This window comes from Carettochelys insculpta, chromosome 2, assembly GCF_033958435.1.
Source record: "Carettochelys insculpta isolate YL-2023 chromosome 2, ASM3395843v1, whole genome shotgun sequence".
NCBI classification, from domain to species: Eukaryota; Metazoa; Chordata; order Testudines; family Carettochelyidae; genus Carettochelys; species Carettochelys insculpta.
In genome coordinates, this window is record NC_134138.1 from 273543367 (window position 1) to 273686645 (window position 143279).

Consider the following 143279-nt stretch of genomic DNA (forward strand, 5'->3'; position numbering starts at 1 on the left):
GTCGTAGGGCAGTTCTGAAACTAAGGGCTGGGGGAAAGCCAATGGGTGGGGAGGAGCACATGGAAGGGACAGAGACATCTCTTAGGGGAGGGTCTATTAATAGAGATTCTGTATGGCCTAGTGCAGAGGAGAGGATGGAAGATGACACAATATGGGTAAGATCTGTTGAGACACAGTCCACAGAAAAGGAGACCCATTCAATCACATCGTGTACTGGCAAACAGCTAACTACTGACAAGTTTTTAAAGGGTTTATATACAAATGTAAGCAGTCTAAGTAATAAGATGGGTGAACTAGAGTGCCACATATTAAAGGAGGATATTGATATAATAGATAGTACTGAAACTTGATGGAATGAGGATAATCAATGGGCAGAGCTGTCATGTCCATAGGATGAGGTGAGGTGGCCATCGCAGCCATCTTATGGATGGGAGGGCGGAAGGTTACCTGGGGCAGGGTGTGGGTGCTGGGGGCAGGTGGCAGCAGCAACAGGGGGCCGTCTCACCTCCCTTCTGCCCCCACTTGTGTCACCACGCGGTGTAAGCAGCAGCCTGCTCTGCTCCCCTGCATCATGGCCTCCCAGCCCGCTGAGCCCCACTTCTCTGTGGCAATGGGAAGTGGCCTCCATCCCCTGCCACCCCTGGAGAAGGGAGCTCAGAGGGCCAGAAGGGCATGGCAGAGCAGGGCAAGCTGCCGCTTGTGCCATGTGGGAAGTATGTGGGAGAGGCCCAAGGGCAGCAACCCCCCGCTGCTACTGCCCTCCGCCACCATGCCCTGTCCTCAGGTAATCCCCAGCCAGGCTGGTTGAGGGGGACGTCAGTGGTCAGGGTAGGGAAGGCACAGGCAAGGGGCGGAGCCTACGGCCCAGGGGTTTGCCCCAGGTCCTCCCCCTTGCGGGGCCTCTGTCACTCTGACACAGTCATACTAAGGTACAAAATATATCAGAAGAATGAAACAGGTTGCATTAGTGGGTGCGTGGTACCATACGTGAAAAAAGTACAGACTCAAATGATGTAAAAAACTTGAATGAACCAAACTACATCATAGAATCGCTATGAATAGCAATTCCATGCTCTTATAATAAGAATATAGCAGTAGGGATATATTACCACCCACCTGACCATGATGGTGCTGGGGAGTGTCAAATGCTAAGGGAGATTAGAGAGGCTATAAAAATAAAAACTCAATAATAATGGGGGATTTCAACTATCCCCATGCTAACTGGAAACGTGGCAACCCCAGGATGGGATGCAGAGATAAAGTTTCTTGACGCCTTAAATGACTGCTTCTTGCAGCAGCTTACTCTGGAACTCACAAGAGGAGAAGTAATTCCTGGTTTAGTCCTAAGCAGAGCACAGGATTTGGTCCAGGAGCTGAATATAACTGGATCTCTTGGAAATAGTGATCATAATATGATTAAATTTAACATCCCTGTGGCAGGAAAAATGCAAGAGAGCCCAATAATATGGCATTTAATTTCAGAAAGGGAAACTAGACAAAAATGATTAGGTTAGTTAAACAGAAACTAAAAGGTACAGTGTCAAAAGTGAAATCCCTGCAAGCTGCATGGAAATTTTCCAAAGACACCATAACAAAGGCTCAAGTTAAATGTATACCCCAAATTAAAGAACGCAGAAAAACCAAAAAAGCACCAGGATGGCTTACCAACCAAGTAAAAGAAGCAGTGAGGGATTTAAAAAGGCATCATTTAAAAAGTAAATCATAGTGAGAAAAATAGAAAAGAGCATAAACTAAAGGAATCTGAAGAACAGGTAGCCAATAACTCAAAGGAATAGCAGTTTTTAAAGTACATCAGGAGCAGGAAGCCTGATAAACAACTAGTCGGGGCCAATAGACTGTCGAGATTCTAATGGAGCGCTCAAGGATGATAAGGTCATTGCCAGGAAACTAAATGAATTCTTTGTTTTGGTCTTTATGGCTGGTGTTGTGAGGTAGATTCCCAAATCTGAATAATTCTTTTTTGGTAACAAATCTGAGGAATTGTTCTAGATTGAGCCATCATTAAAGGAGGTTTTTGTAATAAGTCATCAAGACCAGAAGGCATTCATCGTAGAGTTCAGAAAGAACTCAAATGTGAAATTGCAGAACTGCTAACTATGGCTTGTACCCTACCCTTTAAATCATCTTTGTACCAAATGACTGGAGGATAGCAAATGTGATGCCAATTTTTAAAAAGAGCTCTAGAGGTGAGCCTCACAAGCTGGTAAGCCTAACTTCAGCACAGGCAAATTGGTTGAAACTACAGTAAGGAACAGACTTTTCAGAAACATATATGAACATAACCCATTGTGGAAAAGTCAACATGGTTTCTGTAAAGGGCAATCATGCCTCACCAATCAACTAGAATTTTTGAAGGGGTCAACTAGTTTGTGGACAAGGGAAATCCAATGGATATAGTGTACTTAGATTTCTAGAAACCCTTTGACAAAGTCCCTCACCAAAGACCCTTAAGCAAAGTAAACTGGACAAGAGGGAAGGTCCTAGCATGGATTAATAGCTGGTTAAAAGGTAAGAAAAAAGGGTAGGAATAAATGGACAGTTATCAGAATAGGTAGAGGTAACTTGTGGTGTCTACCAGGGAGCTGTACCAGGACTGATGCTGTTCAATACATTTATAAATGATCTGGAGAAAGGGGTAAACTGTGAGGTGGCAAAATCTGCAGGTGTTACTAAACTGCTCAAGATAGTTAAGTCTAAAGCAGACTGTGAAGAGTTTCAAAAGAATCGCACAAAACTAGAAGACTGGGCAATAAAATGGCAAATGAATTTTAATAAATGCAAAGTAATGCATATTGGAAGGCATAAGCCCAACTATGCATATAAAATGATGGGGACAAAATTAGCTGTTACCACTCAAAAGAGACATCTTGGCATCATTGTAGCTAATTCTCTGAAAACTACCACTCAATCTGCAGCAGCCATCAAAAAAGCAAACAAAATGTTAGGAATCATTAAAAAGGGATAGAGAATAAGACAGGGAATATTTTATTGCCGCTATATAAATCCATGTTATAACCAAATCTTGAATACTGTAGGCAGATGTGGAGGCCTGAGCTTCAAAAAGATATCTTGGCACTGGGAAAAGTTCAGAAAAAGGCAACAAAAATTATTAGGAGCTTGAAATACCTGCCTTATGAGGCGAGATTAATAAGACTGGGACTTTTCATCTTAGAAGAGAAGACTAAGGGGGTCTATGATAGAGGTCTATAAAATCATGACAGGCATGGATAAAAGAAACAGGGAATCTACAAGTTGTTTACTTGTTCCCACAACACAAGAACTAGGGATCACCATATGGAATGAATAGCTATCAGGTTTAAAACAAACAGAAGGAAGTATTTCCTCTCATAATGCACAATCAACCTGTGGGACTTCTTGCCAGAGGATGTTGTGAAGACCAGGAGTTTCATAGGGTTAAAAAAAGAACTAGATAAATTCATGGAGGTTAGGTCCATCAATGGCTATTAGCCAGGACAAAATAAACTGGTGGGTCTATATCGGCTTCCTAGTGGGCAGGTTTCTGTCTCACAGAAACCAATATCCAAAATGTCATGGAGGTCACAATACTCTGCTAATGACCTTCCCTGTTAAAACTGTTTGCCTCAGTGCTAGTTGGAATATGTCTGTCACTTGTTCACCTTCTGTTTGTGAAGTTAACTAGATTGAGCACCTGGAGTCTGTCACTATAAGGCAGGAGTTCCAATCCTGAAATCATTCACTAGGCTTCTCTCTGAACCTCCACATTTTATCAACAGCCTTCTTGAACTGGAGATGCCAGAACTGCACCCCATATTCCACAAGTCACACCAGTGGTAACCTCTTTCTCTGTCCCTAGTAGGCACCTGAAAGTGAACACCAGAAGATCAACCGTGACCAGGTTGATCTTCTGCATAGTAGGGACATACCTTTATTAGCTGCCCTATGTTCTCAGCATATAAAAAGCTCATTAAAGTCTTATAGAAAATCTTTATTTAAACTAGAAGATGTTTATTACAGGTTCTTTGTACATAGGTAGGAGAGAGCAGCTTGACTACAAATGACAATGGAGAGGCACCTGGGCCTTGATGGCTGGGAGCAGCTGAAGCTGCTGTGGGTGAGGATTCTGGTCCAAACCTCTCATCTCTATGCTGCCTTTTCTTTGGCATGTTTCTCCTCTTCTATGGCCAGGAGGCGCTCCCTCTCCTTGATCAGCTGCACTCCACAGTAGGTGATGAACCAGATGGACAAGGTGCTGAGTGGGAAACCTGCAAGCCAGAGGGACAGACAGTCAGATTGGCCACCAATGAAAAGGGGGAGGTACTTCTCCAGTGCTGGTCTGAATGCAATTCAGCCGCTCGGGAACATGACCCACAACTCCCTGGTCATCCATGGGAGTCTTTCCACCAACATCCGTGGGCTTTGGATCAGCCACCGCTTGTTCTGCCCTCCTCCATTGTGGTGAAGGCCTGTCAGGGTCAGTGCAGCTCTGCCAACATAGCATGGTCTTCTGTGAAGTGTGAGGCCCACCCAACATTGAGTCACGCAGAAAGACCTTCTCAGCTGCCCAAGCTCAGAGAGATTCCTTCACCTCAGTTAACCAACCCTATCTAATCCTTCTTCACAGCCTGCCCCTCTATAAACACTGACCCTGGAATGCCCTAGGCCCACTATTAAACTGCCCCTAGAGATCCCACCCCAACCATCCTTCCCTCTCTTTTTGGTAGGTAATGGGGGAGTTCACTGACAGGCCCTCATTTAGCATATAAGTAATAGGTGGGGTAAGTAGCCTCTAGTACAGGGCTGGAATTCCCCTGGGCAGGGGTCTAGCAACATTAGAAGCCACAATGGTTTCCATAGCACTGAGAGATCTAGGCTTTGTGTGGGCTAAAACAAGCCTCTCAATGAGTGATCATGACCAGATACCACGATAAGCTGAAACCTCTGACTTGCTAAGCCCCAACCCCACTCCTTCCCCAGTCACATTATACCCCTCTCAAGCTGGGGTCAGTCCCCGGGGGGGAGCCAGGAAAGGGGCAGGACTCCACTCAGTCAGCTGCACACAGCCCCCAGGCTGTTTGAGAATGGCTTTCGCAAGCTCTGGGTGAGAAGTACACAGCCAGGGTGAACTATCAGGAGATGGAAGCATGCATGGGGTTTAACAACAGAAGGGATCCAATCAGGCAGCTGAAGAAGCTATTAGAGATACCAGGCTGGTGAAGAGAGTGTTTGTCTGCCATATTCATGTCCACCCAGGAACAGAGGCTGTAGCTGAAGAAGGAAGCAGCATGGAAATAAACCCCAGTTATTATTATATATGTTGCAAGAGCATTGACAGGGCTAAATAGTGGGTCAGAGCCACACTGTGCCAAGGGTGGTACTAACACAGCACAGAACGATGGTCCCTGCCCAAAGAGATCACCTGCTCACCCCAAACTCTCCTCTCAATAACAGGGGCGCCAGGCCAGGGGTGGGGACATTGGTTTGAGTTTGGTGCAGTGACCCTAGTACACAAAGAGCAAAGGCTTGCTCATTCCAGGGGAACTAAAAGGGATTTACCAGTCAAGAGGATTCTCTTGGTAACCAGCAGCATGAAGTCCAGGCTGTTCAGGGCCAGGATGTTGTAGAGAACGATGGCCCAGAAGTTTGCAGCCCCAAAGACTCCTCTAATCCGCCGAGACATTGGCTCTGACATGTTGGCCTGCCCAGGGAAACAGAGATATGGGAGCATAAGGAAGAGGGGAGAGCATTGCCTGCTCAGGGCAGTGGGTTGTTTGTTAGCTGTGCTGACGGATGGCCCACCTCAGGTTCCAGCAATGTGGTATCTAAGCATCACACCACCCTTATCCTCAGAGCATCCCTGCGAGGTACGGCTATGTTATTCCCCCCATTATACAGATGGGGAAACTAAGGCATGGAAAGACTGAGGCCTCACCCCCACAGAATTTAATGGCCCCAAGTCACTCAGAGAACTGAGCCCAGCTCTCCTGAGGTCAGAGGTGGCAAGCTAGCAACTGTTCCATCCTTCCTGTCCAGCCCAGTCTCTCTCCCTCTGGCCTATTAATTATTGCCCTCCACTTGGAACACTGCGTCTCCAGTCTGCAAAGTGTTAAGCCCTGAAGTCTATGGGAGCTGGGAGTGGAGGCGGGACATGCTCAGCACCTCCCCGAAAGGACTCCCACAAAGATCTGCTCTGAGGGAACCCTTCCATAACACGAGCACCAGCCTCAGGAGCAGATTCTGAGCAGATGGGGCCCTGGGACAGCACAGTCACCAACCCCCCTCCTGCCCCCAGTATATTAAAATATTAATGTAACATCATTATTTATGCTCTAAAATCTATTCATGCTTGTTATTACTTGAGAGAACAACAAGAAATCTTGTGGCACTTTATAGACTAATGGATATTTTGGAGCATAAGTTTTTGTGGGCAGACTCATGCATCTGATGAACCGGGTCTTTTCCCACGAAAGCTTATGCCCCAAAATATCTGTTAGTCTATAAAGTGCCATAAGATTTCTTGTTGTTCTCGAAGCTACAGACTAACACAGCTGCCTCTCTGATATTATCACTCATGACACACAATAAAATTACACATAAACTAATTGTATAATAGGAAGGATATGAGACATTTCTTTTGCTCCATCCATTGCCCTCTGCAATGCGTTCACATCCTTTCTATACTGATGGACCCAGAACTGGACACAATACTCCAGATGTGGCCTCAGCAGTACTGAGTAGAGGGGACAAATAACTTCTCTAGATCTGCTGGAAAAGTTCCTCCTTACGCACCCCAATATGCTGTTAGCCTTCTTGGATACAAAGACACACTGTTGACTCATATCCAGCCTCTTATCTGCTGTAATCCCCAGGTCCTTTTCTGCTGCACTGCTACTTAGCCAGTCAATCCCCGGCCAATAACGCTGCTTGGTGAACCTCATCAGATTTCTTTTGGCCCGATCCTACAATTTATGTAGGTCACTCTGGACCCTCCAACAAATTTACCAGACTCCCTAGCTTAGCGTCATCTGCAAATTTGCTAAGGGTAGAAACTACTGAGAACCCTGACTGGAGTGGCAACAGTAACAGGAGTATTCCACTTGGCCTTTGTGTTCCTGCTTGAACTTGCTTTATTTCTGCCAGGAAAGAAGGGCAGAAGCCTGTAAAGGAGGCAGCCCAGGAAAGGGGATAAAGGGAGACCCTGGGTCAAAAGCCCAAACTCTTGGGACTACTCTGAGATGCTGCACTGAGGCTACGTCTACACGTGCACCCAACTTCGAAATAGCTTATTTCGATGTTGCGAAATCGAAATAGGCTATTTCGATGAATAACGTCTACACGTCCTCCAGGGCTGGCAACGTCGATGTTCAACTTCGACGTTGCCCAGCCCAACATCGAAATAGGCACAACGAGGGAACGTCTACACGGCAAAGTAGCACACATCGAAATAAGGGAGCCAGGCACAGCTGCAGACAGGGTCACGGGGCGGACTCAACAGCAAGCCGCTCCCTTAAAGGGCCCCTCCCAGACACACTTTCATTAAACAGTGAAAGATACACAGAGCCAACAACTAGTTGCAGACCCTGTATATGCAGCACGGACCCCCAGCTGCAGCAGCAGCAGCCAGAAGCCCTGGGCTAAGGGCGGCTGCCCACGGTGACCACAGAGCCCCGCAAGGGCTGGAGAGAGAGTATCTCTCAACCCCCCAGCTGATGGCCGCCATGGAGGACCCCGCTATTTCGATGTTGCGGGACGCGGATCGTCTACACGTCCCTACTTCGATGTTGAACGTCGAAGTAGGGCGCTATTCCCATCCGCTCATGGGGTTAGCGACTTCGACGTCTCGCCGCCTAACGTCGATTTCAACTTCGAAATAGCGCCCAACACGTGTAGACGTGACGGGCGCTATTTCGAAGTTACTGCCGCTACTTCGAAGTAGCGTGCACGTGTAGACGCAGCCTGAAGGAACAGGAGGGACTTTGGGTCTGGCCTCAAGCTCAGTGGGGACCTCGCAGTTGGATTTGTCCTCACTAATTAGTGCATTTCCACCGAAAAGAACCTAGAAAAGCATTTGTTAAATTTAAAAAAAAAATCGAATTGTGTCTCATACTTTTTTGGTACCTCATTTTGTTTTCATGTGTCATTTTTTAATTGTTATGGCCTCAAAAGCTGGAAGTGGCCTGGGTCCCTCTGGAGCTGTGAGAGAGTACCAGGGCCAGACTCTTTCAGCCCCGAAAGGGGATAGAAACAAGTACAGGCTGAACTTCTCTAATCAGGAACTCTGTCATCTGGCAACATCCGTAATCTGGCATGATTTTAGTGAGTCGGACAAACACTTATCTTATGTGGCCAAGTTTCCCGGGGTTCCATAACGTTTGTTCACAGCCACCAGTCTTGGCTCTCAGTGTTCTGTGCTATTATTGGGCTGTAAGTTACCCCTAAATGTCTTCCAAGAGCCCAGAAAGCAGTGGAAGTGTTGGTGATGCTGCTGGACAATATTGACCTCCTGTGGTCCAGCAAATTCTCTCATCTGGCACCGGTCAGAGGGTGCCAGATTTGAGAGATTCAACCTGTAGCTCAGTCAGAGGACTGGAGCTGCAGACTCAGACTGATCGTCAGAGGTTCCATCCTTGAACAAACTAAGGGAAACCGAGGGAGGGGTGGCTTCCAGTTGCTGTTGCGTTTCTTACCTCTATACCGGCAAAGGGCTCCCTCTGGAAAAACTTCTGCACCCAGAGCTCAAAGTTGAGGCCAAAGCAGTTGCAGACAGACCAGATGTAAACAATCTCGCAGGGGCCCAGCCACAGGGTAGTGATCGCAAAGGTGGAGACCGTGGCCCGAAGCTCCTTCACTACATTGTTGTGGTTCTCCCCGAGGTGATCGTACACATACCTAGTGGTGAAGGTAACAGGATCCATGCTGTTTGGTGGTGACCAGTGCTGCAGGCTTGACTTGGCCATTGGTCTGCTGGATGACCGCTGGCAAGTCACATCACCTCCTGTGGCGTTTGAGGTCGGGGGTGTTGGACTGGTCCTTACTGTTTCCAAACCAGCTGGCTCAGCCCCTTTTTAAAAACAACAAGCTGGCTGGATTACTGCTTAGGGATGTGATCAAGGTGGAAGATGAGAACTGAGGTGCATTCGGCTGGTCTGTGAATGGGGAGAAGAACGCCGAATGCCTTTGTGTCTTCCACAGCCAGTTACAGGGCCAGTCGGTCACACCACGGCCCCAAGCCTCAGTGGGGATGACAGATCTCCGAAGGCAGGGGGTGATCAAACTTTTCACATCGGGCCCCACTTTTCATCCTTGCAATTAGCTGCCCCCCTCTCCGCCCCCCAGCTTGCCTAATGTAATCCAAACTGACGCAAATTTCAGTTTTGTTCAGATGAAGAAAAACCCTTTTGGCACGTGTAAGAAAGTCCATAAAATGTAAAAATTATTAATTGGTAGAGAAATGTGAACACACAGCCATAAAAACAGGAACATAGTTCAACATTTTTCATGAGATGGATGAGCTTGAGACCCAGCAGGCGATCGTGCTGCGCCCCACCCCCAACAAAATTTCATGTCCCACTTAGAGCCCTCCCCCCGTTTTGCACACCCCTGTCCTAAGGGGACTTACTTGCATAGCCAGTCGTTAATCCCTCTGTCAAAGTGCCTACGATACAGACAGGCGAAACAAGAGACAAATGGGAAGTGTTAACAATTGCCCATGTTCATTCAAAGTCTCCTCTCGTACTCATTTTTCGCTGGCGTAATACCACTGAACTTTCTCCTGATTAGCCAGTTTGTCTGCCAGGCTCCGAAGACCAGTATTAGCTTTGTCTCTCATGCAAATGTTTAATCAAAGCATCTGATTTGGCAGTTATTTCTATGCAAACTCTGCAGACATGGCCCTGGGATCTGGGTGTAAGCAGATCCATCTTCAGAATGTCCCTGGGACATTGACTTCAGTGATACAAATACTGAAGTAAGCTACACTTGAAGCAGAAATGGACCAGAAAAGGGGTGTAAAAGCTGATTCACCTTTCACACCACGGTAACACTATGGATGGTTGGGAACTATCTGACTTTGTGCTAATGGAACCACCATCAAAGCTGGAGATGGGAAAGGTTTTCTTAGTTCACTGGCCAACTTACCTCTTTGGGAAGGACCGTTCCCTACCTCTTCTAGTTACCGGCTTTAAAAATGTCATAAGTAACGGGACTTCTACCTCTTCCCTTGGGAGACTGTTCCTCATGATAGTACATCCCCTTTTTGGGGAAGTTCTCCCAGATATTCATCCTACATGGCCTTTCTCTTTTATCCTTCCCATTACTCCTGCTTACTTCCCCTGTACCGCACAAAATAATTTCCCTCCATCCTATAAGTTTACACCATTCCGGTAACAATAGGCAGTGACAAGGGGTCAGATGTTCAGCTGGTGTCACTCAGTCTAGCTTCATAGACTTCAACAGGGTAATGTCACTTGACACCAGCTGAAAATCTGCGCCCATGTCCACACGTCTCTATCTAGGTAATGCATGTGGAATATAATCATTCTCCCTTCCTTTGCAACCATGCCCAATCAGATCTTGGGACTAGTTGACCAACTGGTTGTAAGGAGAGAAAAATGGCCAAGCTGTGTTCCTTCTCAGTATGTTTTGTTTGAACTGATTGGATCAGTTTCCTGCTGCCTGGGTCCATTAACATTGTCGATGCACTCACGTTTCTGCAAAGACGTAGAGCATGGTGATGCATTTCGGGGGCTGTGGTGGGTCCAAGTGATCCAGCCTAGCAATAGTGTTGATAACTCCAAACATCACCGCAGCTTTCACCCAGTCGTACACCAAGTTAGAATAGGCCAAGCCGGCTGTGTGGTGTGAATCAGAACAAGAGAATAAAGAGAACAGCTCAGCGAGAGGCAGCAAACAGCAGCACAATCTAATATTAATGTGGGAGCTGTGTACAGGGCAGAAGTTCTGTTTGGCGAAGGCTCCATTGTTAGTAAGATCAGCCCCCTCACCCACACTGCCAGAGTTTTTGAGGTTTTCTGGCAAGGAAAATTCAAAACAAATATTATTTTGCATCATTTGAAACACGTCTCACAGTTGTTCTTTCTATTTTATATTATGACATCCCACAAAATATACATATAAGAAAAATGGTTCCCAAACAAAAAACTGAAATGTTTCACTTGAAACATGTCCAAATGAGATGTTTTGATAGTGTCAGAACCTCCCCTTCCTCCCCCGTGATTTTCTTCCAAAACAAAAAGTCCTGGTGAAACTGTCCCAATTTAACAAAGCTTTTCCATGGAAATGCAACAGCATATTGTGACTGGGTATGTGTTTAACCTGCTCTCGTTAACACAAGGTGGCTCTGTTCAGCTCTGAGGTCTGGACCACATAGGGAAGTTACTCAGGGCATGAGCTCTTCTGGGCAGAGAGGCCCATCTTTTTGTTGTGAATTTGCCTGGCACCTAGCACAATGTGGTGCTAGTGTGGGATTCTTAGGCACCACCATAATACATGAATAATAATTAATAATAAGCTTAAGACTCTGCTACTTCCTCTGAGCAAGCAGACCTGGTCTTTTCAAATCAAGCTCCTGGATTCAGCTCTTTCATGTGGTCCATCAAGGAGCCCTGCTATAGTAGCATGTGCCAGTTCTTTTGGTGCTGAAGTCAGCGGTTAACCCAGGCACCATACTTTCAAACAAATCAAAGTTTGCTTTTATTCCATGCTCAGACTGCATGTTCCCATATGGCCAAAGGCTGAGCAGTGGCCAGATTCTGGTCCCAGAAAGCATCCTGGCAAATATACCTTCCACCTAAAATGAGCAGCCGGCTCAGCCAGGGTAAGTTTTCTCTTTAGCTGGTTAGCACTGATGACCCTTGGGTTAAGGTTCACTCTTCAGTCACACCTCTGCATGCATCCATACACACGCACATTGTAGGGCAAATTCTGCTCCTGGTTACACCGCTGCAGATCTGGAGCTACTGCATGGAAGTCCTCTGCATTTTAGCCTCTGTTGACCTCGTTTGCTCACCAGGGTGTGGCTGAAATGAGGTTCTGGGCCCATGACCATAGAGTCATGATGAACATGTGAAAGTCGTTGCTGAATTCGAACATGGATACTTTGATGAGGTCACTTGTTGACTTAGAATGTTGACCCAAGAGCACGTTAACCAAAAGGCTCATACATGGCCACTAATTTCTGGGTTACAGGGTTCCCCACTCAAAACATTTGGGCGTTGATTTTTCAGAGGTGCTGAGCACCCACAATTCCAGCTGACATCAATGTGAACTGCCGGGTGCTCAGCACTTCTGCATATCGGCCCTTTTTACGTTAGCTGCCTAGATAATAATTTAGTTGCCCATCTTCAAGCATTCGTGGCCGCGCCGAGCCATTTTGGCATTGATTTATCTTCCCTGATTACGTTACATTATATAGGCACACGAATAAAAGTACTAGTTAAAGTTTAAGACTCAAGACATTCCTAACCCTTATAAAACAAGAGACTTCCTATGACTGAGTGGCTCAGGGAGATCACTCACCTAATGCCCAATCAGAAAGCCGATTCACAAATTTCACGTCCGCAGGAAGGGTCAGGATGTAGAAGAAGTGGAAAAACACATCCACTGCGACTATCGCCCCTAGGTGGAGGAGAGCATGGACACGAATGTTCCACATCTCATTGTCTTTGCGTCTCAGCTCGCTGGTACTTACCTGTTGGGGAGATGAAGAAGGACAGGGTTGAACTGAACGGGATGCATTTGCTCTGATACACAGAGACTGTGCAGCGAGTAAAACAACCACCATCAGCGCTAGTAGAATCTCCCAAGCTGGCCTAGCACATTGTCTACTCTAAGGATGTACCTCAATTTCAGCCATCCGTGGGAGACGCTGGTTCAGAAAACACAGGGTGGACACAGGATAAACTGTTGCAACTTGTAACTGGTGAGGCCACACCTGGAGTATTGTGTCCAGTTCTGGGGCCTTCAGTACAGAAAGGATGTTGATGCATTGCAGAGGGCCCAGCGGAGGGCAACCAAAATGATTAAGGGGCTGGGGCACATGACCTACAAGGAGAGGCTGAGAGATTTGGGCTTATTTAGTTTGCAGAAGAACAGAGTGAGGGGGGATTTGATAGCAGCCTTCAACTTCCTGAAGAAGTACTAAAGAGGCTGGAGAGAGGCTGTTCTCAGTGGTGACAGATGGCAGAACAAGGAGCAGTGGTGTCAAGTTGTAGTGGGGGTGGTCTAGGTTGGGTATTAAGAAAAAACTATTTCACCAAGAAGGTGGCAATGCACTGGAATGTGTTATCTAGAGAAGTAGTGAAATCTCCATCCCTAGAGATTTTTAAGTGCCAGCTTGACAAAGTCCTGGCTGGGATGATTTAGTTGGGGTTCGTCCTGCTTTGGTCAGGGTGCTGGACTCGATGACCTCCTGAAGTCCCTTCCAGCCCTCTAGGAGGCTATGATTCTATGAACCTGCCCCTAATGCAGTTTAACCGCACCATCAAGCAGTCTACTGATGCAACGTAGCAGTTTTGCCTGTCTGCCTTAGCAAAGGATGTGGCTGGGCACTGAGCACTATTAAAGCAAATTCCAGCACCGTGTTAATGATGCCTTTTCTCTGTCAGTCTTGGACACAGACTGTCGTAAGCGCTGGTTTTGCTGGGGTGTAAGTAACAGCAATGCAGCTGCTGTGGGCTCCTGTCGGCAGGGACTGGATGGTTCAGTTTTGATGAATGTCCTGCACTCCCGTAGCGCTGCCATGTGAGATGGTACCAACACCTCATTTGTCGTAAGGAAGAGCTTGAGTTTTTTATTTCCTCAGTGATCTGGAACGGGAGGCTGCCACACCATAGAGAAATGCTGAGGGGGGATATGTGCTTCAGTGATTGGTTAAAACTTAACCTGATGCTTAAATTATGGCAGGCTCCCTGCCTGGGTAAGAATAGGGCAATGGACACATATATGCCTCTCTATGCCCTATGCAAGGACCGGCCACAGTAGATCTTTACACTCAAAGGAGTATGAGGACTTGTTCATGCCACTTGGTGTATCACTCATCCCAAAGGCAGAAGAGAAAGAGCAGCCTTGGGCTCCTTTCTGCTCTATACACAGACTAGTAAGGCTGGCAGGCTGGTCATGAGAATGCCAGTAATTCCCAGTGACCCACCGGCACCATGGTGCTGTGACAAACATAATGCTGGATGGTCCTCCTACTGGGGGTGGGGTAACTTCAGGTTAATCCCTGCTTCAGTGAGCTTTTAGCATGGCCATTGCATCACATGCATAGTGCCTGGCAGCAGCTTAATTGCCCTGCAGCAAGTGTTGTAACAGAGGAATGGAAGGGCTACAAGCCCCAGCACTGCACTGGTAGGGCTCTCAGGAATCCTGCATCAGTTGGGTCTCCTATAACAGGTCGTTTCCCTCTCCAATTTCTGTGGCTCACTGGCGCACTCTGCAACAATACCCAGTGCCATTCCTCCTAACTGCAGCCTCCCTTGACTGTCATCATGTAATGAGAATCATAGCCAGCGTTCAGGATTATGCTGGAGAGATTGACAGCCTTGGCTTGCAACAGTGCCGTAAAATTGCTGCTGAATAAGAAATCCACTTATATTTATTGCTGCTTCTTTATTTCTTACATGGTGGGAGTTCTTGGCAAGCATTCTGGCGGTGGTGGCCACAGCCAAGTCAAGAAATGCGCATGATTTCCAAGGTATTTGCCAACGTTGTGCGTGTATGTTACTCTCACACTGCCTTTGACACTGGCCTCAGCCCGCTGTCTGGAACTGAAGAAGCTTCCAAACATAGAAGCAGAATGCCACAGGAGTTTAATCCAGAGCTGTTACCAGGCAGCTGTCATGTCACCCTCAATGGGTTGTGGGACACTGAAGTCTAAGAGGGAACATCTGAGATGCAGAGCCAGGGGCATCAAGGAGTCACAAGAGCCTCCGGTCAGGTCTTTCCAGAGCCATCCCTATGCAGCGTCACAAGCCTGGGATAGAACACTGGACTCAGCGGAATAGAACATTGAACTCAGCGTTCCCATGGATACCACACACAACATCCTTCTGGAACAATACCAGAATACCAGTCCTGGAATTTTTCCTTGCAACAAGCCCCACGGCCAACTCTGTCCACATATTTATTCTGGCGATACCATCACTGGACCTAACCAGGTTATTCACAGAATCACGGGCACATTCTCATGTTCCTCAGCTAACATCATATATGCCATCTTGTGCCAACGATGCCCACATGCTTCGTATATTGGACAGACTTCAAACTCTTTTGGACAAAGAGTTAATGGGCATAAAACAGATATAAAAACACTCCTGATCCACAAACCTGTCAGCCAGCACTTTAATGGAGTGGGCCATTCTGTTAATGACCTGAAAGTCTGTGTTTTACTGAAAACAAACTTTAACAGCCATTTGGAAAGAGAGGGTGTTGAACTCTCTTTTGTATTCAAATTCGACACATTAACACATGGTTTGAACCAGGATGGCAATTATCTGGCCCATTATAAGGACTCTTCTACATACTTTGCTTTATCTCATTCTTGACTTCCCCCACCTCCTTCTGCCCCTCTGCTCTCTGATTTGCTCACCTGGATAATATTTTTTCTGATTTGTCAACGTTGGTTACTATTTTTGGTTCTCTGCACCTTAAATATTGAGTCTCTTCTGGTACGGCTATGACCTGAAGAAGTGGGTCTGTCCCACGAAAGTTCACCACCTAATAAATTATTTTGTTAGTCTTTAAAGTGCTACCGGACTGCTTTTTTGTTTTGACAGTCTATAGACCAGCACAGCTCCTTCTCTGTTACTATTCAACATCCTTCTGCGTGATTCATGCCACGGCGCGATGAAGGTCCACTACCTGTCAGGTGTGCTCAGGGCGGGGCAGCACTAAGGAAGAATGGGGCAGTGGTTAGGGTAATGGCGTGGATACTAGCAGCCTGGGATTTAAGTTCGTGGTCCACCACAAACATGTAATGTTATCGGATTGACGTATTAGATAGCTGATTACAAAGAAAAGGTTAAGCAGCTCATCAAGGGTGGGCAAGATACTGCCTGTAGGCCACATCCTGCCCCCCAAGCTTTTTATCAGCTGCAGATGGTGGAGGAGCTTCTGGTGCTGCCCATACCCCCAACAAAATTTTGCAGCTCTCATTGGCCAGGTTCACTCACTCCCCTTGCCCCCCAACAAAATGTCTCGGCTCCTATTGGTACCTATTGGCAGAGCGAGGGCTGAGCCAGCATAATTTCTCAGCTCCCATTGTCTGGTTTCTGGCCAATAGGAGCTGAGAGATTTTGCTGAGGGTGGGAGCAGTGCAGAAAGCCCCCTTTCCAGCACAAAGAGCCACATGGAACCACCGACTGCAACGACTGCTGGCTTTTGAGTACTGCTGGTCCAGAGCTACTTAGGGAAGTGCCTTCCAGCCCAGTCTATAATTCAGGATCTGAAACCAAGCCCTGTATATGTGGGGAAGGGTGGGTCAAGGGAGGAGGAGAAGGGGCTAGAGGGGAGGAGCAAGGGTGGGGCATTGGTGGGGAGGGGTTACGGCAGGGGCGTGTGGCCAGAGCCTCCACCCCTGTAATCCCTGCACCAGTTGCCTATGACTTGGACAACAAAATCCATTTCACTGTCTAATCCTGGGCCTCAGCACCAATGCTACATGCTTTGAGTTTCCACCCCAGCCAGGAAGCATTTACTAACCCCATGTTTCCACTGAATATTTTACAAATTAAAAGTTCCCTCTTTGCATTAGGTTTTATAAAAAGTTTTGGGGTTCAGATCCTGAATTTCAGACCTCCAGTGGACAGTGTTCCATTAAAAGAAAATTAAAGAGGGTTGATTAATTATGATGTGATCTCCTAGTGTTTGTGGCAGTGGCTATCAATGGATTTTTCCTAGCCTGTTCTAGGAAGAAGTGGAAAAAAAGAACCAGCATGGAGTATTGTTGGCTTGCTAATGTTTAGGTTTTGAATAATTTTAAAAACAAGTCTGTGATAGGGAGATTGAAAATGAGCACAAGGTTGTTATGTTGCTTTGCATGCAATATCACACACCACACAGCTGTCAGCTGTGTTCTTGCAGTGTGTGTGTGTGCCTGGCTTTCTGGCTAAAAGACCAGAACAAAACAAAACGAAACAAAACAAAACAGAAAGGACAAAAGAAAACTCAGCATATTTTCAGGCTTAACATTGCGCCTAAATTTACTGGAACAGCTTATTCTGAAATCACACATTTACACAAAAAGGCTGCACCAACACTTACAATCCTCTTTCGAAAGAGGCATGCAAATGAGGGAAATAAAAATGCAAACGAGGTACAGATTTATGTATCTGGTACCTCAATTGCATATTCGTCTTTCAAAAGAAGAAAAGCAGTGTAGACGTGGCTCTTTCAAACGTAAACCCCATCTTCGAAAGAACCTTTCTTCCCACAAAAAAGCGTCTATGCTGCTTTTCTTTGTTCAAAAGAAGCTCTTTTGAAAGAAGTATATGCAAATGAGGTGCCAGCTATGTAAATCTGCACCTTATTTGCATTTTCTGTTTCCCTCATTTGCATGCCTCTTTCAAAAGTGGAGCGCAAGTGTAGAAGAGGCCAAAATTTGTATTGAACTAGCACTCAGCTATTTCGAAAGAGAGCATCCAGACACAATAGAGCCTGTTTTGACATAGAGCTTTGGCCACTCTATAGTTTATTTTGAAATAGCTCCTATTCCCTGTCTACACAGCCCCTGTTCCAAAATATCTACTTCAGATTACGCACTATTCCTTGTAGAATGACGTTTACCAAATTCAGAATAAGCCGTCCACTATTTCGAAATAGCAGTTGCATTGTGGAGACTCCTACAAATTTATTTCAGAATAGTGGCTGTTATTCCAAAATAATTTTGATGTGTAGCTACACCTTTAGGCTCCACCTACACAGCAGCACTTTTCCAAAACAAGATATTTTGAAATAACACTTCCACACACAAATGCATTTTGAAATACTACTCAGCTATTTCGAAATAGCAGTTCCAGGTCCATCTTCTCTGGCCCCCTTTCATCTCAAAAGACGGTGGTTAGCAGGAGCGGCACGGATCTATGGGCACTGTTGGAGTATGCAGCTTCTCTCATGATATATCTGTCCGAGATTGGATTTGCACAGTCGATTGCAATAACCACATGTCAGTCTATTTCCAAATTCTTGAGCCTCAGAGCTTTGCCTTCTAAGACCCAGTTCTTTTGTGTGGCTTGCACATACACTATCGAAAGATGGTGTGCCCTTCCATAGCAATTGTCGCCAGGTGTTTCAAGCTGACTATGTAGTTTTCCAGGATTTTGGATCCATGTTGAATTTTTTCATGGCGTTTTTGCACATATCCTTGACTCTTAGCTTTGGTTCTCCTCTTGTTCTCAACCCACTTGACAGTTCACCGAAGAGGATTAATGCTATTTCAAAATAGTGCCATCAGACCCCATTGTGGCTTATTTCAAAAAAGTGTTATTCTGTGTCTTAATAACGCCTATTTCAATATAGCAATTTCGAAATAGGGGTTATTGCTTGTGGACTGAGATGTACCGGAATCAAAATAACACACCCACTATTTTGATTTTATTTCAAACTAGCGTGTGCGTCATTTGGACACTGCCAAAGTTATTTCAAAATAACTGCTGTTATTTTGAGATAATTTTGCCATGTAGACACAACCGTAGTGTCCTGTTGAACTGTGGGGGTCTGCTTCTTTTGACTGAAAAGACAGTTTGGTGTTAGCTGATGACTAGAATTAGTGGATGACTGCATAAATTTTGAAGTCTTCCTTGCAAACATAAGTTCTTGGTTGGACCCATATGTAATATATGTATGTGCGTTAGTGTATAGAGGTGTACAAATATGTGTACGTATATATAAAAACAGGCATATGATGGGGGAGCAGGAGGAATCCATATATTTAGTTGCTGAACCACTTCCCATTTGAAAAAATTCTCTTTTCCATTTTTAAATTTGGCATCTAGATAAATGACTGGGTTTTTCTGAGCTTTAGAATAGCTCCATCTCCTGTAGGTTCAGTGAGGCTTCAGATACTCAGCACCTCTGAAAATGAGGCCAAGATAAAATTTAGCTGTGTACAATTTGCAGGCCTCTCTCTCTTGCCAGCAGAAGCTGGTCTAATAAGAGGTATTCCATCCCCTACCTTTACCTCTAAACCAAAATCCTTGTACGACAGTTCATCATTTCTTTCATCTGCAGCCACCAGAGGGTGACGTGACCAGGTGCCACTGCAGACTGCCTAACAGAGGGCAGTGTCACCCACATTCAATGGGGGGTGACAGACAGATACAAAGGTAGCACACGATGTGAGGCACAGAGGGGGACACACATGTATAATATGTCTAGCCTACATTGGCAGCGGCAGAAGGTGTGAGCGTGCGCACAAGAGGATAACAGCATGTACCAATGGGGAGTGGTAACAGAGAGGTTGCCATTTTAGTCTGTACTCCAACAGAACAAAGCAGCAGAAAGGTAGCACTTTAAAGACTAACAAAATGATTTATTCGGTGATGAGCTTAAGAGTAGCTGTCTGCACACCTGTGAGGGCTGCAGGTGCAACTTCTGCCTTTCATCCAGCCCTTCTAGTACCTCAGCTCCTCACAAACATGAATTGATTCTTGCAACGCCCCTGGGAAGTGAAGAATTCCCCCCCCAACCCCATTTCGGAAAGGGGAAACTGAGGTACAAAAACCCTAAGTCCAAAGTTGCCCAATGAGCCTGTAGCAAAGCCAGGAATTAAGCCAAGATCCTAGCCCAATGACTTCACAAGAAGAACACCTTTCGTCCCCTATTTTTGTTAGGAACAGCCCAGCTGAAGTTGTGACCCAATGGTGGTTTTACAAACAGCTTCTCGTTTTGCACCAGCAATTTTGTTCCATCATTTAATTGCCAGTGCAACTCATGTCACCTTGATATCTAACCAGTGCTCAGAGGCGACTGGTGCCAGGATTCTAGGGGGGGCAGCAAAGTGCCCTGGCCCTGTCCCCTCACTGCCCCTGCCCCAGCCCCACCCCTGCCCCATTCTTCCCTGCCCATGCCCGTCCTCCGCCCACGAAACACCCTTTCCCTGCCACTAGAATCTTAGACACCTTGGGCTGGTAAAGACCTCAGGAGGTCATCGAGTCCAGCCCCCTGCCCAAAGCAGGATCAGCCCTGATTAAATCACCCCAGTCAGGACCTCTAGGGATGGAGATTCCACCACCTCTCTCGGTAACACGTTCCAGTGCTTCATCGCCCTCCTGGGGAAGTAGTTCTTCCAAATATCCAACCTACGCCTCCCCCACTGTAACTTCACACCATTGCTCCTTGTTCTGCCATCCATTACTACTGAGAAGAAGCCTCTCTCCATCCCCTTTAGAGCCCCCGCTTCAGGAAGTTGAAGGCTGCTATCAAATCCCCCCTCACTCTTCTCTTCTGCAGACCAAATAAACCCATATCCCTCAAGCTCTCCTCACAGGTCACGTGCTCCAGCCCCCTCATCATTTTCTTTGCCCTGTGCTTGACCCGCTGCAATGCGTCCACATCCTTTCTATGCTGTGGGACCAGCACTCCAGTTGTGGCCTCACCAGGGCCGAATAGAGGGGAATAATAACCGCTCTAGATCTGCTGGAAATTATTCTCCTAATGCAGCCCACTATGCCGTTAGCCTTCTTGACTCATACCCAGCCTCTCATCCCCTGCTCCGTCCCTGCCTGCCTCTTCCTGTAGAAGTGCTGTGCTGCTTCTGGTGGGTGCAGGAATAGTCCCCCACTGCTTCAGTTGGAATGGCTCTGCCTAGAAGTAGTTCTCTGGGGGATGTTGCACTGCAGGAGAGGGGTGGGACTGTCCCCATACTCATCGGAAGCAACACAGCACTCATTGTGAGTTGGAGGGGGTTGTGTGGGGGAGTGCATGTGGCCCCCTGTGCACTCCACACACATTGCCTATGCCAGTGCCTAATTTGTACCAGGCAGGGCTTGCAAGTCCGGGCACCTCTGGGCTTGGCAATCCATAGCCCCAGCACCCTGGGGTTTGCCGCATTAGAATATTAAAAAATTGCTTGCCCCCCACTCCCCAGGCTGCTTGTTCACTACAAATGAAGCTTTGTGTCCCTGACCTGTGCCCCCAGCCCAGGTAACAGGGAGTCAGAAGGAAACCAACTGCACCAGCGATTATTTGTGGGTGTAAAACTACAGGTTAAGAGAGGGAGTCTGGGCTGAGGGGCCTTTGGAATCTACTCTGTGAGGCGTAAGGAGGAAAGCCACAAAGATGGTACCTGAGCATGGAATCGATCAAAGGTCATGACAGGCCCAAAGAAAAAGAACGGGAGGTAGAAATTGTATTTCAGCAGGTCAATGAAGGAGTAAATCCCCTCCTTGCGCTCGGCGGTCTCCAGGGCAAAGCTCATGCAGCGCATGATGGTAAAGCCGCTTCCTCCGTAAAACAGAACATCTTGGAGATCAAAGGTTCTCGTTACCAATCCACTCTAAACAAAAAAGAAGAGTTACTGCCTCACACGGCTGGCAAGGGTGTCGTCAGTGCAGCTGGCTGCTATGGGCAGCAGCTACTCCTCAGTCTTGTTTCCGCTACGTTTTCCTCTGGACGGTGCTTTGCTTTTTGCGAGCGTAGCTGCATGGAATTTAAGATCAGAAAGCACCAGTACAATGGTCTAATCTGACTTCCTACGTAACATGAGCCCTTGTGCCTCATACTGCAATTTCTGTATCCAGCCCACAGTTTCCACTGATACTAAAGCTTAACTTTTTGAGAGACACCCAGTCTTGGGGCGACCCCACCACCTCCTTAGGTAGTTGCTCCAGCGGTTGATTACCCTCACCATTGAAAAAAACCTGCCCCTCATTTCTAGCTTGAATGGTCTGGCTTGTGCAGCCAGAAAGATCACAGACACTGCGCCGAAAATCACCATGGTTCAGGAGTCTAGCACGAGGCCTGTGGTGCACATGTGAGTCAATGCAGACTTAGGTGGCGTGTAGACATGCTGGCCTTCGGAAAAGGTGTGAATGTGAATGTCATCTTTACAGGATATTATACACAGGGATGCCTTCCCCCAGCGCTGACCTGCAGCCTTCCCGCAGCACTGACCTGCAGCCACCTCTAGGGTGGAAGGGGACAGCTTGCCGGTCCATACAAATGCCTTGCGTGGAAAATTGCAGCTGCCAAATTGCCAAGGGGCATTTAGACTGATAGAAAGTAATTGTCAGCGGTGGGTGGGCCTGAGCCGAGGGAACTCAGACTAGCACCTTTGTGCCTGAAAAATGTACTATGGAAATCGTTTGATGTGCAGAAGAGCTGGGGACCTAGCAGACCACAGGGGGTCAATGTTTCCTAGCAGCATTACTAACACTTCCACTGCTCTCTGAGCTCTTAGAAGACATTTAGGAATAAACTACAGCTAAACAGCAGCACTGCATACTGAGAGCCAGGACTGGTGGCTGTAAACAAACTTCATGGGACTCTGAGAAACTTGGACATGCCCGTAACCAGAGGACATCCAGCTAACTAAAATCATGCCAAACAATGGATGTTGCCAGATGAGAGAGTGCCGGACTACAGAGGTCAAACCTGTAATTTAATAGCAATCTCCAGAGCTTTTCAGCCATAGAGCCTGAAGCACCAGCCAAGGTGCTCAGTACCATTTTAAAAGTTGGGGAAACCGAGGCACAGGGAGGCGAAATTATGCCACTCAAGCTCACCCAGAGCCTGAATCCCAGTCCTTGGCCACGCCTACACTGCTGCTATAGTCACTTCAAAGAGCCTGCGCAGGTGCTTAAGTCCCTTGCTAAATTAGAACAATTATAATCCCTCGGGCTGCTGTGGCAGAGACAGGCTAAATGACGGGCCTCAGGCCCTAGCACATCGGTGGCAGCTCTAGGCATAGAACCCAGAGTCGCGACACCCCCTCTAACCATTAGAGAATGTTGCCTCCCTACATGTAACTCTTCCTTTTGTCTGACTCAAGTTACCAACTCATAGGCCCAAATACAAGGGTGCGGGCACCTGGCCCCCACTGGGAATAAAACAGCAGGGCGCTGGAAGGACACTCACAGCGCCAGCCGCACGTACCTGCCAGGCGCTGAAGGGTTCCAGCCGGAAAGAGGCCAGGCTGCAAAGCCCAGCTGCGAAGCACAGCCACTTCTGCTTAGCCAGCGCCACAGAGTAGAGCACCACACAGTGAGAGAGGACGATCATCAGGTAGGAGCTGCCCATGGTGCCCAGCACGGCCAACATCCCGTAGAGCATATAAACCACAGACCTGTGCTGTGAGAATAGAGAAGGTGCTTCAGGCTGTCCCTTGGGGAGTCCAACACCCAGCACTCAGGGGCAATAGACCCCTCAGCCATGCGCTGATGCCCGCTGCACCCTGGGGCTGCCAAAGCCAGGGAACAGGAGCTGTTTGATTCGCAGTAGAGCTGACCAATGTCAATGGGTTCTGGTTTTGCATTCAGCCAAGATGGGGGCATTTTCTGCACCTCTTTCTGTTTCACTAGTCCCCTTAGAGCAGCATCACCCTGAGACCACTTAGCCTGGTCAGTTGATTATGGGCTTTTTCCAGGCACGTAATATTAGACCTACAGGGGTGCCATCTTAGCCCCCGCCGACACCACTGTCGCCTCACAGTGGCCTCACCACTCAAACAATGAATTTCCTTCTCAGGCAGCTCTCCCGCTATTTTTTTTTCCACCTGTGGGCAGAATAAATTTTGTTGTGTGCACTCAGGCATGTGCAGAAGTGCCCCACCAACAGAAACACACGCTGCCGGCTGTGGGGTGGCGGTGAGCGCTCTGCTGCTCACCTGGGCAGCATCCGAATCTCTCCTGGGTGGCTGTCCAAGTGCTCAGCTTACGGGGAACATGTCTCCTGGGTACACATCTGCCCTCCAGTACCCCAGCACCTCACAGTCTTTAACGTCTCTATCCCCATAGCTGCCCAGCGAGGTAGGGCAGTGGCTGTAATTCCCATTTCACAGGTGGGGAGTGGAGCCACAGAGAAATGAAAGCCCAGCGTGTAAGGATGTTTGGACACCTAACTCTTATTGCAATCAGTGGGAGCTACGCACCAAACCCCTTTCAAAAACTGGCCCCACCTTGACGTGCCCAGTGTCGTCTGAGTGGCAGGCTAGTACGCTAAGCACTGCTTCCCCTGTCCTCTCTGAGCTTCAGTAATTGAGCCAGGAAGGCTTGGATTTGTAGCGGGGGGTTGTGGCACTTTTTAGAAAAGGAAAACAGTTTTAGTGGAACATTCCCCGCCCCTTTCCTGAAGCAGCCTTGTAAAACTGAGCAAGGATCCCGCTTTCACGCAGCTCTCCTGATTACACAAACAGCGGATGAAGAGGTAGAAAAACAGCCCCAAAAGAGAGATTGAAAAAAAAAAAAAAAGCCACATTGTCTGTAAAACTGAGACCTAAAGACTCCTTCATCGGTTTTCTCCCATCGCAGCCACTCCTTTCCCGCTCATCCACAGCCAACTGTTGTTATTAGTTTTACAGTGGCCTTGCCTAAGTGACAGACAGCCCCTGCCCTGGAGGACTTTTAAGGGGACACATTTAAAAGCCATTCACTGGTGGACCCTCCTCTCCCATCAAATCCCCAATACACCCAGATGGTTTTTATTGTATTATCCAAAGTTCCGAGTCTTTTTGCTTCTCTCAGACCCCCACGACTGTGGATTCTCCACGGCCAGTTGTGCCCTTTTAGCTTAGGCCTGGTCTGAATGAGAAAATTAGGTCAGCATAAACCACACCGGCTACGTCTACACGTGCACCCAACTTCGAAATAGCTTATTTCGATGTTGCGACATCGAAATAGGCTATTTCGATGAATAACGTCTACACGTCCTCCAGGGCTGGCAACGTCGATGTTCAACTTCGACATTGCTCAGCCCAACATCGAAATAGGCACAGCGAGGGAACGTCTACATGCCAAAGTAGCACACATCGAAATAAGGGAGCCAGGCACAGCTGCAGACAGGGTCACGGGGCGGACTCAACAGCAAGTCGCTCCCTTAAAGGGCCCCTCCCAGACACACTTTCATTAAACAGTGCAAGATACACAGAGCCAACAACTAGTTGCAGACCCTGTATATGCAGCACGGACCCCCAGCTGCAGCAGCAGCAGCCAGAAGCCCTGGGCTAAGGGCTGCTGCCCACGGTGACCACAGAGCCCCGCAAGGGCTGGAGAGAGAGTATCTCTCAACCCCCCAGCTGATGGCCGCCATGGAGGACCCCGCTATTTCGATGTTGCGGGACGCGGATCGTCTACACGTCCCTACTTCGATGTTGAACGTCGAAGTAGGGCGCTATTCCCATCCCCTCATGGGGTTAGCGACTTCGACGTCTCGCCGCCTAACGTCGATTTCAACTTCGAAATAGCGCCCAACACGTGTAGACGTGACGGGCGCTATTTCGAAGTTACTGCCGCTACTTCGAAGTAGCGTGCACGTGTAGACGCAGCTACCGTGTGAGATCCACACTCCTGAGCAGCATCAGGAAGCCGACCCAGCTGAGACAGCGCGAGGCTGAGAGAAGAATTCTTCCAGTGACCAAGCTACTTCCTCACAGATTTCCTTCCAGCTGCAGAGGCAGCTTTTACACTAAAGCACTGCCGTGCCACTTCTATGGTGCTGTTGCATTTCAAGCGTAGACAAGTCCATAGCCCCACAAGAGCGGGTCAGATCACAAGGCACGTGCAGACCTTCAGAGGAGTCCCTCGGGCCCTGGAAATGGTGTTTCTTGGGACTGTAAATGGCACTACGGCCCACGGAGCAAGGAAAGGGCTCTGTATTCACCTTGCGATACCACGTGCAGCACCCCGGTGGTTTTAAATCCTTATCTGGGCAGTGGCCCTTGCTCACCTGCGGAGCCGCCATGGAGCAGATCTTGGCAAACAGGACATGCCCTGAAAGGGCAAAGACGATGATGTTCCTGAACGAGGTGAACCACATCGCCCACTCAAAGTCCGCTGCGTCCTGTCAGAGCAGAGCCACATCAGCACGCCCCAGCCACGGAAAAGCTACCACAGCCACTCCAAGGCCCCCAGTCTCTGACTTCCTGCTTAGTAGCCTCCTCCTCCCAAGCCTTCAGCTCTCCCAAATTTCCTTTACTACTGGACACACACCTGCTCCTCAGCGCTGGACACCTTCCACGTCCATTGACTTCAATGGCAGCCCAGGGCCCTGGGCACTTCACAGGATCGTGGCCCCAGTACAAGTTATTTTCATGCCCTTCCTCTCACTGGTGGATCGCAACATTTATTAATATAGCCCCTAAACCCCTGCACAGGCGCTGGTGGGGCTGCTTGTGCCGACAGGCTTCGTGCTCGTTTGCTGTGCTGTGTAACTAATACACTCCGGGGTGAGTGGATGTTTAGCGGCTGACACGGCTGCTTTGACATACACCAGAAAGGGTCACGTGGGCTGTGCAGAGACACAAGCAGCCTGGGTGGTGGGAGTTTAAGCACATAATGACTGAGCGCGGCTTGATGCTGGGTTGCTTGCAGGCCTGCCAAGGGGCGGGGTGGGGAGTTGCCTCCAGGCCTGGTGTTCTAAAGGGGCCCTGAGCTTCGCGTCCCTTTGAAATGCTGTGTCAGGGCTGCTCCACCACTCTACACGGCTGTGAGGGAGAGAGGGGCTTGGGGTGGGGGGTCCAGCACTGTGGTGCTGAGGGCTGACTGACCTAGGCCCTACTCCCTGTCTTTGGCTCCTCCCTTTCCGGGGGGGGAGCCCGGGCCCCTTCCCAGCTTGCCCCAGGGCCCGCAGCAGCTGTTGGCACCGTTGGTTGCTTACCATTTTCCTGCCGAAGTAATGCCAGCCCGGCTTTATGCTCTGCCGAAAGGCTTTTCTGTTCACGTTATCTGCAAAAGAACAGGCGTTAGCCCGGCAGAAAGCCCGGGGAGGCTGAAGCTGCCTTTTGCACACAGCTCAGGTACGCCCAGCACTTACGCAAGGGCCTTAGCTTTGAGCACACGCTCAGCACCCATTGGAGCCAAGGCACAGACTTAAAAGTGCAGCGTGTGCACAAGGGAATTGCTGAGTCAGGGCCTGCGCGGTGATGCCACCGCACCTCTGGCTCCGTGCAGGGGCTGAGCATCGTGTGAGCAGGGGAGGGGTGTTCCCCGGCTCAGTTGCCTCCTTCTGGTAGATCTGAGAAGCCAGCATGAGAGATGGGAGATAAAGCAGCTGAGGTTCTCAAAGGTTTCCCACGTGGCCCCTGTTGAAATGAATGGGAGCTGCCTGGCTACATCTCTTCTCCACCTCTGAAAATACCACCCAACCTAAGGAGCCAACTCCTCCATCAGTCCGGCTCCTCCAAGTCACCCCAGTGCACGTGGGGTGGGGTGCTTCCAGACAGGCTCACGGATAGGCAACAGTGAAGGGCCCAAACCTGGGGTGCGTGCTGCACAGCTGTGACTCCCATGGGATTTGGAAGCAAATCCCACCTTCTGGAACCTGCAGGCCTGCTCCAAAGTCCACTGGAGTCGATAGAAACTGCCCCGCTGATTTCAATGGGCTTAGGGGTCAGGCTCTCAGTCAGCTGGTCTGACTGTTCTCTGTGTGTTCCCCCACGGGGATTTTCTTGAGCCACTGGGGGCAGTACTAGTCTCAGTCATACCTATGCCCAGTTAATGGTATGAATTTATGGCTGGCACAACCACCCTCTTAAGCCTCCTGTTTAATCTCCAAACAGACCTCACAGGCAGCTGCGGTGCAAGCCTCACCCGTATCACCCCACCCATGTGCTTCAGCCTCAGCCCAGAAGGATCACCCCGCAAGACTGGTTTGCACTTCCAAAGGGACCAGCAGAAAGGAGCAAAGACCAAAGGGCCTCCAGCCGGGCATGTCTCCTGATGGTATGCTGCAGATAGGAAGAACTAGGAGCATTCCTATGGTGCAGAGGACCTAGCCCTCAGCAGGCCTGGTCTCTGGGGTTGTAGAAAAAGATGTGCTGCACTTGTGATGATCAAGGCCCTTTGAAGGCACGTATCGGCCCGTCTAGGAACTTGCTATAGGCCAGGGGAGGGCAACCAGTTAGGGACGAAGAGCGAGAGCCAGAGTGCAAAGAGCTATGGGGACAGAGTGCAAAGAGCAACATATTATAAATTTGTTTTTATCTATCTATCTAAACAAGAATAGCTAATACCTGGCTCAATGCAACCCCCCCAGAACCAGGCACACCCAGATCCCTGCTCTAACCCAATTCCCCTCCCCACCCCCAGAGCCAGGCACACCCAGTTCCCCTCAACTCAAACTGCACCATTCACCACCACCACCGCTGCCGCCACGTGCTTCTCCCACCCAGCAGCGGGGCGCATGCACAAAGCAGCAGACAGGACTCCTGGTGCACAGCTCCAGGCTAGCTAGTCTCTGGCTAGCTTTGATTAGGAGAATTACCTCTCGATGCTTCGAAGATCCCACTGCCGCTGTACACCACGGCACAAGTCAAGACCAGGGCGTAGAAGCCCAGCTCGTAGGTGGGTAATGCTGCTTTGAGGCCCATCTCGGTAGGTTACTGCCCCGACAGCCAACGGGCTCCAGCTCTGGCAGAGAGAAAACAGAAAGAAAAGGTTTTGTGGCTCTAACTGCTCACCCGCCTTTCCCAGCCGCAGGCCATGTGGGATCTCATTGCATGGGAATGAGTCAAGTTCACCAGAAGGGACTGCCGCGAAAGCAGCCAGTCCCTCAGACCTTTCTCACCTGTGATAAGTGCATGACCTGCTTTGGGGACCTGACTCAGCTCCCACGAGTCCATGGGAGCTTCTCCATTCATCTGAGGTTGGAGGATTGGGTCCACTTTGTTGGCAGTGTCTTATCATGTGACACGCTCCTTTACCTACCAGCCCGGGCTGACACAGCCTTCTGCTGACCCTTTCTTGGCAGGACAGGGAGTTTCCTCAGCCCCGTGGTTCCCGCCAGCCTTTATTTTTGGAGCCCCGGAGTTGCTAGACTCAACACAACAATGATCCATCTCTTCCGCTCCATCTCCAGCAGCCCACAGAATTCACCAGGGCTGCTTAGTTTTGTGTCTGCTCTTTGTGGTGGTGCAGGGTTGTTCCTTACAGCGGTTGGGCCATTCTGGTTTTAAATATCCCAGGGGATGGCATTTGCCTCTTCATCCAGTCCAATACAGCTCTCATGCTCCTTGCTGCTGTAATAGTCCCTTCCAGTCAATCACTGCCAACGCCACCCCTTCGCCTTCTGTTGGGAGCAGGCATGGTCAGCAGCACGTGGCACTCAGTGCCGGACTTCTGTGGAGTCCATGCTGCAAGCACTGGGTTATTAACCCTTTCCCCAAGATGGGACTACACAGCTTTGTCGGGCTGCTTCATCCGGTGATGGCCAAGCAGCAAGCCACAGCAGAACCCTACTGCGTGAGTTCTGGGCTGTCCCAAGAGAAACACTTCAGGCCATTACAAAGTAATAGCATCTCTCCCACCTGCTCCAAGGCAGGAGCCATCTCCCCGTTTTGTCTCCTCCCTCAGGCTGGCTCCAGCCTCGTCTGTGGAGCTGGGAGGCCAATCTGCTCATCCTCTACTTCACTGACTTTCCCCTGAGTGGTACTTTTCACACCGAGATCTCAGGGCTCTGTGTACAAGAAGGCAGGTATCATCATTCCCTTGGCACTCAGAGCAGTGAGGAAGAGAACCCAGCTCCCAGCCTAGTGGATTATCCTCTGTACCCTGCTGCCTTCTTATATGAGTACTGGGTGCTTCTGGGATACAGGCAAGGACAGGGAACACCTATCTAATAGATGGTTGCAGCTGGAGCCTTGAACTGCATGTAGCTCTGAGAACCATAGGCAGACATTGTCACCAGCAACTACAGATCACAGCACAGTAACGCTAAACCTAGAACCTACCCCTGCAACAAACCTCGCTGCCAACTCTGCTCACATACAGTGACATCATCACAGGACCTAACATCAACCATACCATCAGGGGCTCCTTTACCTGCACATCTACTAATATAATATATGCCATCATGTGCCAGCAATGCTGCACTGCAATTTACATTGGCCAAACTGGACAGTCTCTACATAAAAGAATAAATGGACATAAATCAGACATCAGAAATGGTAATGTACAGAAACTTGTGGGAGACCATTTCAGTCTCCCTGGACACTCAGTAACCGATTTAAAAGGAGCAGTCCTAAAACAAAGAAATTTCAAAAATCAAATGGAGAGCGAAATCTCTGAGCTGCAATTTATTCTCAAATTTGACTCCATCAACCAAGGATTAAACAGAGACTGGGAGTGGTTGGCCCCTTACAAAAGCAGTTTCTCTGCCCTGAGTGTTAACCTCTCCACATTAGACTCTGACAATGGGCCACATCCCCCCTGTCTGATCTGACTTGTTTTTTCCTCTTTTGATACCTACTACTACTACTGATAATGGGCCATTTCCACCTTGACTGAACAGACTTGTGAGCTCTGGTCCTCACTTTTACGGGGATCCCACTCTTTAAATCTCCCTCTGAAACTCCCCTCCCACACTCATGCATCTGACGAAGTGGGTCTTTGCCCACGAACACTTGTGCTCCAAAATATCTGCTAGTCTATAAGGTGCCACAGGCCTTCTTGTTGTTCTCGAAGATAGACTAACATGGCTACCTCTCTGATACATAGGCAGACACAGTACCCAAAAAGTTAATTGAGTAAAAGTGCAGCTGCTTTCACTTGTGGATACTTGAGCACAATCTAGATGTGATGTGTGTGTACTTTTACTCAAGTCATTTTCTAGAGGGACACCAGTGACTTGTACTTAAGTACACCCCCCAGCAGTTGTACTTTTACTCAAGTAACTCTTGGGGTACTTTTTCCACCTCTGAATAGATTGTAGACCCCTGCCTCATTGCTTGGCCTCTGGCTACTTCTTTTCATTTAAACCATCTGTCCCCTACTCACCCATGTTGGTGTTTTTCCTTGGAGTAGAGAGTTGCCACAATGAGGGTGAAGATCATAAACCTGCAGCTGGAAAATTGCCTAAGCACAGAAACTCTTTCCAAAGATGCATAGAACTCTGTGTGTGTGTGTGTGTGTGTGTGTGTGTGTGTGTGTGTGTGTGTGTGTGTGTGTGTGTGTGTGTGTGTGTGTGTGTGTGTCCAGGCTCCACCCTGTGGCAGGGCCCCTCCCAGTGCATGCTGGCAGCGGGACAGGACCAGAGGGGGAATGCAGGCCTCTGAGCCACACAGGGGCAGACAGGAGTAAGCAGGATCTGAAGGAATGCTTCTCTGACAGCTAGCTCGAAGTGAAGGAGAGACCCTGAGTGTATCTATGTCAATATAGTCTGCTCTGGCATTGCTTGGAACTGTTCGATGTTCAGCAGATGGAGAGATATTTTGCTCATCGTAATCAACTTAATTTGTGACCTATCAGCAGCTATGATGGCATTAAATGCAGGGACAGCTAAAATGTGGTTACTAGTCTTTGTAATTGTTGTGGGAATACAGCAACGCAGAACTGCACTACATTTGTTCCCTAGCAAATAGCTCGCCGTTAGCAGAAAGAATCTCGCTAAGCCAGGGCTGGACTTTCAGAGATCTCTCGGAGTAAGAAGGGTGAAGGTAGGTTGTTCTAGTCAGAAGGCTACGTGCTGCCCACGGGGGGTACTGCCTAGATTGGTTTGACGTGCTCCCCTTCACCCTCTTCAAAGAGCAGAGTTAAATAGGCATTATTAAGTCTCTTTCTTAATCTAATTGATTTATTGATTAACCCCTTATACTCCAGGTGGAGCACCGGTCATCTACGAGTCTCCTCCACTTCACTCTGTCTCAGGACAAAACTTCTAGCTGAACCCAGGCGTACCCCAGCTGTTGACTTTCAGTCTCAGTAGCTCTTCTCCACGTTGTCTGAGGTCTTCCTGTTTCACACTTCCCTTACATAAGAATGGCCATACTGGGTCAGACCAAAGGTCCATCAAGCCCAGCATCCCATCTGCCGACGGTGGCCAATGCCAGGTGCCCCAGAGAAGGAGAACAGAAGACAAGTGATTTATCTCCTGCCATCCATCTCCTGCCCTTGTTATGAAGGCTAGGGCACCATACTTTATCCCTGGCTAATAGCCATTTATGGACCTGACCTGCAAAAATTTATCAAGCTCTTTTTTAAACCCTAATAGAGTCCTGGCCTTCACAGCCTCCTCGGGCAAGGAGTTCCACAGGTTGACTGTGCGCTGTGTGAAGAAAAATTTCCTTTTATTAGTTTTGAACCTACTACCCATCAATTTCATTTGGTGTCCCCTAGTTCTTGTATTATGGGAAAAGGTAAATAATTTTTCTATATTCACTTTCTCCACACCATTCATGATTTTATATACCTCTATCATATCGCCCCTCAATCGCCTCTTTTCCAAACTGAAAAGTCCCAGTCTCTCTAGCCTCTCCCCATATGGGACCCTTTCCAAGCCCCTAATCATCTTAGTCGCCCTTTTCTGAACCTTTTCTAATGCCAATATATCTTTTTTGAGGTGAGGAGACCACATCTGCACGCAGTACTCGAGATGTGGGCGTACCATAGTTTTATATAGGGGAAGTATGATATCTTTTGTCTTATTATCGATCCCTTTTTTAATAATTCCTAACATCCTATTTGCCTTACTAACTGCCGCTGCACACTGCGTGGATGTCTTCAGAGAACTATCCACTATAACTCCAAGATCCCTTTCCTGATCTGTCGTAGCTAAATTTGACCCCATCATGTAGTACGTGTAATTTGGGTTATTTTTTCCAACATGCATTACCTTACACTTACCCACATTAAATTTCATTTGCCATTTTGCTGCCCAATCACTCAGTTTGCTGAGATCTTTTTGTAGTTCTTCACAATCCCTTTTGCTTTTGACTGTCCTGAACAACTTGGTGTCATCTGCAAACTTTGCCACCTCACTGCTTACCTCATTTTCTAGATCATTGATGAACAAGTTGAACAGGATCGGTCCCAGGACTGAGCCCTGGGGAACACCACTAGTTACCCCGCTCCATTGTGAAAATTTACCATTTATTCCAACCCTTTGTTTTCTGTCTTTTAACCAATTCCCGATCCATGAAAGGACCTTTCCTCCTATCCCATGACCACCTAATTTACATAAAAGCCTTTGGTGTGGGACCGTGTCAAAGGCTTTCTGGAAATCTAGGTATATTATGTCCACTGGGTGCCCCTTGTCCGCATGTTTATTAACCCCTTCAAAGAATTCTAATAGATTAGACAGACACGACTTCCCTCTGCAGAAACCATGCTGACTTTTGCCCAACAATTCGTGCTCTTCTATGTGCCTTGCAATTTTACTCTTTACTAGTTTACTAATTTTACTCTTTACTAGTGTTTCTACTAATTTACCTGGTACTGATGTTAAACTTATCGGTCTATAATTGCCAGGATCTCCTCTAGAGCCTTTTTTAAATATTGGTGTTATATTGGCCGTCTTCCAGTCATTTGGTACCAAAGTGGATTTAAAGGATAGGTTACAAACCACTGTTAATAACTCCGCAATTTCACATTTGAGTTCTTTCAGAACCCTTGGGTGAATGCCATCTGGTCCTGGAGACTTGTTACTATTCAGCTTATCAATTAATTCCAAAACCTCCTCTAATGTCACTTCAATCTGAGTGAGTTCCTCAGATTTGTCGCCTAAAAAGGCTGGCTCAGATTTAGGAACCTCTGTAACATCTTCAGCCGTGAAGACTGAAGCAAAGAAATCATTTAATCGCTCCGCAATGGCACTGTCTTCCTTGATCGCTCCTTTTATATCTTTATCATCCAAGGGCCCCACTGCTTTTTTAGCAGGCTTCCTGCTTCTAATGTATTTAAAAAACATTTTACTATTGTTTTTTGAATTTTTGGCTAGCTGTTCCTCAAACTCTTTTTTGGCTTTTCTTACTACATTATGACGGTTAATTTGGGAGTGTTTATGTTCCTTTCTATTTTCCTCACTAGGATTTGACTTCCACTTTTTAAAAGCTGCCCTTTTCTCTCTCACTGCCTTTTTAACATGGCTGTTTAGCCATGGTGGTTCTTTGTTAGGTCTCTTTCTGTGTTTTTTTATTTGGGGTATACATTTAAGTTGGGCCTCTAGTATGGTGTCTTTAAACAGTTTCCATGCAGCTTCCAGGGATTTTAGTTTAATTACTCTACCTTTTAGTTTCTGTTTAACTAGCTTCCTCATTTTAGTGTAATTCCCCTTTTTGAAATTAAATGCCAGAGTGTTTGACCGCTGCGGTGTTCTTCCCAACACAGGAATATTAAAAGTTATTATATTGTGGTCACTATTTCCAAGCGGTCCAGTAACAGTTACCTCTTGGACCAGATCCTGCGTTCCAGTCAAGACTAGATCGAGAATCGACTCTCCCCTTGTGGGTTCCTGTACTAGCTGCTCCAAGAAGCAGTCATTTAAGGCATCAAGAAATTTAATCTCTGAATCCCGTCCTGAGGTGACATGCACCCAATCAATATGGGGATAATTGAAATCTCCTATTATTACTGTGTTTTTTATTTTGATAGCCTCTCTAATCTCCCTTAACATTTCAGCATCACTATCACTGTCCTGGTTAGGTGGTCGGTAATATATTCCTAATGCCATATTCATATTAGAGGAATGAATTGTTATCCATAATGATTCTATGGAACATTTTGATTCCTTTAGGATTTTTACTTCATTTGATTCTATATTATCCTTCACATATAGTACCACTCCGCCACCCGCACGACCTGTTCTGTCTTTCCGATATAATTTATATCCCGGTATGATAGTGTCCCACTGATTGTCCTCATTCCACCATGTTTCTGAGATGCCTATTATGTCAACTTCCTCCTTTGAACCTTGCGGGTTCCATGGGAGAGCTTGGCAGACTATGCTGGATGATGGTTTCCTGAGAGTGTGGCCTCACCATCCCCACTTCCTTCTCTTGAATGGAATGTCAGGTCGTCCTTGTCCTGCTCTGGTCCAAAGCTCCTCATTTGTGACAGGTCTTGCCATTTGATGTGAAGGATGCACTTCAAGCTTCTGCTTAGGAATGTCTGGTGCATCCATACAAGAGCACACTCTTCGGGTTTGTGTTGAAGGTCTGCAGTTTTGTCTTTGCAAGATAGTATTTGTGAACTCCATATGGGATGAAGAGTCTTGAATGCAGCTGTTGCTTTCCCTATCTTGGCATCAATATCCTTGTCGGTTCCTCCATCTCTGTCCATAATACTCCTCAAGTAGGTGAACATGTCCACATCTTCCAGGTCATCCCTTCCCATTGTGATGGTGGTGGTACTGGACTGGCTTGGTCTTGCCTTGGTCTTTCCCTTAAGCTGATTATGTTGGAGCTATTACCCTGCCTGCTGAGAGTTAAAGTCCCTGAGATGGCAATTAATTGAGACTGATGAGTAGAAGTCTCAGCCCAGTGATGGATGGTGGCTGACAGCCAGGAGGTGAAAGGTGAAATGAGCAGCCAGCGAGGCAGCAGTGAAGAGGCGTAATGAACAGCCAGCAAGGTGGCAGCAGAGAGGCATGATGAGCAGCCAGCAGGGTGGCAGCGGAGAGGCATGATGAGCAGCCAGCAGAACGGCAGCGGAGAGCAGTGAGTGGGAGGATGGCAAGATGCACCCCTAAATGCTGGATCTTCACAAAGGGCAGTAACTGTCAGCGGGGTGCAGGGGAGGGTCGGGCAAGCGAAGGGGACATTTAGATTGCTGGATCTGAGAATTGGAGGAGAAAATGGACACTGCTCAGCCAAGGTAGGGTGGGACTTTTACTCAGGGTTTATGTTTGTGGTATTTTCCCAAATCCAAGCCAAGTTACCTCTCTCCTTTTCATTCAATGTTCTCTTCTGCACTCAGAGGCTAGGCTGGTGCTTGGCAAAGCACCACCTCTCGAAGTGCCCAAGGCTGGGGTGTGAATTTCCCAGGTTACTAAGTGGGAACTCAAGCCAGTTTTGTGTTGGATCGATGGAGAGGAACCCTTACATATTAAACGCGGCCCTGGCTGCTGCTGCCTCCACCAGATGGAAGGGTTACACAGGCATGGATCCTGAGGAAGTACCAGCTGAAATCTTGGTCAACCCTGGGGGTTTTAACCTGGTACCTACAGAGCCAGGCTGTCTGCTAGAGCTGTAACACAGTCGCTGTGGCTCAGGCACAGGTGAAAATCTGTGACTTTGACATGCAAGAGAGTCCTTTCCTAGGCAGAAGTCTAATGCACTGGCATCAGTGAGAGCTGTAGAGAGCTCGGCAATTCTCAACCAAGAGGCCACATGTTTGGGGGCTAAACCACTTTTTTGGTGCCTAAAATTGGCAATCAAGTGAGAAAACGTTGGCCATTCCACTTGGCCTGGGTTTCCCCAGAAATACTGGGGACAGGCTCTGGTAGATAAAACATAAGAACAGCCGCGGTCCATCAAGCCCAGTATCCTGTCTTCTGACAGAGGCCAATGCCAGGTGCCCCAGAAGGAGTGAACAAAACAGGTAATCACCGAAGCAATCCCTTTCCTATCATCCCTTTCCAACCTCTGACAAACAGAGGATAAAGACACCATTCCTATCTGGGCTAACAGCCATTGATGGACGTAACCTCCATGAATTTATCTAGCTCTTTTTTGAACCCTGTTAAAATCCTGGTCTTCACAACCTCCTCTGTCAAGAAATTCCACAGGCCAACCATGTGCTGCATGAGGAAAAATGTCCTTTTGTTAGTTTTAAACCTGCTACCCATTAATTTCATGTGGTGACCCCTAGTTCTTTTGTTAGGGCAACAAGTAAATAACTTTTCCTTATTTACTTTTTCCAGACCTGCCATGATTTTATAGACCTCTATCAAGTCCCCTTAGTCTCTGGTTCTTCTAAGATTACACACATCTCCTAGAGCTGGAAGGTCATCTAGTCCAGTCTCCTACCCCCTTGGCAGCACCAAGCACCACCCCTGACATCTATTTGCCCCAATCCCTAAATACTCTCCTCAAGGACTGAGCTCACAATCCTAGGTTTAGTAGGGCAATGTTCAAACCATGGAGCTATCCCTCCCCCCATGGGGCCAAGTCCAAATCCCATCCTCATTTGGTTGCCCTTTTCTGAACCTTTTCCAGTGCTGACACAGCTTTTTTGAGACGAGGCTCTGGCCGATAACTCCCCTCTCAACAAGTCGGAATCTCTCTCAGAGCCTGGGCTGGGGCCCTTGTTTCTCTGCATTTGTGCAGCAGCTATGAGGATGGGGCCCTGATTTCCGACTGGGGCCTTTGAACAGTGCCATAACACAATTTGTAATAAATAACAAAAGTCTGGGGAGCTGCCGTTGTATCAGGAAATTGCCAGAGGGCTGCTGTGGTCTGCTGCTGTCCACTTCAGTAACTACCCCTGTTAGTCAGTCCCATAGCAAGGCTTTCCCTTATGGCCCGCATGTAGCAGATAGCTGATCACTGCACAGCATGTTGGACTCCAGATACTGGGAATAGCTGGCAGTCACACGCAGGAGGATATTACTTCACTGGCAAGGTCGCATGTGTAGCTGGCAGAGAAGAGGGACAATGAAAGGGGTGTAATGGCCAATGTATTTGGCATCATTGTCAATAGACAGGCAGCATATGATTACCATGGCAGAGCATTGTACGCAACAGGTACCTGATAATGGCCCCCGTATCGAGCGAGTCAGTCTTGGGAAGGACATTAGTTTGTAAAGTATAGTATGTAGCTTGCGTAATGTTAGACGGGATCGCATATTTCAGGGCTGGACCTAGGGCATCCAGAGTCATCAAGACCATGAAAACCTGAAGTGGGATGGACACGTGTGTGGCGTTCCCCACTCCCTGCTGTGTCAGCGAGGGGGACATTTGTACCCAAACACTCCCACTCCGCACAGCTGAGCTACCCAGCACTGTGCTGTAAGGGCTGCGAAGGCAGATCTGGCAGGGCGGGCGTGATGGAATGTGCTTATCAGTAGCTGGAGAGATGCAGTGAGTAACTGCTCGGAGCGTGTTGGCTTTCCTGAGACCCTGCGCCTTCCATGGATCATGTTCAGCCAGTGCTGAAGGAATAAGCATGGGCAGTCTCTCTCCATGGCTCCATTACAGTAGCCGTCTCATGGGCTTGACTTGATGGCCAAGAGGGACCATTACCATCCTCTACTCTGACTTCCTGGCCATTGCTGGCTCCAGACCCTCATCCACCCACCACAGTCACAGCCCCAGAACCTCTGGCTGAGTTACTGATGTCCCCAAAGCATGACAGAGACACTTCGAGTTACAGGGAGCCCTCCATTTGCTCTAGTGCAAACCAGCAAGTGACCCCTGCCCCATGCTGCAGAGGAAGGAGAAAGCCCCGCAGGGTCCTGACCCTTCCCGACCCCAGACAGGATAAGCAGTTGGACCCTGAGCCTGACCCAGCCACCAGACCTGAGGTACTCTAGGTTGGTGAGCTGGAAGGCTCCTGGCCCAGGCAGGGAGATGTGCACAGAGGGAAGCCAGGCAGCAGATGCAAAAAACAGAGACCGGCAGGGGAGCAGTTAATCCCAGGCACTCGGTAACTTTAGCAGAGTGAACTTTAAAGGGGCTAAGGAAGGGCACCGCTTGGATGAGCTGCAGTAAAGCCGAGCTGTGCCACCCCCTCATTCCAGGGCGAATGTGTAAAGTTTTTGCCTCTGGCAGACTTTTTCTTCAATTGAATTTTTAAAAGCTGGAACCTCTCTTTGACCCAGTCAGGGCAGATCAGTCGCTGCACCGCAAGTGCAGGTTCGCTTGCACCTGGGCTTTCCACCCAAAGCAGGTCACCACCCCAGTGACTTAGCCCCAAACTTCTTCCCCAGCAGCCCAAATGCCAGGGAAGGCAGGCTGGGCCAGTGGTTAGCCTAGAATGTACATGGCATGACATCAGCTTCCTCCGCTGCTTCGGTTTCCTGTGTAACACATCCAAGGCCTCTCTGCCCCTGAAAACTCCCACACTCCTGCAAACCAAAGTAATTATAAATCTCCACCTGTATGTTCCCCTAGCCAATCTAAGGTTCCACGAATGGGCCTGGGCAAAGCCACGTAAGTCCTGACCAGGGTCTTTCTGAGTTTTTCCATCCAGGGCAGAATAAATTTTGTTAAGTGCACCAAGGCATGTGTGGATGTACACCACCAGTACACACACACACACACACACACACACACACAGCCAGCTGTGGGTTCTCTGCTAATCAGCTGGGCAGCACCAGATTCTCTCCTGGTGGCTGTCCACGTGCTCATCTTACAGGAAACATTGGTCCTGATGCTGCCTTAATCCTCTGCACCTGAGGTTACTCCAGCACACTGGCAGGCCCTTTCGTGCATGATGGGAATCTCTCCTGCAGCACCCGATGGCTGTGGTTCCCAAGCGTTTCAGTAACACGGCACACTTCATTGAGACAGCCCTTTCCCTGGTACGCCCTCTTTTCTCAGCTGAATCGATTGTCCATAAATGTCACATTTACTTCCATTTACTACATTTTTCTCTTACTAGAGAGGTTTGTGATGTAGTAGTGCAGACAACAAGTGAAATGAGGATCGGATGCATTCATGTTTCATATCCACCACAGAATACACTGCCTTCACCAGCGTGCACAGACACATTTCCAAAATCTGCTCAATGCCATGCTGGGAATGATCAGTAAATCCAGTAACCCACTGAAAATTTCAGTGGGTTACTTGATTACTCACGGGAGAGGTGGCTCCAGAGAGCAGCCACTCCCTGCTTCCCACCAGCCGGTTGGAGCCAGGATGCAGGCGTTAAACAGTGTCCCAGCTCCAAAAGTCTTCCTCCCCCTTGTCTCAGCTGGGGGAGGGCTCCCCCCAACAACATTTCAGCTGCCTGCCAGTGCGAATGCAACCTACACACCAAGGTGTGGTTCACTGGCCCATGTAGGGGTACCTAGGCCACGTCACAGAGAAAGATTAAGTGTCCTCTACAGCCTCAGTTGAGAGCCAGCTGGCCTTTAGCTCAAGCTGTAGCGGCACCTGCACTAAGCTCCAGAAATCCCAGGTTCAAGCCTGCCTGTGGGGTTGGCATTTCCCTCCAGAGTGGCTATATAAAGAGCCCTGGTGGGAGGAAATTGACCAGCTCCTCACCAGCTGGGATGCAGGACATCAATCCTCCCCTCCCCCTGCTGGCTCCATGGTGGCTCTTTGCAGAGCTGCTGAGAGGAAAAACTGAGGAACCTGGTCCCAACTGGGACACGGGCAGCTGTGCTCCTGGAGACCCAGCTGGGCCAGGGCTCAGCAATTTCACCCTGCTCAGGCACCAACAGCTGGGATGGTTTACAGCTGAGAAGCCCAAGCAGAGGAAGGTCTCTCTCCTACCCCAAAGGGGCAGTGCTCAGGTGCCACCCCTCACCCTGGTGTGTGCACCACTCGATCTTAGCTCCCCTGCAATGTTAAGGGGCAGGGCTGTGCTCCAGGTGGTGCTAAGGGCTGACTGCCCTGGCCCCGCCCCTTCTGCCTGAGGCTCCGCCCCTTCTGGAGCATGGTGCTGGCCCCAGGCCTGTACTGGCTGTCGGCCCCACTGGGTGAATGGTGTTGCTCTGTCTCCCCACGGGGCTGTGAGGAGGAATGAAAGCCTGCGAGGTCCTCCGTGTGCACAGTGGCAACAACAGGGTGACCAGGCGCTTGGTTTTCGACTGGAACATCTGGTGAGAAAGGGGACCTGAGAGCATCCGGTCAGATCTGCTGAGTGGATGCACAAAGTCTGTCTGCTGGGGGCAGGGAGGCAGGCTCCAGGTCGTCACCTGCCCCAGCCCCTCCTCAGCCAAGGCCCCCTCCTACCCCATTGGGTGGTACATCTCCCAGCCCAGACTCCACAGTGAGTCCCTCCTTACCTGGGAGGGTGGGGGATAGCGAGTGCCAGGTGGATGGGGGCAGGGCTTCATAGGAAAAGGCAGGAAAGGGGTGTGGCCCTAAGGGAAGGGGCGGGGCCATGCGGGAAGAGGTGGGTGAGGGGAGGTTCCATCAATCCTACTGACCTGTCTGTGTTTTAACTATTACCCAGCCAGCGACCCTGGGCCACGAACGGCATTAGCAGGCCAAAGAGGGCTGGCAGTGTACCGAGGGCAGACAGGAGAGAGGCGCTGGAGACCTGTCTGAGGCGCGATGCTGACAGGAGATGGGAGAGTCGGTGCAGTTCGGGCTGTGGAGCCAGGGAACCAGCCTGACGCTGCTGGGCCGCTGGCTTCAGTCCTAGGCACCCCTTCCCCGCGCGGTGAGAGGCCACCCACGCTCCCAACTGGGAGACCCCTGGGCTCCTTGGGGCACTCAGTGGCTATGTCCCATGCTCACAGCCTCCAGCCCATGGCCATGAAAAGGCTAAGGAGGCTAGCGCAGCATCCCGGGGTCAAGGGACGGGGAGACTGTGGGGTCTGGCTGGGGGAACAGGACATCCTAGCAGGGTGCACTTCCTGGCACCGAGGGGGAACTGTCTCCAAAGGGGTGGACACGTTCAGCAAACAACAGCTCTGGGGAGTACAGTGGAAGGCAGAGCCCAGCACCTACAGAGGGACTCAGCGCCCTAACCCAGCAGCTGCCTTCCCCCATGACTCTGCAGCAAGGCCCTGGCAGCTTAGTCCCTTGTGACAGAGAGCTGGGCAGTATCTGGGCCCAATTCTGTCCCCTTGGGTCCCTGCTGCCTTCAGCGGTGCTGCTGGGGAATGCAGAGAGGTTGCTGGGGCACAAGGTAGGGCAGCATTTGTCCCCTGCTGCCGGGCTCACAAGGAGCTGAATAGCACCGCCTGGTTATCGTGGCCCCCACAGAACCCACTGTGAGCTGAGCTGGCAGCCCCTGAGCATTGCTGCAGTGGCTGGGGTCAGTCCGGTAAAGTCCTGCGCCTGTTCTCTTGCACGACTGGGTCAGCACCAAGAGATGGAATATACCTAACACAGGGCAGCCACACCTCTCGCCTCCCTGCCAAGGTCAGGGCCACTGCTCCACTTGGCAGATAGGGAAACTGAGGCAGGGAGCAGGAAAGTGACTTGCCCCAAAGACCCTCAGCAGCAGAGCCAGGAGTAGAACCCAGATCCCTAATCTGGCACTTCAGCAGCCAGGCCGCATGGTGCGTCCTCCTGCTTGCACTGCAAGATCACGTCTTAAGGTCCAAGTGCTGCTGCTTCGCTTTAGCTGATTTTAACCCATCCGGTGGGAGTGTTTGGGGCTTGGTTCCTTGTTGGCATTAAGCTGATGTCCTCTCAAAGTGACTTCAGCCACTGTGGCCTTACCAGGAACTGGCAAGGGCATCCCAGGTATCGATCCCAGCAGGGCCAGGTGGGAGGAAGTTAATGGAGCAAAGTTACATAAACTGCAATGTCCCCAAAGCTGGTGAGGAGAAAAGCCTCGGTTGACACAACTCAGAGCCCTCTCCAGATTTAGCCACCCAGCTGCCCTGTGTGCAGCTGCAGTCCTCTGTGACGGCCCAAAGCTCCTGTCCCCTGCTCCAGTGGGGCTCTGCTCCCTCTTTGCAGGTAGGCGTGAGCACAAACCCATGCACGCCTGGCTCAGCATGCCCACAGCCCTGGCTCCCTCCTCTGCACTGGGAGACGGTGGGACCAGCTAGCGGGTGTGCACGTTACACGCTATGGCCACAGGTTAGGATCGCACAACAGGTACATCTGCACTGGGGGCGAGTCCTGTTGCAAGAGGTCACTATTACATACAGCACTTGCACCCTGTCCAGGGAAAGCAACCTGTCCTCTCGTCCCATCCACTGCCGTTGCGCCCCCGGCCGCAGACACAGCAAGGCATTCTGCTCAGCTGCAGGGCACGGGACAGGATCCAACCCCACCGCAAGGAGGGGCGAGCACATGCCACGCAAACAAAGTCCTTTCACAATGCCCCAATTTATATACATGCAGGTCCCTGCAACTGACCTTGAAAAGCAGCTGGCACAGAGCAGCACCAGACCAGATCTCAGAAGTAAGGCAAAGCCGGGGATGGGAGAGTCCTTCAGAACCTGGGTGGGGAGGAAGAAATAGCAAGTTGTCCTTCCTCTACAGCATCCGTCTGTCTGTCCGGTGGCTCTTTGGTTTGTTGGCCGCCTCCCCCCGGAGTGGATCCCTGGAGTGAGTTTAGCAGCGAGCGAGCGAGCGAGTGAGTGAGTACGGCAGGCGGGAGAGTTTTATTTTAGATCAGAACTACCGAGGGGGGCTGGTTAGAAGCTGCCTGCCAAACAGCAGCCACAAAAGTTAATTCAGGGCAAGTTGGGGAGGATGGAGGGGCGGGAGAGGGAGGCTGGCAGCCCAGGGCAACCTGCTGGGCTTGTGCCAGCTGGATATCAGGTCCCTTCTCGCACTGGGAACTGGCTGGTTTCACCTCCAGGCTTCTGGGTCAGTGGTGTCAAATTGCTGCCCTGGGCGTGGTGTTTGTAGGTACTGCCGGCTGACCTTCTCTGGCGGCCTTAGAGGCTCTACATCAAGGTGCACATCCAGGCTAACCAGTCCCACTGCATTCACCTAGCAACAGCACAAGGCCTTTAGCTCACGTTGTACCAGGGGCCACGCACCCAGGGCCCCCAGCAGTGACAAACTTCCATGGGCCTTGGCCAGGGTGCAGGGCAAGGTCTGCTCAGAGTAGACTGCAGAGGCAGGGCCTTCTCTGCTTACCAAGGACTGTGGATTTTGCTCCCATGTGTGCATCATGCGACCAGGTGAATCTAACCTGGCACTGGCCTTCACTGCAAACCTGGGGTAGTGTGGCCCAGCCACACATGACCATGTGTACCCAGGAGACCAAATTTCAAGGAGCATCCATGGAGGGGGAGCTTCCCCCAGCTCTGTATTCATACACCTGAAACCTCCCAGCACTGTGAGCCTGTGGATCAGACTGGGCATGAGGCAGGGAAAACCATTCCAGAATGGCCTCCCCGGAACTGAAAGAGCTGGAGCCAAATGCCTTCCTGGGAGCCAGACCTATAACCGCAACAGCCGCTGTGTCAATTTCCCCTCCAGCTGAGCGGGCCGGAAATGGCCACACACCAGTGCAAGCGGCATGATGGCCTCCATGCGGCCCCACCAGCTCCTCCACCGTCATGGCATGTCTTCAGGTGCACAGCCTGGCAGATTGGCAGCAACGGCACCCTGGCCTCCTGGAGCTCAGTGACGGAACCCCGGCGGCTAAGCTGGGAGGCAGCAGGAGAAAAGGCAGGCTCCTGTACTCCATCAAAAGGGACAAGATGAGGATGTAGGCTCTCCCCAGGGCCTCTGGGAAGGGGTTAAGAGGTGCACAGTGGCCACAGGAAACAGGCTTGGAAGGGATAAGATCCTTCCCCCTGTTCCCGCACCTTAGCCTCTGCCCAGCCCTTTAGTTGGTGGCATGTCTAGCTTCTCCTCGCCTTAGGAACGTTGCAGGCCAGAGCCCACTTCCATGCCAAGCACAAGCAAGGCACAGCGCTGCAGCTTACACAGGGCTTCAGCTGTAGGCCTCAAAGGTGGGTAGATTTTAGTCGCCGTTATACAGATGGAGAAACTGAGGCACTGCAAAGAGACTGCCAAGACATTGCAGTGAGTCAGTAGGGGAAGGCAGGGTGCATGATTCCCAGGCAGGCCCCTTATTCATTGGCCAATATTTCCAGGCACCAGAGAAAGGCACCAGGAAGCTCTCTACATGCTACTTCCAGGGGCTGTCTCACTGGCTCCAGTGATGCAGGATAATTCCCCCTACTTCCCCCCAGTGAGGTTTGGGAACCATGGGCGTCTGCTGATCAGCACCGTACAATGCTCCCATCGCAGTGCAGCCAGGAGAACAGCCTGACGGCTCCAGCTGTTGCTGACATATCCATTCTCTTTTGCAGCCAGGCAGTAAAAGGGGCAGTGAGCCAACACCCATGTGTTTCTGATGAGGAAATGACAGGGTAACGTGACTAGCTCCCTGCCTCACCAGGTAACACAGCACTAGAGACAGCAAGCTGAGGGACTGATGTACTGACTTAAACCCTCGTACTCCAAGCAGAACATAGATCATCTACAAGTCTCCTCCATTTCACTCTGTCTCTGGACAAAACTTCTAGCTGACCCCAGGAATACCCCAGTTGTTGTCCTTCAGTCTCAGTAGACCTTCTCCACATTGTCCACGGTCTTCCTCTTTTGCGTTTTCCTTGTGGGTTCCATTTAAGAGCCAGATGGACTATGCTGAACGATGGTTTTCTGAGAGCGTGGCCTGGCCATTCCCACTTTCTTCTCTTGATTGGAACGTCAGGTGGTTCTTGTCCTGCTCTGTTTCAAGCTCCTCTTTTGTGACAAAGTTTTGCCATTTGATGTGAAGGACGTACCTCCGGCATCTGTTTAGGAATGTCTGTAGCTTGTGATTTGAAGACTTTTTAGTACGCCAGGTCTCGCATCCATACAAGAGCACACTCTTCACATTTGTGTTGAAGATCTGCAGTTTTGTCTTCTCAGATATTGTATGTGAACTCCATACAGGGTAAAGAGTCTTGAATGCAGCTGTTTCTTTCCCTGTTTTAGCACCGATATCCTTGTCTGTTCTTCCCTCTTTGCCCATAATACTCCCCAAGTAGGTGAATAGCTCCATATCTTCCAGGTCATCTCCTCCCAGTGTGATGGTGTTGTTGTTGGACTGGTTGATCCTCATTGTCCCGGTCTTTCCCTTGTTAATGCTCAGTCCAGTCTTTGAACCAGAGCTATCTAGCATTGTGACCATTTCTTCCATGTTTTTATGTCAGTGTGAAAGGAGGGTGACATCACCAGCAAAATCAATGTCCTTTAGCTGTTTGAAAAGTGTTCACTGAATGCCCCTTTGATGGCCATCTGTTGTCCTGCTCATAATCCAGTCCATTGTGATCAAGAACAGGAAAGGTGACAATAGCCACCCCTTTGCACTCCTAAGAGTATGCTGAAGGATTCTCTCAAGACAGCATTGTGAGCAACTTGGTAAGTCGAGGGTTCATACGTTGAACGGATCAGGTTAATAATTTTGGATGGGATGTCAGGGTGTTGCAACAGTTTCTACAAAGTGTCTCTATCAACTCTATCAAAGGCTTTTTCAAAGTCTATGAAGGTTACGTACTGGGTGAGTTCCACTCAAGTGACTGTTCTATGATCACCCTGAGAGTTGCTATTTGGTCACTACAAGACCTCTCACGTCAGAAGCTGGCCTGCTCTTCCCTGAGACATCTGTCGATTTCTGTCTTCATTGTCTCCAACAGAACCCTATTGAACACTTTCCCTGGAACGTCCCTCCAGTTCTTGCCTTCCTTCAGGTTGCGTCTTTTGGAAGCTGGATAAAGTAGCCATGTTTCCAGGACTGCCACACCCGTTATACAGAGCTCCAGCACCTCTGGCCACCACAGCAGAAAGGAACAGCTCATCGCCTCGCTCTCACTGGTGTCAGTGGTGGGATCTAATGGGCTAAGCTCTGCACAAACACAGACAGGCCCTGCCTCGCCATGCAGAATATACTTCTAAGATGGCAAGTGGTAAGAGTAATCGGTCAAGGGAGGGAACAAGAGAACAATGCAACAATTGCGATCAGTGTGCTCGGCAGTCCCTGTGCAGTCTCAGAAAGACAACATCCCACCAGTCTTTGTCTGCTGGACTTTGTCCCCAGTGGCCTGACCTTGTACACATGGTGCTTGTGAGGTTACGTGCAGAGAGGCTGCTGCTTTGCTGGGGCAGGGGAGGGGAGGTCACATGAAGGATGCCATTTTGCCGAGCGAGCAGGACTGACCCAGCTGCCAGGCCTCCCCCGTGAGGCGCACGGTTGCCTTAGCAGGGATGGAGAAGGGCGCTCTGTGCCATGGCAACCTCTGTTCCTGATACCCGACATAATCACGGCCGGTTTTATATCAGCCCCGGATGGGAGCCAAGAGAGACACACCCGGAGCTGCGCGGCCCAAAGCTGGCAGAAAGGCCTGCCGAATTCAGAGCCCGTACGCGGCTCCCCAGTGACTCCCACCCTGGTGCACCTCTGCTTTAGCGCCCTCTCCGGCGACTCACTATGAACAGCGCTTACAGCATGTGGAGAACGGAGAGCGAGGCGAGCGACTGCAGGGAGCTGAGATCGCCTGGCTGGCTTGCCGCAGCGCCGCGCTCTTAGCCGGTGCGGACTTCAGGGCTCAGCCCTGCCTGCTGTGCTGGGATGTGACGTGTTGTTGCTGGCGCGCGCAGCCAGGAGCCAAAGGCCATTGGCAATCCCCACGGGTAGGGTCAGATTTCCAAACCCCACCGAAAGCGCTGGCCTGAGGCGCTGAGCGCTCCCCTCCCACAAGGCCCTCGGCGCAGTTCTGGGCCCCTTGCAGCTTAGCATCTCAGGGCCCGATCCAGTGCGCACCCTGGGGGCTTGTCTACGCTTCCCGGGATTTCGACGCTCTGGAGCTCCAGCTCCCAGGAGTCGACGGAGAAGGTCTAGCAGGGATGGGCTAAATCAACTGCTGGTCGTGCTCCCGTCGATCCTGGTACTCCAGGGGGTCGTGAGGACTAAGGGAGGCGACGGGACAGCTCCTTTCATCCAGCCGCTCCGGTGGGGACGCTGTGGTAAGTCGGTACGTTGACCCCAGCTGGGCTAGTCATGTAGCTGGAGTTATGTAACTTAGCTCCACTTGGCCCCTAGCGCAGACCTGCCCTCGGTTACAGCCTCAGGGAACTGGAGGGAACATGTTACAGCACCAGGCAAGATCACAAAGAGGCGGCATCCTCTCAGGCTGCATCCTGCTGCTGTGTGCTCCCGGCTTCCTCATGGGGCACCCAGGTGCCAGCTTCACCAAGCTGGGCCTCAGTTCCCACGTATGGGGAGGAAGGGCTCCCCCACCCTTCTTCCTAGGGGCGCTGGGAGACAGTGGGGCTGAAGGTGCTCAGCCAGCGCAGGATGTTATCTGATCGTAGCCAGGACAAGGCGGGGTAGGGGAGCCCTGCAAGGTGGCTGTGTCATGGAGTGCAGGTTCACCAGGTCCTGCCCCCCCATCTTCAGTCAGAGGTGACTCATTCAGCAGGGAGAACAGAAGGGTTATGAGGCGACAGGGACACAGTGTAGAACAGACTTGTCAGCACAGAAACCTGAAGCTGTCAGTACAACTCATCCTCAGGAGAGGGGCCCAGAGGTGGTCCCCACATCGGGCCCAGTTCCTCCTTCCTCCTTCCTCCTTCCTCCCCCTCCAGCCAGACAAGACTGTCCCCCTCCACTGCCTAGTTCCCATTCAAACCAGCTGGGCCCCACCACCCTCCTTTGTCCTGTTTCCCTGGGAAGAAAGGTGTCACCTGGTTGCCTAGGTTACAAGGAGCCTGCAGGGCCATTGCCTACGTGTGAGAAATCATCACGTTGAAACTGCCCTCACCCTATGCACTGATACTGTGCCTAGGGGAAACTGAGGCACTCACCTGGTGTTACCACAGGACAGCAAGAAACACATGCCGCCTAACCAGGGGAATAAAACCCTCACCACCCCACTTTGTCACAGGCTGGAGCCCCAGGGCCAGAGTTCCCCCCAGCCAGGAGGGAGGTGACCTTCAAGGCAGGCAGAGGGGTGAGGAGAGTGGGGTGTTTGCATTAGCTGCCAGGAGCGTTTGTAGACGCCGGGACATGCAGCTGGGAGAAGGTGGCAGTGAAATCCTGGGGACTAGGCCGAGTGAGGGGAACAGTGAACAACTGGCTTTCTGCCAGCTCAGGGGGCCAGGAAAGGACTGAATCAGACACTGCAGCTGGACAGTTTTATGGGCTAATTCAACCCACTGTGTGCCCAGGGGCATTGGGAGCTGCTGGGCCAGGCTGCCCTGCACACAGTTCTGGTGCTTGGGGCAGGCGCATGGCTGGGCAGGGTAATGGGCAGCTGAGTACCACGCCCAGACCACGGCATGGGATGGAGTGGGGTGTCTGGTGCCAAAGAGCAAGAAGAGCGATTTTGACTTGGAGTCTGACCCGGGGGGTGGGGGGGGCCTTGGAACACGTGGCTGAGAAGCTAAGGAAAGGGCTCAGCCCAGCAAACCTGCCCAGCTCCGCCAGCGCTCCGGAGCAGGGACCCAGGAGAGGAAGCAGGTCTGTGACAGATTGAGGAAGGGGAGGGAAGCTGGAGTGGGTACACACTTAGCTGGCCCATCATAGGAAAAGAGCCTTGGTTATGGGACAAAGCGGTTGCTCCAGAGTTACTGTTGCAGCCAGGTCTGGTGCTGGAGGAGCTGGGGAACACAAGGGAGCAGTCGCCCCAGGGCCTGGCATTCCAAAGGGGCCTGCAGCTCCACCCACTGCCACGTTGAGAGCAGCAGCCAGAGATCCAGGTGCACAGATCTGAAGAGGGACCCAGTGAGTCGAGCTAAGGACTCACTGTCCCAGCCACACCCCTTCTGTCACACACAGCTGGGCTCCCCCTTCACTTTGCCTCAGGGCCTGCAGTGGCTGTCAGCTCCCACCAATTGCAGTGGATTTTCCCCCAGCATCCAAAATCCAAGAAAATCAGCATCCAGGGGGCAAATCAAGCTCAGATGGAAGGAGAGGCCGCTTGAAGGTATTAGCCAGGGATGGTGGCCACAGCCTCTGTCTGCCAGCAGCTGGGAATGGGCAACAGCAGAGGGATCACTGGATGACTACCTGTTCGGCTCCTCCACTGTGGGCATTGGCCACCCTTGGAATACAAGCTACTGGGCTACATGGACCTTGTCTCAGCCACAACGGACATTTGAGTGTCAAGTGCTTCTGCAGAGTTTGATGCAAATCAGAGAAGGGACTCCTGGGAAAAGCTGTTAAACAGAGCTCAAAATCATTGCAGACCTCCCCTCACCCCACTCACTTAATTGCAAAAACCTAGAGAAGCAAAAGAAAACCAAGAAAGAAAGGAGAGCACTAAACCCTACACCCCTGGACCCCCCAACTCTAAGCTATGACCCTAGAGCACCATTTAGTCAATAGGTCATTGCTTACAAGAGATTTTGATATTTGCCTTAGTAAAGCAGCATGGGAATAGAGCTCCAGTAACCTTGCTCTAGGTCTCCTGGAGACTGACACTTCCCCGGTTCTTTTTTAGAGAGGAAGGCCCATGTTCTCAGCTGGTGTGAATCTGTGTCACTCCCCCACATTAGTGTCTATTTACAGCAGCTGTCTTTGCTATGCTGTGTCTCCCTTTTCCCTGCAGGGTGAGAATTCCAAGTGCTGCTCAGTTACTGGGGACTTGTAAGGGTAGGAGTGATTTTTCCCATTGAAAGGCCTGAGAAAGGGGGGGCCTCTTGCACACCTCAGAGAGCCAATAGTAAGAGGAGAGGAAAGCTGCTTAATTTGTGCCCTCCAAGTCCCACTGTGCAGAGCACTTGGAGGTCTCTAGATGCAGGGTCAGAGCTGTGAGTAATGCTAATCGCTACTAGGGTCAAGCGAACTTTCCCTTCCCGTTACCTTTGTCTCAGACACTGGAGCAGTCTTTCATGTCTCTGGAGTATCCAGGAGTACATCTGCCCCAGCTGCCCTCTCCTGGGTTAGCTGCCCCTCTGGGGCTCACTGTGAGGATGCTACAGATTTATTAGTTTCTTATGTTGGCAGTTGCACGGGCAGGCTAGTTGGGAGGGATCTGGAAAGATGAAAAGCTAGTGTGTCTGTCTGGTGACAGGTATCAGTGAGGTAGCCAAGTTAGTCTGTGTCTTCAAAACCAACAATAAGTCCTGTGGCATCTTATAGACTAACAGATATTTTGGAGCATAAACTTTTGTGGGCACCTGACCAAGTGGGTCTCTGTTGTGCCTGTCTGGGCCCCTTGATCCCCACACTGCCATGGGATGGGATCTGGAGCTGGCGTGGTACCTCTATGGAAACTGGGGCAAAAATGATGATGATTTGGTAACTGTCCCTTCCTCCCTGACCTCTCCTGCCACTGGCTGTGATCTATGGTGCATGTAGAGAACACAAACACCCAGCGATACTCAGCCTTAGAGAGCCCAAGCCAGATTCTGCCTCAGAACCAATGATATAAACTGGGAGTTGTTATGAATAAGTACCTTAAAGGGTTAAACCCTAAATTAATGTTTTTTTGTTGGCAAGCAGCCAGGTGAGCTAATGGGGAAAAAAGAGGGGGTGGGGTTAAATTGAAGCATTTACCTGCTGAAAAAGTTTGTGTGTGTGCGTGTGGCTACAGGAGGGAGACAAAAATGGTTTAAGTCTAAGCTTGGAGGGTTTAGTAAATTTTTAGGCTGTAAGGAAATCTGGGTATACAAATGTGTAAGTAAAAAGGAAATGTTTATTTGGATGCAATCAGGTTATTTTTTATTTCGGGTTTGGTGCAGGACTTTTTAGGCTGGCTGATGTATCCCCCGTACACTGTAACTTCTAAGCTGAAGTTCAGGGATGTAATTTTTGTGCTTTAATTTACTTGTTTTGTTGCTCTGCAACATGAAGAAACCAAGTATGCTTCATTAGGTATATTTTTGTTTTGTTAAATTATTGTCTTAAAAAGGTAATTTATTCATTTCTGTGTTCTACAGAGGGGTCTGTGTGTACATGCAGGCCTAAGACTGAAAGGTCAGCTAGCAGATTGCAGCTTAATTTTTAACTCTCTGTTTTCAAGCACTTTCCTAATGAAGAGTTAAGAGCTTGGGGTTACCCCCTGCTAAAGGAGGCATCCCAGGTGTGTCTGCCTGGGTTCTAAAGCGGGATTTTCTCACTTAGGTGATGGCAGCTCTCTCCCAGGGTCAGGGAATCTGTGATCTTGGGAAGCTTTTAAGCACAAGCCTATAAAGGCAAGGTTATTTTTTAAGTTCTCTTGCAGGCCTCCACCTTCTGCCCGCAGAGGGTCTGAGTGGGGATCAGCCTTGGCAGGAGTATCACAGAATCACAGGGCTGGAAGGGACCTCAGGAGGTCATTGAGTCCAGCCCCCTGCTTCAAGCAGGATCAACCCCCCACTAAGTCATCCCAGCCAGGACCTTGTCCAGCCAGGACTTAAAAACCTCAAGGGATGGAGAATCCACCGCCTCGCTGGGCAACACATTCCAATGCTTCACCACCCTCCTGGTGAAGTAGTTTTTCCACTTAGTCCACTAATTTCACTCTACATTTGTGCTGGTGTAACTACGAGGCAAATCCCACCCCTGCCTGGTGCAGGACACCCAGCTCTGTGCAATTAGAGGGAAAGCCAAGGAAGTGCCGCTGATCTCCCCAGAAAACTCAGCTGGGGAGCCCCTCCTTGCACAGCCAGGCGATGTGACCAATGGCAGCACACCCAAGCTGCGTCTACACGTGCACGCTACTTCGAAGTAGCGGCACCAACTTCGAAATAGCGCCCGTCGTGTCTACACGCGTCGGGCGCTATTTCGAAGTTAACTTCGACGTTAGGCGGCGAGACGTCGAAGTCGCTAACCTCATGAGGAGATAGGAATAGCGCCCTACTTCGACGTTCAACGTCGAAGTAGGGACCGTGTAGACGATCCGCGTCCCGCAACATCGAAATTGCTGGGTCCTCCATGGCGGCCATCAGCTGGGGGGTTGAGAGATGCTCTCTCTCCAGCCCCTGCGGGGCTCTATGGTCACCGTGGGCAGCAGCCCTTAGCCCAGGGCTTCTGGCTGCTTCTGCGGCAGCTGGGGATCTATGCTGCAGGCACAGGGTCTGCAACCAGTTGTCAGCTCTGTGTATCTTGTGTTGTTTAGTGCAACTGTGTCTGGGAGGGGCCCTTTAAGGGAGCGGCTTGCTGTTGAGTCCGCCCGTTGACCCTGTCTGCAGCTGTGCCTGGCATCCCTATTTCGATGTGTGCTACTTTGACATGTAGACGTTCCCTCGCTGCGCCTATTTCGATGTTGGGCTGAGCAACGTCGAAGTTGAACATCGACGTTGCCGGCCCTGGAGGACGTGTAGACGTTATTCATCGAAATAGACTATTTCGATGTTGGCTGCACGTGTAGACGTAGCCCCACAGTGCATGCACTCCACTAGACTCATGACTTGGTCACCTCAAGGTAAGAGGGGAGGAGAAGAGAAGAGCTAAGATTATGTTGTGCCTCAGTGTCCCATCTATAAACTGGGGCTAATAATGCTTCCCTAACTAACAAATATGCTGTGCAGCTTAATGAATTCCCATCTGTCCCCCCTCGGACGGGGAAGCCTTTAGCAATGCAATGTGCTGTTATGCACACACCCCACTTGGCCGGGAGAGTTTCCTTTTGTGCAGTATTGAAGGACACACTGTGCTGTCAGAAACAGCAGATCAGCCCCCGTAGCTCCAGCACTCTGGGTCTCCCTTCAGCTGCTTCATCACAGAAACCCTCAGCCAATGAGCCCACCAGAAAATGGAGCGAAGTCCTGTAACAGTCCAAGCTGAATAAGCTACAGAGCTTTTAACTCCCCTACTAATAACAATCCGCTCTCGTATGGCACTCAGCCTTGCACGATACATCCAGCCCCAGCCCTGGTGTAAGGATCACCAAGTGCTTTCCCAAGGCTCATTATGCCCCCATTGTATTGTTGGGGAAACTGAGGCACTGCATAGTTAAGGGATTGGCTCAACGGCCAATGTCCCGGCATAGTCCCTAGTTGTTTCAAGAGCAAACCAAGCCACAAAGCTGGGAAAGGAACCGTCCTTTGGAGGGTTGGTTACTGGGGTGTTAGAAGCTCCTCACACAGCTGCTATTCTCTGTCCCAAGGAAGGTAAACATGTTATAGGACCAAGCAGGCTAGTGCGTGGGCTTGCTACTGCCCCCGCTGGATAGAACTGGAGCCGTGGAATGGCACACCAGGCTCCACACCATTAACAGCAGCCTGGAGCACGCTGAAAACTTGCATGTGCACAGCGATGCGGATTGGGGGTGTGAACCCCCAGCCCAACCAACCAGGATTCCCTCTAATTTTTTCCATCTATGGGTGGAAGAAATTTTGTTATCTGTACTGAGGCACATGCAGATAGGCGCCCCCAATGGAAATAGGCTGCTGGTTGTGGACCCTCTGCTAATCAGCTGAGCAGCACCTGAATCTCTCCTGGGCGGCTGCCCAAGCGCTCAGGTTACAGGGAACACTGCTGCCAACCCACAGCTATACCAACAAAGCCTGTGGGACAGCTGCAGCTACACCTGCAGACAAGCGGTTCTATGGGCACAGATGATGTCATGGGGGAGGTGTGGTCGCACACTAGCAAACATCAGCTCCTGTCGGCACAGGTGGCTGCTCTACTAGAGGCTTATACTGGTTTAGGCACTGCAGTGCAGGCCTGGCCATGAACATGCAAATTAAGTGGTAGGGGCCAGAACTTTGGGGTGGGTGGTACCACCTTCCTCCTCAGCTCCGTATGCAGCGACAGCTGTAAAGTGCCTGCTGTGTAGCTTTTAGTGTGTAATTTGTGAGGCCCTTGGCCAGCCTGTTGGCTGAATGACACCCTATAAATGGGTGGGGGGTCATTAAGCCCCAGGAACCACCACAACAAAAATCATTTTGCTTTAATTTATGGACCAGGTAATTTAACCACCGCCCCCAACGTTTTTTCAAATCAAGCCTGATTTGTTTGTAATGTGCCTAACACGCCTCCCTCGGTGTGGAGTGCTGCTTTATTACCCGGGGTGGGTGCTCTGCTGGATGGGGATTTACAGCTTCTGCTGCTGGCCTGAGTTTTATGTTTTTATTGCACCTGTAGGCATAGTCCCTGCTCAGGAAGGCAGCCTGTTCTCGGCCATCGTTGGTGACAGCTAGGACCCCATGGGCAGGCTCAGCAGGGAGCCCTGGAGTGTAATGACTCAAGGGGACAGAAAACACGTGTGAGGCAGACTTATTGTCATGACCAAGCCCTGAGCAGTAACAGCTTGTGCTCTGCACTGAAAGGCAAAACTCACTAGGCCCCTCCTGAGCTGTTGAGTGTTTCTGCTCGGGGATTAGAGGACACTGGGGCTCAGGCACTAGGGGGTCATGGGCCTCGCTACCAGGGAACAGTTTACATTTCATTGGTTTCACCAGCTGTAGTTACCCGCTACAGCTCCTGCATAAATCAGAGCACCCCAGAGGCTGGCTGCAGTAATCCATGTCTGGCCATACAATGCAATATCAGTCCGGGGTTCAAATTCAGGCACTAGCCTCCTCCCCCGGCCTGACTGCCATCTATACAAGAATGCTGCTAACCCACAGATCAGACACAGGATCCCACTGGGGGCTGGGTCGAGCCCAAATGAGACTGGGGCCCAGGTTCAAACCATATTGCCTTGCTGGGTAGACACAGTCCCACTAGCTTTGTGCGCTGGGAACCCACTAGATGTATCCCACAGGCTGACTAGCTGCTCTGGACAGTCAAGTTTGGCACCCAAACAAAGGGCTAGAGTGGCCATCTGTTGGCAGGGCGAGGGGAAGTCTGGGATATGGGTGGCTGAACTTGGGTGCACATAATGCAGTGCACTCGGGGACAACAATTCCTAACCTGGGACGTATATCTACCTTTGGCACTTAGCTGGCCCCACCCCTTAGAGTCCAACCATCTCCCACTCTTCAGCACATTTACCTTTACAACTCCCCTGGGCTGTTTACTGTCCCTGTTGCAGGGAGCGTCCCTGGACAATAAGTGACTTGCCCAAGGTCACACATGAAGTCTGTGGCAGAGCAGGGAATTAAACCCACCACTCCTGAAGCCCAAGCTACTGCTCTAATCCTGTGTATCTTAAACTTTTTGAGACCATGGAACGCCAAACAATATTTGTATGCGGAACAACTATGAAAATTTTCTTCAAAAAAAAAAAAGGGTCAGATCAAAAAGAAAAACCAAACAGCAACGTATACAGAAAAAAAAGTAGGAAGTAATTGAATCTGGTATCATAGCAATGAAGAAGTAACATTGTATTAAAAACAGAAAATACAGTCTTATTATAAAACTTTGAATTGTTTTTCCAAATGCTCGCGGCACACCTGCGAGTTTTTCACAGAACGCCAGTGTTCCGTGGCAGTAAGTTTAAGAAACGCTGCTCTGACCACTGCACCATCCTTCCTCAGAGACACACGAGCTGCAATGCTATCTCTCCCTGTCCTCAGCGCCCTGCAGAGAATGTGGCTCTGTTTAAAGTGACTCACAGCTTGGGAAGAACATTTCTCTCTGCTACCAAAAACTTTGCCCTCTGCCTGCCACAGAGGTTCCAGGCCTTTGGTTTGAAATGGGAGCAGGGTGAGGCTCTAACTGGTGTTTCTGTACCACAAAGCCACCCTGTCCTGTGGGGGGCTGCAAGCTTTACAAGCCACCATGGCAGAGGTGAGGCTGGTGAGAGAAACCTAAAACTTTTCTTGGCCTGGACGGAGCTTAATTTAGAGCCTAGTGGCTCAGTTACAGGGTCTTTTTTTCCATTTGAATTCTTGCTTCATTCCTCTTGTGAATGGAGCAACTGCCACCGGTAGTACAGCTGAAGCAGCTGCTGCCTTGGCTGCAGTTTGGTCTGTAAGTGCAATGCACACGCATGTGCATGGAGAGCCAGCAACTTTTCATCCCCAAATTACCCATCTAGGAGGGCTAATTCCTGCAGCCCTCTTCCAGGCAAAACTTCCCTGGAAGCATGTCGTCCACTGCTGCACAAATGGACGATCTCTTCTCTCCCACTGCCCACCTCCCACCCCTCGATTTACTCTCCCCTATACTCCACATCTTCCAGGAGCTTCCCGGTGTGGAAAAACATACCTGTCAGCAGCAGTGCTTTTAAGCTGAGCGCTTGGGTGCCCACCCAGGAGAGATTCAGCTGATTAGCAGAGCACCCCCAGCCACCCACACTGGCATGTGTTTCCATTGGTGGTGCACATCCACACATGCCTCTGTGCGTAACAAAATTTATTCTGCCCATAGATGGAAAAAAGTTAGAGCAAGCATTGCCTGTGCACCTAATGGCAAGACACTACTGTTTCGCTAATGGATTAGCTGCTTTCTGCCCCAGCTAAAGGCTTGTCCTTCACCATGGCACAAAATCAGAACAGCTGCAATTGATGCAGTAGCATCGATTTAGTGGGCCTGGTGAAGCCCTGATAAGCCGACAGCAGAGCACCCTCCCATAAACTAATCAATCCACTTCAGTCAGAGGTGGAACCTATGTTGATGGGAGAGCATCTCCGTCGGACGCAGCCTGGTGTAGACCTATGAAGGCGATGTAAGTTAGGTTGCTCAGGGAGCTGCTTTTTTTAAACCCCTGAGCAAAGTAATGCGTGGCTACTTAAGTGGGAATGTAGACAAGGAGAGACAAAAGCTCAGGCTGTGACGCTCTCAGAGGGAGACAGTGATTCATTTTGCTTTGACCAAGCAGGCAGGCATGAGGAGGGAACTCTTTACCTGTGCTGGCCTTGGTCTGAACCAGTGACTTTAATGTGAAAGGCAATTGTAACTCTTTATCTGAGCTGTCCAGTCCACCCGAAAAATAGAGGATCTTAATTTTAACATGTTAAAGCTTGGAGTTAGCATGCCACACATTTAGCCATTTCTATGGATTTTTGCAAGATTATGGTGGGAAATTTTTGATTCTACGGCTGCCCTGTGTTCAGAAGTGCTCAGGGTATGCTGCACAAGAAGATATAAGACACACCTCTCATAGGGTAGAAGGGATCTTGGGAAGTCAGCAAGTCCAGCCACCAGCCCTCTTAGCAGGACCAGCCCCCTCACTTTCTTTCTTTCGAGAATTTTTTAATGTATTTACCCCAGATCCCTAAATGGCCCCTCAAGCATTGAGCTCACAACATTGGGTTTAGGTGGCTGAGGTTCAGGCCACTGAACTACTTCTCCTGCCCTAAAAAGGGGGAAAAAAAGCTTGACAAGCTCTTACAAGGGAGAGAATGTAGCCACGGAGGACCTCTCTCTGAGATTCCACTGCCAGACAGAGAGAGGAATCTGGCCGAGCGTTGCTGCTGCCAAGGTGCAGTGCGTCCCTGGGTTGCTGGGACCCCAGCAATCATTGGCTTTGCTCAGGCTAGAGGCCATCTGTGCTCACAATGGGTTAGTTCCTTTTTAAGTACCATGGGAGTTAATCATTTCATTGCTCGTTCATGCTGCATCAGACATGACTTTGCACTTTGCTTAGAAAATTTAGACTCGCTGTGGACAAATGCTTACACATGGCCACACGCAGTGCACCAACAAAAAAGATGCAAAGAGGAATTGTACCTGCAGCTGAATGTTTTTGGCTTTCGTGTCTGGAAATTTGACTCTTAACCTCATGGGACCAGATACTAAGCAATTGGTACAGATGATAACATTCATTTACAGCAGCTGAGGAGCTGGTCCAAGTTGTGAAGACACCCCCACCCATGCCTTATGGAAAATGCGTTATGAATATCAATGTGAATAACTCAGATGTATTGGACAAAACACCCCCTGCAACCTACCATTTTTAAAGTTAGAACATGCTGGATCTGTACATACCTCATAGAGCTGGAAGGGACCTTGAGAGATCATTGAGTCCAATCACCTGCACTCACAGCAGGACCTATCACCCTTCCTGACAATTTTTTTTTTAATTTATTTGCACCAGTCCCTTAACTGGCTTTCTCAAGGACTGAGCTCACAACCCTGGGTTTATAAGGCCAATGCACACTCTATCACTCCACTTAGGCAATGGCATAAAGGGGGACCCCGAGAGCTCATCCATCTTTGTTTTCATTCCAACTCACCACTTCAGAAGCATCTTTACTACAAACTGGAGCCCAGAGGGACTGATGACCCATCCTAACAAAGGATGTACTCCAGAAATTTTTAAGGTAGCAGCCTACTCCACCTGTCCCGCAAGCCTGCATCAGAAGCTTTGTCATTGATGCATGTAATTTGATTGTTTTAAAAATTTTACTCTCACCCGATTCTTTCTTTTTATTAATAAGCCTTTGGATTTTAGATTCTAAAGGACTGGCACAACATGCTCTTTTGGGTAAGATCTAGGGTATAAATTGATTTGGGAAGGTGGCCAGTCCTTTGGGATTGGAAGAACCTGTTTAGATTTAGTGAGATTGATTTTCATAACCTCTCATCTGTGTAAGGATATTGGTTGTGACACAGGAGAAGCTGGAGTATGCAAGGGAATTGCTTGCGTGACATCTTGTTGAACAGTGTGGCAACAGAAGTGCTCTTTGTGGCTGGTCTGGTGTGCCTTATAGTGGACAACCCCCAAGTCTTGGGCTGTAAGTAGCCCTGTTTTAAGCAATTTGCCACTCTCAGCTGAACCCAGAAAAACCTCCAATATTACAGAGGGCCATGAGGGCTCCCTACATCTTGGTCTTCAGCCTGCCTTGGAAATTGCCTGACACACCCTAAGGCTACAACACTAGAGCAATTTGTGGACAGCAGCTTTTGTCAGAAGATATCTTCCAACAAAACATCTGTTGACAGATTGCAGCCAGACCACAAGGCGTATCAAAAGCGCGACAGTGGCCGGACTGCCCAGGTACTCTCACAACAAAACGGACAACTGGAAGCGCAGGAGACCAGGCTGCCCAGTGTCCCAGAAGCCCTGTCTATTGACAGAGGGGCCGCTGGAGCATCCATGCTGCCTTTCTATTGACAGATCTCTGTCAACAGAGGCATTCTGCCTCATGGGGGAGTGGCAGAATACTGTCAAAAACAATGCTGTGTTCTGTCTACGTACTATCAACAGAACGCCTTGGGACTGTGGATGGTCCGTGGGTTTGTCGACAAAACTCTCTAGTGTGACACAGCCTGAGAGACAAAGATCTTTTAAATGAACTGGAGACCCAGGTCAGGCTACAATCATTTCTGACTTGAAGCTTTCACCAGATATCAGAACAGCTGTTTAGGATAAGAAATCCCATATAAAACTATATGCTTGGTGGAATAGAACTAGCTATGTGTTTTAATTTAGTAACTCACTTTGGCTATGTCTACGCTAGCCGAAAACTTCGAAATGGCCGTGCAAATGGCCATTTCGAAGTTTACTAATGAAGTGCTGAAATACATATTCAGCGCCTCATTAGCATGTGGGCGGCCGCGGCACTTCGAAATTGGTGCGGCTCGCCCCCCTGCGGCTCGTCCAGATGGGGCTCCTTTTGAAAGGACCCCGGCTACTTCGAAGTCCCCTTATTCCCATCTGCTCATAGGAATAAGGGGACTTCGAAGTAGCCAGCATCCTTTCGAACAGGAGCCCCATCTGGACGAGTTGCAGGGGGGCGAGCCGCGTCAATTTTGAAGTGCTGTAGCCACCCACATGCTAATGAGGCGCTGAATATGTATTTCAGTGCTTCATTAGTAAACTTCAAAATGGCCGTTTGCATGGCCATTTCAAAGTTTTTGGCTGGTGTAGACATGGCCTTTGAGTTGTTTATTTTTACTTATAATCACTTAAATCATACCCTTTTGCTTAATAAAAAGGCTTTTGTTTATAATCAAGCCCAGCATAAATAATTACTACCTATTCCATACCACTGTGCATATCTCCATTTCCTTGATTAAGGGGCTTACCTAATGAGTTATTTGGGGGTTTGATCCCTTTTGAGGGTTGATTTCCCGAGTGCCGAGCTGTAGCTCCGCATCCTCCTACAGCTGTGGTAAATCAGTATCTGCACTGCTCCACAGGGAGTGGTAGCCCCAACTCTGTGCTTTGGCTGTGGGGGGACCAGAGGAGCTAGCCCAGCAGAACAGAGAAATGGGGAGCCCCAAATAACAAGGTGGGTATCAGTGGCATGATCACCATCCCCAGGGAACATCCCCAGGGCCTTCTGTGATTGCTCCCTGTCACACACGTTATTTAAAAGGAACAATATGTGAGGTCAGCACACTGATAAGAACCTCAATTTTTTTTTTTCTTCTTGGAATGTCCTCTCTGGGTCTTTGTGCTGGAGAAAAATGGTATTCTGCTCTTTGGGCCAGTAGCCGTAAGGGGAATTCTCACAGCAGGGAGTTTTAAATCCCAGCAAAGAGATCTGGAGACCAGACGTCAGACTCTCATCTCACTAAATCTGGAGTAACTCTACTGCCTTCTGTTGTTACTCCAGCCTTACAACATGGTAAGTGGAGTCAGAACCTGGGCACAGGATGAAGAAGCGAGATTGTAGCCTGCTTCTGGAGTGAATAAGGGTAAATCTTCTTTTCATCTACTGTTCTGGCTAGTAACAGAGAGGATACAGACTTGCCTAGCTACCTAACAAAACAAACAAGCAGTCACATAGCACTTTAACAACTAACAAAATAATTCAGTAAGTGATGAGCTTTCACGGGGCAGATCCACTTCTTCAGACCTGGAAATATTGCCCTCTAGTACTGCACTATTTCCAGATCTGAAGAAGTGGGTCTGTCCCACGAAAGTTCATCACTCAAATTATTTTGTTAGTCTTTGAAGTGCTGCATGATGGCTGTTTTGTTTTGTTCTGGACAGTGTCCGACAACCTTGATGGCCCGTGGAATGAAACATGGGCAGAAAGATGTGCAAACTCATGGGAAGGGGAAGAGAAGCAGCTTTTAAAAACAGCTTTATACGTTAAGAACGACAGCAACGCTACACAAAAGCCACTTGTTACCCATTCCCTGTGTTATGCATTCGTTGGCAATCTCTTCTGTTGGCAGGCTACACACCGGTGCCTAATAGGCTTGCAGCTGATGTCACTTTGCATGCTGACTGAAGTACAGGGCTACACGGATACTGAAGGGACACACTGTATTTTCAGATGGGAACACCTTGTCACTTTAGTTGGTGGATACCACCAGTGCTGCTGGGGTTTTTAAGTATATTTTCTGCTGTCGATTCCCAGAGAGACCATGAGCTGCACTGCATGACAAATGCATGAGAGCAAGCAATACAGCGGAATGAGCTAGCAGTGATTAGTGTGAAGCACGCTTGAGTGGTCTGGGGGGTAGTTTACAAGCTGAAGCAATCCTGCCGCAGCCAACACAAGCAGTGTGTTCACAGCTTAGGGTGGGCACAGAGCAGAATTCCATACCAAGTTCATTGCAGGTACTGAGAAGCACAGCTAACCTGTCTGTTTAGCACGCGGGTACCAGAGTGAAGGGTGCTATAAAAAGTAAATAAACCTTAGACAAATAAACAACAGTGTGCTGCCTCTGGCCACTTAAAAAAATTTAGCTTTAGTTCCATGGTTACATAAAGCAGAACCTGAGGCTGAACTTTGTATGGTGAAAAAGCCCTCTATTTACAAATAAACATAGCAGCTTCGTTAGACATGGGCCTGATTCAACAAACCTGTGGGAGTTTTGCCCATATTAAGACTGCGGTATTGGAGCTCCATAATGTGCAAACCACTGTATGGACTGCATTAAAAGGTTACGATAACCCCCTTGCTGACTTATAGGCAGAAGTGTGCTGAAATACAAACTTTCAGCCCTTTACAATATAGGGTTCAACCCCATATCTCCCCTTCTCCTGAAAACACTAAGAAAATAAGACAGTTTGGGAGAATAGCCACACAGCGATGGCCCCTGCATTTCTGGAGCTCTTCTTGGACTCTCCCCCTGCAATATTTTGAATGCCCTGTTTTAAGTCTTCTCTTGCTTGTGCTGCCTCAAAGCTTGTAGAAAAATCTCCTTCACCTGGCCCATTATCTCTTGGTACAGTTTGAAGTCTTCCTCTTTCATTTTCATGGTGCTCTCCAGGGCAGTCTTCAAAGCTTCATTCTCATCCAGCTGGATCTCAAGCCTACGTGAAGGCAAAGGAGAAACCTGAGTTATGGCTGCAGAGGGCTGAAGCAAACAGGAGCTGTGCTTCAGCCTCAAGGCCAGGAACTCTGAAATATGTTTAATGGGGAGCTTACAACCAGACGGAAAAATATCAAACATTGAGCACTTGTTTCCCGTCCCGCATCAGTGTGTTACACACAGGCCAAGGGGGACATTCAGAAGTCAAAATTCCTTGCACCAATACCACTGTGATCAGTTTTGCTACTGCCACCCATCCAATGCCCATCAACATGCACTGGGTCAGCAGACAATAAAAGGCTCCTTTCCTGTTAATGACTATGACTACCTAGCATTCCTGAACCTGTGTTGGTATAATTAGTACAACATTTTAGGCCTCTGATGCTGGAAGCTAGAAGTGGATGACAAGGGATGGATTACGCAATAATCGCTCTATTCTGTTCACTTCTCCTGAAGCGCCTGGCTTTGGCCACTGCCGGAAGACAGGATACTGGGCTAGATGGGCCGTTGGTCTGACCCTGTGTGGCTGCTTTATGCTTCTGTCAGAGTCTCACAAACAAACCCAAGAAGGCAGGGGATATGAGAGCAGCTCAAGTGGAGCTGATTTACACCAACTGAGGATGTGGCCCAAAGAATCATGACCCAGAAAGTGGGGTCAGTTTAATCTACATGAGGAGAGGGATAATCTTAACTCCACTTCAAAGAAGCTAAAAGTGATACAAAATATAAAAGGAAAAGCCAAACCTTGTCGTCAGTTCCTCTATCTGAGATTTTAGTGGCACCTCGGAGAGTTGTGCTGCAGTGAGATCTTTCCTGTCGCTCACAGTCAAGGTTTGTCTGGAGCTATTCGGAGACTGGCCTGTAAATTTAAATCACAGCATGGAGTGCTGTTAGAGGACAAAGGCAATTCTTTGGAGTCAACAGCACATGGCTTTAGAGTAAAACTCAGGGGGGAGAGGATAAATAGGAGAGGTTTGGTAAGTCTAAGCGCATGCATGACAGTAATGTTACCAGGGGTATGTCTATACCTACCCAGTGTTCAACATGCCACAATTGATCTTTTGGAGTTCAGTTTTGCTGCGTGGTGTTATGATACAGCAAAATCGATCTCTCTGGGCTCAGCTGTTGATCCTGCTACTCCATGCTGTTGCTGTTGCATGGAGTAAGGGATGTTTGCACCAGCCCTGAGAGCCCAGATCTATACCAGGGCAGAAAGTAGATTTTGATACATTAATGGCACAGCTAGAATTGCATATCTGGAATCGACTTTGTTCCCGAGTGTGGACCAGGCCTAGGTAGGGTAGATTTCTGCAACCTCCTGTCAGTGAAATTGTAAACCTGATCAGTGGTGAGAGAGAGAGCGCACAAGCAAGCGAGCGAGCATGTGTGTATAAGAAAAAAATTCATACAAGTGGCCAAACCCCTGGGAAGTGTGAACTGAATGTGATTATTTTTTAAGCTTATACTGAAACTGTATTTCAGTCAGTACTACAGTGACTCAGCAGCAGCAGCAGCAACAGCCTTGGGGTCTAGTAACAGCGAACTAGCCGAGTTAGTCCATATCTTCAAAAATGACAAGAAGTCCTGTGGCCTCTTATAAACTCACAGATATTTTGGAGCATAAGCTTTGCTGGGCAAAGACCTGCTTTGTCAGATGCATAGGGGACAGGGGTTCAGAAGAGGATTTAAGGAGGGAGTCTCAGTAAAGGGGAGAGCCAGAGCTGACAAAGGCTATTCAGTCAGGATGGATACTGCCCAGTATCAGCAGTTAATGTGGAGTTGTGAACATCAAGAGAGGAGAAATCAAGTCAGTTCAGTTGGGGGCGGGGGAGAACGGGGGAGATGTGGCCCACTGTCAGTTGCTAATGTGGAAGTGTGAACATCAAGAGTGTAGAAACTGCTTTTGTAATGGGCCAACCACTCCCAGTCTCTTTCAGTCCTTGGTTGATGGAGTCAAATTTGCAAATGAATTGCAGCTCTGACATTTCTCTTTGCATTTTATTTTTGAAATTTTTTTATTGTAGGACTGCTACTTTTAAAGCTGTTACTGAGTGTCCCGGGAGATTGAAGTGCTCTCCTGCAGGTTTTTGTATGTTTCCATTCCTGATGTCAGATTTATTCTTTTCCACAGAGACGTCCATTTATTCTTTTATGTAGAGACTGTCCTGTTTGGCTAATGTAAATTGTAGTAGGGCATTGCTGGCACACAATGGCATATATTATATTAGTAGATGTGCAGATGAAAGAGCCACTGATGGCGTGGTTGATGTTTGGTCCTGTGATGTAACCTTGGGCTCTGCGCCCATTGGTGTCTGATGCCTCTCTCACTATTTCCTTCCGTCTTTCCCTGTTCAGTGTGGAGTGGCTTAGTTTCTATAGACTAGCTCCACATCAATCTACCCATTCTCTCTGGGGTCTGCCTCTCCTGTTTGAGCCATCCATTATGCCAAATACCAGGGTCTTGATTTTTGATTTTGATTGGTCATTCTGCAAATATGCCCAAACAGCTGGAACTTTTATTGTATAAACTTTCTGTGGTAACTACAGTGAGTGCTGCTCTTTAAATATACAAAAGAAACGAGTATTGGTGTGTTACACACACAAGAGTCCAGCTTCATAAAGCACTTTGGGATCTTTCCAATGAAAGCAGTTATGGCGCCAGTTCAGGAGAGCTCATAAGCATGTGCTTAAAGTTGTGGGGGCCTGTATGAATATTCCCATCAATTAAGACAGACAGGAAAACTCAGTGCTAATGCAATTCTGAAAGGTGCTAGGGCTTGAGCCTTCCTTTTGGAAAAGCAGCAGTTGGTGAGTATACAGGGAAGTAAAATACATGAGAAAAAAGTGGTTGCGAGGCATATTGGAGAAGATGCCCAACCAATCAGCAAACACTGAAATATTTATCTACATCCCTACTGAATTGGGAATAGTTGCTCTGCATTTTTTCTTTGAACAAGAAAAACAAAAATAAAACAGGAGCCCTTTTAAAGACAAACCAATGTATTTCTTTTGTACAATATCAACTATGTTCCAACTAGCTACTACTTATTGCTAGTACTACCTAACCCTTGTACTCCACATGGAGCATAGGTTATTTACAACTCTCCTTTACTTCCCTCTGTCTTGGGACAAAACGTATAGCTGATTCCAGGAGCACCCCAGTTGTTGTCCTTCAGTCTCAGTAGACCTCTTCCATATTGTCCAAGGTCCTCCTCTTTTGCATTCTCCTTGCCAGTTTCATGCGAGAGCTGGATCGACCATGCTGGGTGATGGTTTTCTGAGAGCGTGGCCTAGCCATCCGCACTTTCTCCTCTTGATTTAAATGTCAGTTGGTTCTTGTCCTGCTGTTTCAAAGCTCTTCATTTGTGATGAAGCCTTGCCATTTGATGTGAAGGATGTACCTCAGGCATCTGTTTATGAATGTCTGTAGCTTGTGATTTGAAGATCTTTTAGTATGCCAGGTCTCACATCCATACAAAAGCCCACTGCATTCAAAACTCTCCGTCCCATATGGAGCTCACAAATAATATCCATGAAGATGAAACTGCAGATCTTCAGCATAAACGTGAAGAGTGTGCTCTTGTATGGATGCTAGCATACAGCTACAGCTTTGCTAGCACTAGGACCCATATTCTGTGCCTGGGAGAGAATAAAAACATTAGCATTCACAATTAGATCAGCCCTTCCTAACCTAGCACTTTCAGAAAGGAAAGGGAACATTAAAGGATGCTGGGGTCTCTCATTTATACAGTTGGGTTTTCTGAATTATCTGACAGAAACACCATCAGGAGAAACAAAGTTCTCTGCTAAAGGGGTATCTTTAAGATTGTCAGTGTGCTGCTTGTACAAACTCCAGAGCATGTTAAGTCACTACAAGGGAGAACAACTGAAGAAGGAAAATAAAATTTTGGTGAGTATGTTTTTTATTCATTCAGACTATAGATTTAGGCCCAGAGCCCTAACATTATTTTAAGAGCTTAACTCCCATTGATTCCAATACCTCTATACACCAATTCCAGTCATTTAATAGCCATGATACTAGTGTTTATTTAAAGAGAATTTTGTCCCTATGTACACAGTGATAATGAGCTATCTTAATGCACAGAACCTATAAACTGATATACATAGCCTGTGCTTCATCCAGCTATGAAATGCTGCCAGCTCTGGGGTGAAGCACAGAACTGTTAACATTGTATGACTGGACAAAAGGCTTTGGACTAGAAGTGCAGGACACTATGTCTATTTGTGACTGCAGGAAGATTGAAGTGTTTATCCTACAGAGCAGGGATCAGCAACCTTTCCAAAGCAGAGTGCTGAAATTTGACCTTCTGACTTCTATGTAGATTCCGAGTGCCAGCAATACTTTTTAAAGTCATTAACAGTCCTACTTACAAGAGCTTCATTAATAAATAAATAGAGATTTTTTCCTGTTTAGGTTGTGGTTGGAAGCATTAGCTCTTCTTTTGTTAATCCACAGGTGACATGGCTTTGAGCAAGCTCCTGGCTTCCTGGGGGAGATGGGGCAGGGCTGAGCTCCTGCCTCGCACGCCTATGAAAAATCGACTTGCGTGTCACTCTTGGCAAATGTGCCAGGGGTTGCTGACCCCTGCTATAGAGCAATACATATGAGGTTCAAAGTGGTCAGGACCTCTGTTTTATATCTCCTCCTGAAGTCAGCCCTTTGCACCACAATGCACTTTAACAGTTTCTGGGGACAGGGACTCATTAAATAACCAATGCCCCTCCCTATATTACCTAGGCATTCCTTGGAGTTTTCTCAGCTAAATATGGGCCTGACCAATTACACCACACTCAGATCGGATGAGCTGCAGAGAAGTATGCTATTGCCACGAAAGAATCTCTCCTATCAAAACTAAGCAAACTATTCCAGGCCGAAAACAGCAAAAGGAAGCACGTGTAGGGAGAGGAAAGAGGTGGACAATGAACAAATACCATAATGAACCAGGCTAGCAAGACACAGATGAGCTCCTCACCAAACAGAAGTTCTGATTCCTGGTAACATCCTCTCTATATTTAATGCATGCACAAAAAGGGAAACCATTGTAAAAAAGTTTCCCTAAGAATATATAGTGTTACCGGTTTTTAGACATTTAAAGGGTTACATTCCACAACCAACCAATGAAAGAATCTAATCAAGCAAATGAAAATTTAACAATACATAATGAACTTTTCTTCTTTAAGTATGTTAGTGGGACTTCCATATTTATAGCAGCAGATAATCACGTTTTAGCGGTAATAAATGACACAGGATCTAATTACTTCAAGACCATCAACAGTTTTTCATAGATACTGACGGGCCTTAAATTCGGATGTATCATTTAATTCTGTTTTTAATTTAACCTTCATCAGAATCTTTCAAGCAAAAGAGCAGAGCAGACATAGTGCAAGAACTAGTGGCAGCGCACAGCAGCTTCAAACATCTTCCTTAGGCCCTGACCCTGCAAAGGCCTGCCTGCTGGGGGGCAAAGTCATGGCCCCACTGAAATGACTAGCAAACTCCCCATTCAGGGGATCAGAATTTATTCACTGGTTGTTCCATTGGTTCTGACAGAGCTATGCGAGTGCAAGTAAGCACATAAGTCTGCACAGGATCCAAGGTTCTAGACGTTAGTCACAGCTCTTGAATCCCAAATGTGGAAGTGGACTAAATGACAGACCCTTCCAGGCACACTTATGCTAGGGGTGGCCAACCAGTTTGCAACAAAGAGCCACAGATCAGATGCAACAAGCCACATGGATAGAGTGCAAAGAGCCATGTATTATATTTCATACGTGGCTCGATGTCCTCCCTCTCCCACAGAGACAGGCACCCCCAGCCCTGGCCCGCTCTAACTTAATGCCCTCCTCCAGAGCTAGGCACTCTCAGACCCGCCCCCCAATGCTCTACCTTGATGCCAGCAACTCACTAGAGCCACTGCCACTGCCGCCATACGCGTCTCTCAACAAGCAGTGGGGTGTCCGCGCAAAGCGGTGGATGGCGCTCCTGGCACGCGGCTCTAAGAAGAAGCTTCACTGAGTGGCTTGAAGAGCCGCATATAGCACAAGAGCTGTGGGCTGGCTATCCCTGCCCTATGCCTTGGGCGCCTCACCTGTTTTGCTCCTCGAGAGGGGTTTCTGGGTATTTGCATTCTTCCCTGCACCCATTTTCAGTTTTTCAAGATGCTGTTCCAAAAGGACTACCCGACGGCGCTCTTCCTGAAGCTTCTTCTCGGCTTCCAGAACCTTATCACCGCTTTCAACCACCCTGATGTTCAAAACAGGTGGGTCAGTTTTTTACGCTCAGGCTACACAAGGATTCTACTAACATCCAGTCTCAAATTCTGCCATTGGATGCACACCTTACAAAAGGAGACGAGTACATGGGTCCCTGGGCAGTTCAGCCAGAAGGCATCCACCATGTTTGCAAGAAGGAGGTGGCTAATGAGCATGGGGTTCAGTTATATTTTTGTGAAGAACTGTTTTGATGAGGGAAGATGCCCAGGCTCTTCAGCAATGGACACCACTGTAAGGTCCCCATACAAATAGCCGCTGAAGATGCAAGTCATTGAGGGTAGATCAATAATTGTATCAGTAACAAACTGCTTCTGTTTTTAATACCTGGGACTGGCAAAGAAGCAAAGTAGTAGCAATGTCCTAACAGGGTTATGTGATATTTTGTTCTGGTAGCCTACGTACATAGCGAAGATTTCCATAAGCACCTCCATGAAAGGAAAGAAATGAAGAGAAAGTCATAGACTCTGAGGCCAGAAGAGACCATCATGGTCGTCTGATTTGAGCTCCTAACATTGCAGGCTATAAAACCTCACCTGCCTACTCCTGGATGTTGCCTTTTATAACTCAGCCACTGCACAGCACACTGAAAAACGTGCATGGGGCTGCAACCACAGGACTCTACAGCTAGGGTAAGCTATGCGCAGAGATAGTATTGAGAATGCAGTTAATAGGTGGCATGTAGTGCGGGGCTGTTGAAAGTCATTCAGTGGGAATATGTCTTTATTTCATAGCTACCGCCATGCAGCATCTTAAATTAATCAGAAAATCTCACACAGGATCCCAGAAGCTACCAAACTGCAACAGACCAATGGTGTATCCTACCAAGGGCTGTGGCTGATGCCAAAAGATTCATGGGAAATTGTCAAAACTATAATGAACCTCCCCTATTGTAGAAGGCTACAAAAAGGAAGAGCAATTTCCTTCTTGACCTCTGAAGGTGATCACTGCTTACTTCTTTAAGTAATAGATTTGACTATTTTTATTACTCACTTAGCTTGCCCAGCAGAGTGCTATAATAAGCATAAAATTATGCAGTTTTTTAAATCAATTCAGCCAGAATAAGAGAGACTCTGATCTCTTGTGGCAGTGAATCTACACAGGCTGCTGACATGCTTCATAAAGCAGTATATGCAAATTCACTGCCCCTTCCTTTAATCAAGTGTCCCCTAGATTTCATATTAGACACCGGGGTGAATGGGATGGACTGATCAGTTTTTGTGATAGCCTCCACCAATATGAATCTCTCAAATAAATTCCCCCGACTGTTCTCCTTTCCAGATTAGGGCTCAACTCTCCAAATATTTACTATGGAGCCCCACTGATTTTAAAGAGTAAGGGCCACTGCCGCATAATGCAGTGAAAAAATCATAGTAATCTGCACAATCTCTCATCCAGTCCCACTTATCTAACCCACTCCATTGCTCTTCTCTCGACTTTAACCTCATCTGTATTACCTGAGTTTAGACAGTCTATCCCCTGAGCAGGGAATGGGGGGTGGGGTTTGCGGCGGAGAGCAACCTCATCATTTTTCTGTATTAATAGTAAGAATATTAATGGAACAAAACCAGAGATCATGTAAGTGACTTTTGTGAGAGTTTTGCAGTAAGTCCCAGGAGAGCTTATGATGATGTTATGACGACTGTGGAATTGCGGAGTTGCCATTATACACTACACATCATCCTTAGCTGTGAATTTCTTTGACTCTGGTGTTTTGGGTCATTATTTCATGTTAATTTGATCCCGATCTGGCAACATTTACACATTTATCCTTATCTATGTAAATAGTCTCTTGAACTCATTGGAAATGCATGCCATGACTACAATTGCCTGTCTGTGTTTAGAGGAGAAGTCCTTAAAGCGGAAAGAGAGGGGACTTTTTGGGTTGGAGGCCATTGACCCACCAAAAAAGAGACCTCACTGATGTGGTCCCCAACTGCAAAACAGAATAAAAAGACACTCCCCTCACACACCAGCCCCCGAGCCTAGAGGGCCCAGGGCTGGTAGATTTTGGGGGGCCCCCAGGCTATGGGGTGGAGCCAAAATTAGGGATTCAGTGTGGGGGGGGCCATCAGGAAATGGGGTTGGGATGTGGGGTCTGGACAGAAAGTGGGTGCAGGAGCAGGCTGCAAGTGGGAAGTCTGGGCAGTAGGGGGTACAGCAGGAGGCTGGGATCTGAGGAGGAGAGGGTGCAGGAACAGGCTGGGGGTAGGAGGTTTGGATAGGAGGGGATGCAGTGGCAGGCTGCCGGTCTGGGCAGATGAGGCCGTACATACAGGCCGCTGGAGCAGTCTGGAGGGTGCAGATCCTGGGCAATGGAAGAGTGCTTACCTATTGCAGGTCCTGGGGGGCACATGGGGATCTACGTTCCCTGTTGCTCCCAAACACCACCACCCCCTGCTGCTCTGTCTAGCCAGAATTCCAGCCAATCAGAGCAGTGGGAGAAAGCCTCCAGACACCACTGTGCTGCCGTTCCCCAGTAGGGCAGAGGAAGAGCAGCAGCAGCAGCCATGCACAGAGCCACTTCCTGCCCCTGCCTGGCAAAGCCCATGGCCAGATCCAGCCCCGACTTGCCTGACTTTGGCCTGAGAGGCTCAGGGCTCCACACCCTCATCCTGGAGCAGGCCGAATGTTGGGGAGGGCAGCCCGGAATCTCAGGGGCTGAATCCATACAAGCCATGGGTTGAATCTGGATCATGAGCCAGTTCACACACCCCGCGACTTCAAGAAACAGAGTGATACTTACTTTTTAAAAGTCTAAAAGTATTTTATATCCATATAACTGTCTACAGTGGAATGCACAGATCAAAGTGTAGGCAAGTGGGAAAAAACCACAATATTCTATGTAAAATAAGTAAACAAACAAATTTCCTGTATTTCAAAAAATCAGACAAATTTAGTGCACAGACATGAGTCAAGAGGTTAGAGCACAGGACTGAGAGTCAAAACATTTAGATTTTATTCCTCTGCAAATTAAAAATAACACACATCTTAAATGTTTGTAAAGAAGAAAAAACATAGGCTTACTTCAGCCTCTTACCATTCAACCGGATTATTGGGCTTCACTAAAACTCACAAAAATAAAAAAGGAAAAAGAATTGCCATTGCACTGCAGTTACATATGGGAAACGTCAGCTGAAGACGACTCAGAGGGTAGCTGCGTTAGGCAGTAACTTCAAAAACAAGCAGTACTGTGGCACCTTAGAGACTAATAAATTTATCCATGAAAGCTCAAAAAGAGAATTACTGAGAAAGTTATGTATATGTGAAAAACAACACTTTTGGACTGGAAGTTGGACTATAATTGAAACTAGAGCGTTTATGCTGCTACGTACTGTAATATTAGTGTATTATAGTACTGCAGATACACCAATACCCCAAATTCTGAGACTAACAAGCTGGATGATGTCTCTTATTTTTGCCCTTCATTCCAAAAGGACAAAAAAGGAAATAATTCATTACATGGTGAGCAACAAAGCAAAAATGCCCCTCAATAAAAACAAAATATCATACCAACTATATCTGATGGAATGGCGGATTACACATTACACGGCCTTTCAAGTGCCTATAAATCTAAGGAGCCCTTAGCCACCAGATATAATAATACCACAAAGGGAGCTATCAAAAATCAGCAGATACCTTTTCTGCAGAACAGTGACTAGTTCTGTGAGCTTGTCTCTTTCCACCTCGGCAGCCCGGCAAAGAGCCTTGTACTCTGTGATCTGTGTCTGCAGGGCTGTCAAATCCGAGCTCCCCATGTCAGCAAGCCTAAGAAACAGCAAAAACTTTGGGGATTGGTTTATTTTCCATGATTGACTCTGAAAGAAAGACAAGTTTGAAAAATGGACCCAAGGCCCAACAGCCTGGGGATGGAGCCTTCTAGTCAGGATACAAAATAGAAGTGCAGACAAGTCTCTGGGTTCTCCAATTCCAACCACCACCAACCTACAAAATGTAGAAATAAAAAAAGAGTTCTGGGACCTCTTTAGGAAGGACCTCCCACTTCTCACTGGCTGATCTTCTTTTCCCCAACTTCAAATCTTTCCCTTAAAACCACACCTCTTTTGTTAAGCCTTCCAACGCTGACCTATTCATCAGGTCCTGCTGCCATCCCAGTGCTACGAACCATTCTATTCTGCAAAGCATGGGACATGCTCGTGACAATCTATTAAACAACTGTTTCAGCTGGCAACGATTTTGCCCAACAAAGATTTCAAACATTAGGGTGGGGAATTTGCATTCTTCTTCCGACAATCAGATGCAAGAAGCAAGGCAGGTTTCTCAGGAACCTCACCACACGCTTGCCTTATTTTCTCTCCTACTGACATACACAGGTGCATACAGGGCAGACATCTGTTCAGCAGCCCCTGAGAGGTGGGACAGACATGCAACGTACAGAAACTAAAAGAACACAAACAAGAACCAGCCTGAGTCAAAACACTGATCAACTCGGGAGGAGCTTTTCTGCTACTAACATCAGGGCCCTTAGCTGATGCAGACAGGGCTAAGAAGAGGCTGGTCGCTATGGGATGGTGCCGATGGAATTTCCCTACACCTATAACAAAAGACTGTAAACATACCTCCCAGGTGAGACACCGTTACTTGGAAGCGAAGGCGTAGTGGCTGCAGATTCTACAAGTGTGTGCCCCATCTTAGTCACAGTGCTATGAGGAAGAAAACAAAACTGTACATAATAAAGTTTGCGGTCTGGTACTGTCAATGATCCTACAGTGTGCGTGTTCATCACTGCCCTCTACTGGAGAGAATATCAGACCAGCTTACATGTGATCATGTCTCACTCCCCTTCTTGGGGCTGCCATCAACAGAAGGGGTAAGGTAAGTGCGCTCAACACTCACTGGGGGCCCTGGGGCAAGGTGTGGGAGAGACAGTTCCGCACCCCACCTCCGGAAGAGGTGGGACCTCAGGCAAAATGGGTGGGGCTGAGGGCAGTCAGCCCTAAATGGTGCTCAGACGGCAGTGTACCCCACCGTCCAGCCCCCACAGCCACGCAGAATGGTGCTCCTGCAGGAACACAAAGGGGTTTGGGCAACGTTCCCTCTAATTTTTCACATCCACTAGCAGAATAAATTTTGTTACATGCACCAAGGCATGTGTGAGTGTGCACTACCAATAGACATATGCGCACAAGTGTGGGTGACTGAGGGCTCTTTTCTAATCAGCACAGTGGCTGCCTAACAACTCATCTTATACGGAATACTGGACCTGGGGCTCCAGCAGCTGCTACTGCTGCAGTAACTGCAGTCGGGAGCTCTGGGCCCCTTTGAATCTCTGAACCCGGGTGTAATTGCAAAAATTTACAATTAACAAAGGAAGCAGGATCAGCCCAAATCTACTCACAGCTGAAATGATTAATTGTGTTACTTAACTATAACCTTCCACTGCAATTGGTGCATGAGTTCTCAAGATTTTATGAAAATCTGAGTCTCAATTGCACAAAGGCCACTTTATTACCATAGTGGCGGTGAAAAGGAGCCTTTAAGTGGGTGCTAATATAATTTACTGTACTCCCATTTGTATTGCACCCTTATACAGTGCCCCAGTGTTGTACGAATGTAAATGAGAATCAGGCCCTGTATTTGTTGCAGTACGATCAAGATACAAAAATGACAGTTCCTTCGGCAGTGTTGCTCAGTGGGTACTCAAGAAAACCAACCTACTGGATGCCTTAAATCTTTCTAGTTTCTGTGGTGTAGGATTTCATCAAGCAACTTTATTTACTTATACAATACACAACTGATTTATAGCTCATGCAAAACAGAGAGTTTCATATTAATTTTCAAGGCCTCATGAGCTATCCTGTTTCTCTCACTGACAAAACGAAAGGCACTTGAGCCACCCAGGAGAATATTATCTGAGTCAGTGAGTGACTGAGCTGTACTATAAACATGCCAAATCCATAATATCTGTGGATAAGTGGCTCTTTGTGCGTGCCAGGACAAATGTCTAAGTGATAATGTGGTTAAGAGATGCTCTTATAATGCAAATGAGCTGCCACAAGCATTTTGAAGCTGCATTTATTACGTGCTCTGGCCGATACAAACCAGCATTCCTTTGAATAATTCCCATCTATTTTAAAGACTTAATTTAGTGTTCCTCACCGAGCAGACCCGATCCTTCCAACATGATCGCCTGGCGAGGCTAGGGGGTTGATTGGAGTAGAATTCTGCTCTTCTAAGTGCTCTGAAGATGGTATGTCTGCAACATCTGAACTGCCCTCCTCAGTGGTCTCTTTCTTCTGATGCTGCTGGAGCAAAATGTAACCCAACTGTGCTGTGTGCAGTTTTGGCTCAGCTGCTGTGGCACAACAGACCTGCTACTAGAGCTGACATGCTGCTTACAGATTAAGCTGTGTGCATCCCAGTGTATTTGTTTAGAAGGCTTCATTGGAATCTTTGGTTCCTATCCATGTGAGGAACTTTCTACCCCATACGTTTCATTTTGAGGTTCAGGTTTAAACCCCACTCACTTGGGGGCGGGGAAGGGAGTGGTTTGCGCATTGGCCTACTAAACCCAGGGTTGCGAGCTCAGCCCTTGAAGAGGCCACTTGGGGTGTGGAGCAAATAGATTTTTAAAGAAAAAAAAAACCTGTCAGGGATGGTGATTGATCATACCAAAAGTGCAGGGGACTGGACTTGATGACTGCCTGAGATCCCTTCCAGTTCTATGAGATGTGTGTCTCCATTTATTTATGTATTTTATATTTAAAAAAAATTCAAAGTGAAGCACCTGAAACTCCAGTTTCATAGCAAACCATAGTCTTGGTCCACAAAATTAAGGCGCATTCTGTTTAAAGTTCTCTCTCACACACACAGAGCTCCTAGTACTGTACTTTCTGAGCACCTTATGCTTAGTTATCATAAAACATAGTGAAGTAGGACAGGGCCATTGAATCCAGTCCCCTTCACTCACAGTAGGACTTATCACCATTCTTGACAGATTTCTCTCTCTCTTTTTTTTTTTTTTAAAAGTCTAACCTGTCACAGGCCCTTGGAAGGCCCTCTCAGTGATTGAATTCATAACCCTGGGTTTATAAGGGCAATGCTCTAACTAGTGAGCCATCCCTCCCCCCATAAAAGCCCACTCCTTGGAAAGACAAGACATTCACAGCCAACCCCCACAATACCAGGAGCACCCAAAAGATGCACAAATAAACTATGTGGTTTGCTCAGGTTCCTCAGGAAGCTGTTGGTGGAGCAGAGAAATGAACTTATGTGCCTGAAAACCTAGGTTAGTGCAGTAACTAGTGGATCCTGCTGCCTTTCCTAATTCATAGGAGATTGTAAGATTTACCAAAGCAGCAAAACACAATAGCCCAGGAAGACTGTGAACATTTTACTATATTATATTACTCTGCTGGGAAAATAACCTATAGATAAGTGGTCATACAAGAAGACTAACTTGCTCCTTATCTGACACCAATGCACCTTTCTTTCGTACCAGCTGCAGGTTAACCACCAATATCATCCTGACTTTTGAGATTGCCGGACTTTGACTAGTTTAAGCCACAGATTTTATTGTATTTACATGTGGCTTTTCTTTACTGTAACTGAGCTCTGAAGATCATGTGGCAAAGCTTAGATGTCACTTACTCTCCAGTCACCCAAAATGTCATACAGGTGTGGTGGAAAATCAGAGAAAGTCTCCCTGATAGATCACCTCTGGCGCACGTAGAACCTATTGAAACAGCTGAGTGCTAGTATTCTGAGCTAGTCAAAATCTCAGACGAAGTGGGGAAAGGAGCATTTTTAAAATGGGAACAAAGTTGCCTCAGGGAGCTGCTGTTACAGTTAATATCTTTTGCTAGGCTTACCTGAAGTGTGAGTAGTCCCATCTCTTCCTCCAGCTCTCTGATCCTGGCTTCTCGTTCAGCCACCATCTGTTGGAGCTGCCCTATGAGACTGCTCTGTTTCTGAGCCTCACTGTTCAAATGCTGTCCTAGACTCCGCTGGGACTCCTTGTTCTTCTCATCCTGAAGGCTCAGTTGCTTTAAGATGTCATGCATTTGTTTCTGCTGGTTCTGGTGAAGACGAAACAACAACATGTGGGGTTTCTTTTTTATATAAGTATGTATAAAATGGTGTTTCCCATCTACTCCCAAGACAGACATACTTTTTGGTATTGTAAGTGCAATATATGGCCAGAATCCACATTTTGTAGTATTAATAGACCATGATAAACTCATCCCTGGTGTAAGCCCATTAAAGTCAGTGATGTTACTTGAGGGATAAATTTGGTCTACCACGTTCTAAGCTACTACTCTAATAGTGCCTTGGGACCAACTTAGCTGTCAAGCATGTTCAGCATCTGTGCATTGCAAAGATTTCACACTTTGCATAATGTAAAGCAACATGCTGCAGAGCGAGATAATTCAGTAATCACAGGTTTTGATCTGGTATGGCCCTGAGTAGTACATGGAAGGGTCTGCGTGGCTGTAGTGCAAGTGTGAATGGAGACCACAAGCAGATACAAGTAAGGTTAAATATTTGGCAAAATTCTACACAATGAGTGATAAGGCTTATTTCTTAATGATCATACTCAAAGAATGTACCATTGTTACCCCCATTTTGCAGACAGGAAAACTGACGCACAGGACTGGAACTCTGTAGAGCCCATCCTCACTACTTGACCCTGGATTCTGATTGCCAGCTGAGGCCTTATTTCAGAGGTGCTGAGCACAAACAACTCCAGCTGAAGTCAGTCGGAGCTTCAGGCTTTTTGCATCTCGAGGTGGGCAACAATGAATTGAAGCACCTCAAAATTAGCAGGTACTCCTGACAAATGTTGAGCAAATGCCCAGGGTCATGCAGTGAGTCAGTAGCAGAGCTGGGAACAGAATGTACAGAGTCTTGACTCCAGTCCCCTTCTCTAACTACCACATGACCCTGCCTCCACCTTTTATGACAATACCACTGAACATTTCTAATGAGACATGAAGCTCATAGCTACCTCCCTGACAATAAAATCCTCACCCCTCCCTTTGTACCAATTCTAAATCTCCACCACTCTCTGAAGCCAATTCAATATACAATGCAGCAGTTTTGGATCATTCTGAAACCTAGGACTGACCCCTGGATTTTACAGGCCACTAACTATCGTAAGTGTATGTTTTGGTCGCTGTGTTACAGGATGCCTATAGGATGCTAATTAGAGAAAGAACACCAGCCCTGTAATGCCTGGGCTGGATTGCAATAGTCAGACTGTACCAGTAAGGCATCAACGAGCTCATTGTCGTGCTTTCCTTTCTCCAGCAGTGTTACAATTTGGCCTTTAAGAGTTTTCACCTCATTGGACAACACTTTGTTCCTGGCTTTGGACGCCTCCAGTTTTTTTTTCACTTCTTCATGATCTTTCTGGAGAATATTATGTTTCCCAGTGAGATTCTGCAATTATTTAAACAAACAATGGGAGAGGACAGAAAAGATCAAATCATACCCTAATCTTCATGCATCTTCTCGTTTAAGGGAGTACTCAGAAGCATACTCAGTCCTTTACAGTCCAGAGCTGTGCATTGGCCTGGCAGACATACAATGATGGACTTTGGTGTAAACAGAAATATAGCTGCATTGTCAGCGCACGTTTCACTCATCACTCACCCACTGGCAGTGCAAGACATCTATATGGGTATTCAAGAATCTGGTTGGATTTTAGCAGATTCAGTTTTTGCAGTGAAACAAATCATGCTTTTGTATCAAGACCTGAAGCATTGTGTTTGTGGCCTACTATTTGCCCCATGACTGAAGTGACTATACGGTTGCTAACATACTCCTTTGAAGAATAAAGAGCATCAAAATAAAAACACATAAAATTATATATTACCAACACACTGCTGATGTTGGGCCAGCAAACTTAGTGCAAATATGGAGGAATCTCAGATTGGTAAACATGGCGCAAGCAAACACTGTCTTTCAATGTAGACAATGCATGAGCTTCCAGTGTGATGTTATAGACAGAAGAGGTAGTACCAGTAGGAATCTCAAGTAGGAGTAGAGAACCTCTGTATTTGACACTGGTGCAACTGCTGCTGAAATACTGTATGCAGTTTTGGTTGTCACAGTTCAAGAAGACAGTTGATAATTGTAGAGGGTTCAGAGAAGAGTCATGAGAATGATTAAAGGATTAGAAAACCTGCCTTCCAGTGACAGATTCAAGGAACTCAATTTAGTTAACTTAATGAGAGGCCGTTAAGGGTTGATGTAATTACAGTCTTTAAGTAACCTGACAGGGAACAAATATTTAAAAATGGACTCTTCAATCTAGAGGAGAAAGGCAGCATGATCCAATGGCTGGAATTTGAAACTAGAAAAATTCAGACTGGAAATAAGGAGTAAATGTTAACTGGTGAGAGTAATTAACCATTGGAACAACTTACCAAGGACTGTGGTGGATTTTCCAACAACAATAATTTTCACAATTTTAGAGAGGGTGTTTTTCATTATGATCTGCTCTAAGAACTATTTTGGGGGTTTTCTGTGGCCTGTGTTACACAGGAGGTCAGACTAGATGACCACGGTTGTTTCTTCTGGCTTTAGAACTATGAAGTTCCACTCTGAGCAACTATTGTGAACAGTGCCTAAGATAAGAAGACAAAAGTGGAGTTACTCCAGATTTATGCTCGTGTAAGAGTAGAATCTGGCCCGTGGGGTATGTAATTGTGGGCCACAGAATGCCAATTTCATTTTCACTGTCAAGAGTGAGAAGCATGTGTACACCTAGGTGCTCAATTACAACAACTACAAGGCTGAACTGTGGTAGGAAGGGGAAGGAGGCTCTAGGCCCCAGTGCTGGTAGCTGGAAGCATTCTAACAACTGGTGGTGGGAAGAGTCTATAGGGAAACGCACTTACTGAACCTTTGTACAGTATGTAGCCAATGCCCCTCTGCATATCTTGCTGCCATGGTCCTATGCATCCCCCAGGTCACCAGGGGCCAGTAGATCATCCAAGAGTGCTAGCCATCCTGCAAAGCGGAGCCTACTTATATTTAGCACCAGGTAGGTGTGACAATACCCCCATCCCTTCTCTAGTATACCTCCATAAAGGAAGCAGAGCTCTTGCATATTATGTATTATATGCAAGTCTATCACAGCTCCCTGGGCCTCACCTCCAAGGTTTCTTTCTTTTCTTTTTCCAAGCTGCGAATCCGTAACAGGTTTTTCTCTTGGGCTGAAAGCTTGCGTGGATCTGTAAGGGTCAGCATTTCCTCATCAAGATTATTCACCAATGCTCTGCTCTTGCTCTGACCCAACTGATTCTCCAGCTCTCGAACCTACATTATAATGTGAAAATACATCAGGACCTAATTCTGGCCTTGGCTGTGCATACAGTGATTCTACTGAAGTCAAAGACAGTACCATGGCCAAAGGTAGGATCCGCTCATGTGAGGACTGTCATATCATAAATTATTGACATTACAAATCAGCTAACTAGCACAGCAGTAGGGCCCACTCTTTCAAATTCCCATTCATAGATGCCTAAAACAGGCAGGCAGGCAAAACTAGATGCAGAGGCACATGTGGAGGAGGGAAGATACGTTTTGCCCACAGAAAAGCTGGAGTTTACCCTTTTAGTCAATGAACTTGATAACGCCCCTAGTCAGCTGCAGGCAACTAACAGCAGTGGACCGACAGCACACAAGAAAACAACTGGAGAGAAATCTTATGACCTGAGTCAGCAGCTTGTCCACATTTCCCAAGTGGAAATAAGATGGATGAAGCCCCTCAGAAGTAAGACAGAGTTAAAGATGTCACTAGACGGTTCATTGCTTAGCATCCTGGAACAAGGATCAACATTGTAGGTAAGTGCAAGACTCTTAACACTAGTGGAGCTGAAGCTTGGGACAATTTAATTAATGTAACACAATTTCCTAAGGTGGGGGTGTTTCAAAAAACAACCAAAAATTCAGACCCCATATTTCAATGTATTTAAATCTGAGCACTAGATGACTAATAATTTATTTGTATTAAATAATTTCTGAATACTTGGCCACATATTGCAAGCAAGTACTTCTGCTACAACTGGCTGCAAATTAAGACCTAGTTATCCTCCTCCTTCATTCACTCACTCACAACAAAAATGACCCATGGTTACTGACTGTGCCCCAGCATCTGACTTACACAGCATTAGATGCTGCAGGATTTTAAAAGGCAGAAATCAAAATTTTTTTTCCCCCAAACAAACCAACCTCCTCCATCTCCCCAAAATACATGTCAAGCTTTCACGTAGCTTTACTTTAAATCATGATTTTACCACTATGACCACAGGATCACGCTATGCTTGTAACGCTATCATGAAAACTTACCAGTCAAATGCAAAATGCAATGACAAAAATGGCAGGAAGAGACTTTTAGAGGTCATCAAGTGGAGCACCCTGCATGGAGGCAAGGCCCGACCTGTTCTTAACACCTTGGATGATGTGGCAAACAACTGATCGCCAGAAGGCTTACCAGACCCTGTCTCAGTCCCCTCTTCTCAAACCTGCACATCCACAGTTTTTTTTAAACCTTTCCTTATATGTCAAGTTTTCTAAACCATTGGTCAGTTTTGTTGCTGTCCTCTGGAGTCTCTCCAGTTTGTCCATATCTTTCCTAAATGGGGCAGCTAGAACTGGACACAGTACTCCAGCTGACGCCTCACCAGTGCTGACAGAGCAGGACAATTACATCCCTTTGACCCCAGAATGACATTAGCCTTCCTCTCTATCTGCATGTGCCCGCGCACTACTTGCCTAGCACTGACTGCAGCTTATGGATATCAACAGAGCTAGTTATGTTTTCCTTGCTCCTCAGAAGAAAAACAACAAATGAACAGACGGAATGGATAGGTGAATGGAGATGGTGGGATTTAACAGGACTGCACTACACATTATGTAAAGCCCTGCATTGAGACAAAATTTGTATTCACAGCTGCATCAATATCTGCAAAAATGAGCCACAGACAGAAAGCGGATATCTGCAAATTTGCAGGATTCTAGGTACAAAATTTGTATCTGCACCTGAAGCTGAGAAAATAACCCACAGATATCCAAATCCTAGCGGATACTGATCTCTACTACAGGTCTCTTATGCAAAGTAGTAAAATCAAAGCAAAGGACATATGGGAAAAAAAATGCAGAAGAACGTACCTAGGGATCCACAATAAATCAGGAAGAACTAAGTTACTCTGAAGCCCCAGTTCAGCAAAGTAACTAAGTATGTGCTTAACTATAAGCATGGTCTTAAATCCCATTGACCTGAATAAGATTTAAGCTTGTCCTTAAAGCTAGACATTGGCAGATGCAGATGTAAAGTGGATATCTTTGGATTTGAAGGGCTCTAACAATAAGTCCATGTTCAAAATGTCATAATTTCAACACACATGGAAGCTCAGTATGTGTTTACAAGTTTAAACTCAGCCCTAAACATCAAAAAAGATAACTTTACATATAGATATGCAAAAGACCCAGAGTAGTAACTCACCTTGCCTTGAAGAACAAGTATTTGCTGGGCCCGTCCACGCCAGCTGCCAGATATGGTCAGGAGATTTTGAATATTCACATCTTCACCAACTTCACTTGCTAAAAGCTGTGAATGAGCCGTGAATATTAATAATGAGATTGAGTTTTGTGTGTTTAAATGTGGCCCTTCTCTTAGCAACCACAAAACAGTGAATTTATACACATACTTATTGTATCCCTTTGGCGCCTGTGACTCCTATTCAGCCCATACAAAGCAAGCTCAATACCACAACAGAGCCCTGTTTGTGATCAGATTTTGGCTAATATTAATGGCTTCACTAGGAACCAAATACCAAACAATTCTTGCTGAAATGGGTATTTAAATACAATTCAATATGCAAAGGTTGGATAGCTTTCTTTCTTCACAGAGGAACCACTCAATAAAACATCTGAACTGTCCTTACAATGAAAAATGAATCAATCAATACCACATGTGTATATTTGGAGGGGATGTTCAAATCGTACTGAATAGTGTTAACAGGCAGAAATCCAGTTATTCATTAAATCCATTACTGACAAGTTTCAACATATGTAATTATTTTCTCATGCAACGAATACATAAATCATCTGTTAACCAAAACACATAAGATTCACAATGAAAACATTGACATCTCACAAATTCTTCCAGACCTGTGACTGTCTTACACTATTCCAAAGCAGACACACTAAAAAGAGCCGGTTATTATGAAGAACATTTCAGTTTTTATAAGAGTCAGCAGAATCCATTTTCAAGGAAAACATCTCTCTAATCTGCACTACAGGTCTCTTATGCAAAGCAGTAAAATCAACGGAAGGGACATGTGGGAAAAAGTGCAGAAGAATACACTAAGGGATCCACAATGAATCTGGAAGGACTAAGTTACTCGGAAGCCCCAGTTCAGCAAAGTAACTAAATATGTGCTTAACATAAGCATGGTCTCAAATCACATTGACCTGAGTAAGATTTAAGCCTTGCCTAGCTTTAAGGAAATGTGATTAAATGCTTTCTGAATAGAGATGCATTTAGAACATGCCTGATGTTAAACACAAGTTGTTTTGTTGAATCAGTGCATAAATATCTTACGGGATTCAGAATAGTATGATGAAAAATATTGGAAAATGACAGTGGCGTTGATAGACCAGGAATTTCATGATTCTCCCTGTTCGCCACATTAGAATCCACCTAGTGCTACCACCCCTCATGTGTCTTCTCTCCTGGTCCACCAAGCAGGCTAATCACAACCAAGAGAAAATGAAGTGTGAATCTTGATTTAACAAACTGTCTCCCTTACGGAAAGCAGGCTCAAATCACAGTATTACACATTACAAGATGTGGACTAGTACCTTCTGCATCATCTTTAGTTCCTGTTTCATGGTTTGGAGCTGATTGCGATACTCCATTGCTTTAAAGTTGGCTGCAGTTAATTTTTCTTGCAAAGCTTTCAACTCTGGACTTTCAGGCTTTGAGAAAAGAAAAATACATTTGATTAGGAAGGAATCCCCTATAGAAAACAGAACTGACTACCGGAAAGGACAATGTGTGACCACAAGGTCTCAGGCCAGGTTTACACTACACCTTTAAGTTACATGTAGGTATGCAACCCCAGCTATGGCAATTGCATAGCTGGAATCAGCTTATCTACAGTCAACTTACTGGGTCATCCTCAAAGAGTGAAGCTGACAGGAGAGACTCTCCCATCAACCTCCCTTACTCCTTGTGATACTGAGGAGCACAGGAGTCGACCCCAATAGTTCAATTTCATGCATCCCTACTAGGCATGTGAAACCGAACCCCAGAAGATCGACCCTGACTGGACTGATCTTCTGAGTAGTGGAGACATACTCTCAATCTACAAATAGCTCCTGTCCAAACCCAACTTGCTTGAGAAAACAAAGGGACATCCTTTATCACACTAAGGACTCAGGACTCCTAATCAGCCTGTTCAGCTTGCCTAAGTAGCAGTGGATTGTGCTTCCTCTAACAATAATAATGACGTATGTTGGTAGAGTGGTACATTTTTGTGAATTCTCAAAAGTGCTTTTGCTAACAACAAGAATAATAATAATGAATTAAGCCTTAACACTGATGTGAAACAAGTAACTACTATTACCTCCCACCCTTCCATTACAGATGGGGCCACTGAGGCTTCAGTGGTTTGCCCTGGATCCCACAGCCAGTCTTTGGCAGAGACAGGAATACAACCTCTATCTCCCTGACTCCAAATCCTTTGTTTTAGCCTCTGGGTCATCCTGCCTCTCCAAGGCCTCTTCTACTGTCCTTCCACTGGGCTCCCAATGCTGCCATATAAGCCATTAACTGAGCTGTGTTAGTGAAAGAAAATAAAAACAAACCACAATGACAGAACTTTGCATGGACCTCTTCAGAGAAACAATTATTGTTTCTTTCATGTATGCAAATAATTATCAATTTTCCTATAGCCCCCACAATTACAATGGTATGTTGCAGATCATGGCTTGCCTTTGTGAGCTTTAAAGCTGATATTCACTATAGCTCTCTTTTAATGTGAGGCACAGTAAAGATGCAGCAAGGAGAAAGCAGGGGGAAAAAAAAAAAAAATCTACTGAGAGTCAACTCCTTTTTGTTTTCCAATGCTAACCCATCCACTCAACCTCAACTGCTGAATTTGAACATAGAGAATTAGGAGAGATTATAATGGCAATGGCAGGAGAAGATGATTTCACCATGATGAAAGAGACTGCACCACAAAAAGGAAAAAAAAATATTAGTTATTTTTTAATCTTTTAATAAAAAACGTAACTTATACCGAGTTTCCTTCCATCATCCTCAACATCGACTGCTTGATTCCTGAGTCTGTACCACCAAGAGACTGGATTTTTCCCATGGCCAATTGTAGCTGAAACACATACATATATATTATGGAATGTACACGGTGTATCTCCGTGGAAGATTATGCAGAAGAATAACATCCTGAAAAGGGTGTGTAGCTTTGAATTACTCCAGCAAAAAGATCTTGAGCATCCACTAAATTTTCACAGGAGCCACATAAATACACATTTCAAAAGCACATAATTAAATCTGCTCTGACATAAGCTGTGTTATTTTACTAAGAGAAAGAACCATAATAAGCTGCTGACGTGCAACTGGGAGATCAGTCCTCAAATGTGAATGTCATGGAGAGATGCTCACATTAAGGAATAAGGTATATTAAACTGGTTTTTCTGTATTTAAAGTTGATCAGGTATGATGGAGATCAAGGCTTGAGATTAGAACATCCTATTATAATGCTCACATCTAAATTGGTCTGCTCAATAAAATGTAAACTGCTGAACCCCAATCCCCCCATTTTATATGAAAACCTTGCAACAGTTAATAAAATAAACTTTTTTTTTTACTTCATCCTATGATTCCATGGGTATATTAAGGGGCGGAGGGGGACTGAAGGGTGGACAGAAATAGTAGGCATCCTTCAGTCTACGTAGACTATGGATCGCGCCCTTCGTAGTTCCATTTGGGATCATCATTTGCAGCGTCGACTGTGACTGTGAAGGCCCACACGAGAGTGACAGTCAAGAGCTTACAACAGGTATCTGTTACCTCCCGTATTGGTTCAATGCTGTTAAGCGATGCTGAAGTACCTCTCCAGGCACGAGCCTGGTCAATTTTTTTTTGGGACCCTGGGCTGCCCAGACACCAGTGTCCCCCTCTCGGCTTTACTGATACAGTCCAAAGGAGAGGATAACCTCTACGTCTGGCACCAGCTCAGCTGCAGGAGTTGCCGGGTCAATGCCAGAAGTTGGCACAGAACCGCCTTAGGACTCCCCTCCGGATTTTCTGTCAGGGTTTACTCCCTTAGCCTTGCTCCTTCCCAGAATAACCCACAAGGCAATGGACAGAAATAATTCCTACCCCAAAAAAAAAAAAAAGAAAAAAAACACACACCCCAAAAGACATAAAATATTGCTGTGGTTACCCTTTGGACAAGCACCTGCATTTTCAGACACAAATTAGTTCTTCTAACTGGTATTCCCTGAACCTCTGGCTCATCATACCTCATTCCCATCCTTTCCGCAAGTATGTAAACTACTAAGAGTACGACCTCATCGGTCTTCCCAAAGACAGGGATGAAAAGAATCCTTAGCAAGAACGGATACTATAACAAGATAAACAGTATCAAAAAGAACCAAATCCACCATTTCTGAACCAGAAAAGCCCTCAAAGTTACTGGCCTGATCTCAAGGTTCTAATAAGATGAAAGAAGAGACCTTACTTCTTTTTCAAGCTCTTTGACTTTGTTATTCAGCTGTTTCACTTTGGCTTTTTCACTCTCTGTCTCAGCAGTTAGATCACGATTCTTCTTGGACAGTTCAACAATTTTAGTAGCCGCAACATCCCCTGCTAAGCCAGATATCCCTGAAGAAAAGACAAGAGAAAAATACATGAAATGAAGGAAAAACTTTAGATGCAGTAGCCAGATTAATTGATGCTTTTTTCTTCACCAAGAGCATCCTGTGTTTTTAATGGCCTAACCTCCTTCACTCAGATCTGTACTAAGCACATAATATGGCCCCTTTTCGTCTCAATAGACGGTGGTTAGCAGCAGTGGTGAGGCTCTATGGGAACTTGTTGAGTCTGCAGCTTCTCTCATGGCTTATCTGTCCAATATTGGATTTGCACAATCAAGTGCAATAATCACGTGTCAGTCTATTTCTGAATTCTTGAGTTGGAGAGCTTTTCCTTCTAAGATGAAGTTCTTTTGTGTGGCTTGCACATATACTTTTGAAAGATGACATGCCCTGTGGTAGCAATTGTTGCCAGGTTATTTCAATCTGATGATGTAGACTGCCAGGATTTTGGCTAGACGGTGAATTTTTTCATGGCATTTTTGCATGCATCCTTGAGTCTCAGTTTTGTTCTTCCTCTTGTTTTTAACCAACATGACCGTTCACTGAAGAGGATTTATTTGGGAAGATGTTCGTCACCCATTCTTCTCATGTGACCAAGCCATCATAGTCTTCTGCTGTTGAGATTGCTGTTAGGCTGGGTATGCCAGATCTTGACAGGACATCTTCATTTGAAACTTTATCTTGGCAGTTGATGTTCATAATTCTGCAGAGGCAATGAAGATGGAAGCTGTTCATTTTTTTCTCCTGGTTCGAGTAGGTGGTCCATGCCTCAGCACCATATAGCAGGATACTCAATACACATGCCTGGTAGATAAGTATCTTTGTTTTCGCTGTCAGCTTAAGATTGTTCCATGCTCGTTTTGTACGTCTGCCAAAAATAGAAGCTGCCGTCCCAATTCTCATGTTCAGTTCTTCGTCCACGGAAAGATTTGTGGTAACAGTAGATCCAAGATAACAGAATTGTTGAACCACATCTAATGGGCAGTTATACAGAATGACACTGGGTTGCTAAGATATACCTTGAGTGCGTACAAAAGTTTTCTTCATGCTTATGTCAAGGGAAAACAACTTGCAGGCTCTGGATAGAGAATACATCGGTGACCGTAGAGCATCTTCATTATGAGCAAAGAGAGCCGCATCATCTGCAAAGAGGAGTTCCCTGATGAGGACTTTCTTTATCTTAGTTTTGACCTTGAGTCTTGCCAGGCTGTAGAGAGAGCCATCTAATCTTGTGCAGAGAAATACATCGCTGCGTGAGTTTTGCAATGTGCATTTTAGTAGAACTGAGAAGACTATGCCGAAGAGGGTAGGGGCAAGAACACACCCTTGTTTGACTTCACTGTTCATTGCAAACGGTTCCAATGCAGATCCATCATATTGCACTGTTGCTTTCATGTTTTCAGGAAAGGACGTTATGAGCTTGAGTAGCGTCAGTGGGCAGCCAATCTTGGTTAATGCTCTGTATAGTTCTAATCTACTGACTGTGTCAAACACCTTTGTTAAGTCCACAAATGCTATGAATAACGGCTTTCCTTCTTCTCTGCATTTTTCCTGTAGTTGTCGAAGTGAGAAAATCATGTCCATTGTTGACCTGCCAGCCCTGAAGCCACATTGTGGTTCTGGATAGACTCGATCTGCGAGTTTTTGGAGGCGTTTGAGAATGACATGGGCAAATGCCTTGCCTTTGATGCTCAGTAACGAGATGCCTCTGTAGTTGTTGCAGTCACCCTTGTCGCCTTTGTTTTTATAGAGAATGATGATGTTTACATCCTTCACGTCATGTGGGACATCACCTGTTCTCCAACATTTTAGGAGTAAATCAACTGCATGACCAAAGAGTACATAGCTAAGGGGAGAAAGGCATTCATGATCCAACTTGTGTCACTGAGCCCTCAGGCCAGGTCTACACACTAAACGGGGAAGGTTGAATTAAGATATACAACTCCACTTATGTTAATTACATACTTTAATTTAAGCTTCTGCATGGTCTCCGTTGAGGGAGATTGACTTCCTTACTCCTTTATTTCATGGACCTCCCTTACTCCTCGTGAGGAGCAGGTGTAGCGGCACCAACAGGGGCATCCTGTGAGTTCGATTCAGCACATTCCTGCCAGATGCACTAAATCGACAGAGGACTAGAGGTAAGGAAAAATAGAGCATGAAGGTATAACCCACATGTTATTCAGTCATGCTTACTGCAGTTATTCTCCTTTCCTAGTTCAGTTGCTGCAACTACTCTGGGCAACAACAACACCTGCTGGAAGAAGCTAGGACTACATGTCTAAACTGTTAAGTACCCAGTACCATTTAAATTTTAAAAGCTTAACAGTTTTATTCCGAGCTCTGCACCTTGTAAACCCATAGGTCCAGATGCCCATTCTCCTAGGCAATATACAACTCCCACCTGAGCTGAGGGATCTGAATTTTCCACATCCTAAGCTGGAGTTTATTAAGAGGAAAAAATGACAACTGGAGCATGTAAGTACAATAAAACAGAAATAGCTGCATTTCGCAAGTCCAAATTTTAATTTATAAAAGAGATAAAAGGATTAATAGAAATGGTGAGGTTTTAATGGGAGAAGAATTAAGCACGTGGAGTGATGACACTGAAAGTACCTAAGTGGTGTCACTAATGGTGACATAGTTGCTTTACATCTTTGGAGAAGTTCCTCCTCCACAAGTATGTGAGAATGAAACTCAAGAGAGTGTCCTAGTGATGATTCAGTGACAGTGACACCAAAGACAAAGTTAGGTGCATGACTTCTAATCCCACCACCAGCTCCATGATGCCCCACATCAGCTGGAACATGTCCATATAAGTTGATTGTGATGAGAGGCCTGCTGTAGCCAACATGAAGGTCTGCCACAGCTGGTGGAAGGTGCTTTTGGTAGCAAACAGAAAAGACAACCCCCCACACACAACCCCATAATCACAGACAAATGCCCAAGACAGCACACTGAAGAGGCTTCTGGAGGGTATAGTGAAAACCCACTGGCCACTAGAGGAACAGGCCCAGTACAGACCCAAAAGGATTCCACAGTGGGGAAAAAAACAACGCACAGGCAGCACAGAGAACATTTTTTGCTCACTTGACATCATTACACACACACACAGCTTTCTGATCCACTTCTTCAGTCATTTTAAAAGTAATCTAGCCTGAAGTTACTGGGCTCACTACCCCTGGGGCCAACTCAATTGCAGAGATCAGCCAGCGAGTAGATGAAAGGCCCCATGCAGCCTAAATTTGATACCACTAGTCCCAAAAAATTTCTGATGCTCAGGAAGAAGGACTCTCACATGACTGAAGGGAAACCCTAAAATTATCAGCAATCAGGAGAAAGAAGGTCCCTTGTAAAACATCTCTGTGATACAGCTGGGAGTTATGGACAGCTCCAAACCTTCTTAGGTATTTAGTCTCTCCTATAGCATCAGTGCAGGAGAATTACTACAGCCCTAATGCTGCAGGACATGATTTTTGAAAGGTTTAGAATTTGTAACTCCAAATGAAGTCAGTGGAAGCTGAATGCAAACTTTCGCTGAAAATCAACAGTAACTCCTGCAGGCTGGCTGGTGCTAAGTGGAAAGCAACTAAGAGTGCAGAGTACTGGGAGCAGTAGCATGAAGCAAGTGAAGAGAAGATATATGAAGTCATTGCTTTACTTATGTTCATTATGAATTATCATCACAGTCCTGTTACCAGCTCTTGTTATCAGCATCAGGTAAACAAGTTCCTACAAGACGGCCTATCAGGCTGCAGTAATGAGTCTGTACCTTTGGCCTGTTTACCTTTCAGGGCAAATCTTTCCTCCTCTATTTTCTTTTGGAGCTGTCGGATTTCAAAATCTCTCTCCTTCACCAGTTTGTGCAGTCTCCCATTTTCATCTACGGTCTCTCGAAGCTGATCCTGAAGCCGCTTGTTTTCATCCTCGAGCAACCTAGAAAACAAATCAGTCATGGTAGATGCCACTGGGGTGGGATTTAAATAAATGTTGCAATAATAAAACAATAAGTTTGATTATACATACAACTGTGAGTAATAAGCAATGTTCACTAGAGAATGGTATGCCATGGACCTCAGACCAAAATCATTAGCCAACATTTTGGGAGCCAATAAATTCAGTAAACTTCTTCCTTCACTGTCACAAGCTTCTGTAGTTCTTGTCTTTGGCTGGGACAAGAAGTGGAAATACCACAAAAAAGTAGCCCTGGTAGGATTCCTCAGTAGGTTAATGAATTCTTGACAGTCACTCATTAGCAAGTAGGACATCTTCTTGTCACCCTCCTATTTGTGAGCCCGTTGATGGATGATCAGCCCAGTTCTGGAGCCACAGATCTTATCACAGAAGAGGCAGGTGTTGGTAGCTGTTGGAGGGGTGCAGGGCAGTTTTCGTCTCTCTTTTCTTCTTCTGCACATCTCCTCATATATGCTGCGGCAGGACCTCTCAAACTGCACTACCCCCTTACAGATCACTGTTCTCCACTGGGGATGGTCTTGGGCAAGGTTCTCCCAAGTGTTGACACCGATGCTGCACTCTCTCATGTGTGCCTTCAGTGTGTCCCTGTATCGCTTCCACTGGCCCCCAACACTCCCCTGTCCTTCCTCCAATTCAGAAAACAGAATCTGTTTTGGAAGGTGCTGATCAGACATCCGACCCACGTGACCAGTCCAATAAAGTTGCTGGTAAATGATAATGGCTTCAAATACTGGTCATGTTCACCTCTTCCAGGACACTAGTCTTCATTCACTTATCCTCCCAAGAGATATTTAGGATTCTCCTGAGGCATCATTGATAATATTGTTCAAATGCCTTCAAATGACACTTGTATGTTGTCCAGGTTTCACATGCATTTGATAGCATTGCAACAACCACTGCACAGTATACAAGGAGCTTTGTCTTCGGATAGATGTCCCAGTTCTCAAAGATCCTTTGCCTCAAGCAGGCGAAAGCAGACCTTTCATGGCTCAGACATTGCTGGATTTCCGCCTCAATGTCCACTTTAGCAGAAAGATGACTTCTGAGGTATGGGAAGTGCACCACATTTTCCAGCAGTTCTCCATTGACTTCAACAGAAAGTGCATGAGATTGTCCCATCACTGAAGGTTGGTGGAACAGCTTTGTCTTTTTGATGTTCAGTTTGAGGCCGAGATACTAGTATGCTTCTATGAAGGCACTTAAGATGGTCTGAAGGACCGTGGGAGAAAGACCAGCAACCATATTGTCATCCGCATTCTGGAGCTCCACAATCAAAGTTGTGCTTTTAGTCTTCAGTCTCCTGAGATTGAAAAGCTTCCCATTCATTCTACAGACAGACAACTTTCCCAGCATCTGGAAGCTTGCCATCTGTAAGGTGAAGGATCATGACAATGAAGATGCACAACAGCGATGGGGCAATGACGCAGCCTTGCTTGACCCCCGTTTTGACCTCAAAGGGGCCACTTTGAGATCCGCTGTTGCTCAATACTGTGGCAATCATGCTGCCATGAAGCAGCCTTAAAATGCTGCAGCCAATATTTGAGAGGATGGTCCACAGGGTGTACGACTGAGTGAGTCAAATGCTTTGTTACTGAATTAACTCAGTTTTAGACAGCCAGTTCTTCCAAGCAAACCACATACTCATTGTCTCTTTCTTTACGTCTGCTACAGTGATCAACACACCTTCTAAGATCAAAGGATCCTAGGTCAACCAGAGCCATCCTGAAGTGGGGCAGGACCTGGAGCAACCAACCCTCCCTCCCAAAATGGACAAGGTGTGAGGCCTGGTGAAATCTCCCTATGCTCAAGGTGCAAGGCCTCCCCTTCCTGGTAGGAGTGAGGAATGCAATCAACAAGGGCTCTGTCCTTTGATGCTTCATTTGCTTTCAGTGGGCCATCTTATATTCAGGATTAGCACTTTACCTGAACTAATGTTTCTTTTCTTGTTTGGTAAGTTACACAGTTACTGAGGTTTAAGGTGCAAACACTCAGTCTAACTTTATACTATGGGATACAAATATTACAAGTAGGATTAATACAGGCAGCATCCTACGAGCATGCCGCATGGTCTAAACACAGTTTTAAAAATAATAGCTATGTTAACTATACTCATGCACTGGTAAGCCAGACTCATTTCCTGCTATGCATTTGGCAGTGTTCAGTGAGGCCCTGAGCCTTTGCTGCGCTGGCATCAATTCTACAAGTTTCACAGATAGCACGTCCCTTCCTCACTGAATGGGATGTTTCAAAGATAAATATATTGAAAATTATGAGGTACTCAGACACTACTGTAAAGGGAGCTGATAGGCACTTGTAGCCAGACAGAACCACCCCCTTTTCTCTACTCCATTTTGTCTCTCCTGCATGCTTCAGAGCACCAAAGGATTAAAAGAAACAGTTCAGCCCTGGAATACCCGAGAGCGCAAATGTGCTTATCTCAGCCACAGTCTTGAAGCTCCAGAGCAAGAGACAATGGGCTAATAAACAGCCGGCCTCGGACTGCCCTTGATTAAGTACCATCAGTTGAGTCGCCTACACAAACGTCCCGGACGGAAGAAAAATCTCCAGCCCATAAAGAAAGAATGTCCTAAAATTATCTCCACCCCACAGGTGTGAACCAGCCCTGTGAGAACCAGTGTCTTGAGACGAGTTAATTCAATCGGCACCCTTTTAGATAAGGAAGAAGCATACGTGACCCAATGGGTATAAAGTAAGGGTCCGGCAGCCCCTCTAATTGAGCTCCAATTACTCTATCTGCCGGTCAGGAGGGTCGTTGCCTCCTGAGGTCCTCGTTATTTATTGCTTCTTCCCGAGGGATCGAGTGAAACGCTGGCCACGCCATGTTGGTAATGCAGGGGGTGAGAATAAGACCTGTTAAGTGTACTGCTGTCCTTTTGTTTTCTTTGTGCACATTCAATAATAGATCTATGAATTGTTACATGCTAGCTATTGACAACTAAAGAACAAAGTGTAAACCTTGTAATCTTTGTAACAAAGTATAATTCTTGTAAGTTGCAACAAAGTGTGTATATATGTATTTTGTAATTTTGTAACCATAAGAGTTAAGTCTCCTTAGTCAATAAATAAGTAAGTGGTTAAGCTGTAACCTGACTCTCCCTGTTACTGTGCAAGCCAAACACAAAACAAAGAACGCAGCTGCTCTTCAGCTGCAATTAGCCTGGTCATTGGTAAGAGAGCACTGAGAGTTGAGCACTGGGTCTTGCCACCTCCACGGGACAGACTCTCTGGGGCACCCATCAGCCACCCCTGGCTGCCTGCTGCGAAGGGACTTTCTCGTCCTAGCAGTTAAAGACATGGGCGTGGGAAGCTCTAAGTGCAACCGCTGGGGCACCCGTTAGCCTGTCCTGGCTGCCCGCTGCGAAGGGACTCTTCCTTCTCCTAGCAGTTAAAGACTCGGGTGTTAGGACCTTGGGGTATCCGTCGGCCTGCCCAGGCTGCCCACTGCGAAGGGGCTGTCTGTCCTAGCAGTTAAAGATTCGGATGAAAATAAGGGCATAGGTGGTATCTTACCCAACCATCGGCTAACAGCACTACAGATAGATTCCCAATCAATGAAGTCAGTAGTGAGCTTTCATATTAAAGTCAGTGGGAGCTGTAGGATGAGAAGCTAAGTTTCTGAATCCATCCTCACAAACAATATGTTTTGCACTTTTACCTCTTGCTGATCTCTTCATTTGATAGCTGTTCATCTACCTTCAATAGACTTAAATCATCATGGACTCCAAAAGTCTCCTCTAGGTTATTATTGTTGCCTTTCTGACTGGGCTGCTTTTCTTTCTTTTTCTCCATCAGATTTTGCAACCTCTTCTGTTGTTGCTCCTGTAGAGCTTTAAACTGGATTTTTAAATTTTCATTCAATGTTTTGTCAGCCTCCATAGTTTGCTAAGAACAAAAGAAAACAAAAAAAAGCAACAGATTATAGAGCGATAACATTTTCAAAACTAGCCTCGTTGTGAACTTTCCCTGTCCCTTTTCTACTCTGCTTTAGACACCATAAAGCAGACCATAAGCAGCCTTCCCCCACATCTGAAGAGTTAAAATCATTTAAAAAGAAAATCCAACTAAAAAAAAAAAACCCACAGTACCAGTAGGATATATTATATCATTTACTGATTAATAGGAACTGGGGATGTTTATGGTTAACTAGATGAGGCTTACTGATTAACAACTAGTAGGGGCTGAAACAGCTCCCCCGCCTACCACAGGCAGGGAGCTGCACCAGCCCCACAGAGCCCGCCATGGGCAGAAGGTGCTCCAGTTTGGCTGGAGCAGCAAACGCAATCCACAGCAGGCCCGGCCTGGGAGCACTGTGGGCAGGAGCATGCCAGCCTGGCCACAGCAATCCCAGTCTATGGTGGGCCCAACTTGGGAGCGCTGCAGGCAGGGTTAAACTAAACATTTAAGTGATTATCGAACTAAAATAAGGTTTTACATCCCTATTAAGAACATAGGAATTGCCAGAATGGACTAGAGAGACCATGCATCTAAGCCCATCTCCTGTCTGTCACCGTGGCCAGGACCAGCTGCTCCAAGAGAAAGGTGCAAGAAACATCACATTGAGTGAATGTGGCATAATCTTGTCTCACACTAGGTTTCTCCCTAATCCCCAGATCTTAAAGATGTGTTTAAAACTTGCATATGTAACTCTTCCAACATTTTTTAGCATTTACTATTGTAACACTAGATATTCCTGTTGTCCTTATAAATGTTTTATTCCTTTCTTAACCTTGCTAAACTGTGGCAACAGTGATCACAACCTTCTGCAGCATTCCACCTCTATCCCTGCATTTGACATGTATCTGGAATATATATTCCCTTGGCAAAAGACATGTCTTCCTAGCCAACTTTATGGCTACATCTACACTAGGGGAAAACTTCAAAATGGCCACACTAATGGCCAAATCAGAGAATACTAATGGGGTGCTGAAATGAATATTCAGTGCCTCATTAGCATGCTGCCAGCCACGACACTTCAGAAGTGCCACATTTCACTCACGTGTGGATTGTCTACTCAGAGGGTCCTTTTCGAAAGGACCCTGCAAACGTTGAAATCCCTTTATTCCTATCAGTGCACTCCACTCCTCAGCTGACAGGAATAAGGGGATTTCAACGTTTGCAGGGTTCTTTTGAAAAGGACCCCTGTGTAGATGAGTTGCGCATAAGTGAAATGTGGCACTTTTGAAGTGCTGAGCCTGGCAGCATGCTAATGAGGCACTGAATATTCATTTCAGTGCCTCATTAGTATTCTCCGATTTGGCCATTACCATGGCCATTTCAAAGTTTTACCCTAGGGTAGATGTAGCCTAAATCTCTTACAACACTTTTGTTATGACCTTAGTAAAAGGCAATAAACTTTCAAAGCCAAGGCAAAGAAGGCTGGGAAGGCACAGGAGAGATAGCCCTTGTTTAAGGATGCAGGCATTAGGGCTGCAGGGTTCCCCCAGCAAAGAGGGGCATCAAACATGTTGTCTACAGCAGGACTGCATGTCTAGAAGCCTAAACTCAGGCACAGTACCAAAACTGTCCAGGTCCAGGAAGCTAAAACATGTGGAATGCAACATCTGGATCCCTTCACAGCAGTCTGCTGAATATCCAGCAAGAAGAGCCTGACCAGATATGTGCTAGAACCCCAGAAACCTCTTTGCACTATTGGGCATCCTTGACAGCAAAGCTGAGGATTTCACAAGCAAGAACAAAGCACACATTGCCTCCAGCCTGATCAAAATAGGACGGAGGCACTCAATAGGGCAGCCTGGGCAGGGTTGTGAGTTCAGTCCTTGAGGGGACCATTTAGGAATCTGGGACAAATAGATTGAAGAAAGGAATGGTGCTTGGTCCTGCTAAGAGGAGAGGGGACTGGACTGGATGACCTCCCAAGGTCCCTTCCAGCTCTATGAGATGTGCATCTTAATACCAGGGGGAGGGATAGCTCAGTGGTTTGTGCATTGCCCTGCTAAACCAAGGGCTGTGAGCGCCATCCTTGAGGAGGCCATTTAGGGATTGGGGCAAATAGATGTCAGGGATGGTACCTGGCCCTGCCAAGAGGGCAGGAGACTAGGCTAGATGGCCTCACAAGGTCACTTCCAGGTCTAGGACATGTGTATCTCCAATTTTAAAAAGAGACTGTACTACTGTTGGGTATAGACAGATTTAAAACTTCAGGGCAGTCTACTCAGTGCTAAACATATTCCAAGTGAATTTTTAAAAAGAAAAATAACTCAGGCACGGTCTTCTAAAAAAAATAAATACTAAGGTAAGAAAGTGTTCCATTGCCATAAAAGTTTTTAAATCTATTATAAAAGCACTGCTTTTTTGTACCTTGGCAGCCCCAGTCAGGGGAGCTAAGTACCAGCACTTTTTTGGTACAAATAAATAAATAAATAGCACTGCATATAAGAACATAAACCCAAATGAAAGAATGGCAGCCATCTGTCAGAAAAGACATAGGTGTAAGTGCCAACGTAATTTGATTTCAGTGTGTCATTGCAATGGGCTACAGAGTCCAACACGTGTAACATAAACACCCACAGATACATGCCTCCCCTCAGCAGGCACTCCCACACAGATACATCCATTATCTGCGGATGTACATAGGATCCCTGCACACTGCAATAACGATAAAGCATCAAGGACGCTACCAAAAGCTCTCCAGGGCCCTGGCTCCGCAGCTCTCCACATCCCTCAGCACCGCTCAGCGCTGCCCCCTGCCAATGGGGTCTCTGCTCAGCACCCCCCTGACCTCAAACCAGGACTACAGGTTAAGACCAGCCCCTGGCACTGCCGTGGCATGGGCTGGGAACAGGATAGGGGTACACTAGTGCCAACCCCTCTCCCCAGGACACAGAGAGGAACCCCCTTGCCCCAGGGGCGCGTGCGCCCACACACACACCCCCTCGCCCCAGGAGCGCATGCACGCGCACACACACCCCTCGCCCCAGGGGTGCGTGCACCCACACCCACACACCCCCTCACCCCAGGGGCACGTGCACTCACTCACACACACACACACCCTCGCCCCAGGGGCGAGCGCGCCCACAAACACACACCCCCTCGCCCCAGGGCGCACGCGCCCGCACTCAATCACACACACAAACCCCTTCGCCCCGGGGGCGTGCGCACCCACACACACACAAACCCCTTCGCCCCGGGGGCGCGTGTGCCCAACACACACACACACCCCCCTCGCCCCAGGGCCGTGCGCACCCACACACACACGCACACAGAGGAACCCCCTCGCCCCAGGGGCGCGCGCGCCCACACACACACACACACACACAGAGGAACCTCCTCGCCTCAGGAGAGCGTACACCGGCCCACACACACACACACACTCACACACCCCTCGCCCCGGGGGCGCGCGCACCCACCCTCCCACCCACACCCCCTCGCCCCGGAGGAGCGCGCGCGTGCCCACACACACACACACACACACACACACACACACAAACCCCTTCGCCCCGGGGGCGCGTGTGCCCAACACACACACACACCCCCCTCGCCCCAGGGCCGTGCGCACCCACACACACACGCACACAGAGGAACCCCCTCGCCCCAGGGGCGCGCGCGCCCACACACACACACACACACACACACAGAGGAACCTCCTCGCCTCAGGAGAGCGTACACCGGCCCACACACACACACACACTCACACACCCCTCGCCCCGGGGGCGCGCGCACCCACCCTCCCACCCACACCCCCTCGCCCCGGAGGAGCGCGCGCGTGCCCACACACACACACACACACACACACACACGCACGCGCGCCCCCCCCCCACACACCCTTGCCCCGGGGGCGCGCGCGCCCACACACACACACACACCCCTCGCCCCGGGGCTGTGCGCGCCCACACACACACGCACACAGAGGAATCCCCTCGCCCCAGGGACGCACGCGCCCACACACACACACACACACACACACACACACACACACAGAGGAACCTCCTCGCCTCAGGAGCATGTACACCCGCCCACACACACACGCACACACACACACACCCTCTCCCCAGGGGCGCGCATGCCCACACACACACACACGCACACAGAGGAACCCCCTCGCCCCAGGGGCGCGTGCGCGCACACGCACACACACAGAGGAACCCCCTCGCCCCAGGGGCGCGTGCGCCCACACACACACGCACGCACACCCTCGGCCCAGGGGCGCGTGCGCCCACACGCACGCCCCCTCGGCCCAGGGGTGCGCTCGCCCACACACACACACACACACACACACAGAGGAACCCCCTCACCCCAGGGGCGCGCGCGCCCACACACACACACCCACACAGAGGAACCCCCTCGCCCCAGGGGCGCGCGCGCCCACACCCACACAGAGGAACCCCCTCGCCCCAGGGGCGCGCGCGCGCGCCCACACCCACACAGAGGAACCCCCTCGCCCCAGGGGCGCGCGCGCGCGCACTCACACACGCACACACACAGAGGAAACCCCTCGCCCCGGGGGCGCGCGCGCACACTCACTCACACACACACACAGAGGAAACCCCTCGCCCCGGGGGCGCGCGCGCACACACACAGACGAGCTGCCCCCCGGGGGCCCAGCATGGCTTGGAGCCAACTCCACCCGAAGCCCGGGTACCACCTGCCAGCCACCAACCCCGGGCCGCCCCGCACCAACCTCCTGCAGCTCCCGCGCTCCGCGGCCCCCTCCTCCCCCCGGGGGGCCGGGCAGCGCCCCCAGCCCAACCCGAGGGCCCGCTCGCCGAGCCGCCACCGCCCTTTCCCTTCGCGCAGGAGGACGCGGTTCCCTGAGCAACCATCTCCACAGCGACGGTGCGGCCGGAAAGCAGGAAGACGGCGAGGCGTTTTACGACAGCCGGGGCGTGGTCACCGCGCCGCCACGTGGGGCGAGTCCGGTCACATCCCTCTGCTAAACGGCCAGCGGGTGTGGTGCAGCAGCGGCTGCGTTGTGTTGTTCTTAACCCTTTACCTGCCCTTGCCGTGGGGAGGAGGAGGTCAAAGTGGGGGTGCACGCCTAGGAAGACGGGGCCCTCTGCATGGCTAGGGCCTGAGTCCGGAGTAGAAAGGGTGAGCTTGAGGGATCTGGTTGTAGGCAGGAGAACGTTACCGGGCGCTCTTGGGGGTAATCCATGTGCTCTACTGCATGTGTTAAAAGCCGAGGGTGTAGGGCAGAGAGGTCACTTTCCCTTGTCAGTGACCACTGGGTTGCAAAAGTACGTGGGGTTTTTAACACACACTCTGGGGAAAGCACTGTATGAAACAAAATCAAATGGGCTTGTGAGTGGATGCTGCAATTGCCCATGTGCAAAGCCAATGAAATTAATGGGTAGCAGGTTCACAACTAATAAAATAAAGTTTTTCTTCACACAGCGCACAGTCAACCTGTAGAACTCCTTACCATAGGACGCTGTGGAGGCCAGGACTCTAACAGAGTTTGAAAAAGAGCTCGATAAATATTTGGAGGTTCAGTCCCTAGATGGCTATTAGCAAGGGGTAAGGTATGGTGCCTAGCCTTTTGTTGAAGGTGGGGGGTGGATGGCAGTAGACAAATTGCTTGATCATTGTCTTCAGTTCACCTCCTCTGGGGCACCTGGCATTGGCTACTGTCGGCAGACAGGATACTGGGCTAGATGGACCTTTGGTCTGACCCAGTAGGCCGTTCTTATATTCTTATGCCATCAGCATGAGAAAATGAACCTGTGACCTTAGGGTCTAAAAAAACATGTGCTGTACCACAGAAGCTAAAAGCCATCTGGCCCTCTGCTAAGGCTGTAGAGTAGACCTCACTCTCTCTTATCTTTGGCCTCAGTGCCTCTGATGTTACACAACTGTATTTTGTTGTGGTTAGTAACCATACAATTCTGTCCCTGTCCGCAATAGACCACTTTCTTTGTTGGTGCCTCTCTTTTCAGTCAAATTGAGCCATTAATATCAAGCTATTGATTGATTTGTTGGTACCCACAGGGGAGCCTTAAAACTGGGCCCTCGCTTCAGGAGCTGTAACCAGGAGTTGCCACAAGGGGCTTGACTTTCCCCTCACTGGATGCGGTGGGACTTCACTTGAGCATTAGCAGATTCCTCCTCTCAAGCCCCTCCGCTGCACTAGGCGTGGGTTTCTCCAGAACTCCAGGCCCCTCCTTTCTGACCCATATCACCTCCCCAAGGACTGTAGACACAGCTCACTCCCAGAGGCTGGAGTAGTGCAGACCTCCACTGCCTAGCATGTAGCAAAGTCCCTCCTTGCCATGCTGCATTTGTTCTATCTGCAGCAGGGGCAAGGCCCTGTATGGCTGGACAGAGGCTAGTAGTAAAACTTTCTGTGCACGTGAGTGGGAGAGAGACTGGGCAAGCCTGAGAACAAAATGAGGGGATAGCAGCAGAGGCTGGGAAGAGAGGAGGGAGCAGACCTTGGGGGTGGGGGAGTATCTGGCCAGGGACTTCCAGAAGGTGGCAGAGGAAGAACAGGACTGAGGAAAGCACTGAAGTCTGAATGGGGGGTGCAAGGGAGCAAGTGCAGAAGCGAACAGGGATGGCAAGCCTCCTGCAACCATGCCTTATCTCCTAGCAGCTACCTCAGCCAAACCAGGAGATTTGCGGTAACAGTCTGGTGTGGCAAGGGAATGAAGGCAGGCGACATTACCTGCTTTCACTGCACCACTCCCAGAAGTGGCCAGCAACATTCCTGCAGCCTCTGGGTGTGTGTGTGGGGGGGTTCCTCCCAGAGCCCTGACTCTGCATCTCCCATTGGCTGGGATCTGTAGCCAGCGGGAATTGCAAATGCACTGCCTGCGGGAAGTGGTGTGTGGAGAACCCTGGCCATCCTGCTTAGGAGAAGCCACAGCCAGAAACATGTACCTTCATGAGCCACACCGCCCCTGGCCATCCTGCTTAGGAGAAGCCACAGCCAGAAACATGTACCTTCATGAGCCACACCGCCTGGGGTAAGTGCTGAGCCCCTGCCCTCCTGTCATACCTCAGTCCCCTGCCTCAGCCTAGATCCCACACCTGACACACAAATATTCTCCTAGAGCCTGATCTTCCCCCACTTCCACACCCAACCTCCCTCCCAGCGCTTGACCCCCTCCCCCACATCCAAGCTTGGTCCCCCAAGCCCAACTTTATACACAGTCCCACACTCAAACGCCATCTCAGACTCTTGCACCCCAACTCCAAGCCCAGTTAAAGTGAATGAGGTGAGGGAGTGCACATGAGGGAGGCAGGAGGGATGGAGTGAGTGGGGGCAAGGCGTGAAAGAAGGGGCAGGACAGGAACATGGCTTCAGGGAAGGGCAGGGGTCTTTGGGTTTACACAGTTGGAAAGTTGGCCACACTAGAAGGATGGAAACGGAGGTCTCACTGCTTTGCTTTCCACTTTGTGCTGTTGCATGTATGTGTTTATGTACGGAATGTGGCAGCAGGAACGCAACACTGCTGAAGGCTGGGAGGAGTGTGTCTCCCAGAGGTCATCTGCAGGAGAACACAAAGGTGTGCATGTGTGATACCTTTCAGGCAAAGCCTAATGGGTAGCAAGTAAGCCATGAGATTTGGTCTATTGTAAACACGTTGTTGTAAAATCACAATTTAAGCTGACACTCAGTGTGGGAGTTGTGAGATCTCACCAATGCTCTGGGTTGTTGTGGGGGACAGGGCAGTCGCCATAGCTGTGTAAGACATTGATTACACAGGGCTCCCTGGTTTAAAGCATTGTAAAGCAGGAGGGGAGGGGTATTAGTTGAGCTAGCTTGCTGAGTGTCTTGGCCATATAGCTATAAGCCTGGCTTGATTAGCCTTCCCCACCTGTTGAAAGATAGAGCTGGTTACTAGGGTGTTCATGAAACCCCACACTGGTGATATTAAGAGCTGAAATCACAGAGCAGCAGCTGGGGCCATGTAGAGCTGAAATCACAAAGTGGCAGCTGAAGCCACCAGAGCTGAAATCACAGGGTTCTGCCTCAGGCGATCCCTAGCAGTGTGATCGGTAAGGGAGCGATGCTGGTGGGAGGAGCAGCGGACAACGGTGACCAGCGGGTGGCCAGTAGGAGCAGCGGCATGCGGCTGGTAGGAGGAGTGGTGGACGATGGCAGGCGGCCAGTAGGGGGAGTAGCCAGCAGGTGGCAGCAAGGGGATGCTGCAGACAAGTGGACAGCTAGTACTGCCCTGGTGATGTGTCTGTGGGCTCTGGGTTCGGGACTGCACCGTGGGAGGTACACCCTGTAACTGTGTGTGGGGTAAAGGGCCAAGAGCCGCAGCAAGAGACTTGGTTCTACAGCATGTGGGGATGGTATCTTGTTAAAGGGGTTTGTCTCTTCTTTGCTTAGATCTACTGCATCTGTCACTGTAACCTTGGGGTAGGTTATGGTCATTAAATAAGCTGTTTCTGTCTTAGACTCTGTACTTGCGAGGGGGGAGAGAACCGCCTTACAGGCACCCAGCAAGTGGGGTGAAATTGTCCCAGGCCACTGGATGGGGGCTCAAGCCGCTTGGTAGTATCCTTGACAGGAAACCCCCCAGGAGCTGAACCCGGCCCTTCTGGCAGGCACCTGGCATTTATAGAAGGGTTACGTAAGTGGGGGCTCGTCCGGGATGTCTTTTGCTAGGTAGTACCCCTTGCAAGCACACATATATATAACATTGTAAGAAGCAGTTCTGTTGTTGCAGGGTAAGTTAGAGTTTATCCCATGGCTGGCTGTATGCTAGAAGACTGGTGTGAGGAATTGAGTATCAATCCTAGGAATTGTCTGTTAGTTTTAGGGATACCTGAGGGTATGGAAGATGGCCCAATTGAGGCCCTTCTAACAAAACCTAACAAGGTGTCGCATACAGGGGCATAGACCTCAAGTAGAGGACTAAGCATTTGTGATGCTATGTGAACTGCCAGTGGCTGTGGACTCTTTGCAGATCCCAAGTGAGATAAAGATTCCCACTGGCACATTGAAAGTTGTGATCACCAAGGCCTTTGCAACGGGCCCCGCCTTACATGCTGGGTTTGAGGAGAAGATGATAGCCTTCTTGGCACAGGAAGGAAAGACTGGCAGACATGTTGAGTCTACTGAGTACTGAACCATCGGCCCCTGGCCCTTCTACGGGTGTATGGGCCAAAGCTTTGGGCCAAGCGTTGGAGAAGGTCCTGCGACGTCATCATGAGTCTAGTTCATACCATAAGTTACATTTATTTTCTGGAGGTGCGGTCTCAATACCAGGGGAAGAAGCATTTGAATCCTGTTTAGAACATACCACTGAAATGGTCTGAGACTGGGCAGTACCTGAAGCCGAGAAGAGAAGGCGACTGATAGAGAGTCTCCAGGGTCCCGTGGTGGATGTCATTCGCACGTTGAAGCTGGGTAATCTGGAGGCTAGTGCAAATGACTGCTTAGAAGCTCTCAATCATGCTTTTGGGAGGACTGAAGATTCAGAGGAAGTTTATTGCAAGTTCCTGAATACCAGACAACAGAGGAGCGAAAAGTTGTCAACATATGTTCAGAGGTTGGAGAAACTACTGCAGAGAGTTGTCTTGCATGGAACCATCACAGCGGAGAAAATGGATCGAACTCAAGTGTCCCAAATTGTGAGGGGAGCGTAATACCAGCACCCAATCCTATTCCACCTTCAGTTGAGAGAACGACTGGTGGCCCCACACAGTTATACGCGATTGATTAAAGAGATCCGAGAAGATGAAGAAAAGCAGGCCACCAGTGAGAGCGGGGGCACTCAACCATCCAAACATGGTGGTACAGCCCTCTCGCAACCCCCCAAAACATTGATGGTGAACAGTGGAGAGGAGCTCGCCCAGAAAGTGCAAGACCTGATGGTGCAGGTGGACGAACTAAGGGGCGCTGTAGGTTCAGCCCGGGCACCAGGGAGAAGTGAACAGCTAGTAGCAGTGGTCCATAAGACTGGGCTCAGGACCACTACTTCTACAGGTCGGCCAAGTATAGGATCCTTCTTCTGCTACAACTGTGGTCAGGAAGGACACACTGCAGCAAGATGTCGAAATAGAGAAAATCCAACACTGGTGTACCAAAAGCTGAGGGTCACCTAGGAAAAGTCGGGAAATGGCTACAGGGTTTGGGGAAAGGAGCCACACACACCCTCTGGAATTGAAGGCTCCCTTAGAAGAGACAGACCCACGGCCTTCCCACAAGGACTAATAGGGCTTAGAGCAGAAGTCAATGTGAAGATAGAATGGGTGGAAAGGGGCTCTACCGTACTTGATACAGGATCTCAAGTGACTATCATATTCCAGTCATTCTATCAACAAAGGCTTGGGCGCCTGCCTATCCAGCCACTGATGGGTCTCGGCCTGTGTGGACTCAGCATGAATGAATACCCCTATGCTGGATATATCATAGTGCACCTAGAGTTCCCAGAAGAAGTGGCGGGGGTAAGAGAGGAGGTAGACACAGTTGCCTTAATATGCCCCGACCCCAAGGGAATCTCTGATGTGTCGGTGCTAATAGGGACCGATTCCAGTCCCTTTAAGGTACTGGCAGAATACTGCAGATGACGGGCTGGGGACCAATACCTGAGCACCCTGATGATTCATGCACTTTGTGTTGAAGCCTACAAGAAAATTGAGGATGCTAAACAGGAGTCGCCTGAACTACCAATGGGTGCCCTGAGGTATGTGGGCACAACTCCCATAGCAGTGCCTGCAAGGACATAGCAAGAGGTGCTCACCAGGAGTACCTGACTAAGGAGCAGCAGAGGGCTCTAGCTATGGTAGAGCAACCAGCTGATGGTGGCCTTCCTGACGCAGTGCTGGTTCCCAGTGGAGTTATAACGTTACCCGCTGAAGCCCAGGAAGAGGTGACTATACTTATCGCTAATGAGACGAGTCGTGATATTGTTATAAAGCGAGGGCGAAAGATAGCAGACCTTTTTGAGCCTGAAGCAGTGGTGAGGCCCCAGTGTGGCACTCCGGCCCCAACGATAGATCCAGAAAAATTTGACTTTGGAGATTCACCACTGTCTGAGGAATGGAAGACACGGTTAAGGGAGAAGCTTTGCAAGAGAACAAAGGTATTTTCACTGCATATGTGGGATGTGCAAAAGGGGTTGAGCATAACATCAGACTGCATGATTCACGACCCTTCTGGGAGAGATCTAGGAAGATCGCCCCTTCTGAGATGGAAGATGTGCAACAGCATCTTCAAGAGCTGGCAGAGAATGGCATCAATACAGAGTCCCGCAGCCCATATGCTTCAGCCATTGTTGTGGTCTGTAAAAAGAATGGAAAAATTCGGATATGTATTGATGACCGCACCCTAAACAGCCATACTGTGATTGACCAGTACACCATGCCTCAGATCCAAGATGCCTTAGGCTGCCTGCTAGGAAGCCAGTGGTTCTCAGTTTTAGACCTTCGAAGTAGATATTATCAGATTCCTCTGGGAGCAGAAGATAAAGAGAAGAGAGCCTTCATCTGCCCATTACAGTTCTACCAGTTTGAACACATGCCACAAGGGATTTCCGGGGCACCAGCCACATTCCAGCATCTTATGGAGAAAGTTGTGGAAGACATGAACCTACTGCAAGTCTTGGTTTACTTGGATGACCTGATCGTATTCGGAAGAACATTGGAGGAGCATGAAGAAAGACTTCTTAAGGTCGTTGACCGGTTGGAGGCCTATGGGTTGAAACTTTCTATTAACAAATGCCAGTTTTGTAGAACATCGGTGAAGTATGTGGGTCACATTGTGTCCCAGGAAGGTGTGAGTACTGATCCAGACAAAATAGAGGCACTTGTCACATGGCCACATCCCAACAATTACCGAGAGCTTAAAACCTTTCTAGGATTTAGTGGATACTACCGTAGATTTGTGGAACATTATGCTTCCATTATTAAGCCTTTGAATGATCTCACTCACGGATACCCGCTCAACAAGAGCAAGGCTAAGACCAAGGGTATGGGGGGGCCCTCAAGACTTCCAGAGCAGAAGTGCCATGGTCCTCTAGAGCCTTTTGGATCACAATGGGATGAGTGGTGTGAGAAAGCTTTCCAAGAGATCATTAACTGCCTAACTCATGCTCCAATCCTAGTGTTTGCCGACTCAAACAAACCCTTTATCTTGCATATGGATGCCAGTTTGGAAGGGTTAGGTGTGGTTTTATACCAAGACGTGGACGGCAAACATAGGCCTGTGGCCTTCGCTAGCCGAGGATTGTCCGACAGTGAGACCCGTTACCCCATGCGCAAGCTGGAGTTCTTGGCCTTGAAGTGGGCCATCACTGAGAAGTTTCATGACTACCTATATGGTGCTAAGTTCCAAGTATGGACAGACAACAATCCATTGACATATGTATTGACAAGTGCTAAGCTGGACGCTACTGGGCAGAGATGGGTGGCTGCCTTGGCCAGCTATGAGTTCAGCCTACAGTACCGATCGGGGAGAAGCAACGTCGACGCCAATGCATTGTCACGACGCCCACAGCCACCGGAGGTTGCTGAGATTCCTCTAGATGGAGTAAGAGCCATTTGCAATAGAAGTTATCACAAGTCCCAGGCCCCTGAGAGTTGTATTGCTGAAACTCTGGGTTTACCACCCGAGAGTGTGTCGTCGGCCTCTGTGAACTATATTGCATTGGATCAATCGCCATTGCCTAGGCTCAGGGCTGCGGACTGGCAAAAAGCCCAGTTGCAAGATGCTAACATCCGTGATACCCTACTCGCAAAAAGAGAGGGGCAAAACCCTTGGACCATTGTTCCCTCCACTCCAGGAAGTAAAATACTACTAAGGGAGTGGAACAAACTGAGACAGATACAAGGCGTGCTGCACCGGGTCACCGTAGATCCATTGCAAAATCGACGAACACAACTGGTACTACCAACCGAGTACAGGGTCCTGGCCATGAGGGCTCTGCACGATGATTTTGGCCATTTGGGTATGGAAAGAACACTTGAGCTGCTCCGTAATAGGTTCTATTGGCCCTGGATGGCCGAGGATGTACGCAGGAAATGTGAGACGTGTGCTCGATGTGTTCAACGGAAAACTCTGCCCACTAGAGCAGCCTATCTGCAGAACATCACGACCAACAAACCTTGGAACTGGTATGCACTGACTTCTTGTCTCTGGAACTGGATAGGAAGAATATCGGAAACATCTTAGTGGTAACTGATCACTATACCCAATACACTCAGGCCTACCCCACATGTGATCAGAGAGCCATCACTGTGGCACGGGTATTGTGGGAAAAGTACTTCTCAGTGTTTGGACTCCCAACTCGGATACACTCTGACCAGGGGCGAGACTTTGGGAGTCAACTCCTAAAGGAGGTGCTGAGAGTGGCAGGAATAAAGAAGTCCAGGACAACCCCTTACCACCCGCAAGGTGACCCTCAGCCAGAACAGTTTAACGAAACCTTATTGGATATGCTGGGGATATTGCACCCAGAGCAGAAAACGTCCTGGAGTCAACATGTTGCCTTTTTGGTGCATGCCTACAATGCCACAAAGAATGACGCTACTGGAGCCACCCTGTATTTGCTGATGTTTGGACAAGAGCCCAGACTACCAATAGACCTATGCTTTGGGGTGTCAGGGGATGGGGAAGGCTATGAGACTCATCTGCAATATGTTTCTCGACTAAGGGAAAAGCTGTGGGATGCCTACCATTTGGCTACGGCAGCTGCCCGCAAGAACACAGATCGTAACAAACACCGGTATGATGCAAGAGTGCACCCTCAGGAGCTCCAACCTGGTGACCGAGTTCTCCTGCAGAACCTAGAGGTGGCTGGTAAACACAAGATTGCCGATAGATGGAAGGCAACACCCTACCTGTTGGTGGACAGACTTAAGGACCTACCTGTTTACAAGATTAAACCTGAGAGCGGATCAAGGCCAATGAAGACAGTACATAGGAATCTCCTTTTGCCCATGGGAGAGTTGGTTCGTGCACCTTCAGAGATATACTATGACATGAAACCAGGGTGCAAAGAAAGTGCAAGGCCACGTCCATTACCCAACAAAGGCAGTGGGTGCAGTGTGGATGATTTACCCTTATCCAGCACCTTCGAGAGTGACTCTGAAGAAGAGTTCCCATGGAGCACCATAGAATGGGAACCAGATCCCAGAGTCTACCAGGGGAACCTGAGGAAAGGGCAGCACCTTTGGCACTGAATCCCAGAGCAGAAGTGTTTGGGCCCAGGGCTGGGAACCCCCCTTCCACAACAAGACTAGTCTGGGATGATGAATCTGCCCCATTTACCTACAGTTTGGAGGAGAACCGAGCATGTGCAGATACACCCCAATTAGCTGACAGATGTTTTTGTCCAGGACATCCCAGTCTGTGAGCAAGAGACACAAGGGCCAATACGAGTAGAGGGGGAGTCCCCGAGGGGGTGCCCCTCATCTCTGCCGTCAGAGGAGGACCCTGCAGCCCATTATCCCCACCCTCAATAGGTGAGACAGAGTCATAAAGCCCAAATATAGACTAATTTATGAGGCACCTGGAGTAGTTGGGGAGGATGTAATACATCTGGCACACAGACTTGTGGAAGCTACAGTGAGCTTTCTGAGGCCATTAGAGGGGAATTCATGTGGATGTTATAATCAAAAGTGTGATTTGCCAGGACGTCAAATTCTTGGCTGGGGGGAAGGATGTATGGAATGTGGCAGCAGGAACACAACTCTGCTGAAGGCTGGGAGGAATGTGTCTCCCAGCAGTCATCTGCATGAGAATGCAAAGGTGTGCATGTGTGATATCTTTCAGGCAAAGCCTAATGAGTAGCAAGTAAGCCATGAGATTTGGTCTATTGTAAACATGTTGTAAAATCACAATTTAAGCTGACACTCAGCGTGGGAGTTGTGAGATCTCATCAATGCTCTGGGTTGTTGTGGGGGACAGGGCAGTTGCCACAGCTGCGTAAGACATTGATTACACAGGGCTACCTGGTTTAAAGCATTGTAAAGCAGGAGGGGAGGGGTACTAACTGAGCTAGCTTGCTGAGTGTCTTGGCCATATAGCTATAAGCCTGGCTTGCCTAGCCCTCCCCACCTGTTAAGAGATAGAGCTGGATACTAGGGTGTTCAGGAAACCCCACACTGGTGATATTAAAAGCTGAAATCACAGAGCAGCAGCTGAGGCTATGCAGAGCTGAAATCACAGGGTTCTGCCTCACTGCGATCCCCAGCAATGGGATCGGTAAGGGGGTGACCAGCAGGTGGCTGGCAGGAGCAGTGGCAAACAATGGCCAGCAGGTGGTAGCAAGGGGATGCTGCAGACAAGTGTGTGGGGTAAAGGGCCAAGAGCTCCAGCAAGAGACTTGGTTCTATAGCATATGGGGAAGGTATCTTGTTAAAGGGGTTTGTCTCTTCTTTGCTTAGATATACTGCAGCTGTCACTGTAAACTTGGGGTAGGTTATGGTCATTAAATGAGCTGTTTCTATCTTAGACTCTACTTGTGGTGAGGAGTGGGGGGGGGGGGGGGGGGGGAGAGCTGCCTTACAGGCACCCACCACGTGGGGTGAAATTGTCCCAGGCCACTGGGTGGGGGCTTGAGCTGGTTGGTTGTGTCCTTGACAGGAAACCCCTCAGGAGCTGAACCCAGCCCTTCTGGCAGGCACCTGGCATTTATAGAAGGCTTACATTTAGAACTGGTGTACTCTTCTTATTGAACTGCACACCCCCAGCACCTCTACTTTTCAGGATGAGAGTTTACAGTGGGTTTTTATCTGTCACACTCCAGAAACAATTCCATGTACCCAATAAGGCATGACCGTGTTCTACATCTTCCTCCTTCTGAATCACTTCCTAGGGGGTATGGAGAATACTCTTTCCCCACTATTTGCACAACAGGCCTACATGTTCATTGAAACAGTAAAAGATACGTTAGTAGTATTAGAGAGGAAAATATGGGATAATCATTCTGAAGTCAGGAAAATAGAGATCTACCTTTTTTAATTATAAACTGTCTCCTAACAGAGGTTTCCTCCTGCACAGCTGAATGAATATATGGGCCTAAGCATATCTTCATGCTGTACATGCCAGACACATGAACTACACTGTGATAGATAGTTAATCCACACTAAATTTGGTCCTATCCCACATTTTGATATCAATTTTGTCTGGACTGCACCTGTCCCACAACAATAAAATAGTTTCATCAGGAGATATGAGTTTGTGTGTCACGTTGCAGCATCACAAAAGCTGGAGTTCAGTACATTGATAAAGATCCAGAGAGATGTGCATAGGGCAGCATGAAGTGTCCACACAGCTGCACATCTTTTGATGATATAGTGCATTAGTATTTTACATTTCAATTAAACATCAGCACCACTGCCAACTTCTCATCAGGATGCAGGCTCAGCACCTCCATGTATCCCTCAGGTACAGCTTAGTGCTACCCTCTACCAAAAGGCACAACTTGGTGTCATCCCAATGCCAATGCCTAGCTTAATGGCCAACAGCCAGCCTATAAACCTTCGTTAAGGTCAGGCCCAACCACTTCAAGGACCCTGGCTGCAGCCCCTCTCTCACAAACAAAAGGCACAAGATAATTCCAACTCCCCCCACCAGAGCAACAGAGAGAAGTGGTCCATTTAATCAATAACTTCACTCAAAGCCCAGGTGCCCCTGCCAGCATCCCAGCCTCCCACCACTACCCCTTACAGGCCCTCATGGGATGCAGATAGTAAAGCTCCCCCTATCCATGTACCCTCAACTATATCTTCTCCCCCAACCCACTTCCAAGGGGCCAGGCAGAACCATGAGCCCACTCGTTCAGAATCACTGCCACCTCCTATCCTAGGGCAGGAGGCAATTAATGTAATGTAGCAACCATCCCCTTTGAGAGGGGACTAGATACTCAAAGAGCCTGAAGGTGGGTTGGGTTTTACCCCAAGAGATTTGCTCATGCTGCTTGTATGGGAATCTGGCAATGCCTCTCAGCTCTCCCCATGAGATATACGCAGTAAAAATGAGAGTGCTTACTGGGTTGTGTTAGAAAGTGCTTATTTTATTTAATATAAACACCACACTATTTCCATGGAATGCCAGCAAGTTTGAGAAAATAGAAATTTACAGATTCCTGCTTCATTTCATCAGTACATTCAGCTTTGAGACCAAGATTGTAATACAGTTACCATAAATCCCTAATAGATAAGTGCTCCATATGATCTCACACCAAGGATAACAGAAGCCAAGGTCTATGCAGTCTAAAGCTTCCATTTAAATAGCAGTATCACACAAGTTAAGTCAGGCACTCTAAAATCTTAAAATTGTGTCACTTCCACTATAGATTTAATTTTCAAAATGTTACATTACACACATAATGCCGCAAAAATAAATGAGCAGTTACCAAATTCAATACTCTGAAAAGCTGCGGTCAATAACCTATTAAAATAGGCTTCTGGGCCTTGATTGTTAATGTTGTGTCATAAATACGTTTAGCTATTTTAGCTACCAGTGAATGATCATCATATACTTTAAATAAAACTAAAGGTAGATTTTGTTTTGTGCACGCTTAGTACCAGTGAGAGTGCTGGACTGCAGCCTTGGAGACCGAAGTCCTGTTCTCAACAGGACAGGAACACAGGCAAGAGTACAAACTTCTCCATGCAGCCTTGCCTATGTGCTTTAGCCATGAGCTGGACAGTCTAAGTCTCTAAAGTAGTTTTGAGTCCAGGTCTATTCACAGATCTTGAACTTCTGGTCAAGAATGCCAAAAATTAAACAGTTGTGTGTAAAGAGGTGGGGTTGGAAAGGGAAGAGAGGCACTGTGGTAACAATACCCCCAAGAACTGGTGGTTTATGGCAGCCTCAGCCCAAAAGAGCCAACCAATTGTGGTAGTTTTGTTACACATACACAACCCTCAACACGTACTAGAGTCAGACCAGCAACCTAAAGGTTCAATGCCACACACAAGACATGTACAATACTGCAGAACCACATCCTTGGACTTTTAATCCCTGCTCCCTCTTTGTTTTATTAAAAAAGGGGAAAAAAAAAAAAAAAAAAAAAATGAATGACACCTCAATGTGAGGTCCATAACAAAGATACATAGACCACCACCAGGCACGTTACAGTCCTCTTTTTCTTACTTCTTGGATTTTGCCAGGTATTCCCGATACATTGAATACAACACACCTGAAATGCAAACATAAGCAAAGCATTCATTAAAGGAGGAGGACTATTTCTAGAATTAGCTACAACCAGGCAGACTACTAGCCAGAGAAGAAAACGTGAGTCTATTCCTCATAATCTCACTTCCCATTTAGAACTGCAGTAACAGGCCAAAATAAGTCACTTGTTAAAATGAAGGACACTGTTCTCTACACATTATTGGTATGAGAGCCAGTGTGATTCATTATCTAGTTATTCCCAGAGCTGTCCCAGTCAGGGGGAAGGAGAGTGCCTGGAGAAACCCTCTGACCACCCTGCTAGGCCCCAATCCCACTCCACCCCTTCTACCAAACTCCATGCTGCCTCTTTCCATCTCTGCTCCACGCCACTCCCACTTGAGCCATATCAGAAGCCAACAAGGTGGAGTCAGGCCAATATCACTGCTGCCGGCCCCCACTCTCCCCTGCAATGCGGATGGGGTAGAAAGAAAGAGGCTGATGGTGCTGATGCCAGTTTCTGTGCTGCCCAGGCTCCATGTCCACCTGAAGCATCAGCCCCCCCAAAGTGTAGGGCTTAGAGCAAGCACCTGAAACCATCTGATGGATAGGACTCTGGCTATACAGTCAATGTAGACCCAAGCTGTAGACAGCTGCTGATCTTTCCCATGGAGAAATGGCTCAGTAATTGTCAACTTTGGAGAAAGTGACAGTTGAGAAACAAATGAGATTATCCCCAAAATGCACAGGGCAATTGTATTCTTTGGTTTTTGTTTTTTTCCACTGACTCAGCACCTTTGGAAGAAGACAAGCTAAAAGCCTAACTATTAATGCAATTCTGTGCATGTATGTAAAAAGGGAAGGGAAAACTGGAGAGATGTCTTCCAAATGTGGCTACTTAGATGCCTGGCACACTAATTTTAGGATGCTGAGCAGAGAAACCAATTGAGGGGGGACATGATAGCGGTTTTCAGGTATCTTAGAGGGTGTCATAAGGAGGAGGAAGAAAACTTGTTCTTCTTGGCCTCTGAGGAGAGAACAAGAGGCAATGGACTTAAGCTGCAGCAAGGGAAGTTTAAGTTGGACATTAGGAAAAAGTTCCTAACTGTCAGGGTGGTCAAGTACTGGAATAAGTTGCCAAGGGAGGTTGTGGAATCTCCCTCGCTGGAGATATTGAAGAACAGATTAGCTAGATGTCTATCAGGGATGGTGTAGATAGTGGTTGGTCCTGCCGTCGGGGCAGGGGACTGGACTCGATGGCCTCTCGAGGCCCCTTCCGGTCCTAGTGTTCTATGATTTATTAATTCAGCCTCATTAAAAAAAGGTATGTGTTCACAAGTTTCCAGTACAGTTAGATGTATCATCATCATCATCATCAGTCCCTTGACCAAGGTCATTGGGGCGCCTACAGTTAGACATACTTAATGTTTTACAAACAACACCAAGACATTTCATCCTTTAGTGTAAAGAACACTTTTAAAAGCAAGTCTTCTCTCATTAAAAAATACCTAAGGCTAGACAACAGCTGCCAGTTTTATACATACCGCATGTCATTGCTCCAACAACAAAGCCCTGGGCTGCCACACGCATGTGAATCAGGTGAACTGACATTTTTGTATCTCCTCTGTGCTTCAGTTTATACAGTCCATAGCCTACAACTGCAGCCAAGCCTGCTATCCCTACAAAGCAGAATAAACAAGTGTTTAATAATGACACTGATTTTACACTCACGAGACTTATTAAATTTTCAGTTGCCAACCTTCACTTTTAAAGCAAAAGCTACTTATATCCAGTTGTCCCTGTAAGTGGAGCACTTGGGTGACTGCCCAGGAGAGATTCAGGTGCTGCCCAACTGATTAGCAAAACTCCCACAGCCATACACAGCTGGCAACATGTATTTCTATTTGATGGGGCACATCTGCACATGCCTTTGTGCATATAAAGTTTATTTCATCCATGGGTGGAAAAAGTTAGAGGGAAACTCATCACCCACCCATACACATATTGTTGTAGCTCCAGCACTAACACCTATCACTAACTACAGCGTTAGCTCATTTTCAGTATGCTATTAGTTTACTAGTAATTGCTTTCCCACTCAAGTTACATCTGGCCTGGCCTAGAAGCTAGTCCAGACTGAACCCTCAACAGGATTTTGGCACTCCATTCATGGAAAACTGGATTTAAAAAAAAAGCAAGATTTGACATATTGCACAACATTCCTCCTAGATAAGCAGCTGGGGATAGCAGCCTTGATAGATGGGAGAGCTGCTTTAATATTGGCTAGAGGCTACCATAAGAGCAAGTTACCTGTCTCCTTTTCAGGACACCCTTAAACCCGCACTTGGTATGGGGGTCATTTATACAGCAGCAATTTTAATTGAAAATTGCTTGCAATTTAGGGCCTGTGGAACCCGTTCTGAAACATCTGCAAATTGTTTCAAGCCAAACTTGGAAAAGCTTGTACATGTATACAGGTAGTTACATTTTCACTGGGCTCCAGCAGCCTATTCAGCATTATGCCCAAGGCCATGAGAACCTGATGACTAGATATTGGTAACGGACAAAGCATTCCGTGCCTCGGTCACCAATTTACATCCAGATCAGCCTAGTATCAACCAAACATTATCACTTGATGGCTGCTTAATTCACACAGGAAGCAATTTTAGTGGTCTCTTTGTCCAATCAGAAATTGGACTAATATCCACATTAAGAGAACACCCTATACCTACTACTCTTCTCTGTAGTCCACCCAAAAGCCTTTCTATGGATCTCAGCAGAAAAACCAGGGTAAATGGTTATTGGATACTGGGCTATCCTCTCACCTGAGGGGGCACCACAGGCTGATACATGAATTCGTTTCTTCCAGTAAAAAGACTTCATTGCCTACTGTTCTCAATATAACAAGATGCAAGTTCACACTTTTTAAAAACCATCTCATCACTTAATAAAAGGACTCATTCAACTATCAGAACTCATCTTGGAGATGGGGTGATCTCTGGCAAGTATGCCTGTAGGGCCTTTTGTGATTTTTTTTTTTTAAAATATGTTTGCTTTAATGCTGAGACTAAAAAGCTTGCATTGAAAGAGCCATGTAACTAAACAATAGGCACTCAGCGTATGAAGAAAAAGCAAGCAGATCCACATAGAGAGCCTGTCTTTCTAAGAAAGAAGAGTGAAGGCTGTGAATTGTTCATCCTGGAAATATCCAGTTCAGAAAGGCAACCCACACTCATCTCCATGAGAAGAGACATCCAGGAGTGCTGGCAGGCTCAAATGGATACCCTTGTGAGGCTACAGGTGCCGTTACCCTGAACTGTGACAGTCCTCTACTGCCACGTCTCTAGGATTACTGTAAAACACACTTCTCCCCCCACACCCCACCCGAAGCTTATGATCCACTACCCAAAATTTGAAAGCAAGGCCAAAAATCAACTATCATTTCAAATGGAAAACACAGGAAACAACAAAGAACACAGAGACATTTGATAAAGCTACCTGATAAGAGTATTATTTCAGGCAGAATGTCATTATAGGTACAAGAGGTAGGGCAAAATTACCACAGCGTAATACCTAATGAGGAAGTAACATTTCACAGTAGGTTCCCGTTTGTAGTGCGTGACTAAGTTTACTAGATTCTCCACCCATAAGAATACTTATGCAACTCTGTATTTTTTCCCCAGGTTTACTTGTCTTACTCCAGAGCATTGCACTAGGTAAGTGAAACTTACCAACAGGTACAAAGGGCGATTCCTTAGATTTTCTGATCAGTTTTGATGCTTGGCTGTCCTCAGTCTCATAGGGAGGAAGAACAGATTCCTGACTAGAAGACATGTTGACTGCTGAAAAAAAATAAAGTCCACTTTAAATTTCAAAATTTTTCAAGTTTGAGAGTTCTATGGAAGTAAGACCTTGAATATACACAAGTAATAACTTCCATTTTGTATTCAGTTATAAACCAGATAAAAGTAAGAAAATCCTTGATCTAATGAGATGGCATATGACTTAATCCACAGTAAGTACTACAATTTTTACTTATGCTGCCAAGCTAAATTCGCTTATGAATACAAAAAGCTCTGAATGTAAGTGTGGCTTTTACAATACAAGAGTAGTAATATACTTTGTGAGTAATTCCGTATTAAACTGGTGACATAGAAAGCCATCAGGCAACAGCTTCCTGTTATACATTTTTATTAAAAACCACAGACAAAGAAATGAGTTCCCAGCACCTTAATGAAAGGCAGAGTCAGTTCTGTTTTTTTCCCCCCCCATAAACTAAGCCAGTGAGAGCTCAGATCAGAAGCATTTCCTTGAAAAGTTGCATCTTCCATCATGTCAGTTTGTTGCCATGGAGCTACTCATTCATGCTGGTACCGGATTTTAAGTGGGAGGAGAGGAAAGAGTGCCTGAAGTATGTTTTATGAGAACACAGTAGGGCACTATAGGTCAGACAGCCATACACTTGACAAGCAGGGAAAATTTAAAACTATGTCAACGCAGTTTTCTGCCGAACAGCCAGGAGACTATTATTTAAAGAGAGCATAAGTACTGGGTAAAGTCTTGATATCAAACCTTGAAGAGTTTATTTAGTGGACACATCATAGCTTATATTCGAGACATGCCAGCCTTTTAGGATTATCACATCAGTGAATATTTTTCTTTTGCAACATCATTTCATCTACAGTTCAGGAGTTCAAGTTGTAATTTTTTTTCCTATCAAGACTGAGTGGTGAAAGAACAGCTGATTACAGCAGAACAGCAGTGTTCAGCCTGATGACTACAAAAATGAAAATTTTATACAAAGGCTTGCAAGTGACCCAATTTTATTATTTCCCAAGAGCTCATTCATAGGGAAGGATTTTAAAAAGCATCTTTTTCACCACAGGCTACTTCCTTCTTCAGCCTTTGGCACTAGCACTGTTCTTCCTATCAATCAAGGGCTACGTCTACACGTGCCCCAAACTTCGAAATGGCCATTTCGAAGTTTACTAATGAAGCGCTGAAATGCATATTCAGCGCTTCATTAGCATGCGGGCGGCAGCCGCGCTTCGAAATTGACGCTCCTTGCCGCCGCGCGGCGCGTCCAGACGGGGCTCCTTTTCGAAAGGACGCCGCCTACTTCGAAGTCCCCTTATTCCCATGAGCTCATGGGAATAAGGGGACTTCGAAGTAGGCGGCGTCCTTTCGAAAAGGAGCCCCGTCTGGACGCGCCGCGCGGCGGCAAGGAGCGTCAATTTCGAAGCGCGGCTGCCGCCCGCATGCTAATGAAGCGCTGAATATGCATTTCAGCGCTTCATTAGTAAACTTCGAAATGGCCATTTGCATGGCCATTTCGAAGTTTGGGGCACGTGTAGACACAGCCAAGAATAGCTGACTCTAGATGGTCAGTTCAGTAACTATTACAGACCTCTTATCCAGGGTGGTAAAGTTGTAATTTTCGTGTACACTCATCCCTCACTGTACCAGCATAATTCATTCCCAACTTTCTGCTAGTGGGCAAAAACTCCCATTCAAATACATACAAAAGTCTGATTCGTTCCAAGTGCTCCTAATTCAGCAAAGGAGTGCCAGCATACGGCACTGCTTTTGAAAGGTAAGTGATCTTTGGGTTTGGAGCGGGTTAAGACGGGGGGTATTTTGGGGCCATGAGCAGGAGGGAGGGTTAAAACCTGGTGGTGGTTTGGGTCTGTGGGGCAGACGGGGGTGGGGGTGTTGAGGCTGCAGCAGGTTGGGTCTGTGGGGTAGGTGAGTCCCGGCTGCTGCAGGTTGAGTCCATGGGGCGGGGAGGGTTTGAGGCTGTGGCAGGTTGGGGTCATGAGGCAGGTGGGTGTGGGAAGTAATCAGGCTGCAGCAGGTTGGGTGTGCAGGGCCAGCAGAGGTTTTGGGCTGCGGGGACTGGGGTAATTCTCATATTAGCAGGGAGAGTTCACTTGTCTGGTGAACAAAAGATAGGTATGTGCGTTTTTCATTTTAGCAAGTACTCATAAGTCAAGTACTTGTTTAATGAGGGATGAGTATAATCAGTTTTCTTAATAACGTGCTTGGTATAAACAGCGCATGCCTCACACAGCTTACCACCTCAGACATAGCAGTGTGAATGAACTGTCATGAGAATAAATGTTCCACAAATTTGTAAAGACCTTTCAGACAAAAAGGAAGCTACTTTACATGCTTATGACAAACCATAATTTTCAAGCTTTAATGTCTAATGTTTTAGTAGGGATGCATACACTTGAATTATGGTTTCTTTTCCCAACCAAATTTAAACCACTTTATCATACATAAGGCATGTAAGGAAAAGTCACACTATTTAATGAATACAAATGGATACAATCTGATTGTTGGTATTTAGAAGCTAAGACAATCTTCTTGATGGAGCAACAACAAATTTGAATACTTAACTATAAAATGAGACCTATAGCACCCATAAAAGATGCCAGACAAAAGGCTTTACTTCAGTAAATGGGGGAAGTGGAATCAAAACTAAACTCATGTTCTCATAGCATCTTTAGTCCAATGCCAGATAACCTTTGTTTAGTTATGACCTTCAGCTCCACCAGAGGTCATAGAGAAGACATGGAGGTGGGAGGACACCCTAAGAACCATGGCCTTGTATGGCACAGGGCAGTTCCAGATCTTTAGCAAGTAAGCCAAACCCCATGACATGCTCAGCACCTTACCCACCAGGAAGGCTGTAAGCGACGAGAGGAGGACAGAGAAAGAAGTGTAACTACACTTTCCTTGCCTGGAGCCGGCATCCCACCAGGCCCCAATGGACGATGCAAGGACACATGTTAGGGCCGCTGGCGTCGGGGGGGGGGGGGGGGGGGGGGCACTATGTACTGCAAAGCAGCGCTACGTCACCCTCTTACTGGAAGGCACGTCCTCCTTACGTCATCCCGTGACCGGGGCTTCTGCCCCGTTACATCACACACCCCGACCCAGCCGACGCACACTAGTCCGGATCCCTGATTAACCCCCCCCGGCCACCCCCACCCCCATCACCTGTCTCTCATCCCCCGCCCCCGAGGCCCCGACCCGGCCCGCTCCCTCGCCCGGTGTCCTGCCAGCGGCTCTAACCCCAGCAGCCCAACCCCGCCCCGCCCCGCCCCGCGACCTTCGGCTGCCCCGGCCACCCCAGGCCCGGCTATAGGCCACTGTCGATCCCTTCGTGGACGCCCCCGGCCCACCACACGCCCCTCCTCCTCAGGACCCTCCGACTCTCCCCCTCCCGCCTGCGCCCGGCCCTTTATCAGCTCCCCCAGGCCGCACTCACCTCAGAGCACACAGCTACGCACACTACCCGCTGTCACTCACTCCGAGGCCGGCCGGCTTCTATGGCCGGCGCGTGCTCCACCCGCGCTTCTTATTGGCCGAAAGCTCAGCCCACCCCGCGCGTCAGGAGGAACGTGACGCTCAGGTTACCCGCCCCCATCCCGAACTACAGCTCCCAGCATGCCTCGGGGAAAGGCGCGCTTCCCCGGCTGGTGCGTAATCATCCTGTAAGCGTCTGCCCCGTAAACAGCCAATTACATGGGAGGCTGGCAACTAGCGACCCAATACCGGGATGCGTACGCAATCTTTCCCCGCCTCTCCGTTTATCAGCCAATCAAATAGGAAGCTAGACAATGGCCGTTGCGTAAGCAATCCGTCCCTATCGCTCCTTTCATCAGCTCTCCACCTGCCTCTTCAGTTAGAGCCTTATATGGTCACCGGACGTGACGTCACTCGCTCCGGCAAGCGCAGTAGATAGTGCTGAGCACGGATGACTTTGCTGAACGCGAGCCAGGTTCTACGCCCCATGAGGCTCCGCCCATCCGGGCCGTTCACACGGCACGTGCCGGCCTTGAAAATTCCCACGGGTGCAAACGTAGCTAGTACTTGGGGGGCTTTGCATGGCGGGTCCTTAGACTTTAGTGGCAGCCTCCTTCCCGAGCTCTGCTCCGCTGCAGCCAGGCTGAGACGAAGCACAAGCAGATCGTCTCAGCCACTTACTTGTGTCCAGGAGCTTTAACTAGCGTGACTATATCCCCTGCCCAAATATGAGACAAAGGAAATGAATGATGTCTTCCTGGCGAAAATGGGATGTATGTTCACTCTAGAGGTGGCTGCCCTGTGGGGGCCGTCGCCCTGCCAGAGTAGCTCCCAGCTTCCACCAGCAAGGGGAACCTGGGAGGCAGCCACCTGGTTCCACCAGCTAAGAGAAATTGGTGGGGGGTGGCTGCACAGGTTCAGCCCACAGCTGGGGGGGCAGCCGTACCACAGTTGGGAAATGGGGGAAACTGAGGGGCAGTTATGCTGCAGTGGAGGAACTGGGGGAGCTGGGCAGCAGCCCTGCTGCCATACAGTCCAGCTCCCCGCTTACCCAGCCCAGGGAAGTGGGCCGTGGCTGTCTGAAAATACAGGACAATTAGCTGCTTTTACAAAGTAAATCAGGACACCATTTTGGTGTCCCAAATACAGGACTGTTCTGCCAAAACTGGGATGGACGGTTACCTTCCCTTTAGGAAGAGTTACCCTAGAAAAAAGGGACACACTTGAGAGGGAGTGTATCTGTATCAGTATGTACTAACTCACGTTGTATTAGTGTGTTATATGTAGTACATTAATACAATGAGTTTGTTGGTGGATACAGTAAACCCTCGATTTAATAAACTAATGGGGGCAAGGGGTGTCTGTTAATGTCAGAAGTCCATTACATCTGAATGGTTATATTATATGGGCTGTGTCTACACGTGCACGCTACTTCGAAGTAGCGGCACTAACTTCGAAATAGCACCCGTCGCGGCTACACGCGTCGGGCGCTATTTCGAAGTTAACTTCGACGTTAGGCGGCGAGACGTCGAAGTCGCTAACCTCATGAGGGGATCGGAATAGCGCCCTACTTCGACGTTCAGGGACCGTGTAGACGATCTGCGTCCCGCAACGTCGAAATTGTGGGGTCCTCCATGGCAGCCATCAGCTGGGGGGTTGAGAGACGCTGTCTCTCCAGCCCATGCGGGGCTCTATGGTCACCGTGTGCAGCAGCCTTTAGCCCAGGGCTTCTGGCTGCTGCTGCTGCAGCGGGGGATTCATGCTGCATGCACAGGGTCTGCAACTCGTTGTCGGCTCTGTGGATCTTGTGCTGTTTAGTGCAAGTGTGTCTGGGAGGGGCCCTTTAAGGGAGCAGCTGGCTGTTGAGTCCGCCCTGTGACCCTGTCTGCAGCTGTGCCTGGCACCCTTATTTCGATGTGTGCTACTGTGGCGTGTAGACGTTCCCTCGCAGCGCCTATTTCAATGTGGTGCTGCGCAACGTCGATGTTGAACATCGACGTTGCCAGCCCTGGAGGACGTGTAGACGTTATTCATTGAAATAGCCTATTTCGATGTCGCCACATCGAAATAGGCTACTTCGATGTAGGCTTCACGTGTAGACGTAGCCATGATGAAGCACTGACCTTCCCAGCCTATCACTCACTCCTGTCCTCTGCCCCATCTTCCCTTCCCCCCTCTTGTCCCATTCTTCCCCTCACACCTCTGTCTTCCTCTCCCAATTACCAGGAGAGAAGCTGAATGCCGGCTTGGCTCCTTAGACCTCCTGCAGCTCTCAGTGCAGCAGGTCCTCCAGCCCCCGGTTCCAAGATGCCTGTGCAAAGGTAGAGCATGGCTGCCCCCCAGCCTACCAACAGGCAGCAGTGGCCAGTCACTGACATGCTCCATGCACCAGGGGCTGTGGGAGGAGACCTCCTGGGTCCTGCCACAGCCTGCACCAACTCCTCTGGCCCTGGTGGCCCCAGCCATTCCAGCAGCTCCTCCAGCCCCAGTGGCAAGTGTGATTGATCAATGTTGCTTTATTATTTCCTTGTAACTGCCCTTCTGTCTGTATCCATCTGTTGTCTCTTTCCTTAGAATGGCATTTATTTGGGAGGGGCATGGGGGGGGCCAGTACACAGTGTCCATTATTTCTGAAGTCCATTATATTGGGGTTCATTAAATTGAGGGTTTACTGTACTGACACAGATACAGTCCCTCTCAGGGGTGTCATCTCTTCTGAAAGGTCAAGTACAGTAACCCTAGCATTATCCAAACACCAGGAAGCCAGAGACTTGGGTAAATGCATGCCCACTCTTCCGTGTGGAGAGCCAGACAGGTTACCGGTTGGGGCTTGGCTCAGCCAAGTCCTAACTTGAGTGCTTCCAGCTGTGGTTGAGGAGAGGTGCTTGTTATAATGTAGTGCACCACCACCCACTTGTCAGCAGCTCTTGAGCTCCTTTGACCAATGATCTGATCTGTGATCTCAGCTCCTTAAAATCATTGAGCAACTAGTTCCCCTGCATAGCTTTTACAAGTCTTCCCAGCACCTATTTCAGTGTATTATCTATTCAGAAAACATTCGGAGCTACAGATTCTCAACCAGTGTGTTCTCCTTATCGTCCTTCCCCTGCCTATGGGGTCTGGTGGTTGCTTCCTGTAAGCCACAGTAAGTGCCCCTGGAAGTCAGCACACCAAACTCTCTCCTGCACCCCAATGTGCTGACCTAGCACAGAGCCCCTGCCTGTACCCCAAACCCTTCATTCTGGCCCCAACCATGAGGCTGTACCCCCATCCACAGTCCTCACCTCTGCACTCCATATCTTACCCCATCCTGGAGCCTTCTGCACCCTGGACACTTTATTTCTGGCCCCACCCCAGAATCTGCTCCCCCAGTTGGAGCTTTTACTTCTGCACTCTGCTTCTTTCCCCAGCCAGTGCCCTCTTCTGCACCCTAAAGGTCTTATCCCTGGTCCCATCTCAGAGCCCTCACTCCCCCAAACCCCAATCATCTGCTTGAACACAGTCAAGGTATGCAAGGGTGGGGCCAGCAAGCAGTGGGGTGGGGTGGAGTGACTTGGGTATGGTGGAGCCTCAGGGCAGGGTTGTTAAGATTTGTGCAGTTAGAAAGTTGGCAGCTCATGGTTGCAGGCATGTGGCAGAAGGGTTCCTAACTTTCCTGTGCAAAATAAGAGTAGGATTCTGGTGAGAGGAAAAGGAGGTTTGGTCCAAGGATGGATAAGGCTGAGACTCCCTGTCCTAGCTGATTTTAAAACAGTGTAGAACAGGGGTCAGCAACCTTTCTGAGGCAGCGTGCCAAAACTGGACATTTTGACCTCTGTGTACAGTCTGAGTGCCAGTGACACATGAGACCGGCCCCAACCCCCACCTGTCCAACGGGTAGAGGTCAATGGCTCAATATCTGGATGGTGGTTGGTTTCAAGCGGAGTGCCTCAAGTCTCGGTGCTGGGTCTGGTGTTGTTCAACATCTTAATTAATGACCTGGATGAGGGACTGGATTGCACCCTCAGCAAGTGTGCAGACAATACTAAGTTAAGGGGAGAAGTAGATACGTTGGAGGGTACAGATAAGATCCAGAGGGACCCGAATAAATTGGAGGATTGGGCCAAAAGAAATCTGATGTGGTTCAACAAGGAGAAGTGTAAAGTCCTGCACTTGGGACAGAAGAATCCCAAACATTGTTACAGGCTGGGGACTGACTGGCCAAGCAACAAGACAGTGGAAGGGTACGTAGGGGTTATGGTGGATGAAAGGCTGGATGTGAGTAAACAGTGTGCCCTTGTAGCCAAGAAGGCTAACGGCATACTAGGGTGCATTAGGAGGAGCATTTTGAGCAGATCTAGAAAAATGGTTCTTCCCCTCTATTCGGCACTGGTGAGGCCACATCTGGAATATTGTGTCCTTGGGCCCCCCAGTATAAAAAGGATGTGGATGTGCCAGAGCAGGTTCAGCAAAGGGCAACAAAAATGAAGGGGCTGGAGCACATGACCTACCAGCAGAAGCTGAGGGATTTGGGCCTGTTTAGTTTACAGAAGACTGAGGGGTGATTTAATAGCAGCCTTCAACTTCCTGAAGGGGAGCTCTAAAGAGGATGGAGAGAAACTGTTCTCAGTGGTGACAGACAGCAGAACAAGGAGCAATGGTCTGAAGTTACAGAGGGAGAGGGAGAGGTTGGATATTAGGAAAAACTACTTCACCAGGACATTGCCTAGAGAGGTGGTGGATTCTCGATCCCTAGAGCTTTTTACGTCCCAGCTTGACCAGGTCCTGGCTGGGATGACTTAGTTGGGGTTGATCCTGTTTGAAGCAGGGGGCTGGACTAGATGACCTCCTGAGGTCCCTTCCAGCCCTGTGATTCTATGATTCTGTCTGTGCATGGTGGGGGGGATGGAAAACACACGTCTCTCAGGCTCGGGGGTAGGGAGTGCAGGGCACAGGTGCTGGGCAGCCAGACAGCTCCCTGGAGAGGGGGCAGGGTGGGCAGCACAGGCTCACAGCCCATGTGGTTGCCCCTCTGCTGGCCAGCTTGTGGGCAAAGATCGCCTGTCTCAATCTCTGCTCCCCCGCTGCTTGTTGGGAAGAGGGGTGGGGCTGAGCTCCCACCATGTGCCGCTGAAAAGTGGTTCCTGTGCTAAGAGTGGCACATGTGCCAGGGTTGCTGACCCCTGATTTAGAACCACACCACAGAGTTGATTTAAGGTGACTTGTTGACCCATTTTTACTTTAACCAGTTTTGCTCATCTTCTGGTAAGAAGAACAAGCCAGGCCACCTTAACCAACCCCACAGTGATTCTTCAGCTGATTTTAAAATCAGGTTAGCTGAATCAGTTTTAAAACCAGTTAGCAAATCTCCCCCTTGCAGAAAACAAATGCAGGGGCATTGTGGGAATGTGCTAAGGAGCCCTGCTTTGCACAGCTTAAGAAATAAGTGTGTTCAGTATGCAGCTCTGATGGGCACACCCACATGCTCACCTGCCTGCTGAAAAGGCAGCTTGCCAAAACCATCACTACCATCATTAAAAAAACCTTTACGCAATTGCAAAGTTCAAAGCTTCAGGTATGCTTGGTGCAGTGCAAACAATGGTCAATCTAGTTCCAGATGTGAAGAGTTTACAAATTAGAAGTCTTTAAAAAAGTTGCCAGTACTTATATAGGGAAAATGTATAAAATTTCCCACTTTCCTCGTGCTGAAAAATGGCTAAATTGCTTTGATTCAAATTTTCAAAACAACAAAATTATCTTTAGGCAAAAAATGAACATGGAAAATTTCAGCCCAAAGGACAAAATTTGCACATACTTAAGAACATAAGAATGGCCATACTGGGTCAGACCAAAGGTCCATCCAGCCCAGTATCCCGTCTGCCGACAGTGGCCAATGCCAGGTGCCCCAGAGAAGGAGAACAGAAGACAATGATCAAGTGATTTATCTCCTGCCATCCATCTCCTGCCCTTGTACTGAAGGCTAGGGCACCATACTTTACCCCTGGCTAATAGCCATTTATGGACCTAACCTGCAAAAATTTATCGAGCTCTTTTTTAAACCCTAATAGAGTCCTGGCCTTCACAGCCTCCTCCGGCAAGGAGTTCCACAGGTTGACTGTGCGCTGTGTGAAGAAAAATTTCCTTTTATTAGTTTTGAACCTACTACCCATCAATTTCATTTGGTGTCCCCTAGTTCTTGTATTATGGGAAAAGGTAAATAATTTTTCTATATTCACTTTCTCCACACCATTCATGATTTTATATACCTCTATCATATCGCCCCTCAATCGCCTCTTTTCCAGACTGAAAAGTCCCAGTCTCTCTAGCCTCTCCCCATATGGGACCCATTCCAAACCCCTAATCATCTTAGTCGCCCTTTTCTGAACTTACTTATAAAGGATTGAAAATGTAGAGATAGTTATTTGTTTTGTATTACCATAATTCCTAGGAGCCCCAGCTGTGGACTATGACCTCATTATACTAGGAGCTATAAACACACAGAATAAAAAAAGTTTCCCACCCTAGAGAGCTGCCTACAGTCCTGCAGACAGTTAAACTCATAATACATCATACTATCTGTCTGTCTTAGAGAACTTGTCTGTTTGATCAAGAAGTCCTATATGGCAAGAAGTAGCACCACCACATTTGGTATGCAGCTTCCTCTTTTCATAATGTAGAGCAGCATAAGATTTTGTTGTGCCAGGAAAATGGGATGTGCCTAGAATGTGATTGTTTGTCATAAACGCAAACAGAAAAGAGACGAAATCACCAAATTAAATCTAGACCTCAAAACTGACATAACTAAGCAAATGCTGAAAGAGACTGAACCAACATGTGCCATTAAAAATAGGATGCACTTGGTCTAGAATTGCTTCCCAGTAAGCCTTCTTCTAGTCTGAAAACTTGAAGATGAATATAGTCCCTTTTTTGTTAAAACATAGTAGCTGTTTCTGCACATGTAAATGGCCTGAAATATGCTAATGAGGCACGGATGCAAATTCCTGGTGCCTCATTAGCATAAGGTCACAAGATTTGGAGTCCGGAAGAGCTTCTTCCGGACTCCAAAACAGCATGTAGAAGCGTGGCCCCTGGGGGATCTTCCAGAAGGAAGTCCTCCTTCTGGAGGCTCCTTCTTCCTGAAAATGCTTCAGAGAAAGTGGCATGTGTAGAAACGGCCAATGAATGGTAAGAGTTAATAAGGATGAAGCAAAAATAGACAATGGAATTTTTTTCTAAAAAATTATATGGAAAATTTAACTATCCCTTTTTAAGATGTTCAAAATAAAAATTAACACAATAAAATAACATTGTATTTTTGAAAAAAAAATGAAATCATTTAAATAAGGTCCATTTTCCTTTTATTTAAAATATCCTAGCTAAGAACACAAACAATGCCAGCTAAATCTGCTCGTGTATATATGTTCCATAAACAAAAAGTGCTTAAGAAATTGAAATAAGACCAACAAGTGTGACATCTCCCACCACAAACTCTAAAAGACCAGTTAATATGAAATTTTGACACCTATTCATTGTGTTGTCATACAGCAGATTTCCACTGACAGTGACAGAATCCATATCTTCCCAAAGAACTTCCTTCTGCTTCCAGCAGGTAATCAAACACCAACATGCGATATCACCCCTCTCTTTGCAACCCTCCACTGTCCTCCTCTTCACCATCACAGCAAACTACATGTCTTCACTCTCAAGGCCCTTCATGACCTTTTCCCATTCTACCTCTCATCTCTCATTCAGCCTGAAGCAGTCAGCACTCCTCTCTGATCAACCCAGGACATCAGCCTCCATCACCTCCTCATTACATATTCACACAGGCACCTCCATACTTTCTCCTGTGTCCCTCATGCTTGGAAGGAGCTCCTGTAAACATCCACAGAGGCACTTCAGATCCCCCCTTGCAAACTGTCCTGTGCAGTAATGCCTACAAGAAGTCAGCATTAAGATCTTGGAATGCTAGCCCACTTCCTATCTCCTTGATCAAGGTTGCTTTATTGTTTCCTTGTAACTCCTCTTCAGCCTGTGTCCATCTGTGCTCTCTTTCCTTGTATAGGTATAACACTGACAGACCTGGGTTGCCAGCACCAGGGACTGACTGAACCTGCAATCATAGGGGCTAAAGCCCTGTGCACGGCTGTATGAGCTAAAGGCCAGCTGGCTCTCAGCCAATGCTATAGAGCAGAGACTTCACTGACCCTAGTATGAGGGCTTAGTGCCTCTGGGTATTGCATGCTTCTCTGGGCTGAGGAAGCAGGTCCCAAGCTTCTGAGACCTTCCAGCTGTTCATCCCCAATGAGCCCCCAGTTGTAATACTGACACACCCAGGGATTGAACCTACAATCAGAGGGGGTAAAGCCCTGTGCTTTACCACATGAGCTAAAGACCAGCTGGCTGTCAAGCAGAGATTTCACTCACCCTAGGACGAGGTCTCTGGGTACTACACAGGTTATGAGTTCCTTGGGGGCACTGGTTGCCAAATACCTAATCACACAAACTAAAAGGCCTTTACCTCACTCCCTAACCCCAACTTCCCCCCCTGCTCATTCCATCTCCCTTAACTCGGTCACTCGCTCTCTCCTGCCCTCACTTGCTTTCACCAGGCTGGGGTAGAGGGTTGGAGTGCAGAAAGGGTGCAGGCAGTGGGCTGGAGCCAGGAGGTGTGGTGGGTGGGAAGGAGCTTGGGGCTGTGCCTGGGGAAGGCATCTGGGTGCAGGAGTGGGTGCTGGCATACGTTCTGGGAGAGAATTTGGGTGCTGGAGAGGGCCCAGGCCTGAGATGGGAGTTGGGGTGAAGGAGGGGATGTGAGCTCTGGGAGAGGATTCAGGGTTGGGGCAGGAGGTTAGGGTGCAGGAGGTGGTTGCAGTGTAGGAAGGAATGCCGGGTTCTGGCTCTAGGAAGGGGCTCAGGTCTGGGGTAGGGAGATTAGGGTGCAGGTGCTGGACAAGCAGCATTTACCTCAGGCAGTTCCCGTTTGGAAGCTCAGCAGGGCTGAGGCAGGCTCCCTGCCTGCGCTGGCCTCATGCCACTCCTAGAAGCAGCCAGCATGTCCAGCTCCTAGGCAGGAGGTGGCTCTTCATGGTGCTCCACCCTCAGGCACTGCCCCCTCAGCTCCCATTGGCTACAGTTCTGGACAATGGGAGCTGTGAAGTCAGTGAGCTGAGCAGGGGCAGTAAGCAAAGCACCCTGTCCTTACCTTTGGAGGCTGAGGGGATATGCTGGCCACTTCCAGGAGAGGCACAGAGCCAGGGCAAGCAGGGAACCTGCCTTAGCCTCCCTGTACTGCACTGTCTGACTTTTAGCAGCCTAAAATCTCCCAGTTTGGCTTCATTAGCCTCCAAGAGATAAAGCCCAACTCTGGAAGATTCCTGTTAAAACTGGAAGGGTTGGCAACCCTGTGGGTAGGACCTGTCCTTTTGTGATGTGTTTGTACGGCACCTGACACAGTAGGGTTCTGCTTTCTGACTGAGGCTCTGAGGCAAACCTGTAATACAAATAATAAACAGTAATACAACATCTTTCTCACAGTAGGATACAAACCCTTCGTTACGGTTTTAGCAGCCTTAAGAAGTATTCAGCGCATGCGCAGGCTAGGCAGGAGGTGTTACTTATTTCCAAAGCCAGAGATGCGAGTTCAAGATTAAGCTTGCCTGTTGTACTGTAAGGGAGGCTGATACGTGTATGTAGCATGTGCCTTATCTGTTAGAAACAGATGGAAGTTCCATATAAGCATGTGGACCAGTGTTCCCCCTATTTTTCCCATCCACGGGCAGAATAAATTTTATATGCTCTGAGGCATGTGTGGATGTGTACCACCAATTGAAATACAAGCCATGGGCAGCTATGGGTACTCTGCTAATCATCTGGGCAACATCTGGATCTCTCCCCAGCTACTGCCCAAGCACTCATCTTACAGGGAACGCTGATGTGGACTGAACTATTCCAGGCTCAAGTAGCACTATAAAAACTTAGCTCTAAAGTTTAATCTTCAAACGGTTCAGTCCGGTGGTGCAGGTCAGGGTGCTCAGACCACAGCCTGCCAGCGTTTTCACATGGGCCGTGGCCAGCTTCAGCACAACATATTAACAGCCGAGTCATTCCCATTTTGCTGTCATGTTTACATCATTTCAGCTTACACCAGTGTGTAACTAGACAATACTGTGCAGAGAGACTACCTATCTAAATACAGGCCCAGCAAGCTGAACTTAAATCTCTGAGCTACAATTTATTTGTAAATTTGACTCCATTAACCAAGGACTAAACAGAGACTGGGAGTGGTTCGCAGCTTACAAAAACAGCTTCTCTGTCCTGGGTGTTAAAATCTCCCCATTAGACTTTGACAATGGCTTATATCCCCCTGTCTGATCTGACTTGTTTTTAATTCTTTTGATACGTACTATTGATACTGGGCCATTGCCACCTGGCTGAATAGACCTTGTCAGCTCTGGCCCTCCCCCTTTCCTGGGACCCCACTCTTTAAATACCCCTCTGAAACAACCAACCCCCACCCATGCATCTGATGAAGCAGGTCTTTGCCCACGAAAGCTTATGCTCCAAAATAGCTGTTAGTCTATAAGGTGCCACAGGGCTTCTTGTTCTCAAAGCTACAGACTAACACGGCTACCCCTCTGATATTACTACCAGTGACATTCAATCTAATTAGAATCATTTTGTCCCACGCAAGGTGGCACACAGGCCTATATGGCTCTCCTGAGGAATAAGACTGGGGTGGATGTTCCTTCTAAATGCCTGGTCTGGAAACGGCCAAAAGTTCCGAAATTTGCAACTTCTCTTTTTCCCCACAAGTTCTGTACAGGCTGATAGACCCTGAATCAAGGGACCAAAAGTTTCTTCCCACGGCCTCACTGATGAAAGCGTTGCTATAAATATCAGTCTGGTCCCTTTGGGATGGAGCTAAGCTTCAACTCCATTCCCAGTTCATCCGTATGAACTGGGGCCATTGCCAACGTCAAAACCGTTGGAGGGTTTTTCTTCCCTTCTTTGTGAGAGGTCAGTCCTGTGTGGCTGAGTGCTGACAAGTACCCAAACCTGCAGTTCCTGCAGACAGCTACAGCTGCTTCTCGGCCAAGCTGAGCAGTAATAGTGTGCTCTTCTCCCCCCCCACAAGCAGCTTCGCAATTGGAACACAGCGCTGACTCTCATTAGAGGACGACTCGCTCGCCGCATTCATGTGGGACAGGTCTGAAATCTCCTGCTCCTTTCGGTACATTGTGTTGGCCCAGGCAACAGCAGTTAAGAGCTTTGTTGCTAGACGTGCCTCATCTCACAGCACTGAATGTGCTGCCTGGCAAAGGGCTCCACAGACGCCTGCAAATCAGGTGAATGAAAGGAAACTAATGCAAAGCAGGGTTCCCACAGAACTGCTGTGAGATAAAAACCAAGGCTCCTGATTCTCAAAGTAAGGCCCTGTAACGTAGGTCGAGCAGAGGCCTTAAACGGGGTGGTAACAATCCCCTGAGAATATGCCTTGTGCAGGGAACCTCTCCAGATGGTATCAAGCTGGAACAAGAGCTCCATGTGTTTGCTTCTGGCCCTTGGCATGTAGGTGATGGATCCAGGATTGTATCAGGGCATAGGTAGACAGCACTGCACTTTGCTTCGAAGGGTCTTAAATTACAGCTGCACCCACTGCAGCCCCGGGGCTGCTATAATTTCCACTCTCCCCACTGCCCCATGTCCAGGGGAAGGACACCTGAGAAATGGGGCTGAGGTGTCAAAATACTTATAGAGGTTCAACCTCTGAAATCCAGGACTCTCTGGTCTGGATCAGAGAACCCTGTCAGCCAGAAGCAGGGACCAGCTGGCATCCGGGAGCCCCAGCCAGCATTGGTCAACCAGTGGCCAGGACCAGGGAGCTGCAACCTGGGTCAGGAAACCAGTGGCCCACAGCTGTGGCTGGGAAGCCAGTGGCCGAGGCCACAGAGCGGTGGCCCCGGCTGGCAGCTGGCATCAGGCTGACAGCCGGGAGTGACGCCAAAGAGCAGGGGATGGAGGCCAGCAGGGGAGCATTGGCCTCCTCTGATCCAGCAAATTCCCTAGCTTGGGACCCCAAGGGTGCCAGACCAGGGAGGTCCAACCTGTAATAGGATAATTATTTAGGCCCAGATTCTCCAAGTTATTTAGGCATCTGGGAGGATTGGGCCTGAGGCTGGAAAACAGAAAAATGAGTGGAATGTGATGAAACATATTGGGGATTATGAAAGGGCGAGTGAAAACTGCTCAACTGCTTTTTCTCACAGACTGCGCCAGCGCACGAGGGTAGCTCAGGCGCATTGAAGCAAATGGCAGGAAATGACTTTTCACCCAGGTGGCGTGAGACTCTGCATTGCACTGCTTGGGAAGCAGAGAGAGGCACACACAGTAACTCAATAATATTGTAGTTCTGAAGGTTAAAATCAGTGGCAATGTGGTTTCTGCCTCCATGTTATGACCTCAATGGTTTGGGCATTGCCCTGCTAAATCCAGGGTTGTGAGTTCAGCCCTTGAGGGGGCCATTTAGGGGCCTAGGGCAAATAGATTAAAAAGAAAAAAAAAAAAACCTGTCAGGGATGGTGCTTGATCCTGCCAAGAAGGCAGGGGACTGGACTCAATGACCCCCTAAGGTCTCTTCTAGCTCTATGGGATGTGTATCTCCATAACTCCTCATCACAGGAGTTGAGGAGCATTTTATCCCTGCATCACAGGCAGCGGGGGCACGCAGGGTGGAAGTGGGGCCAGGGAAGCCTGTGGGGACAGCAGCACCTGGAGACCCCAGAGAGGGTTGTCCCCAGGTAAGTGTGGCACTCCCCCTGATTCCACTGTGCACCACACTCCTGCCAGAGCTTGCATCTTCTCTCTCCAGCCTCCATCCTGCCCCCAAACTCCCTTCTTCCCTTCAGCCCCCAAAGGCTCTCCCAGGACCCCCACCCTCTGTCCCAGGCCAGAGCCAGCACCCAGGCACCATCCCAAAGCCTGCACCCCAGATCCACCAGCACGCCACCCCTCCTGCATCCAAACTCCCTTGCAGAGCCAGGAACCCTCCCCCACGCAGACTTCCTTTCAGAGCCTTAGGCAGGCGGCAGGAGCAGGAAATAAAGAGTTTCAGTAGGGGAGAGGTGCAGGCTGTGGGCATTCTGAGTACCCCCAGGATTGTTGGCAAAGCTGCCACCCCTACCCTGTGGTTCAGGTACATTAACTGTCAGGGTCTTAATGGCCTGGGGCCTTCTTGGCAGACCAGCACACCTGCCAGGGCAAATATGCAGCACAGGAATCCTGAGGTGGGAATAAGACAGATTGCGGTCAACTCTTAGAATCATAGAATCATAGAAGAGTAGGACTGGAAGGGACCTCGAGAGGCCATTGAGTCCAGCCCCCTGCCCTCATGGCAGGACCAAGCATTTTCTAGAGCATCCCTGAAAGCCATCTATCTAACCTCTTCTTAAATATCTCCAGTGATGGAGATTCTACCACCTCCCTTGGCAATTTGTTCCAGTGTTTGATCACCCTGACAGTTAGGAACTTTTTCCTAATGTCCAACCTGAACCTCCCCTGCTGCAATTTCAGTCCATTGCCTCTTGTTCTATCCTCAGAGGCAAGGAAGAACAAGTTCCCTCCCTCTGCCTTATGACACCCTTTTAGATACCTGAAAACTGCTATCATGTCCCCCCTCAATCTTCTCTTTTCCAAACTAAACAAGCCCAATTCTTTCAGCCTTTCTTCATAGGTCATGTTCTCTAGACCTTTGATCATTCTCGTTGCTCTCCTCTGGACCCTCTCCAATTTCTCCACATCCTTCCTGAACCTCGGTGCCCAGAACTGGACACAATACTCCAGCTGAGGCCTAACCAGTGCAGAGTAGAGCGGGAGAATGACTTCTTGTGTCTTGTTCACAACACACCTGTTAATGCATCCCAGAATCATGTTTGCTTTTTTTGCAACAGCATCACACTGTTGACTCATATTTAGCTTGTGGTCCACTATAACCCCTAGATCCCTTTCTGCTGTACTCATTCCTAGGCAGTCCTTTCCCATTCTGTATGTGTGACACTGATTGTTCCTTCCTAAGTGGAGCACTTTGCATTTGTCCTTATTAAACTTCATCCTGTTTACCTCAGATCATTTCTCCAGTTTATCCAGATCCTTTTGAATTATGACTCTATCCTCCAAAGAAGTTGCCACCCCTCCCAGCTTGGTATCATCTGCAAACTTAATAGGTGTACTTTCTATGTCAATATCTAAATCGTTAATGAAGATATTGAACAGAACCGGTTCTAAAACAGACCTCTGCGGAACCCCACTAGTTATACTTTTCCAGCAGGATTGAAAACCATTAATAACTACTCTCTGGGTACGGTTATCCAGCCAGTTGTTCACCCACCCTGTAGTAGCCCCATCTAAGTTGTATTTGCATAGTTTATTGATAAGTATATTATGTGAGACCGTGTCAAATGCTTTACTGAAGTCTAGGTATACCACATCCACCGCTTCTCCCTTATCCACAAGGCTTGTTATTCTATCAAAGAAAACTATTAGATTGGTTTGAACTCTTGCCAGGATCAGAATCATCCCACGTCGGATTGTGCTCGAATCAAAGTGCGAGACACACCTCGGGAAACTTCTCCCAGGATCTCTGCCCTTCAACTGGCTAAGAGAATAAACAAAGCCCTGAGCACATCATGCACACAGCTGTGTAGCACAGGGAAATGGAGACCACAAACACAGCCACTCTGGATCCTTACCCATCAGACGTTTGTTTGGCAGTTAGGTAACAAGGGGATAGATAGCAGTGAGATGAGTCTTTGCCAGGTGCCCAGATTGCAGGACCCGGGACCTTCAGATATGAGCCCTGTCTGAGGTAGGAGACTGGGCTTCCTGGCCTAGTCCAGTGAACTAACCCTGAATAGCAAGTTTTCTGGTCTCCTGAAATAGGCAACTGAAATAGCCTAGGTGTGGGTTGGTTAGTGAGTAACACACACCTCAGTTAAAACAATCAAGCATACAGGTGAATTACAAGTGAGTATGTAAAAGGCCTGTAAAAATACTAGATGGCCCAGACCTGTTCTTCCCAGCCCCCCGCCCCCCCGGTTCATTTCCCTAATTCACCATTTCCCAAAGTGCAGTCTGTGACCCAGTACTGGTCCTTGGAAAAAAAATACCAGTCCTTAGAAAATATACGAATTATTGCTATGTACTATTATTATTGTGAATAAATAATAAACAGTGACAATTTATTCATTTTTCATTCTTTTTTCTATATGCATTTATATTTTTGGGCCGCAGAAAAAGATACTGGAAAAAACTAGGTCTCAACTATATAAAGTTTGGTAAACCCTGCCCTAACTGAGCAAAGAAGCTTATTCATGGAATCACAGAATACTAGAACTGGAAGAGACCTTGAGAGGTCATCAGAGTCCAGTCCACTGTCCTCACAGCAGGACATCTGTTAACCTCAACAGACCTTGTATGAATAACTGCAAGATCAGGTGACCATATTTCCCTATGCCAAGTACAGGACACCTGGTACCATTGCTCGGACTTCAGCAAGTATGGTGGACATGAATCAGACCTATGCCGTACAAACATTCAGAATCATCATTTACTGGGCCCCCATTAAAAAGACATACTAAATTTTTTATAACTAAGAATAGGTAAAAAATTAAAAATACATATTTTAACTGAACTGAAGGTAGACAGAAGTTGATAATAGAGAATGCTACATGCTGATGGTTTCTAAAGCAAGAGCTTTCTTCTTGTCTTGCAATGAAGCGTATATGACATTACAAAGTCAACATTTACCAACTGTAACCAAGTAGTCACTGTGGCTGCTGCTCTGCCCTGGGGGAGGGCTCCCCAGCTGCGGAAGATTGACTGCCTCACAGGAGGTTCCCCGGCTTCACAGGCAGCTGCCCTGCAATGAGGAAGGGATCCCTGGCCCCATGGGCTGCCCTGCTGTGCAGCGGGGATGGGGCTATCTCTCTGCAGGGGTCCCCCGGCTGGAGTGGCAGCTGTCCCAAAGAAGGGCACCAGGTCACCTTAAAATCTTAAACAAGGAGCAAATAGGGGACACATACTACCCCCACCCCAACATACCCTGCCTTACCGTGTGACAGGGCCCTAAGCCCCTCTCCTGCTGCTGTTTGCACACCTGAGTGGTCAGTATATGCTGCATGTGCTCTCCAGCCAGCACTTGGTACCTGCAGCTGGGGCTGCACTGACCTGGGGGAAGGGCAGCTCAGCAGGGGGGTGAATACAAGACAATTAGCTCTTCCGTTAAAATAAATCAGGATGCCTTCCTGATGCCTGAAATATGGGACTGTCCCAGCCAGAATGGGACAGTTGGTCATCTTACTACGAGATCACACTTTAAGGAGCCTGATCGCTCCTGCAAAAGGAGAAGAGGCCAGTAGGTGTTAAATGAATTCCAATGAAGTTTGAACCTCTTTAGTCCAGAACTCTCTCATCTGGCAACGTCCGTAATCTGGCATGATTTTAGTTAGCTGGACAGCCACTTATCATGGGTGTGGCCAAGTTTCCCATGGTCCCACAAAGGTTGTTTACAGCCACCAGTTCAGGCCTTCAGTGTTCTGTGCTGTTATTTAGCTATAATTTACCCCCAAGTGTCTTCTAAGAGCCCAGTAAGCAGTGGAAGTGTTAGTACTGTGCTAGACAATATTGACCTCCCATCACGCAGCAAATTCTGTAGTCTGGCAGTGGTCAGTTCGCCACAGTGCCGGGTGAGAGAGGTTCATCCTGCACCAGTATTTTTATTTTTTAGCTCCCAAATCCAAAGTGATGAGAAGTAACTTTCAGGAAATATTTCCATTTGAATCATTTCTAGCAGCCCAGGTATAAATGCTGGAAGTAGTATTTAAATCTGAACAGGTTCCTTTAGTTCTGGTGAACTTTGCTGCTAGCTGGACTTACTTATTTTTGGCAGCCTTACTGACTTCGTCTCAGATGGGCACAAAGATAGGACAATAACTCGGGTCAGAGCTGATAAGACCTTGGGTCAGCAAAGATAGGACAATAACTCGGGTCAGAGCTGATAAGACCTTGGGTCAGAGCTGATAAGACAGACCACGAGGAGACGGCTGATGTTTCCGTGGTTGTAACCTGTCCTTGTTCCCTATGAAATGGGTACACACCCATGTACCTGGAATGAGTCTTCACGAATCTGCAAAACACATGTGCTGTAAATGCCATTGTTTAGTTCCAGGTAAGCCATTATAAAGCTCCTGCAGGCTGTTAAAGATTACCAGAAAGTAACCAGCTGCTATGTTTGAAGCACTGGTTTTAATTTAAAAAAGCCAGGGAAACAAATCCACACAGGACATGCAAGGCTCAGATTTCCAAAGGTAATTAGGCTCCTAACTTTCTTTGATTTCAAAGGAAGTTACAAACCTAGATAGCGTGGAGGACCTGCACTAAAAATGTAGCATAAAAGTAACATTTGCCTGTAGTGAGCCGCTGTCGCCTCCTGCCGACTCAGAGGCAGAGGAGGCTGCGCAGAAGCCCTAGTGGGCAGGCCTGGAGCCAGAACACCAGGGACCCGCCCCTCAGAGGGCGGGGCCTAGAGCCAGAAGGGCCAAGGGTGGGGACTCAGGACCCATTAAAGCCTGGGCCTCCAGGCAGGGAGGGGGCACCTTCGCAAGCTCCCCGGCACCAGGGGCAGAGATCCCCCTACCGGCCTACCGGTCCGGAGGAGCAAGCCCCCAGCGGCCCAGACCCGCCAGGTCAGCCACGGATCCAGATGCCCCAAGGGACCTATCCGGATTTCCCAGACCTTCCAGGACCCTCACACTGGCGGAGACCCCCCGCCTTGGAGGAAACCCCGGGCCCTGCCAGACCGACGAGGGCAAGTGACCCTGGCCGTGTCTACACGTGCACGCTACTTCGAAGTAGCGGCGCCAACTTCGAAATAGCGCCCGTCACGGCTACACATGTTGGGCGCTATTTCGAAGTTGAAATCGACATTAGGCGGCGAGACGTCGAAGTCGCTAACCCCATGAGGGGATGGGAATAGCGCCCTACTTTGAAGTTGAACGTCAAAGTAGGGACCGTGTAGACGATCTGCGTCCCGCAACATCGAAATAGCGGGGTCCGCCCTGGCGGCCATCAGCTGAGGGGTTGAGAGACGCTCTCTCTCCAGCCCCTGTGGGGCTCTATGGTCACCGTGTGCAGCAGCCCTTAGCCCAGGGCTTCTGGCTGCTGCTGCGGCAGCTGGGGATCCATGCTGCAGGCACAGGGTCTGCAACCAGTTGTCGGCTCTGTGGGTCTTGTGTTGTTTAGTGCAACTGTGTCTGGGAGGGGCCCTTTAAGGGAGCGGCTTGCTGTTGAGTCCGCCCTGTGACCCTGTCTGCAGCTGTGCCTGGCACCCTTATTTCGATGTGTGCTACTTTGGCGTGTAGACGTTCCCTCGCAGCGCCTATTTCGATGTGGTGCTGCGCAACGTCGATGTTGAACGCCGACGTTGCCAGCCCTGGAGGACATGTAGACGTTATTCATCGAAATAGCTTATTTCGATGTCGCTACATCAAAATTAGCTATTTCAATGTAGCGTTCACGTGTAGACTTAAGCCCCTGAGGCCCAAGGAGTGGCCTGCCCCGGAGCTCCAGCGGACCCCAGCAGCCCCCAGGCCCAGGATCGCCTCGGGCCCACCGTGCTACCGCTGCCGGACTACCCCAATGATGTGGACATGACCGACTGGCTGGAGCCCCCAAAGTTGGACAATCTGGAGGGGGCGACCCCGCGGGACCCCCTGACCAGATGGACTGGGACCTTCCCCCAGTGGAGGCAGAGGTAGGAAGTGGCCTGGGAAACGACGCTCCCGAACCCATGGCGGTGTGTTGCAGCCTGGATCCCCACCGCCGTGGTCGTGTGTGAGCGACCTGCAGGGCCCTGGGCCGGGTCGCAGTGGAGTGGGAGGGCCTGCGAGCCCCTACCCCCTCTTTGACAGGGCCAGCCCACGCTGGGCCTGTGCTCAAACCCTTGTGCTGCTGCCCTGCCCCAAACTGAGGGCTGGGCTTGTACTACAAACTGTGAACTGCTGCCCCGCCCTGGACTGAGGGCTGGGCCGGGCTGGTACTATATACTGTAAACTGCTGCCCACCATGAACTAAGGGCTGGGCCGGTGTTGTAGCCCTTTTTGTTGCTGTGCCGCCCTGAGCCAAGGGCTGGGCTTCCCAGGACCGCCGGTGTGGCTGCAGTCCCCTCCGGAGCTACAGGCACTGCCCTAGCTCCGGACTCCTACATTGCCCCTGATTCTTTGGGCAGATTTCCCCACGGGGCTACTGCGCACTGTACTCTGTGCCAGGCTACTGCCCTGTTTCATTACCCAATTTACTGCCTCTTGCGGGGACCCCAAAGAAGATAGGGAAAGGGAGTGCCAGGCCAGGGATCTCTCACACCACCTGTTTTCCTGTAGCCATGCACCACACAGCCAGCCCACAGCTCTCTTGGTAGCGAACCGGAGCAGAGGGCAGGCGCCCATCCACCAGCCAAATAAGGTAACCCAGTCCCAGCTCCATGCATACACATACACCCAGGTCCCTACTCTGAGCTCCCCCACACCTCCAGCCCTTGCCCTGAGCCTCCCTCCACTTCCCAGCTGCCTACTCTGAGGCCTCCATACACCCCAACCCCTGCCCTGACTCCTGGACCTCTCACATGCACACCCACCCCCTGCCCTGAGTCCTACATCCCACACTTCCATTTCTTTTAGGTACTGTAGTATTGCAACCCCCACAAACCCTCTGCACTGACCCCACCCTCACCCCATAAGAGGGGTCTATGATATGACATTTCCTGTAAGAAATGTAAATTACTTTCACCCCTCAAACAGCATTTTGGTTTGCCATTGTGGTGACTGAAACCATAGTAATTCAGAGTTCAAAGGCCGAGTAGAAACAGGAACTGAATTTAAATGAGGGTCAAGCGGAATCCTGTGGGTTGGTTTCCCCTCCTAAAACTCCCCTCTAGGTTGTCTGGCAATTTGACCAGAGCAAAACCCCAGATAGAAGTATTACATCATCGGAATAAACTCTCATTGATTGGTCATAACCTGAGGTCATGATTCCCCTAGAACTCTTTTCTAATGAACCTTTAACGGAGGATCGCCTGTGCATGGGTTGTGACACATCACGCTGTCCTTTCAGTGCGTTTTTCCTTTCAAATAAGAAAGGTATCTAATTACCAGGGTACAGGAGGCACTCTGGTGTCCCTGTCTAAAGGAATACGTCTGATCCCTAGAAACAGGCATAAATGTCACTTCACGCACTTAAGCAAAACTGTGTAATCAGCCTTTATGTATTTTCCAGCTTTTATTTTTAGTTACTCCAGCCATGGTTCAAGTAGCAGCTGCCCGTCTTATCTTTTAAATAATCAAACATTTCTGGTTTTTATAAACATCATAAGGTGATGTTGTTTCCAGATGATGCACATTACAATTCCTGCAATCTGTCAGGTCACCTTGTATCTGCTTTGCTTCTCAACTCTCTTTTCAAAGCCTGGCAGTCCCTGCAGCAGATATTTAATAAGAACACAATCAGCAATCTGTTTGCTCTGTAAACTGGCATCTTATTAGTGATAATCTAGTTACTCAAATTAATTGTCAAAGCCACAAGGTACAAAAGCCTCTCTGCAATTATCAGCATGCAAATTAAGTTAAAAATCTCATAATAAATGCTGGTGGAAGTGAAAGCTACTTTTATCCAGACTATCAAATTGGTATTTAATTCCTTGCTGCTCCAAGCTGTGTGTGTTCCATGGGGAAAAATTCAGTTACACAAAAAGTTTATTCAATTTTAATAGACTGGACAGAGTGAAACTGCCAATGAATGTACCACATGTTGCACATGTCAGCAGCTGCTAAGTAACTGGGTTGCTGTTTATATATGTATTTACGGTTTCAAAATCTGAGCTCATTTGCACCTCCAGCCAATATGCATCAAACACGAAAATTAATGCAATTCGGATTTCAGTTTTAAGAGGTTTGACTGCAGAGCACCTTCAGACAGAAAGTAAGTTCTACACTGAGACATGGAGCATAACTAAGCCGAAATACCACCACCAGGAGCTTGGGCTCAGGAGTTTGAGACAAGCAGATTTTTCAGTTTCGGGGGGTGGGAGAGAGAAATACCTGGCACTGCAATAGAGGTTGCAACCCTCTAATCCAGAACTCTCTCATCCAGCAACATCTGTAATCGAGCATGATTTTAGTTAGCTGGACAACCTCTTTATCATTGGTGTGGACAAGTTTCCCATGGCCCCATAAAATCTGTTTACAGTCATCTATCCTGGCTCTCAGTGTTCTGTGCTATCTAGCTGTAATTCACGCCTAAATGTCTTCTGAGAACCCAGTAAGCAGTGGGAGTGTTGCTAATGTGCTAAACAATATTGACCTCCCATAGTCTGGAAAATTCTCTGGTTCAGCACCAGTCAGGTCCCGAGGGGGCCAGACGAGAGAGGTTCAACCGGCAGTAACGACAGGCATCACCAGTGACTGATTTCTGACATCTGGCACAAGCATCACTTTTTGCAGTCTTGGCCCATACCATGAGAATGGGACCAGGAAATAAAGACCAGGTTGAAATCCTGACCCTTCTGAAGTCAGTGGGAGTTTTATTCCTGAATTCCTTAAGATCCATTTGCTTCCCTGCAAACCTGTGCAGTTCACTCATATTAAGGCACTAGAAGATTTACCTGGTGTTGCTCAGGTCCTTAATTCAAATAAGTTTTGTTTTGCTTCATTTAAATCATTGTTCTGGGGTGGTGCTGGGGAGGAGGTGTTCAGTATGCAGCTGCCCCGAGGGGAGAGGGCAGCCCCTGTCCCCTTTTACCACAGCAGCTTGGGGCTAGGTGAGATGCACCTACCCATGGCTGCTGCAGCAGGCACAGCCGGGGAGGGGTGCCTGTCCCCTGGCTGGGGTCAGACAGATACACAGACAAACACTCTGAAATATATAGGAAACAGCTGTCCCTTTCTCCACCCTTGCCCCACCACTCAGGCCCGCTCTGCTCCAGTGCCCCCAGCAGCTTCTGCCTGCTGGTGATCAGCTGTTCGGTGGTGTGCAGGGAGCAGTGGGGGCAGGAAGAGGTGGAGAGCTAGTGGAGTGGGGCAGGGCAGGATGGGAAGAGGCAGAGCAGCAGTGGGACAGGACAGCAAGAGTCAGGGTGAGGTGAGGGCTTCGGGGAAGGGGTAGAGTGAGGGTGAGGCCTGGGCTGGAGCAGAGGTCAAGCAACCTGGGATCTGGGGGAGTCGGCGGCTCAGGACCCATTTCGTTTGTTGAAAGCAAGAGAGGAAGATCTCTCTGTTCAGTGCTTTCAAATTCAGAGCGTTCCATGCAGAGCTACGGAGCATCTTCAGTAGTCAGGCGCAGGGCTTGGTCCTGCCAAGAGAGCAGGGGACTGGACTCAATGACCTCCTGAGGGCCCTTCCAATCCATGAGATGTGTATCTCCTTATATTCTATTCTAATGTCTTGGGGTTTGATGGGGCGGGATTTAGGGGAATAGTTTTAGGATTTCCCTGTGGGCAGCTTCAAAGCTCAGCTTGGCCTCTAGTTTGGTCACAGCACCCTCTAGTGTCCTCCATCTTTGCAATGAATCATTAAGGCCAAGTTACTTTTCAGCCACAGCGCCTGGTAAGCACTCAGGGCACCTGGGTGACAGGCCTGTTCTCTCCCACAGACAACCTCCCAACCTTATGAGGATCCTCACGAACAGCCACAGTCTATACCCCAGGAACACCAGTCCTGGAACCTTTCCTTGCAACAAAGCCCGCTGCCAGCTTTGTTCACATATCTTCTCCTCTGGAAATACCATCACTGGACCTAACCAGGTTGTTCACAGAATCACGGGCACTTTCTCATGCTCCTCAACTAACATCATATATGCCATCATGTGCCAACAATGCCCAGATGCTTTGTATATTGGACAGACTTCAAATTCCCTTACACAAAGGGTTAATGGGCACAAAACAGACATCGAAACACTCCAGATCCACAAACCAGTGAGTCAACATTTTCATGGAATGGACCATTCTGTTAATGACTTAAGAGTATGCGTTACTGAAAAAAAAATTTTGCACCGCTATTCAAAGGGAAACAGCCGAGCTGTTTTTTATATTCAAATTCGGCACATTAGCACGTGGTTTGAACCGGGATGGGAATTTTCTGAGTCACTATAGGGGCTCGTTTGCATACTTGGCTTAATCTAATCCTTGACCTTCCCCCCCGCCACCCCTCCACTCTCTGACTTGCTCACCTTGATCATTTTCTTCTAAT

The 143279-nt window shown here is 48.1% G+C and overlaps 3 protein-coding genes across 9 annotated transcripts; all 3 read right to left on the reverse strand.

The window, feature by feature from the left end:
* Nucleotides 1-3973: 3973 nt before the first annotated feature.
* Nucleotides 3974-43072, reverse strand: HHATL (hedgehog acyltransferase like). The gene is made up of 12 exons (XM_074986334.1): nucleotides 42872-43072; nucleotides 28432-28577; nucleotides 26827-26894; nucleotides 25897-26010; nucleotides 23110-23304; nucleotides 21302-21511; nucleotides 12538-12709; nucleotides 10706-10850; nucleotides 9620-9655; nucleotides 8688-8889; nucleotides 5557-5698; nucleotides 3974-4265 (listed from the first exon to the last, which is right to left on the reverse strand). Exons 2-12 carry the CDS (start codon nucleotides 28535-28537, stop codon nucleotides 4144-4146), a joined length of 1512 nt encoding a protein of 503 aa, XP_074842435.1. The 5' UTR covers nucleotides 28538-28577; nucleotides 42872-43072; the 3' UTR covers nucleotides 3974-4143.
* Nucleotides 43073-61332: 18260 nt separating this feature from the next.
* CCDC13 (coiled-coil domain containing 13) lies at nucleotides 61333-99420 on the reverse strand. Of its 6 annotated transcripts, none has more exons than XM_074985204.1 (16): nucleotides 99301-99420; nucleotides 94318-94544; nucleotides 90454-90602; nucleotides 86531-86673; nucleotides 85067-85156; nucleotides 83625-83741; nucleotides 82264-82368; nucleotides 79911-80075; nucleotides 78015-78191; nucleotides 76622-76828; nucleotides 74910-75055; nucleotides 73370-73453; nucleotides 72429-72557; nucleotides 68609-68763; nucleotides 63243-63357; nucleotides 61333-62499 (listed from the first exon to the last, which is right to left on the reverse strand). In XM_074985204.1, the coding sequence occupies exons 2-16, from the start codon at nucleotides 94536-94538 to the stop codon at nucleotides 62340-62342; spliced, it is 2163 nt and encodes a 720-aa protein (XP_074841305.1). In that variant the 5' UTR covers nucleotides 94539-94544; nucleotides 99301-99420; the 3' UTR covers nucleotides 61333-62339. The 6 variants fall into 6 exon arrangements, 5 of the variants coding, with proteins under 5 accessions (XP_074841305.1, XP_074841304.1, XP_074841302.1 ...); XM_074985203.1 differs by having other exon boundaries at nucleotides 74910-75052; nucleotides 90439-90602; XM_074985201.1 differs by having other exon boundaries at nucleotides 90439-90602.
* Nucleotides 99421-111574: 12154 nt separating this feature from the next.
* On the reverse strand, nucleotides 111575-120057 carry HIGD1A (HIG1 hypoxia inducible domain family member 1A). 2 transcript variants are annotated; one of them, XM_074986336.1, is made up of 4 exons: nucleotides 119972-120057; nucleotides 116427-116537; nucleotides 114243-114377; nucleotides 111575-112726 (listed from the first exon to the last, which is right to left on the reverse strand). In XM_074986336.1, exons 2-4 carry the CDS (start codon nucleotides 116527-116529, stop codon nucleotides 112677-112679), a joined length of 288 nt encoding a protein of 95 aa, XP_074842437.1. In that variant the 5' UTR covers nucleotides 116530-116537; nucleotides 119972-120057; the 3' UTR covers nucleotides 111575-112676. The 2 variants fall into 2 exon arrangements, with proteins under 2 accessions (XP_074842437.1, XP_074842438.1); XM_074986337.1 differs by having other exon boundaries at nucleotides 116427-116534; nucleotides 119972-120039.
* Between the last annotated feature and the right edge of the window lie 23222 nt (nucleotides 120058-143279).

What these genes read in the sequence shown, in the direction of transcription:
- HHATL (XM_074986334.1), bottom strand. Translation starts at nt 28,537, where the DNA reads ATGGGCCTCAAAGCAGCATTACCCACCTACGAGCTGGGCTTCTACGCC. An exon ending in ATTACTTCGGCAGGAAAATG is followed by an intron (nt 26,011 to 26,826) that starts GTAAGCAACCAA and finishes CTGCTCTGACAG; the next exon opens with GACGCAGCGGACTTTGAGTG. An exon ending in CTCTACGTCTTTGCAGAAAC is followed by an intron (nt 9,656 to 10,705) that starts GTGAGTGCATCG and finishes TCTGTATCGTAG; the next exon opens with GCACTTTGACAGAGGGATTA.
- CCDC13 (XM_074985201.1), bottom strand. Translation starts at nt 94,538, where the DNA reads ATGGAGGCTGACAAAACATTGAATGAAAATTTAAAAATCCAGTTTAAA. An exon ending in GGAAGGATCGGGTCTGCTCG is followed by an intron (nt 73,454 to 74,909) that starts GTGAGGAACACT and finishes TCTTCCTCATAG; the next exon opens with CACTGTGACTAAGATGGGGC. An exon ending in GTCACTGTTCTGCAGAAAAG is followed by an intron (nt 68,764 to 72,428) that starts GTATCTGCTGAT and finishes TTTGAACATCAG; the next exon opens with GGTGGTTGAAAGCGGTGATA.
- HIGD1A (XM_074986336.1), bottom strand. Translation starts at nt 116,529, where the DNA reads ATGTCTTCTAGTCAGGAATCTGTTCTTCCTCCCTATGAGACTGAGGAC. An exon ending in ATCGCCCTTTGTACCTGTTG is followed by an intron (nt 114,378 to 116,426) that starts GTAAGTTTCACT and finishes TCTGCTTTGTAG; the next exon opens with GGATAGCAGGCTTGGCTGCA. An exon ending in TGTTGGAGCAATGACATGCG is followed by an intron (nt 112,727 to 114,242) that starts GTATGTATAAAA and finishes TTTGCATTTCAG; the next exon opens with GTGTGTTGTATTCAATGTAT.